Source organism: Salmo salar, chromosome 01 (assembly GCF_965601325.2).
Source record: "Salmo salar chromosome 01, fSalSal1, whole genome shotgun sequence".
NCBI classification, from domain to species: domain Eukaryota; kingdom Metazoa; phylum Chordata; class Actinopteri; order Salmoniformes; family Salmonidae; genus Salmo; species Salmo salar.
The window spans coordinates 173596062-173702465 of NC_138291.1; the positions used below are offsets into that span (position 1 = coordinate 173596062).

General features: G+C 41.4%; 5 protein-coding genes and 1 long non-coding RNA gene across 16 annotated transcripts; 2 read left to right on the top strand and 4 right to left on the bottom strand.

Annotated features, from left to right (window-relative positions):
- The first annotated feature begins 5442 nt into the window (after positions 1–5442).
- ubxn8 (UBX domain protein 8) lies at positions 5443–9376 on the top strand. 2 transcript variants are annotated; one of them, XM_045716379.2, is made up of 9 exons: positions 5443–5666; positions 5973–6101; positions 6892–6965; positions 7056–7178; positions 7686–7765; positions 7796–7820; positions 8492–8533; positions 8688–8762; positions 8937–9341. In XM_045716379.2, the coding sequence occupies exons 1-9, from the start codon at positions 5582–5584 to the stop codon at positions 9105–9107; spliced, it is 804 nt and encodes a 267-aa protein (XP_045572335.1). In that variant the 5' UTR covers positions 5443–5581; the 3' UTR covers positions 9108–9341. The 2 variants fall into 2 exon arrangements, with proteins under 2 accessions (XP_045572335.1, NP_001134179.1); NM_001140707.2 differs by having other exon boundaries at positions 5454–5666; positions 7686–7820; positions 8937–9376.
- Positions 9377–9738: 362 nt separating this feature from the next.
- Positions 9739–21199, bottom strand: ppp2cb (protein phosphatase 2, catalytic subunit, beta isozyme). 4 transcript variants are annotated; one of them, XM_014144329.3, is made up of 8 exons: positions 21069–21199; positions 20269–20378; positions 17697–17906; positions 16716–16889; positions 13202–13291; positions 12385–12546; positions 10649–10767; positions 9739–10376 (listed from the first exon to the last, which is right to left on the bottom strand). In XM_014144329.3, the coding sequence occupies exons 2-8, from the start codon at positions 20368–20370 to the stop codon at positions 10304–10306; spliced, it is 930 nt and encodes a 309-aa protein (XP_013999804.1). In that variant the 5' UTR covers positions 20371–20378; positions 21069–21199; the 3' UTR covers positions 9739–10303. The 4 variants fall into 4 exon arrangements, with proteins under 4 accessions (XP_013999804.1, XP_045549536.1, XP_045549538.1 ...); XM_045693580.2 differs by lacking the exon at positions 21069–21199 and adding an exon at positions 20928–20946; XM_045693582.2 differs by lacking the exon at positions 20269–20378 and having other exon boundaries at positions 21069–21180.
- A 2550-nt stretch (positions 21200–23749) lies between these two features.
- On the bottom strand, positions 23750–37012 carry LOC123726301 (uncharacterized). The gene is made up of 7 exons (XM_082974869.1): positions 37004–37012; positions 36051–36679; positions 35624–35789; positions 34806–35043; positions 34571–34714; positions 29891–30041; positions 23750–29742 (listed from the first exon to the last, which is right to left on the bottom strand). The coding sequence occupies exons 1-3, from the start codon at positions 37010–37012 to the stop codon at positions 35750–35752; spliced, it is 678 nt and encodes a 225-aa protein (XP_082830995.1). The 3' UTR covers positions 23750–29742; positions 29891–30041; positions 34571–34714; positions 34806–35043; positions 35624–35749.
- A 7630-nt stretch (positions 37013–44642) lies between these two features.
- Positions 44643–53520, bottom strand: purg (purine-rich element binding protein G). The gene has a single exon (XM_014144400.3). It carries the CDS (start codon positions 52932–52934, stop codon positions 51912–51914), a length of 1023 nt encoding a protein of 340 aa, XP_013999875.1. The 5' UTR covers positions 52935–53520; the 3' UTR covers positions 44643–51911.
- A 4684-nt stretch (positions 53521–58204) lies between these two features.
- LOC145858551 (uncharacterized) lies at positions 58205–66601 on the bottom strand. Its single transcript, XR_014378951.1, has 3 exons — positions 66457–66601; positions 59895–60023; positions 58205–59743 (listed from the first exon to the last, which is right to left on the bottom strand). It is a non-coding gene; the product is annotated as an uncharacterized LOC145858551 (long non-coding RNA).
- Positions 65074–105577, top strand: wrn (WRN RecQ like helicase). 7 transcript variants are annotated; one of them, XM_082956596.1, is made up of 37 exons: positions 65674–65759; positions 66351–66427; positions 68734–68855; positions 69282–69427; positions 69607–69755; positions 70059–70208; positions 70332–70374; positions 71283–71385; positions 71531–71912; positions 73554–73622; positions 74910–75027; positions 75689–75764; positions 75851–75918; positions 77003–77111; positions 77597–77665; positions 78489–78571; positions 78877–78983; positions 79801–79988; positions 80361–80535; positions 80800–80981; positions 81184–81285; positions 81405–81497; positions 82271–82415; positions 82570–82740; positions 84908–85002; positions 90931–90994; positions 92379–92452; positions 92770–92851; positions 93311–93423; positions 95261–95375; positions 95576–95707; positions 96348–96510; positions 97002–97165; positions 99780–99861; positions 99892–100022; positions 100189–100344; positions 105291–105577. In XM_082956596.1, exons 1-37 carry the CDS (start codon positions 65723–65725, stop codon positions 105402–105404), a joined length of 4449 nt encoding a protein of 1482 aa, XP_082812722.1. In that variant the 5' UTR covers positions 65674–65722; the 3' UTR covers positions 105405–105577. The 7 variants fall into 7 exon arrangements, with proteins under 7 accessions (XP_013999856.3, XP_013999846.3, XP_045549535.2 ...); XM_014144381.3 differs by lacking the exon at positions 65674–65759 and adding an exon at positions 65074–65217 and having other exon boundaries at positions 99780–100022; XM_014144371.3 differs by having other exon boundaries at positions 65273–65755; positions 99780–100022.
- The last annotated feature ends 827 nt before the right edge of the window (positions 105578–106404 follow it).

Genomic DNA, 106404 nt, shown 5'->3' on the forward strand with positions numbered 1-106404 from the left:
ATACAAGACAAATTGGCAATACAACTTTCATAACAGTTACATACCAATAAAACGAGACTAGCCTGCTGGCCTTACTGAGTCGATAGGAACATTAGGAGGGATATCACACCTGGCACAAATAGTCTAATTCTGTTTTTCCTGCCGAGGGGTACCCTATACCTGCGCCCAGAGGGGAGTAGTTCAAAGTCCGGTTACATGGGGTGGCTTGGGTCTAAAATGATTTTGAGAGCCTTGCGGAGGGCCCTGACCTTATAGATCTCATCCAGGCCTGTATGTTTGACTCCAAGTACCTTGCTTGCTGTGGTGATAATCCTTCTCAGCATATTTCTCTGGCTGACAGTGGCATTGCCAAACCAACAAACAATACAAAAAGTTAAAATACTCCCAGTGAAAGATTTGTAAAACAGAGTCAGTATAGTACAATTAATATTAAAAGATCCCAGCTTTTTGAGAAAGTACAGTCTCTGTTGACTCTTTTTGAAGATCAGGTCTGTACATTTACTCCACGGAAGCTTATTGTCCAAGACGACACCCAGATATTTGTATTCCTCTACAATCTATGGAGTCAATGTGCACAGGTACGAGGTAGTTGAGATAATTAAGGTATTATGTAGATCTAGGTATGGGTAAAAGTAACAATCAGAATACATAAACACTGTGTGTGGGGGTAGAGTTGTAACAGAATGTCTTTAGGGACAACAAAATTATTAGGAAGATATATAAGCATCAACAATATCCATGCATCATCAATAGCCTGTCAATTGACTTAGAAAATGATTTATTTTACCATCATCCTCAATTGATTTAGAAAATGATACAGAAAGTTAGTGTATCAGCATCATTGATATCAATAAACATAATCACCAAATAGCGATATAAAAAGTAACTATATTTAACCAGGTAGCCTATGCAAGTCAGTTAAGAACAAATTCTTATTTACAATGACGGCCTTTTCCCTGAACAGTGCCTTGTTCAGGGAAAAACGACAGGTTTTTACCTTGTCACCCCTGGGATTCAATCCAGCAAGTTCTCAGTCCCTGGCCCAATGCTCTAACCACTAGGCTACCTGGCACCCCAATAAACACAATAGCTCTATGCATAACTACTTCAAAATAAAGTAAATAAAGAAAAAAATACTATTCTGTGAATCTGTAGTTATCAAGTCATAGTTTTTATTCTCTGTAGTAAGGGAATCCCGTTCCTCACATTAAGTAGGCTAAAGGTTCAGATTCAATACCATGCTTTGCACAAATACTAAAATAACAAGTACATATTTGGGGGAATGTTGTCAAACTTGAGCTGTAAAGTTGTTGCAGGAATGTCAAACAAAGATCTCATAGTAGCCTAAACGAATACTTGAAAACATACTTAGAGCAGAATTGAGAAGGGATACATGCATATTATGCAGCACAATGCCCTCAATGCTGTAGGACATTTCACTCCAAAACCAAAGTTTGTCAGATGTTTTCAGGGAGTACACATACACAAGCATTCATGGGAGTGCACATACCGTCAAATGTAAAATAACACAGAATATAGAGAGAAGACATTCAATCACGTGTAATTTACTTAAAGTATCAAGTCCTAACACAGACGACTGGGGTAAAGCGTACTGTACAGTCAATCTCATTATGAGAAATTAAGGGAATGTTTAGAAAATGTAGAGCAAATATACATTCACCGAAAGGGATTATTATAATATTTTAACCAAAATTATACTAAAACGAATTGATCATTTATGTTTCAATATACCTTGAATCAGAAACATTCACAATGGAAATAAACAACAGTATCCTCATGGCAAAGTTATGCATGTTCAGTGTGTCAAGCAGAGGAATAGTAACAATAGTAACCTGACAGGTATCTTACTCACTAACAGTGTACAACTTCCTTCTTCATTCTTTACCTCTGACTTCATCATTCCTCCGTTCACATCTGGGAGTGTCAACATTACAACAAAGAAATGCATAAGGAACAAGCCAAGTACCCAGCAACTATCAATCATTGTCAAAATGTTTTCTTACTGTTCGATCTTAATTGCTAGACTTAAAAAGTACCACAATGTGTCCTAAGCTATAATCATATTTTAAAGACACAATGAAACACCCACTCTGGCCATTTTGTTTTACTTTTCCTGTTGGAAAAACAATATCCCAAGTATAAATGCAGTAATGTTGTCGTAGGCCTCCCCTGTCCCCCTTGCTTGAGGAACAATAGAGGACAAAAGAGGTAAGGCCCACCCCCCCCTTCTTGTTCCACATCATACCTGGACCACCTATTGAGATGTGCCTTTTTGTTAAGTAAATCAGGTGTTAAATGAGATGAAAAGGAGACTGGAATGCGTCTTTAAAGGGAATGATGATTAGTCAAAAGTATCTGAATAATAATATGGGCATCAAATCGGTCACATACACGTGTTTAGCAGATGTTATTGCAGGTGTAGCGAAATGCATGGAACAGTTTCAATGGCATATTTGGCTCAGTGGCAACTAGGGTAAATGGCAGTGCCACACCCTATAACTCAACTCTCACCTAACAAGCTCTTCTGGGTTACACTGACAACCAGGCAGTGTGATGAGGAGCTACTAGTCTACCGACTAACTGTATGTAAATTCATAACATACCTATGACATCTATCATGTCCTAAACACCATTCCCACTTCCTGGACAGTCAGCAGTAATCTCATTTGTAGGAAGTCATCTCTGCTTGCGTTTATTATTGGTAACAAATTTAAAAAAACAGACAATGTGAAAAGGAATGTTCTCACTAAAGCCGCTAGATCAAAATATAAAACGCAAAACTTATCTAAAGCACAATATGCTGAACAATTCTCAATAGACACCACAATATTGTAGTTTGACATGAATACTTAGTATCTCAATCAATATACTGTATCTATATGTTACACAAAAATGTGTTTAACTTTCATACTTACACCCCCCTTTCTTTGACTTAGATAGACATGTCCTGCCAGTGGGAGTCCAAGATAGAGGCACTTGGAGATATTCTCTCACACACACACACACACACACACACACACACACACACACACACACACACACTTTGTTATATTGTTCACCATTACACTTTCAGTGATTCATTCACAGATTAGACGAAGTACGATGGCTAACGACTCCAGTTCTGCTGTGTTAGCTTGCTCGGGAAGTTGTAGCAAGGCTGTTACTCCAGGTTTCTTTCAAAACACAGGGACAAACATAACATGTCACTGAAGATCCAGTACCATTCCTATCATCTCTTTTCTAAAACAAACATTGACTGTTCTTTTTTACAGATATAAATTGTGTCAAACTGTTCTTGCTCATATCAGTTATTTCATTAAAGCTGGCGTTGGTCTCTTTGCCTTCGTCAGAGGAAAGAATCTCTGACACATGAGTTTTAAGAAAATAATCGTTACGAGCAAGAGCAGTGTGCGGGTTTCTCTTCTTTGAAGTTATCACATTATTCCTACTCACCTGCAATGAAAACTCAGATAAAGGGGTACCCCAGGGTTTGATTCTGGAGCCACTATTGTTTACACTGTATATACACACACAATTTGAAATACTGTGAAAAAATGTTTATGAATGTCTATGCTGATGATACAGTATTGTACTCTGTAAACCAAGCCTTGTCACATTTGACGTCTGATTTCCAAGCGCTACAGAAGTCACTCTTGGACCTTAAATCTGTACTTAATGCAACAACAACAAAAAATCCATGCTATTATCTCGGTCCCATAAATGACTTACTGTTTGGGGTTTAGGCTGGGTTTCTGTATTGCACGTTGACATCTGCTGGTGTAAAAAGGGCTTCATAAATACATTTGATTGACATTACTCGCCTGAACAGAACACACATTGAACGAGTTCCCTCTTATGAATATCTTGGTATCTGGCTAGATAATAAGTTGGCATTTTAAAAACGCATGTTACTGAGCTGGTAAAGAAGTTGAAGATCAACATGTTATTATTTTACAGAAATAGAGCAAGGTGTCCAGGCCACTTTTATGTCTGTTTTAGATTAGAGGGATATAATCTCCATGGACGCAGCAGCTTCCACACTTTGACCACTAGATGCTGTTTTACATTGTGCCCTTAAATTCATTACTGGTGATTATTTTAGAACCCACCCTGGTCTATTATAGCAAAATGTGGGTTGGTCCTCTGTCTGTAGAGCAGCATTCCCTTCTGTTTTTTTACAAAGCGCTCCTGTAGAACCTTCCGATGTATCTGACAACATTGGTCAAGGTCACAACGATAGAATACAAGAGCACAAGATTTGATAGTGCTAGAGGTTCCAAGGGTGGCATCTGATTTAGGGAGAGACTCCTTTTCGTTTTTATGCTCCACAGATATGTTGTAAAGGAGGCTCAGGCTTGAATGCCTGGTTCCCTTTAGGGAATTCACAGCATTAGTAGGGGATGCTCCATGTAAAGATTGGGTTGATTGTTTAGGATCATGTTTTGTAATTTGGTATTATATTTATATTTTTATTGTGCTGGGCTCAATTGAAAAAGAGAATTGGTCTCAATATGAACACTAATAAACCTAAATAATTCCCCCCCTCTGCTGTTAAAAACATATGATAACTAGAACTTTACATTTTAGCTGAGCTTTGATGCATGTAATGGGATTGACAGTTTCCCATTCCCTTCACTTCACTTTCTCTGTCTTATTTCCTTTGTCCTGTTGTCTGTATGTGGTGTCTTGAATGACACAGGTGGCACATCACATTTGTCATTTTCTGAGAAAGAAAATGTGTGATAGGTGGCATGAAATATATAGGGGTAATAATCAGATGACAAAAGAGACCACTGCATAACATTCAGGAAAGTGGACTGTTCCTTATATGCTTCCATCAATAAACTAAAGATGGCTTAAAAATACAGTTAAGACCATATCTTTATGATCAGTGTAAGACGTTTTAACCTGACCCTATCTGTATAACCTGTTCTTATATTATGTACTTCTATTGACCAGCAGGGGTCCCCAATCACACGTTTGCGAAATTGACAAAGATTCTTTATAACTAACCCAAGACAGACCAGAGCCTGTCGTTTCCAATGGGAACAAACGAACAGAATGGGCAGAGCCAAGCACGAGCTAGTGAAATCCTATTGGCGCGATCTAGTATTTATTTGCATACTTCCGTTAGGGAACGCCTACTCTGTAGTGCGCGTGTGCAATAACTGAATAAGCCCATGCACTCCTAAACAAAAAACACTTTTGCAAAGGATAAAGGCTACAAAACGCAGTCCACTCTGTTAGATACTAGTTTTGGAAACAGAAAACTGTATGGAGATCAAATGTTTCAGCGACGTGAAAATTAGCAGAACGTCGGACAAAATCCATCTCGCTCCATCTTCTCCCACTGCCGGCTAATGGGCTTCCTCTCATCACCATATTTGGCAGTGAGTGGAACCGCCAACCGGATGCCTCATATTTATACATCCAGTGAAATATCTGGCTCATGGTTCTAGCTATGGTTGAGATATTTACCGCGGAAGTATATTTTAAGAAAAAATATATACAAATAAAAAGACACGCAGTAGAAACGGGATAGCTTGGAGAACGATATAAAATGTCTTCGTCAAAGACATCTTGGCTTTTGGGGACCTTGTTAATATCAATACTTTGTTTTGTTTCTTGGAAACATTCAATAATCGGTAAATTTATTTCTTTTTTACTCTTGCAAGTGTTGGTTAAGCTATGTGCAAGGAGCCCATTGGCTAGATTTGCATCAAGGGGGAGAGGGATTCTGATTTATGTTTGGGGATAAGTAGCTAGTTGAATTGTCATGGTGTTGTCCTTTTATTATGACATTTCTGTCTTAACGTTTGTTTGTACACACAATACTTAACTGTCATAAGTTGATTACAAATATCCACTATCTATTTGAGAAGGTGACGTGTGAGTGTACATTATCTATGCAAGTTATTAATTGCTTATATGTCTATGAATCTCCGTTTTAGATGTGAGAGGTGCCTTTCTATTGGCGGGGCGAGGTCTGTTGCTGTTGGGCCTGTCTACCTTGATTGTGTCATATTTTTATCCACGCCTGAGGTCTTTGTTCTCTTCCAACACCCCATCAACATCTGAATGTAGGTGACTGTCTATCAAAACAGGCAATCCCAATATTACTCATTCAAATTATGCATTCCATTTTGTATAACAGTCGCCAAACCTAGGCCTTTGTTACAGCAGAACTAGCCTTCCGAAACCATTCTTATCCATACAGAGGTTTTTTTTTTGTTGCCTGCATGTGAACTACAATTCCGACGCTGTGTTGACGTTTAGAAACGTCAAAGCAGTTTTTCTAAACATGCCCCTTTCATTTCAGCAATAAATCATTTTTCAAAAAAGACTTACTGTAGGAGTTTTGCACAGAGCCACAGACTGCTCCAGTTGACGAACTACACTTCCTCCCAAGTTACATGCAGGTGTTTGGAGCCCGCTTAGATAGACAATTAGCTCAGGTGGTTTTCTGTCTGTCTTCCACAAACAAGCGGTGAGACATGGTCATATGGGAACCCTATAAAGGTGTGTAGTAATATTTTATTTTAACCTTTATACGTTCCATATATTTCCAAAACTGTACCGCAAGCGATTGCTTTTAATGTTCAGAACGAGCGTTGGAGAAGTTAATGAACAAAACTCCCCCCACCCAAAAGATACTGTCGATATGCGCTAAAGCAGTTAGCGTCTGAATGGTTTACAGGAGCGCCACAAGGTCACCAACACACCTGCTTTAACTCATCTGGGACATCAGTTGATTAGACTAATCAGGTGTTTCACTACTGGCCACTGTTTTTCAACTTCTGATACCAGGCCAACGATTTCTGAAAATTATGAACCAGTTGATGGTTGAATGAAACTATGCACTTCTTCCAGATTCTGAGGATGAGGAGGCAAAACAAAGACAAAAGCAGGCAAGGGAGGAGCTGCAGGAGAAACACAGTAAGAAGGTAATATGGCCTTTCAGCAAAAAAACTAAACAGCACTGCTCTTTTTTTTAACAGAGTAGGCTAATATTTTCCTGTGTGTTTCCCGTTCAGGTCTTCTCTTATCAGGAGTCAGTGCTGAGGCCTCGTCAGGAGTCTTCTATGAGGAAGAAAGAAGAGCGATTCTACCGCATGACGGGAGAGGCCTGGAAGCTGACTGACGGAGAACGGCTTGGGGTGAGAATAACGTCAACTACCAGATACCACCAATGGAATTGGATAAAACATACCACATAACATAGTTGCTGGGTGACTGGATTCTCTGAACACTTCGTCCCGATAGCTAAACAACTGTACATTTTGCGCATGTGTTACTTTGAGTTACGAAATAAGTTGTAGGTTGTTATTCATGGTTAAAACGTGATTGTTTTGCCCCAGTGCAATATGTAGACTAGGCTAAATGCGTTTGGTTTCACACCACAATTAGAATTTAAAAAACGGATCTATTTCAATGGGCCAGGTAAATCTACAAATGAATGAATAAAACATAACTGATATTGTACACTGTTTCAAATTTGCTTGGACCAAATGAACAGTGTTTAGCCCATGGAATGCAGTACTTTCTTCCACTGGGGAGAACAATTGTACACACCTCATACATTTCTAGGCCTTTTGATAGACTTCTATGGACAAGATCCTCAGTGAGGTGTGCCAACTGTAAATGTGTTATTTATGTGGCTACAGGAAGGAGAATCGTTAGGGCAGAGCGCCCAGGAGGATGTTGATGGGACACCCAATCAGGAGGCAGTAAGGAGGAGGAAACTGCCAGAGAGTGCCACCAGACTCCACCCCAAGCCTGAGGTCCCTCTCCAAAAAAGGGTGCGTATACTGAGTGCCTCTATTCAGGAAAGGATATCATTAACAATTTAAATCCGAGGACCTGAAAATGGTTTTATTCCATCCATGGTTAGTGCTATTCAGAATTGGGGCGTCCCTACCCTAAACCATAACCATTTTAAATGTCAACTTCAATGAGGTAAAATCAGAGTTGAGACGTCCCAAGGATTCCAGATAGCACCAACCTTTATTCCATGTCAATTTTCCCTCTATAGTTTATTATTTCACTAAAGCAGAGGGAGTCATTGTTTTGTGTTTAGGCTGGGATTCAATCCAATCACGCTTTGTCAGCTATGCACCTTTTTTTAAAGACGTTCAGAGACCGCACAGTAGGGAAGGGGGATACCTTAGTCAGTTGTACAACTGAATGCCTTCAACTGAGAGGTGCGGGGGGCTGCCTTAATCGACATCCACGTCTTTGGCGCCTGGGGAACAGTGTGTCAACTGCCTCGCTCGGGCAGAATGACAGATTTTTACACTGTCAGCTTGGTGATTCGATCCAGCCACCTTTCGGTAACGTTGCATATGTCGGCTCAATCAGAAAATACCTTTGAAATGGCGCATAGTCGACAAAGCACAATGGGATTGAATCCAGGCCTAAAACCTCAATGGTTTATGTGCTCTTCTGGATTTTTGCTCTCTGGATTGAAAAGGTGGTCGTTTTACCAGAGGAGCCAGCAGAGGATGCTGAAGGGGTATGTATTATAATATTGACACTTTTGTCCCATGGAGTGTTTTGCTCTTACATCTGTTACACTATGAAATTAAGACACGTTTACACTCTAATCAATGATTGGCAGAAGGTGGTCAGTGTGTACGGCAAGGTTTCTCTTGACCTTCCTTTGATAGGTTGTACGGGTGGCTTTGAGATGCCCAAGTGGAAGAACAATTCACAGAAGATTCCTGAAATCCGACAGCTCCTCGGTGAGAATAAATGAGCTTCCCCTTATATATTCATCTCTCACTCAAACTTTTATAAACATGGCCACAATCCTATTCAATAAGATATTGAAAATGTTTTATAAAAGTCACACTTAACATCCCAAAAGATGCTTACGAAGATTGTACTGTTTTGATTTAAAAACCCTTGTTCTGTAGGTTCTTTTGGACTGGTTGCTGAAAACAGGATATCACCCTGCAGTCTACACATTATGCACCGCCTACCGCAGACAACCCTTGGTCATTGGGAAAGACATAAGCATGGGGGATGCAGGCATTTTAACACACACAGTATTACATGTGGAAGAGAAAGATTCCTCCACGACCTGAGGAAAAAGCATCAGTTCCATGCCATTTGAAAATAAAAATATGGGCAACTGGTTGCAGGATCATGGAAGGCGTCAGAACAGCAAATCCTTGACAACCCTTTCAGACAAGGAAACTAAGTCCATATTGCATGAATTGTCAATGTCAGAACCAAGTATACAACCGTAGTGTACTCCTTTCATGCTCAGTTGTATGAATCTGTTTCCCAAGTTTTATTAAAACATATTGCTACACGTATGAGTGGACAATGTCGAGTAAGGTGAAGTTATAAATTGTTGGGTTGTAATTTGAAATACTTGCTACACCAGAAGTTAATGGTCATGTAGGAGGAATGTATATGGTGGGGTCAAGGGAGGTCGTTTAAGAGCCAGGGGCTTGGAATGTTACTAAGGGAAAAGGCAATCGCATGGTTGTGGATTAGTGCGGAATGGGAGCAGAGGTCAAGTCACATGAAGGAACAGTATTACCCACAACTTCCTGCCTAGCAACAAAGATGTTTTGATGAAAGGAGAGTATAAATACTTGGTGGGAACAGCCATTGGGTGAAAACTTGGTTTGAGTTTTCCTAGTATGTTTTAACTCAGAACCTAACAATAATGATTGGACTTGATTGAAAATATCAGTAAGAGTCAGATTGTTTAGGATTAAAAGTACTTTAGTTCAAATACATCAAAGAGGCAATCACTGACAAATATACAGAGGGCAGTAAACGCAAACGAGTAGGAGAAAGCAGGTAGGTCTATTGACATGAAAGCATACAATCCCAAAGAGGAAGAGGCATCTCCCTCAATTTTAAGCATCCATTCCCCAATAGTGTGGTGAAGGCTAGGGATGTAAGCGTGTGCATTTGTATAAAATACTGTAAATAATTCACATGCCCGGCCAACGGAAATTGTATATTTGTCCAGTGATGTTTGGGTGGGGAAAGGAGAGTAGTCACATTTGTTTGCGTAATGTACAGTCCATGGAAGAAAAAGGAACATTACGATCAATAGTATAGAGCAGGCAATTGCACTAAAGGCTAAAACAGGACACTGTGTTGCAGTACTGAGACACAGGGCAATGTGTATTATTGTAATGTGTACTAAATGCTTATATGGCACATTTTGGTCCATGTTAGTGCTTTAATGTTGGTAACAGGTCATATGCACACAGGTTTTTTTTGGGTGGGGGGGGGTTGTCGTTTGCTGTAGAGGCATTTATAAGAAGTAGTCGGGGGTACGGCGGGTGACGTGGGGCTCTCCGCGTCGAGGTGCAGGGTCGAACTGAAGGCTGGAGGAAGACAGGAAATGCAACATTAGGATGACTCCAATTGGGACCATTTACAGACTAATGGTCAATGGAACCTATAACTGAATTTATGCCAGTTGTGAAGATACGTTTTTGGTGCTGAATATAGAAGTTCCAATTAGGGACAATGAGCGTTACTTTGAAGTGCACATGCTACTGCATTCTATTTGTTCTCAGTAACACTCAATTTGAGTTCCCTTGGTCTTAGACTCAAAGTTATAACATCTACTCCAGATAACCTCAATGTCACTTACAAAGAATATTTCAGAGTGTCGTCCAGTTCCATGATGGCAGCTTGGTTGCCACAGCGATAGCAGTAGTTTGGCGCACTGAAGATGGTGACAACATTTCGGTCATGACACCAGTTGTAGCCCTGGAAAATGGCAACCCGCACGTTAGTACATACAGACCATTTAGTTGAAATGATCAATTTAAAAGTAAACTGAACCTCATGTCACTTATTCAAAATCATTAGTCAAAACTCTTACAAGAAGATAAATTCAGACCGTTACAAAGCATTTCCAACTCTATATTCTCATCCTTGGATTCTTATGCAGAGTGACTGAGCCAAATTAACTCCCATACTTCACCCTATTACCTACATAGTCCAAGAACATTTTACTAGTGCACTTTATGGGGAAGAGGGCACCATTTTGGACACAGACCTAATCTCAAAGCACAGGCTGCCCCCTTTAACGGTATTTTTTTACACTACCAAATCTCTATTTTTGATGTTAATGGCATGTTATAGAAGGGTCCAGGCACCTTGTTTGTGAATTCCACTTTTTGGGGGGGGGGGGGGGGGGGGTAATATGGGGGCTATGAAAAACACGAACCATGGCTCCAAAAACACCTAAATAGTGTAGGTCCTTTTGGAAGCTCTCAGTATAATGATGCAGCTCTTTAAATGTTTTACATGAAATTGTGTCATTCCGAACTTTCGCCGCAACGTTATATTCCATTTTGTTGCGACTCAAGCGATACCTATCCGTCCGTTCTAGAGGTAATTGCCAAAATAAAGGAAACACTTGAGTAAATGAGGGATAAGTATATAGAAAACATAGGATGCTTCCACACAGGAAGTTCCAGACATTTGTAGAATCCATGACAAGGCGCTGGTGGTTTGTGGTGGCCCAACGCCCCATTAGGACATGTTGGCATTTCCTTTATTTTGGCAGTTACCTGTAGCAGCTGGCTACATGTAGAATGGAACAGCTGGATAGGGGAAACGGCTTGGGTCACACAAAAGGGAATACAGGGTTGGGCTAAAGTTAAGAATGACAATTCCATGTGTACAACATCACTACCATCACCTGCATCACTATACTGAGAGCTTTGCCGTTTCTAAAAGGACACATTTAGGTGTTTTTGGCACCTTGGTTCATGTTTTTTCAGGGCCCCCATACTACACAACAAGGATGAGGAAGTGATTTGCTGTTTGGGGTAAGTTTCTAAAAAAAAAAAAAAAAGTAATCACAAAAAGGTGCCTGAACCCTTTTATAACATGCAATTTACATCAAAAATAGAGATTTGGTTGTAAAAAAATAACTTGTCCTTTTAAGCTGGAAGTGGGTAAAACTATAAATATAAAACGCTGTACACAAGGCTCTTGAATTATTGATTCCGGTTCAACTCTAGCACAGCAGCTTCCAGCTGAATCATCTACGGAAACATGGAGACTAGCTCTATCCTTACAGTCTTATCTGACCTTTAGGTTCCATGAACAAAATGGAAGTACCACAACATTTGAAATATTCAGAAATTGGCCTTTTCCATTGTAGAATTGAAATTCTATGCTCCCCGCCAAAAATATACTATAACTTTATTTTCCATTTACATGGAAGTCCATTAATTCATGTAAATAACAGGTAAACATGTTACTACCAGAATCACTGTAGTTGCGCCACATGCTTTAATACTAACTACGTCAACCAAGTATATAAACAAACTTAGCATAAACATTAACTGCCTAGACTAAAAATGGGGTTACCTCCATGACAAGTTGGTGGGCACGGGACACAAGGGTAAGACCGTTGGCATGATTGAAGGTTTCCGAGATGTCCTGCCCAAAGGTGTAGCCGGCACCTCGGGGGGAGATGCCCCAGCCCCCACGGTCATCTGGGTCTGACCACAGCAGGTCACACATGGGCCCCTGAAACAAACACACATGATTAACAAAAGCAGCCCTCAATGACAATGACACATGGGGATTATGACCTCATTCCTGAAACACATTAACAAAAGCAGCCCTCAATGACACAGGGATTATGACCTCATTTAGCATGGCTTGAACACAGAGCCTAATACATGATGTAATTCTATGGGCAGTAGGATTGCAAAGGAGGGGAATATTCATCATAAGACCACAGCCCTCAATGACAATGATGCATTGGAAAGGTGACAACCTGAATGGCCTACCTCTTGAGCAGAGACCAGGGCTATGTTCATTAGGGCCCACCGTAGCAAAACAGATGAGAAAACGGAAAGAAGCATTTCTAATTGGACAAGTCCAGTTACATCTTTCCCGTTTTACTCAGTTTGGTGCCTACTGAACATGACCCGGCTTGGCTCCAACACTGGTAGGTCAACATGACCCAGGGCATGGCTCTGGGTCAACACAACATCATGACAACACGACCCAGGGCTTGGCTCTAATACTGGCAGGTCAACACGAACTCATGACAATACCACTACCTCATACCATCTGATAGCCCCTCTCTCTGCTTACAGATAGCTAGTATCCAGCCCCTACTGTATGTGTCGTTGACAGGGCTGACTACTAACGTCCTCTGGCAGGCAGCACTGACCTCGTGTGGAACCTCCTGCAGGCGATCCAGGGCCCGGATGTGATCCAGTGTGTCTATGGAGGGGGAGAGGCCACCGTGCAGACAGAAGATCTGAGGCAGAGGAGGAAACAAGAGTATAGATGTTGATTTACACTTACGTGACAAGTTGCTCCGGATAAGAGTGTTTGCTAAATGACAAATGTTAATGTAGCCTAAATATAAATTACGAGTTACAAATACACATTTTGGACATAGATTGAAGGTTGTGATTAAGTTCAAAAGGAAGCCTAGCTACCGAATTACACTACCGTTCAAAAGTTGAGACACTTACAAATGTCCTTGTTTTTGAAAGGAAAACATTTGTCCATTAAAATGCAACATGCAACAATGTTGATGACAACAATGCTGTTTTCACTTTGCTTCTTAATATAAATCCACAAGTGTTCTATAATGACACTATTAGTTTGTGTTTCTTTCATCAGCAAACTAGCTTGTCTTTTCTTAGCAAGTTGCCTTAAAATCAGTTGCGATGCTTGTTAGCCGCTAATGCTAATTGCTAGCTAGCTAATAAATGTACTGAGTAAGAGAAAACATAGCTAGCTAAAACAGCCTGATAATACCAGTGATGGTGTAGACCTAAATCAGCATGTTGTTTGATTTAGAAGATACTGTTGCACAAAGAGGAATATGCAAAGCTAGAATATGTTAGCTGCATGAAGTAGCCAAGAGAAAACATGCAATGTTGCCAAAGCTTATAGGGTCCCCTAGGAAACACTTTAGTTCCTACCCTGTCACAATAACTCCTCCTTGGCATTTTAATTAGTTGTCATCTCAAAACACTATTCAAAGTGCCCACTATATATTCTAACTATAGAATTAGAATAGTCATTCTATTTCCATGATTCCAACAGTTTTGCTCTAATTCGCAAGTCAAATCGCAATTGCAACATTTAGTTAAAAATAAGCCCTAGATTATTTGCCTATATCGAGCCCTACGTGGCAGTGTGGAAATTCTCTCAATTGAGCAGTGGTGTAAAGTACTCAACTTTTTTTGGTTGGCAGAGTTGTAAAGAAAAAGCCATATCTCAGACTGGCCAATACAAAGAAAAGATTAAGATGGGCAAAAGAACACAGACACTGGACAGAGGGACTCTGCCAGCATCCCGGAGTCGCCTCTTCACTGTTGACGTTGAGACTGGTGTTTTGCGGGTACTATTTAATGAAACTGACAGATGAGGACTTGAGGCGTCTGTTTCTCAAACTAGACACTAATGTACTTGTCCTCTTGCTCAGTTGGGCACCGGGGCCTCCCACTCTTTCTATACTGGTTAGGGCCAGTTTGCGTTGTTCTGTGAAGGGAGCAGTACACAGCGCTGTAAGAGATCTTGAGTTTCTTGGCAATTTCTCGCATGGAATAGCCTTCATTTCTCAGAACAATAGACTGACGAGTTTCAGAAGAAAAGTCTTTATTTCTGTCCATTTTGAGCCTGTAATCAAACCCACAATGCTGATGCTCCAGATATTCAACTAGTCGAAAGAAGTCCAGTTTTATTGCTTATTTAAATCAGACTGTTTTCAGCTGTGCTAACATAATTGCAAAGGGGTTTTCAAATGACCAATTAGCCTTTTAAAATGATAAAACTTGGATTAGCTAACACAAGGTGCCATTGCAACACAGGAGTGATGGTTGCTGATAACGGGCCTCTGTACGCCCATGTAGATATTCCAATAAAAAAAATCTGCCGTTTCCAGCTACTATAGTAATTTACAATATTAACAATGTCTACACTATTTGATAAATTTGATGTTATTTTAATGGACAAAAAAAGTGAATTTCTTTCAAAAACAAGGACATTTCTAAGTGACCCCAAACTTTTGAACAGTAGTGTAATTCGGTAGCTAGGCTTCCGTTGAACTTATTCACAACCTTCAATCTGTGTCCCCCAAATGCCACCATATTCTATACATAATGCACTACTTTTGACCAGAAGCTTTGTCAAAAGTAGTTAACTTTAATAACCTGTTGGGGCTAGGGGGCAGTATTTGCACGGCTGGATAAAAAAATGTACCCGATTTAATCTGGTTACTAATCCTACCCAGTAACTAGAATATGCATATACTTATTATATATGGATAGAAAACACCCTAAATTTTCTAAAACTGTTTGAATGGTGTCTGTGAGTATAACAGAACTCATTTGGCAGGCAAAACCCTGAGACATTTTCTGACAGGAAGTGGATACCTGATGTGTTGTATTACCTTTAAACCTATGCCATTGAAAAACACAGGGGCTGAGGAATATTTTGGCACTTCCTATTGCTTCCACTAGATGTCACCAGCCTTTACAAAGTGTTTTGAGTCTTCTGGAGGGAGATCTGACCGAACAAGAGCCATGGAACGATGATGGCCCATTAGACACCTGGCGCGCGAGTTCATGTTGGGTACCCTCGTTCCAATACGTTATAAAAGAGGATGCATTCGTCCACCTTGAATATTATTCATGTTCTGGTTAAAAAAGGCCCTAATGATTTATGCTATACAACGTTTGACATGTTTGAACGAACGTAAATATATTTTTTCCCCTCGTTCATGAAGTGAAGTCCGGCGGGCTTAGATCATGTGCAAACAAGACGGAGATTTTTGGACATAAATGATGAGCTTTTTTGAACAAAACTACATTCGTTATGGATCTGTGATACCTGGAAGTGACATCTGATGAAGAGAATCAAAGGTAATGGATTATTTACATAGTATTTTCGATTTTAGATCTCCCCAACATGACGTCTAGTCTGTATCGCAACGCGTATTTTTCTGGGGCAGTGCTCAGATTATTGCAAAGTGTGATTTCCCAGTAAGGTTATTTTTAAATCTGGCAAGTTGATTGCGTTCAAGAGATGTAAATCTATAATTCTTTAAATGACAATATAATATTTTACCAATGTTTTCTAATTTTAATTATTTAATTTGTGGCGCTGACTTGACTGCCGGTTATTGGAGGGAAACGATTTCCTCAACATCAATGCCATAGTAAAACGCTGTTTTTGGATATAAATATGAACTTGATAGAACTAAAAATGCATGCATTGTCTAACATAATGTCCTAGGAGTGTCATCTGATGGAGATTGTAAAAGGTTAGTGCATCATTTTAGCTGGTTTTATGGTTTTGGTGACCCTGTCTTTGAATTGACAAAACATTACACACAACTCTTGTAAATGTACTGTCCTAACATACTCTAAATTTATGCTTTCGCCGTAAAACCTTTTTGAAATCGTAAAACGTGGTTAGATTAAGGAGATGTTTATCTTTCAAAGGGTGTAAAATAGTTGTATGTTTGAAAAATTTGAATTTTGACATTTATTTGGATTCAAATTTGCCGCTCTTGAAATGCACCTGCTGTTGATGGAGTGCACCACGGGTGGGACGCTTGCGTCCCACCTAGCCCATAGAGGTTAAGGGAATAGAGTGCCATGAGGGATGCACCCCCATTACATAAAGTAAGGCCACGTCATGCACTTTTAAAGCACTTGTGTTACCTGTTCGTCGACCAGGGCCGTCAGGGGAAGATAATCGAAGAGGTCTGTGAAGTATTTCCACACGTTGGCGTTGCCGTACTTCCTCAAGCACTCGTCGTAGAAGCCATACACCTGTGTGATCTGCCTGCTCTCATGGTTCCCCCGCAGTATCGTGATGCGTTTTGGGTAACGGACCTGGGGAGCGAGACAGTCGTAATTGAGTTTGGTTCCAAATGCACCAGGCCTAAATAACTTGATTGATGAAAAAATGCCCGAATTCCTTTGTAAAGCACAGTGCCACCATTTGAAAACTAAACTGCACTGTATTCAAAACTACTTCTCTTCTACTTAACGCCATTTAAAAATAATGCATTTTACACCACACTTGACTAATAAGTGATCCTGTTATAGCATATAAATTTACAAATAAGTTATTCCAATAAATCTGTTGTCCTTAGATAAGATGTCCCCCAGATACTTCGAAAGTCACAGCTGACGTTTGAGATGAGCTCAATGAATCCAATTCGACCCACTATGTTAACAGCCGTGAGGGGAGTGACACATTGGTTATGAATGTAAACTGTCCCACTTTTAGCTTGTAAGCATTACCGGCTGAGCCCTGGAATACATCGAGTCTACAGAAAAATAAAAACACTTCAGCGACCTACTTCAGTTTGCATATTATCTTTGGCTTGCATACATTGACTCCTGAATACCACCAGCTCCCACACTTCAAGAGCTAGCCTACATCCTCAGATCTAGTCAAACTTGATTGGTCCTTGACTTTCTTCAGGGCACAGTTGGGAGTTCAAAATATATTGAGCATACGAGAATGACATGTCCCTGGTTAAGAAAAACTGGTGCTGGGCAAAAAATATACTGTAGATGTATTTATCTGGGTCCCATCTCTTTTTCAGTAATTTATTATGGCAAGACAAACCTTATACCAGCAACTGAAATACTGTGGTTTCAGCCCATTCATCAAGTTCAGAATTCACTTGCCTTAAGTGCGACCAGCAGTGAGACTGTTTCCACTGAGTAGTAGCCTCTGTCTACATAGTCCCCCATGAACAGGTAGTTGGTGTCGGGTGACTTGCCCCCAATTCTGAACAGCTCCATGAGGTCGTGGAACTGGCCATGCACATCTCCGCACACCGTGACGGGACAGCGCACCTCCTGCACATTGGACTCCTTGGTAAGGATCTCTTTAGCCTGGAGAGGGGAACAAAACAAGTGCATTACAGAAAACATCAGTGACTGGTGTATCCACATTTACCTCCTTACTTCATTTGCACACACTGTATACAGATTTTTCTATTGTGTTATTGACTGTACGTTTGTTTATCCCATGTGTAACTCTGTCGTTTTTTGGTCGCACTGCTTTGCTTTGGCCAGGTCGCAGTTGTAAATGAGAACTTGTTCTCAACTGGCCTACCTGGTTAAATAAAGGTTAAATAAAAATAAAAAAAGGTTAACAATTATTCATGAGGGTGAATGAAAGACAAGTATTGTATGTGTTGTTTAAATGATGTACGATACATCAGAACACTAGATAGGAAAGCAGCCTCATTTCTTTAACTTCAAGGGTGTTGTAGCTTCCCCTGCCCGAAACACCATTTGCTGTGAAAGCTGCCCCATTATCACCATGGAAACAATACGAGTGTCTCTCCATGGAGACTTCTCTGCAGCACAGCCCTATCCCTCTTTAATATGAAGAAGACAATGTAAATTCATCAGCAAAACTTTCCCTCTCGCTAAAGAAAACATCCACATGCAATTGTGTCATAACATCATCTCAACAAGAATATGAATGACCAATGAAAATGGACTGGGTAGGTGGTGCATTAAACTAAATTTAGCTTGTTGCACATACTGTATTTCAACTATACAATGCAAAGTATGGATCGTCAAACTGGGAAATTATTTTATGGTCTGCAACTCACATTTGTTTGGTGCAAAGGGTTCTCCAACGAAACAGTGAGATGTTTGTTGCATTTCAAAATCAGGCAGACTCATGTTCTGCACTGTGTGAGGAAAAATATAATTGTTGCGATTGTGATCTCAAATGGTTCCATCCTAAATGGAATCTTCTATTTCTCCAGGGCCTGCATATCTAGCAACATCAACGACATCACATGGGGATAGTCATAGATTGCAAGCCAGTTCGATCAGGGATAGGAAACTGATGGGGAGGGGAAACAAAAAAAATCTGAACTCATGAGGGGCCACAGTTGCTTGAGGGTCTACATACCCACCTGCAATTCTACACATTTTTCCATAGGCTGGTATCTCAGTGAGACTGACTTACAAAATCATGTTGGTAATTTGACCATGACCACTAAAATGTAGATAGCTGGCCGCTAGACTAATTAACCAACCTAAAAAATGTTAGCCGATGAGCTAATTGAGTGACTGGCATAACAACAAAAAACACTGCTTATGTAGTTTCGAAACTGCACTTTGTGTATTCTACAATTCTAACTTGCAACCCTAAGTGGGGGGAGGATAACTGAGCCAAAGGCCTTCATCCCGGAGTTAAATATTTGTAGCATTTGGGTACGGTTAGCTACTCGGTGGTCGCCGTAACTATCAACCCTATGAACGAGCTACTAACATGTATAAGCCAAAGTTTATAGCTAACGTACTGTTTTTAAGTCCTAACTTAAGTACAAGGCAGTAATATTTGCTTCAATTCGATCGAATTAAATAGCTATGCATTTCCAGACACTATTTGCAGAAAAAAACTTTGCTAACTAGTTAGCAGTAACGTCAATAAGCGGAGATACACACTGGTTGGCTAACGTTCATGGTGGCACATAGCTAACGTTCATGGTGGCACATAGCTAACGTTCATGGTGGCACATAGCTAACGTTCATGGTGGCACATAGCTAACGTTCATGGTGGCACATAGCTAACGTTCATGGTGGCACATAGCTAACGTTCATGGTGGCACATAGCTAACGTTAACACTAACGCGCTGTTAGCTAGCTAGCTACGTTAGCATGAGACAACGGGCAACATTATTGGCAACAATAACTAGCTAACGTTACATGTTTTCTATAACATTGGCAAATAAATTATAAACCTAGATAGTTGAGAAGTTAACAGTAACGTTTAGTTAACTGGTTAACTACTTATGTTGTGTAAGTCGTGAAAGTTATTAACGTTAGTTAGCCATCCAACTAGCTTGTTATGGTACAAGTTAGGTAATATATACACGTCTCCTATGGGGAGGGAAACAAAAAAAATCTGAACTCATGAGGGTCTACATAACCACCTGCAATTCTACACATTTTTCCACAGGGTGGTATCTGATATATATATTACCTAAGTCACATTAGCGAATAACGAGATGTGGAAATGGATCATAAAGACTTCGGATCAAAATTGTGTATTTGCCTAGTTAGTTACTAACTAACCACCACGGAATGTAGAGGAAACATTGGTTAGTCGTCGACGCTAACTTGCTAGCTAGATTTCCGCGGCTGAAAACATGTTATCGGTGAGAAGTTAACTAAAAGTAACTTAGAGAGAACATCGCTAGCTAACATGTCTTCAGTTGGGTGTGCTTACCTTTTCGCATAGCGTTCGCACTTGATTCTCCGACAATTGCTTGCATTCATTCAGTTGCTCGACCCACTGATCCAATTCCTTTGTAAATACTTTATCGTCCATTTTGAAAACTGTTCAGATAGCAAAAAAAACAGGCTATGGTGAAGTAATGAAACAACCGTTATTTCTCTCAAATTCGACGCAACTCAAAACGACGGCTGGGTTAATAGAACGCTGCGCAGCACTCTAACGTTACCTATATACCTATAATCAACGAGCCAATCTATGATTATTATTGGTACCGTCAATACAACGCTAATGTTTCCGTTATTTTTATGGCCCACTTATAAACCATATGGTGCGGCAGGGACGTCCCTGTTTTCTCGGCACTGCGAGCGATGTCTTTCGGTCGCTAGCTCCCTGTCGCCCCCGACCTTCCAAAGGAAACTCGCTGTGTAATGGCCGCTCGGATCGACGTCATCACACTGGTATTTCTAGAACGATGGAGGAGGTGAACGCGTGTGCGCCGCCTTGAGGACAAGACGATTCGCCAGACAAGACAGGACAGATGGCTACCGCCAAATACTGCAATAGGAAGAATATAATATGAGAAACATAAAATAAAAGAGATGCATGATATGGAGAATAGATTAAGCAGGCTATAGTCTTGGGGCATGTACCGTTTACTAGCGTTGGGTTAGTAATCGTAGAGTCTCTGGTTCAACTCCCGGAGCCGACAAGGTCCATAGTTGTCTCAGGGGAGTTGGGATATGCAAAAACACATTCCCATTACACACAACAAGACGAATACAAGCACCCACCAAATTCGTATTACCAGGGTTAAAGCCTGTCCTGTGCCAAGTGGTTCTTTTGCGTGGCAGAAGAGTGCATTAGCCAAGCAGAAGTCTATAGCCAATGGCTCAGGGAGCCAACGCATTAATGCAACTTTTCAGGTATTAGGCAAGGTTATTACACAAGCGTGGTTACCCAACCTCCGTTACACTTCGCCCCCTCTGACCTTGCAGAGATCCAGATCAAGGCACCGATGTGACTCAACATTTGGCGCTGTCAATGGGGCAGGTAAAGTAATCAGCAGAGCTAGATGTGGGCTGTATTTGTTTCTACATTTTCTGACCAGTGTTTCAAAGTCTCATCTGTCAACCACACAGGAAGAGTTTTTTCTTTTGGGGATGCTGCATGTTCCGTCAGTTTTCACACCTCTGTAAGGCAAGAGAGACCATTAGATTAAAAAACATTTAGTTCAGAATGGTACATACACATTACCAGGCAAGTCCTTTTTTCTATATTTACAACTTTCCCTTGGGAAACAACTACCGAACCGTCCAATGATGGGATTTCTAAATAAATGATCTGGGCTCCCGAAAGGACTGAGCTCTATAATATATTCTGAGTTAGCCATTATTTAACAAGTATGGTCCGCAGAACTATTGAATCTGAGCAACCCTTTAACTGGAACATAATATGATGGGGACTGAGGGAGGAAATGGGTTGGAGTCATCTTTGTATGCATTTCTTTAATTGTTTTTGTAGCCCCCCCCCCCCAGAAAAAAAAATACAAAAATAAATAGAAAGTTGGTTAAAACAGTTACAAATTAGTTCAGATGACAGATAATTGCACCTTTCTAATGAATTATATTAAAAAGTTTTGTTTAACAACATATTTAACAAATATTACTTATTTTAAGGTTGGTGTTGCTGTGATGCACAAATGGCAGCCACATTTAATGGATTTGTACAAATATATTTTATTTGTCAGTAAACCTACACACAAAAAATAATTCTGCTGGGGAAATAGTTATTAAGGGTTAAGTTTGCCAATGTGACACTTGATTACAAAACAAAGCCTCAAGCAGTAGCCTAAACATGACAAGCACACAAAAATCCTGAGTAAAGCAAACAAGCTAATAACCAAAAGCGGTCTTTAAAATTCAACAAAACACTTAAATAATATTATTTACAATTCGATATTACAAAATAACAATATAATCCACTTTGAGGAATAAGTTAACAACACTTTATACAATTCATTTTGGTCAGAAAATAAGACTTTCAATCAGATATTGCTTATCAGCAATTGACAACGTGTTTGATATTATATACAAAAGAAATAGTTACAACAACAACAAAAAAGTACAACAAACACGAAACAAATTAAATTAACTTAAAATAGTGAATTCAACATGAAATAAATTAACTCAAATCCTTTTGTTTCCAACTCCCCGTTGAGTTCCTTATTTTTTGACGGATATTTGTTTCCTGATCCAGTTCAGTATTTAAACACGGAAACACCAGCACTTCCTTATTTTCTAAAGGTCCTTATTTGCTTTATAAACCTGTTCCATAAAAGTTGATAAAGAAGCAGCACTACTCTACATAGGGAGGCAATCTCCCTCTGTTGTCAAGAGTTGCTGTGGATAATTCAGGATTGGCAGTGGAATAGGTCTGACCATTCAGGAGGAAAAATGGGTAATTTATAGGAAGGGGCTCACATATGGGAGGGAAATTATTTGTAGTGGTAGCGAGAGCTGGGAGGGAGTGCAGAGATTGTTGTGCTGTATTTCCTGCTGGTACAGATGGAGGAGAAGAAGGCAGACTAGACCAGGAAGACAGATTAGTTTGCTCTAAGAGGACAGGCTCCCCGATGGGGGGATGACCATTGTCCCCAACACCAATCCACAGAGGATGCATTGGCCTCAGATCACTTCCTGTGATGTTCTGGGGGTTATGGGGAATCCAGCTCATGGCCCACTGTTGCCTCCCATCTGGTTTACTTCCCACCCCTCCCATTGAGGCAGGTAACTGGATCTGTGAGTTTGACGCTGTCCCATTTTTACTAGTCCTCAGACAGGCTCTGATTTCAGGGTATGTTGGCACGGGTCGGGATAAGGAAGATGCAGGGATATTCCTCTCCATGGCTTGCATATCATGTGACCTTTCACCCCAGTTTACTACCTGGCTCTTAAAAAGGTTTTCTTGGTGTGTCCAAGCCTGGAAATGGGCTGCAGGGTTGCTTGGGGCTTTGGCCCAGTGGTATACATCTGGGTTATCCCTGTTAGGGCTTGAGTTGGAGAGGAAAAACAAGTTAGATGATAGATGGTTATATTTTCCCTCCTCCAAACCATTATTTAGCAATCTTTAATATGGTAGGAATACATTACATATCAATTGCTACTGTGTTAATTCATGTTTTGCTTCTGATACACAAAGGAAATAACAGTGATCCCCTTCCTTGGTTTATTGACACAAACAAAAATTGTAATTTACTTACGATTTTGTGAGGTCTATTATCGGCAAAGACCCATGTTGAGGAAATTTCTTCTGGAAAATAAACCATACAGCAATAAAAGCACAGTCTAATTGATTTATTTTTACTAGTTTAAAAATCTCACCATGGGAAACATGTTACTGAAGGCAATTAAAATTATTTGATATCATATATGTGTAATTTCTACCCCCCAAAAATGGGAATATATCAACAAACCTCAGCACAGTGAGTGTTCTCCATAGGCGGCCTCCCCCGACTCCGACCTCTGAATCTCTGTGCTGAGGTCCCAGTCTTAACCATGAGCTGGGTCCTCTTTGACACACTTGTATGCAAAAGTGAGACACCAGATTCAGTCACCCCATAGACAATTTGTGGATTTGCTTTCTTGTATTTCACCTGCGGCTCATCTGACCCAGCCTGTTTCGTGTCCCTCCACACCAGCATCTTCGAAGTGTCATACAGGATGTGTTCCATGCCAAACCAAGACGTCTTGCTGACCATCGTGTTGCTGCAAGCTTTCAAATAGTAGATTTTCTCCTGAAGAAATCGGAACACCATGGCAAGGTGCTCAGCCTTTCCAACATCGAATCCGTCTTCTAATTTGTCTGCAGGAGTCTCTGTGAAAGTCGTCACAAGCCTCTGGACCCTCTGTAAACTTTCCACACTGTCGCCAAAATTGACCATGCAAGACAGTGGTACAGAGAGGAAGAAACTCTCTATGTCTGAGGGGTTTCGTAATGCAGCCTCAATCTCCAGCCTCTCTCTTTTGCTTTTGAGATACATGTAGTAAGACATTTCTGGGGCCCTTTTCAGCTGTTCATTCAATGTAGAGACAGCTAAATGGTACCTCTGCAATGCAATTGGGCCTTCGTTGATGAGGCTTTGTTGGAAAGATGAATATAAAGAGGACTGCTGCTGAAATCCCACCTTCCCTTTAAAGAGTTCCCCATACAGAGTGGGATCGTACCACAGCAGACTCCTAAATGTAGATTGTCCACTCAAAAATCGCATCTTGTTATCTACAAATTGCCAGGCCTCCATCATTATCTGCAGTTCCAGGAAAGAATTCAACGCCTCGTACTTCAGTTCCATTGGTACAGGAGGACGGTCCAGATATCGCTCTAAAATCTGATCTCTTGAGACGATAGTTCTATTGACCTCAACATTCTGTTTTTCCTCAAAGTTTAAGATGAAGTACTGCATCATGACTTTGCATTCAGTTCGCAACGTGCAAAGTTCGGCCAAGGAAGCTACTTTGTCTCCATGCTTTAGTGCATTTGAGATATCAGCCACACTGAAGTTTCTATGAAAAGTCTTAGTGTTCAACCTTACAATGTGGCTTGTTGGCTTCTGGTTGGTGTTTTCTTTTGTTTTACAAAATTCAGAATTCTCTGGTTCTATTTCTGCTAGTGCTTTGAGCATGATCATGTTGTTTGCATCAATAGTGCAATTTGGCTGTCTTTGCTGTTCTCTTGAGGCATCATTTTCTGCAATTGTAATCCTATGGTTAATGTCAGGCACACTTGTGGAGATTTCTGCTTCAGTTGTTTTCTTGTCCATAGGAGTTTGAGTGGACTTTTCAGGGACTTCCAACATGGAAGTACTATCAGGGCTAATGCAAGGAATGCTGTAATAATTTGTTTTGTTCCCTCGTGTTTTCTCCTTGTGTTCCTGTTCTTTACTATGAATCAGGTCATTGTCTGTGTTGATAATCGGAGTGCATATCTTTATTGGGAAAGGAATTGCATTAGGTCTCAGATTGCGCAACTCCACCCTGTCAAGGACAACCAGGTGAACTGGTTTCTCCTTATGGTCATTGACATTATTCTGGATAGTTTCACAAATCTGTGGCAAATTCGTTGCAGTTTCACAGAGTGTATCTGATGTCTTTGGCTCGGGTTTCCTAACTATGGACTCAAAATTTGTCAAGTAATCTCTTAATCTAGTGATTAGTTTCACTTCCTTGGAGGGTGTGTCTTCTTGTTCCAGTGAGTTGCAGTAATGTGTTCTATCTGATGTGTCTGCTTTTTCTGTCTCCATTTGACCATACTTGTGCTTCAACACCCGAGCTATCTCTTCCTGTGGTTTGGGTGTGCTTGAATTTAACTCACTGCCGCAAAGAATCTTGATGGCAGCATCTAAGGGAAACTCCATGTTCTCAGAAGCTGAAATGATCTCTTTAGCAGGCGCCATATGACTGTTGGCCTCTTCCACCTCTTTTATAGAGTGTGTATGAGCTTGTAATGCCTTTTCTTTCAGCAGATCCACCTCGTGTTTTTTAAACTCAGTTATTCCCTCATTGTCTTGACTTATAGCCATAATACTGGTGCATTTCGGTGGAGGTAATCTGTTCTGAGGGGAAGTGCAATTGCTCTGGGTTTCCTGAGATGTTTCTGTGTCATGTGGCTTGCCTTCATTGCAAGTTCTGCTTTTAGATAGATCCTTTGCTTCCTCAATGTGTTGAATGTCTTCCACAAAGTTGCTCGCGGTGCTCCCAGAAGTAGATTTTGAAGCCTCTTCATTGACTATTTCTATGGTCGACGAAGTTAAGGTTGTGTCAACAGCATCAGCTATCTGCTTTTCCTCGTTGATCTTTTCATTTCCATCTCTCATAGACATATTTGTTTCTAACTGTCTCTTTGGTGTCTTCAAATGTTTCTTCTCGAAACGATTACCTCTCTGACGTTTAGTATCATCTGACGTTGGGCTGGAAGTAATATACTTTGCAGGAGCATTGCACACGTTGCTTTGACTGTACATTCTGTTGTGATTGAATGTCCCCCAACGTTTTTTTCTCCTAAAATCTATTATCATCTTCAGGATAGTGCTTTTTTTCAATTTTATGGGAACTCGCGTTGAGGTCTTTAACACGTCTGACACAGAAATTTTGTGAGCTGCAACCTTTGATTTAAATTTAAAACATGATTTGCGTTTGTTCTCTCTGGCATTTCTTGTGACCTTATTGGGGAAAAGGGTTTTTCGTTTCAAGTTCCTGTTTTTGTGGGAAACATTCAAACAGTCTTTTTCCCTCTGCATAAATGGCATATGACCTGTAATGGCTTCATGGGTTGATCTTGATATTTCTGAGTATGGAATGTCAGTGGTGGATTTTTCAACGATCAATCTCTTCTTCAGTCTTGAATGTTGATGATTTCTCATTATCCTCACTGATGCATTTTCCTTCCCTTTGTATTTCTCTGCCATCATTTTGATTAATTTGGCATTGCGGGCATGTGCTCTGTTGAAGGTGATGTAGTAGGTGGATGTTTTCAGAACACCGTCAATGGGTGTGTTTTCACTGATAATGTTGTTGTTGCTAAACTTGTCATTTTCCTGTACAGTTGGTGAGGCTTGAGTTCCTTGAGGACATTCTGACACTGAAAATCTCTTGGACAGAGAGGGTGATTCCGTGACAGCGGACAATTCTCTATCAGCATCTATTGTGATGCGAAGGTTACATCCCTCTCCGATGTCTACTTGGTTTGTGTTGCAGGACGGAAGGAGTGATTTATTGGTGTCCATAGGACTGTCTTTGCATTTTGGTTTAAGGTAATGTTTACCAGAAATTGAGTATGATCCATGCTGATTAGGTGAAAGAAAGAGCTCACTGAGTTGCAGCCTGTTATACAAGAAACTATAGACTGTATCTTTGGCTTTTGAATCATCAGCCTGACATTCCTCAGTATTATCAGCTAAGTCATCACAGGTAGAAAATGTATTGGATTCATTTAGTTGATGTTGGCCAATTCCATAACATTCTCTGTCTTCCTGCAAAAGCCTTTCATGATTTTGCCTTGACATGACTCCAGGACAGAAGGCTTTGACACTCATAACTTCCTCTGATGTTTCCGTACCACAAACCTCTTCACAAGCATCCATGATATCAGTTTGGCTCTCATAAATGACTGGACACCTTGGTTCTGAGGGATTTTCGTTCGCCATTGTGTCATCCACTGAACTTACAGCATTTGTTTTTTTTTTCTCTGCTAAGATTGGTTCACACTTCAGTTCTCTGCTCTGTCTGTTTCCCTCAGCGATTTCAGGTACAATGTTTAGATTTTTTTCATCTCTTACGGAATTTGGTTTGGAGCTTGCCTCTGTGTCCTGCCAGCTTTCAGAGGTTGCAGTTTGTTTGACAGTCTGGGGATGGAATGGAATCGGTGAGTCATTTTTCATTGCCATTTCATCTTGTGGTTCCACAGTAACTTTGTGCGCATCCTCTTTCGTTTCTGTGAGACATGTAGTGGTGGGTTCTGGGCTGCAAAGGTTCATGTCCTCTGGTTCCATATTGCCTGTGTTCCTCTCAAGTTGGAGGGCCACGTTTTCCTCCACAGCCCCACAGACAATTGATGGATTATGGGCTGAAATTTCTGGGATAGGTTTTAAATTCTGATCACCATTTGTGGTGTACTGGGGCAGATTATGTTGTCTCACCTGCTGGGGTAAGTATGCACTGCTGTCCTCATGAGTCTTTTGAGGACTGTTGCACATCTCCACTGAGTCTGTGCTGGACAAGCAACTTTTTATACTTCCTGGTTTACATAGCAGCCCAGGGTCGACTGTGGTGACCTTGTCATTTTGATTGAGTAGACACCTGGACTTCTGAAAATAGGTTGCATAAAAATTGGTTCTCTCTAATAATGTATTTTTCTCATCAAATGACAGATGTTGTAGAGAACCAATTTTTGCCTTCCTCTCCTCTTTGGTCAGATGAAAATATGGAGAATACTTCTGGAACTTCATTTTAAGCATTCTAGACGATGGATGATTCTCAGTTGTAGGTATTACAGAGGATGGAGCTGAAATATTCACCAAAGTAGGACAATCTATTGGTGTATCAGGCTGGCATGGATCATTCTTTTTTCCAGTTTCCATGAGATTTTTCTCCTGTTTTGGTACATTTTGGAGATTCTTATGCTCTGGCTTCACAGTCAATATGCAGACAGAGGTACCTGTTTGTTGACCGCTCTCTGACTCCATTGAAATCGATCTCTGCATGTTGTTAGTTTCTCGTGCCGACAATCTGGGATCCTTAATCACACGTGAAGAATAAACTATAGTAGAGACTGGTTCCAATGCACCTGTTGCAGATGTAGACTGTCGCCATAAGTTATCCTGGTCCGTGGACAGGGTGTTCGAAACTCGTTGACAAGACTGAACTTGGTTACCTAAGTGGGGTTTATTATGGTCAAATTGAGCTGTTCCAGCATGGCTTGGGATCTGTAAATGTATAGGGTCAGTAACCAGTCCATTGTCTTCCAAGAAGGTAATTGAACCAGTGAATGGTGGTGGTAAAGGAGCGGCCCAGGAACTAAAGGGTGGTGGGGGCTGGTCGCAGGGACTAAAGGGGGATGGAGACGGTGGGGGTTGGACACAGGAACTAAAAAGTGGTGGACGTTGGACACAGGAACTAAAGAGTAATGGAGGCGGTGGGGGCTTGACACAGGAACTAAAAGGTGGTAGAAGTTGGACACAGGAACTAAAGGGTGATGGGGGCTGGACACAGGAACTAAAGGGTGATGGGGGCTGGACACAGGAACTAAAGGGTGATGGGGGCTGGACACAGGAACTAAAGGGTGATGGGGGCTGGACACAGGAACTAAAGGGTGATGGGGGCTGGACACAGGAACTAAAGGGTGATGGGGGCTGGACACAGGAACTAAAGGGTGATGGGGGCTGGACACAGGAACTAAAGGGTGATGGGGGCTGGACACAGGAACTAAAAGGTGTTGGAGGTTGGACACAGGAACTAAAGGGTGATGGGGGCTGGACACAGGAACTAAAGGGTGATGGGGGCTGGACACAGGAACTAAAGGGTGATGGGGGCTGGACACAGGAACTAAAGGGTGATGGGGGCTGGACACAGGAACTAAAAGGTGTTGGAGGTTGGTTGCAGGGACTAATGGGCGGTGGGGACTGGTCGCAGGGACTAAAGGGCGGTGGAGGTGGTGGGGACTGGTCGCAGGGACTAAAGGGTGGTGGGGGTGGTGGGGGCTGGTCGCAGGGACTAATGTGTAGTGGAGGCGGTGGGGGTTGGTCACTTCCATTGTGATACAATTGGTTTGGGATTGATGTAATGTTTTGGAAGTTTGATCTGTATCCAGGCAATGGACTTTCAGTTGTCCCAAAATGTTTTAATGTCACAGTCGCATTCTGACCTCTACCCACTCTTTGAGCCACGGTGCAGGTTTCCAAACATGCCGCTGAATCTGGGAAAGATGAAACAAAATAATTATTAATACTACATAGCCTATAGTTTGCGTATATTAAATATAAAGCATGGATCATCAGCTGATGATGAATATGCTGGAATGAATCTAGTCATTTAAACACAATCTGGTTATTGTAATTCCATACCCTTTGTCTTTGGCCCCAGTTTTACAGATGGAACTGGAGTGCTAGTTGGAGAAGAATTTACAGAAGGAACCAATGAAATCATAGCATATGGCAAACATTGCCTTGGTCTCTGTTTTAGCTCCTGGTTTTCGTTGTAGTCAAACAGGAACACCTGTAAACAGAGAATGTGTCAAGTCGTAGTCATATGGTCACACATCAAGTCATGACTAAGAGCAGCTTTGTCTAAAGGAGTGAACTTTCAAATATATTTATATACTGTATATATACACACACACACATACACACACACACACAGAGACACAGAGTGTACAAAACATTAGGAACACCTGCTCTTTCCATGACATGTGTATCAAGAATGGTCCACCACCCAAAGGACATCCAGCCAACTTCACACAACTGTGGGAAGCATTGGAGTCAACATGGGCCAGCATCCCTGCTGAATGCTTTCGACAGGGGGTGCAACTCAATATTAGGAAGATATTCCTAATGATTTGTACTCGCACTCACATATACACTGCTCAAAAAAATAAAGGGAACACTTAAACAACACATCCTAGATCTGAATGAATGAAATAATCTTATTAAATACTTTTTTCTTTACATAGTTGAATGTGCTGACAACAAAATCACACAAAAATAATCAATGGAAATCCAATTTATCAACCCATGGAGGTCTGGATTTGGAGTCACACTCAAAATTAAAGTGGAAAACCACACTACAGGCTGATCCAACTTTGATGTAATGTCCTTAAAACAAGTCAAAATGAGGCTCAGTAGTGTGTGTGGCCTCCACGTGCCTGTATGACCTCCCTACAACGCCTGGGCATGCTCCTGATGAGGTGGCGGATGGTCTCCTGAGGGATCTCCTCCCAGACCTGGACTAAAGCATCCGCCAACTCCTGGACAGTCTGTGGTGCAACGTGGCGTTGGTGGATGGAGCGAGACATGATGTCCCAGATGTGCTCAATTGGATTCAGGTCTGGGGAACGGGCGGGCCAGTCCATAGCATCAATGCCTTCCTCTTGCAGGAACTGCTGACACACTCCAGCCACATGAGGTCTAGCATTGTCTTGCATTAGGAGGAACCCAGGGCAAACCGCACCAGCATATGGTCTCACAAGGGGTCTGAGGATCTCATCTCGGTACCTAATGGCAGTCAGGCTACCTCTGGCGAGCACATGGAGGGCTGTGCGGCCCCCCAAAGAAATGCCACCCCACACCATGACTGACCCACCGCCAAACCGGTCATGCTGGAGGATGTTGCAGGCAGCAGAACGTTCTCCACGGCGTCTCCAGACTCTGTCACGTCTGTCACATGCTCAGTGTGAACCTGCTTTCATCTGTGAAGAGCACAGGGCGCCAGTGGCGAATTTGCCAATCTTGGTGTTCTCTGGCAAATGCCAAACGTCCTGCACGGTGTTGGGCTGTGAGCACAACCCCCACCTGTGGACGTCGGGCCCTCATACCACCTTCATGGAGTCTGTTTCTGACCGTTTGAGCAGACACATGCACATTTGTGGCCTGCTGGAGGTCATTTTGCAGGGCTCTGGCAGTGCTCCTCCTGCTCCTCCTTGCACAAAGGCGGAGGTAGCGGTCCTGCTGCTGGGTTGTTGCCCTCCTACGGCCTCCTCCACGTCTCCTGATGTACTGGCCTGTCTCCTGGTAGCGCCTCCATGCTCTGGACACTACTCTGACAGACACAGCAAACCTTCTTGCCACAGCTCGCATTGATGTGCCATCCTGGATGAGCTGCACTACCTGAGCCACTTGTGTGGGTTGTAGACTCCGTCTCATGCTACCACTAGAGTGAAAGCACCGCCAGCATTCAAAAGTGACCAAAACATCAGCCAGGAAGCATAGGAACTGAGAAGTGGTCTGTGGTCTCCACCTGCAGAACCACTCCTTTATTGGGGGTGTCTTGCTTATTGCCTATAATTTCCACCTGTTGTCTATTCCATTTGCACAACAGCATGTGAAATTTATTGTCAATCAGTGTTGCTTCCTAAGTGGACAGTTTGATTTCACAGAAGTGTGATTGACTTGGAGTTACATTGTGTTGTTTAACTGTTCCCTTTATTTTTTTGAGAAGTATATATATATATACATACAGTTCCTAATGTTTTGAAATCTGTCCTTATGTATATATATATATATATATATAAGTTCCTAATGTTTTGTACACTCATATATAAGGACAGATTTCAAAACATTAGGAACTGCCCCCCCCCCCCCCTACATACATACATACATACATACATACATACATACATACATACATACATACATACATACATACATACATACATACATACAGTACCAGTCAAAAGTTTGGCAACACCTACTCCTTCAATGGTTTTTCTTTATTTTTACTATTTCCTACATTGTAGAATAATAGTGAAGACATCAGAACTATGAAATAATACATATGGAATCATGTAGTAACAAAAAAAGTGTTAAAAAAAATCTAAATATATTTTAGATTTGAGATCCTTCAAAGAAGCCACCCTTTGCTTTGATGACAGTTTTGCAAACTCTTGGCATTCTCCTGGTAGTCACCTGGAATGTATTTCAATGAACAGGTGTGCCTTGTTAAAAGTTAATTTGTGGAATTTCTTTCCTTCTTAATGCGTTTGAGCCAATCAGTTGTGTTGTGACAAGGTATGGGTGGTATACAGAAGATAGCCCTATTTGGTAAAAGACCAAGTCCATATTATGGCAAGAACATCTCAAATAAGCAAGAACACCATCCCCACCGTCAAACATGGAGGTGGAAACATTATGCTTTGGGGGTGTTTTTCTGCTAAGGGGACAGGACAACTTCACCGCATCAAAGGGACGATGGATGGGGCCATGTACCGTCAAATCTTGGGTGAGATCCTCCTTCCCTCAGCCAGGGCATTGAAAATGGATCGTGGATGGGTATTCCAGCATGACAATGACCCAAAACACACGGCCAAGGCAACAAAGGAGTGGCTCAAGAAGAAGCACATTAAGGTCCTGGAGTGGCCTAGCCAGTCTCCAGACCTTCATCCCATAGAAAATCTGTGGAGGGAGCTAAAGGTTCGAGTTGCCAAACGTCAGCCTCGAAACCTTAATGACTTGGAGAAGATCTGCAAAGAGAAGTGGGACAAAATCCCTCCTGAGATGTGTGCAAACCTGGTAGCCAACTACAAGAAACGTCTGACCTCTGTGATTACCAACAAGGGTTTTGCCACCAAGTACTAAGTCATGTTTTGCAGAGGGGTCAAATACTTATTTCCCTCATTAAAATGCAAATTATTTTATAAAATTTTTGACATGTGTTTTTCTGGATTTTTTTGTTGTTATTCTGTCTCTCACTGTTCAAATAAACCTACCATTAAAATTATAGACTGATCATTTCTTTGTCAGTGGGCAAACGTACAAAATCAGCAGGGGATCAAATACTTTTTTCCCCTCACTGTATATATGTGTGTATTTACACTACATGACCAAAAGTGTGTGGACACCTGCTCATCGAACATCTCATTCCAAAATCATGGGCATTAATATGGAGTTGGTCCTCCCTTTGCACTATAACATCCTCCACTCTTCTGGGAAGGCTTTCCACTAGATGTTGGAACATTGCTGTGGGGACTTGTTTCCATTCAGCCACAAGAGCATTAGTGAGGTCAGGCACTGATGTTGGGTGATTAGGCCTGGCTCGCAGTCGACGTTCCAATTCCTCCCAAAGGTGTTCGATGGGGTTGAGGTCAGGGCTCTGTGCAGGCCAGTCAAGTTCTTCCACATCCATCTCGACAAACCATTTCTGTATGGACCTCGCTTTCTGCATGGGGCCATTGTCATGCTGAAACAGGAAAGGGCCTTCCCCAAAAGCTCAGAATCATCTAGAATGTCATTGTATGCTGTAGCGTTAAGATTTCCCTGCACTGGAACTAAGGGGCCTAGCCTGAACCATGAAAAACAGCCCCAGACCATTATTCCTCCTCCACCAAACTTTACAGTTGGCACTATGCATTCGGGCAGGTAGCGTTCTCCTGGCATCCGCCAAACCCATATTCGTCCGTCGGACTGCCAGATGGAGAAGCGTGATTCATCACTCCAAAGAACGCGTTTCCACTGCTCCAGAGTCCAATGGCGGCAAGCTTTACCCCACTCTGGCCGATGCTTGGCATTGCGCATGGTGATCTTAGGCTTGTGTGCGGCTGCTCGGCCATGGAAACCCATTTCAGGAAGCGCCCGACGAACAGTTCTTGTGCTGACGTTGCTTCCAGAAGCAGTTTGGAACTCGGTTTTCAGGGTTGCAATCGAGGACAGACGATTTTTACACGCTTCACACTTCAGCACTTAGCGGTCCCGTTCTGTGAGCTTGTGCGGCCTACCACTTCACGGCTGAGGTCGTTCTACTGCCAATGTTTGTCTATGGAGATTGCTTGGCTGTGTATGCGAATTTATACAACTGTCAGCAACGGGTGTCGCTGAAATAGCCAAATCCTCTAATTTGAAGGGATGTCCACATACTTCTGAATGTATAGTGTATATTATATGAAAGATAGAGAATGACAGTGGGGAAAGATAGACAGAGGTTGTGTCAAAGGGCAGCAAGTGGGATTTGAACTAATGCAGACACCGTAGATATGTGTGCTGGAGGCTGCGGCATTTACCACTAGACCAGCCAGGCCACGAAATGTGCAAACTTACCGACGAGCTCAAAACTTGCAGAGACAAGCTGTCCCTCGGTACAGCGGGGTCTTTGGACACGTGACAATCGTAATTCACCGTTGGATCATGTGTGCTGTTCCTTCCATAACATGGAGGTACTTTTTTCACCTTGCCAAAGAGAACCTATGGGAAAAAAAAGCAAAAACGTATGTTTTACTTGATTAATGAATAGACATAATAACAATTATCATATTGACGACTATTACCATCTAACCTTGAAAATGATGAGGATTTTTCCAGCAGGGGTGTTTCCGCTGATATTTTTCAGGGCCACATCAGCGTGCCTGTGCAAATAGACTCCATATGAAGGGTTTCCCAGAGAGTGTTGATCCGAGTTCTCAACCTTCAGTCCGTGTTGATACATTTGCTTAGCTTTTTGGTCAGAGGTGACTAAAAAACAGAACCTCTCCTCCATTTCTCTGACGTGTCTATCCTTTAAACGCATTTCAGATCTGAGAAATAGGAACATGAAAGCAAATGACTGGTCGACAGGGTTAGATGTATCACACACTGTTCTGAAATTAAATATAACACCAACTCTACTTATATTAGTGATTCCGTCATTAGGCAATTTAGAGATGCTGCAAAGTAGGCATAAAAAGATAATTGGTAAAACATAGAAATTATGAATGTGCAATTTCCACACACAGGCATACTCAACTTCAAAGAGAACACTTGATAGGGGATAACAACACCCTCTTTACTTGATAGGGGATAACAACACCCTCTTTACTTGATAGGGGATAACAACACCCTCTTTACTTGATAGGGGATAACAACACCCTCTTTAGAGGATGATAACAAAGCAATATAACAGGATATTAGATAGTCAGATGTTGGAAACCATATGTTTGATACCATTCCATTGATTCGATTCTAGCCATTATTATGAGCCTTCCTCTCCTCAGCAGCTTCCACTGATGTACATGTTCATATCATGTTTCAGTACAGAGTTGTATATGCATATAGCACATGCATGCAGTTCTTGTGAAGATATGCACTAACGCCATTGAACAACATGTTGATTGTCACCTTTTTTCAGAGAACTCTCGCAGAAGCTCCTCGTTGTGTATTAGCGTGACATCATCCCACTGCCAGCTGAGGGATATCTCCTTGCCCATGTCCAATCGGGACTCATTCAGAGTTGTCTGTATCAGACTATAGTCCCTGCTCTCTTTGAGGCAGACATCCAAAAGAGCTGGTCAAAAAGAGATGCATACGGACAGGATACAATGTAATTCAACCATCCAACAAAAATAAATGGCAAAACACTCTGAACTTTCATTCACAAATCAATAGTTTTAGCATTATTGTTATTGTTGATAATAAATTGAATTTATATCACACTTTTTCAGGTGCTAAAAGCATTGTAGGGAGTGGCACTGACATTGAGCTATCAGATTATATTATTCAGATTATATTGACATGGGTTCTGAAAGTGATTATATGTTTCTCATACCTTTTCCATCTCCCCTCTTCCTCCTGGGAATGGTGAAATTCCTCAGGGGCGGAGCTCCTATTGCCTGGGAAGAGCTCACGGTTTGAGCTCCTATTGCCTGGGAAGAGCTCAGGGTCGGAGTTCCTATTGCCTGGGAAGAGCTCAGGGTCAGAGGTCCTATTGCCTGGGAAGAGCTCAGGGTCGGAGTTCCTATTGCCTGGGAAGAGCTCAGGGTCAGAGGTCCTATTGCCTGGGAAGAGCTCAGGGTCAGAGGTCCTATTGCCTGGGAAGAGCTCAGGGTCAGAGGTCCTATTGCCTGGGAAGAGCTCAGGGTCGGAGTTCCTATTGCCTGGGAAGAGCTCAGGGTCGGAGTTCCTATTGCCTGGGAAGAGCTCAGGGTCGGAGTTCCTATTGCCTGGGAAGAGCTCAGGGTCAGAGGTCCTATTGCCTGGGAAGAGCTCAGGGTCGGAGTTCCTATTGCCTGGGAAGAGCTCAGGGTCGGAGTTCCTATTGCCTGGGTAGAGCTCAGGGTCGGAGTTCCTATTCCCTGGGAAGAGCTCAGGGTCGGAGTTCCTATTGCCTGTGAAGTGCTCAGGGTTGGAGTTCCTATTGCCTGGGAAGAGCGGGGTGGAAGTGCCATCTCTCTCTTGCTACCGAGTGTCTCCATGGTGCTGGCCTAATCCAGAACATCACCCTGTTAAAAGTCCACACATCAGATCACAGCCAAGAGGACCGAACAACTTCTTCTTACTACAAAAACTGTTAAACACCATTTTGTATTTTCTCAATCTGGAATGCTGTCATGGCATGTTTTTGTATGAGGCACACTTCCCCATTTCTGAGTAATATGAGAACTTGATTGTGCAAGCATTCAACAAAAAAATCCAGCAGCAACTACCAATCAGTATGTTGTTAAGTCAGCCTTCTTCCCCATTTCCAAACAAAGATTGGTGCCAATGCTCAGGTATACTTACGGTTTGCATATCCAATCGTGTTTAGTGGTGGTATTTACCCTCATTCATCGAGATATAGTATACTGTAATGATTTACAAAGTACTGGATTCACGCAGAATAACAAGGAGCCCGAAACGGCAATCTTATCTCTCAGATTGTTCGATGATCTACCTTAGCTCACGCAAATCATTCGTTTTTCTTCCTTGTCGAGGGCAAAGTTACTGGCACATGCTTGAGCGGATCAGAATCTGAATGTAAATATGTGTAGTTCTAATATCTCACCCGGTCTCAATAATGTCAGGGTCTACCCATTCCTGGAACATGTATGGTGTATCCAAAGTCACTGTGTTGTCTCAGTTGACCTTTAACCTTCCCTTCTGATAAGTCTTTCAGCCCCCATTTGCTTGTTTTAACATCATGTGACCCACGTGACAATATACAGACAAGTATTTGGCGCAAAACAGATTCAACTTGACAGTTTCAACTTGAGGCCAAAGGTTGTACAACACTGTCTATAACTGTGGAAATAAGCCAAATTAGTTAATACAGACAGATCGTAAACTACACTTACAGAAAAACCACATGACTTAACACAAGTGCAAAATCACATGCTTTCACATGAAATTTCACACTTGAAGTCATGTGAAAACGTGTTTTTGGAACACTTCATATGATTTCACATGTTGCTTTAAATGTTGTTATCACATTACCTTCACATAAAATCACATGAAAACATGTTTTTTGGAACACTTCACATGTGTTCAAGTGAAATTCATGTGGTTTTTCCGTAAGGGTATACTTGCTTTAAAGTCAAATCAAAGGTTTGCTTCTATGTATTGAGCAACAATCTGCTATGACCCAAATCTGCTCCAAAACCTGTTGAAAAAATATCTCTGGAAATGGAACAGTGATATCGACCTGTGTGTGAGCCTTCTCAAATAGCCTCTGATCCAAGGAACCACTCAAAAACAGAAATCACTAAAAAAAAAAATCTGCAGTCTTTAGAGACTGTTACCTTTTAATTAGATATTATAACCAAAGAAAACAATTCTCCCAAAAATATGAAGAAGTAGGTAATCCAGTCAAAACAGACATCCAACACTAAAATGAAGAAGTAAGCAGTCTTTTTTTTTTACTGGAAATGTCGAAAGTGAGCTCAGCCTCACAGGACTGGTTCCATGTGTATGAAACAAGTACTGCACAGACTGTTCTTTGACCATCAGACGGCAAACAAGTTTGATGGCAAACAAGTTTAACAGTTTTTTTCTTTTTTTTACACTTGTTCTTCCTGAATACCTTTTGACCATGAACTGTGAGCCATGAATTCCAACAGCTTCATCTATGAGGCTGGTTGAAAATGGCATGAAACTGTGTCACCCAGACTACCCACACTATCTTTATTGACCCTTTTTCACTAACTCTTTTGATTCATCACTGCTTTTACTGTTTATCTGGTGCTACTGTTATCTACTGCTGCTACTATTATCTATGCCGTTGCCTAGTCACTTTATCCCTACCTATACATCTACCTCAATTACCTCATACACCAGCACATCAACTCGGTACTGGTACCGTGTATATAGCCAAGTTATCGTTACTCATCGTGTGTTTATTATTATTTCTCTCTGCATTGTTGGGAAGGGCCGTAAGCATTTCACTGTTAGTCAACATCAATTGTTTACGTAGCATAATACAAATACAACTTGATATGAAATTACTTGGAAGGAATAGGCACGACTCTCGCTTCACAATTAAAAACCTGATGTTTTGTTTTCTGATTCATGTTTTAAACACTCGTTTTATGTTTTAAACTTGAGTTACAAAATAAAACATCACGTTTTGAGTGAGCGTCGTGCCTTTTCCTTCCAAATGCTCTAATTTTTGATTGCACCCTGTCACATGTTGGTTAAGCACCTCTCCATAAATCATAAATCACCCATCTCAAGACAATCTGTAGACCTGTACTTATACTGACTGCAGAGTGTGCTTCAGTAAAACGGTGACCTTTTTGTTAGACCATCATACATCATGTTTAATCTTTTAATGAAGATACACTAAAGATGGAAAAAAAGCTATACAAAATAAGCAGGAAATGACTGAAACAGTGAATACATGCTGTTCTCTTACCATACTCAGAATTGTGGATAAAAATCTTCAAGCTTGTCTCAGATGCATTTGTCACTCAAATGTGAGTGTCATACAATTTGTACTTGCAATTGAAGGGGACACTCAGCAAAGGGTTGCTGCAGGAGGAAATGGCTTGACCTCAAAGTCACATGTTCAGTTGCAAAGGCTCAGGAAGTCCCCGCCACTGCTACAGATCACACCTCCTATAGTTGCATATATACGTTCTTACCACAAAGACTAATATATTCTACTGAAAGACAACAAAATGAAGACATCATTTTCCAATCCTGTTCATATACAGCTGACAGATTTTTGGTTTTGTCTGAATACACAATAAATTGCCCTTTAACTGTTGTTAAATAGCTGTTCATAGTTTGATAATAGTTCCCTTATAATGAACTACATGTTGAGTCATGGAAGATGTACTGATCTGAAGGATAAACACTGCAGCACACTGACCTACACACATACACTAACAGCATGGCTGGTATGCTAATTACAACAGCTATAATAGTCAACTACAGACAGTGTTGGGGAGTAGCAAACTGCATGTACTTCAGCTAGTAATTTAACTACATTTTACAGTAGCTTGGTGTTAGTTGAACTCAATTCAAATGTTGGTAGTTTTTTCAGTAGTTCATTACTTTGTAGCCATGAAGCGGTGTAGCTAACTACAGGAACTACACTCTACTTTTTTAGCTAAAATAAAATAATGGATGAAATAGGCAAGAATTTCCTTTATTTTTGCGTCATCAGACCTGCCTAATCTTCCCTTGAAAATAGTTTTTGCGTTTAAGCTAAATTGCACATTCTGTTAACATCTGATTCCAGAGTGATCTGTTCTTGAAATTTGTAGTCGATAACATATCAGGTTTAAATATGATAATTTTTCACATAGTAGTTTGGAGGTAGTGAACTACTTTTTCAAAGTAAGTTTAGTTAAATAAACTCTAGCTTTAGTGTAGCTTAACGTCTTCTAGTGTGAAGAAATTGGTTGCTTGGTTAACTCTTTTTTTCAGAGTAGCTTCCTCAACACTGACTAGAGATGGGCGTATGTGATATAATTATGGGTGTACAGTGATAAAAAAGCACCAAAACTGAGGCCTCTCTTTATAGTGTGACCTTTTGTGTATTTACATGGTAGTTACAGTGCCTACAGAAAATATTCACACCGCTTTACTTTTTCCACATTTTGTTGTGTTACAGCCTGAATTTTAAATGGATTAAATTGAGATTTTGTGTCACTGGTCTACACACAATATCCCCATAATGTCAAAGTGGAATAATATTTTAGAAATTGGTAAAAAAATGTAAAGCTGAAATGTCTTGAGTCAATAAGTATTCAACTCATTTGTTACGGCAATCCTAAATAAATAAGTGTAAAAATTTGCTTTACAAGTCACATAATAAGTTTCATGGACTCACTCTGTGTGTATTAATAGTGTTTAACATGATTTTTTAATGGCTACCTCATCTCTCTACCCCTTTGCACCCCACACTTTATCTGTAAGGTCCCTCAGTCGAGCACTACATTTCAAACACAGATTCAACCACAAAGACCTTGGAGGTTTTCAAATGCCTCGCGTTGAAGGGCACCTATTGTTATAAATATGTATTTTTTAAGCAGATATTGAATATCCCTTTGAGCATGGTGAAGTTATTAATTACACTTATGATAGTGTATCAATACACCCAGTCACTACAAAGATACAGGTGTCCTTTCTAACTCAGTTGCCGGAGAGGAAGGAAACCGCTCAGGGATTTCACCATGAGGCCAGTGGTGACTATAAAACAGTTACAGAGTTTACAATACTAACCTAAATGACAGAGTGAAAATAATGAAAATATTCCAAAACATGCATCTTGTTTTCAATAAGGCACTAAATTAAAACTGCAAAAAATGTGGCAAAGAAATTTACTTTATGACCTAAATACAAAGCTTTATGTTTGGGGTAAATCCAACACATCATTGAGTACCACTCTTGATATTTTCTAGCGTGGTGGTGGCTGCATCATGTTATGGGTATGCTTGTCATCCGCAAGGACTAGGGAGTTTTTTGGGGGGAAAAAACCCCAAATGGAATAGAGATAAGCACAGGCAAAATCCTAGAAGAAAACCTGGTTCAGTCTGCTTTCCAACAAATACTGGAAGACAAATTCACCTTTCAGCAGGACAATTACCTAAAACACAAGGCCAAATATACACTGGAGTTGCTTACCAAGATGACATTGAATGTTCCTGTATGATCCAGTTACAGTTTTGACGTAAATCGGCTTGATAATCTATGGCATGACTTGAAAATGGCTGTCTAGCAAATCGACAACCAACTTGACAGAGCTTGAAGATTTTTTAAAGATAATGTGCAAATATTATACAATGCAAAGCTCTTAGAGACTTACCCAGAAAAACTCACAGCTGTAATCTCTGACAAATGTGATTCTAACATGTATTGACTCAAGGTTGTGAATTCTTATGTAAATAAGATATTCATTTTTCAATAAATTAGCAAAAATTTCCAAAATCATATTTTGAGTTTGTTATTAAGGGATATTGTGTGTAGATGGGTGAGAGAAAACAAATTTCATCCATTTTGAATTTAGCCTGTAACACAACAAAATAAGTCAAGGTTTTTGAATATTTTCTGAAGGCAGGTACATGTAATTAGTGTGGATAGGTACACATTATTGTGGGTACTAGGTAGACCTATGGATTACCATGTAAATGGGTGGTTGACATAATGGCAAACACAATATAACTTAATTGAAATTGGTTAAAATTGTGACATTACTAAAAGCTTTGTTTTTTTAAATCTTGGAATAGCTGATGAGTAAATTCCTCCAGTGTTTGTGTTTTTTCTCTCATAATTCTGAGCCACATGTGCTAATTGTCCAATGTTGTGTCTGTCCCAGGGAAGATTGTGGAGCGTTGAAATTAAATTAACATAAATTAATAAAAACATAAATACAATTCCCTTCACCTACTCTTGTACTTATGACACAGAACTCATAAGTCTTCCCTGTGGTTCAGTTGGTAGAGCATGGTGTGTGCAACGCCAGGGTTGTGGGTTCGATTCCCACGGGGGGCCAGTACAAAAAAAAAAAATGCATGTAATGAAATGTATGCATTCACTACTGTAAGTCGCTCTGGATAAGAGCGTCTGCTAAATGACTAAAATGTAAATGTAAGTCTCTTTCAAGAAACAATAGTTCCCAAGTCCATTTGTGATATTTCAAAAATTACATTATGTCCTCAAAACCAATGTCCAAATGGTGTGACACAATTCTGTGATCAAACAACGAGCCAGCATTTGAGCACCATTGGACGGGGGAAGGGTTCTCTTGTAATGAGGAAGTACAGAAGACATTGCTGGAGCACATAGTCAGAACAGATTGGCAGCTTTCTTGTATGTTGTGTATTGTCCACGGGGTGAGGGCAGTAAATAAACATTTAAAAATGTGTTGTCTTGAACAAAATGTTAAGGCAGGTAACATGAGGCAGGTAACATCGTCATAGAAAGCAACTTGTTTAATTGTGTATTATCTACATTTTTATCTGTGAATCAAATTCAAAATGTAATGGGGAAACACTTGGTTATAGTCATTAGATGAGGAAATTGTGTTTTTCAATTTAAATTCTAGAATATAATTACTGATTTAAAAACAGAAGCAACTAATAATTAGTAAAAATAATGTTTTTGTCTATTGGGGAATCAGTAAACCTATATATTAGCATGAATTATAATGTCACACCAGAGGACAAATTCAAGGCTATAATGCAAGAAATGTTAATTAAATATGACTTTTTTCAATAAATCGAAGGTGGCCACGTAACATTTTTAATTGTTTAGACAGTTTATTGGAACTATATGTTTTGTTTACATTAATTTTAGAATACATATTTTTTTCACTTTTGTTTTGGCCATATGGCAACTACTTAAATACATATACATACAGTGGCTTCAGAAAGTATTCACAACCCATGACTATTTCCACTTTTTGTTGTGTTAAAGCCTGAATTTAAAATAGATTTTGTGTCACTGGCCTACACACAATACCCCATAATGTCAAAGTGGAATTATGATTTTAGATTTTTTTCCCAAAAATGTATTAAAAATGTAATGCTGAAATGTCTCGATTCAATAAGTATTCGACCCCTTTGTTATGGAAATCATAAACAAGTCACATAATAAGTTGTATGGACTCACTCTGTGTGCAATAATAGTGTTTAACATGATTTTTGAATGACTACCTCATCTCTGTACCACAGGAGGTTGGTGGCACCTTAATTGGGGAGGACGGGCTCGTGGTAATGGCTGGAGTGGAATAAGTTGAATGGTATCCCTGTGGCTCAGTTGGTAGAGCATGGTGTTTGCAACGCCAGGGTTGTGGGTTTGATTCCCACGGGGGGCCAGTACAAGAAAAAAAAAAATGTATGAAATGAATTGAAATGTATGCATTCCCTACTGTAAGTCGCTCTGGATAAGAGCGTCTGCTAAATGACTAAAATGTAAATGTAATGTATCAAATACATTCCATTCACGCCGTTCCAGCTATTAATATGAGCCGTCCTCCCCTCAGCAGCCTCCACTGCTCTGTACCCCATATTTTATCTGCAAGGTCCCTCAGTCGAGCAGTGAATTTCAAACAGATTCAACCATAAAGAACAGGGAGGTTTTACCAATACCTCACAAAGAATGGCATCTATTTATTTATTTAACCTTTATTTAACTAGGCAAGTCAGTTAAGAACAAATTCCTATTTACAATGACGGCCTGCCAAACCCTCCCCTAACCCGGACGACGCTGGGCCAATTGTGTGCTGCCCTATGTGACTGCCGATCAAGGCCGGTTGTGATACAGCCCAGGATCGAACCTGGGTCTGTAGTGACGCCTCTAGCACTACGATGCAGTGCACCTAGACCACAGCGCCACTCAGCATGGTGAAGTTATTAATGATGTCAACGATTGCAGCGTCATCCAAAGAGCAGACAAAGATCAGGCCATTGGTTGCTACGCAACGACTGACTGCTTCCGTCCCAGAATACCACCTTAGTCGTGCACTGAAGCTGGTACAAGGTGATTGAACAGCTCCCAACAGCAAAGATGTTCTGGCTGGTCTGGTCTGGTAGATAGCTTGGCTGGTTTTAGCTAGTAGATGGTCGAGCTGGTTTTACCCCCTTACAGAAAAAAAACACATGATTTCATGTGAAATTTTACATGATCACATGTGTGTAGTTTTATATTATCACATGTTGCCTCATGTTATCACATTAACTTCACATGAAAACATGTATTTTTGGAACAGTTCACACATGGCCAGGTGACATTCATGTGTTTTTTCTAGAAGGGGCTGGTCAATCAGTTACCAGCTACCATGTCTCAAAACCTACCTAGAGCTAGCCAAACTGATTAAACTGGTCACCAGGTTGAGCTGGTCAAGCTGGATTTTCCAGCAAGGTATGTTTTAAGGACATGCATTCCAAAGTAGTACCAAACTTAAAATCGAGCACAGGAAACATACTTCACAACTGGATTAATCTGGTGAAAATTTTATTGAACACTAAAATAAAAGGAATGATGGTTAATACAACTGTAAAACATCCACATGTTCATCTATACCCTTCAAAGCAATACATCTGTTGCCATGATAATCTGCTTCATTTTCCAAGACCGCATCATAACCAATGATGTATATAAACCCTGGATTGTTGACGGTATGGATCGGCCATATTGACACTCCCCAGTAGGCGCTGTCCTCCATAGGAATGAATGGAATTCTACAATATTTCAATGTTTCAAGGACAAAATGACATGTATTTAAGTATTTTGTTGTTGTAGTGGGGACAGTAACATTAGTAATCTCAAAAAACTATACTTTTAAGGAAAATGCTATATATTTTTTACTTTATGTTTAGCTCACATGATATAATTTAAAAGTATGCATTAAGGTGTCTGTAATAGAATAAATGTGGCAAAAACGAATTTAGATATTAATAAATGAATAGCTTCCAATGGTGGGGGAGTGCCAAGATGGAGGCACGGTGACTTCAACATAACACCCCTATCAGTCATGTAGTGTTTATATAAATCACTGATCATAACCCTTTGAAGACTGCATTCTCTTCAGCTCTACCCTCTTCGGACCTTGCTACATGTAAAAGCTATTCAAAGACAAACATTTGAATCATTAGCATAAAAAATTAAAAATATTAGATTGTCTATAGATCTTTTGGAGCATACTCACAGAGGCAGGGTAACTGTAAATAGTCATCACTGATCTGATCACTATTTCCTTTGGCTAAAGTATCTTGTCACCTTGGGACTAACTGCTTTGAAAGCGGTAGGAGATACAGGTCTCTGTCTCCCATCTGTATAGCTGTAGGAGATACAGGTCTCTGTCTCCCATCTGTATAGCTGTAGGAGATACAGGTCTCTGTCTCCCATCTGTATAGCTGTAGGAGATACAGGTCTCTGTCTCCCATCTGTATAGCTGTAGGAGATACAGGTCTCTGTCTCCCATCTGTATAGCTGTAGGAGATACAGGTCTCTGTCTCCCATCTGTATAGCTGTAGGAGATACAGGTCTCTGTCTCCCATCTGTATAGCTGTAGGAGATACAGGTCTCTGTCTCCCATCTATATAGCTGTAGGAGATACAGGTCTCTGTCTCCCATCTGTATAGCTGTAGGAGATACAGGTCTCTGTCTCCCATCTGTATAGCTGTAGGGATGTCTTTTGCTTATAGCAATCACAATTTGCTAAATTCTGCTGTAATGACAGACTCTCCCTGGCGCCAGTACAAATGACACTCTGGTGGCAAAGTGTTGGTAGTACATGTCCTAATTGATGACGAGGCTTCCACTGACAGTAGGCTATTTACAGTTGCACTTTACCATGTGTGTTCTGGGAAGACATCTTGTGAGTGCACAACATGTCAAACTTCAAGTTTTTTTTATCCTACTTTTGAAATGTCCTCTTTGCATGCATGCAGTTTGGTTTCATATGAGCACCTTTATATCTTATCATATAGCACCATTTTTTATAGTCAATTCCCCCCCCCCTCCCCGTTTTCAGTTTAGGACCCAACTGTTGGCATGCATAAACTTTTTTTTTTAAACGTGTTTTTTCTCAGATAGGTTTTTTTCTAAACGTTGCAATCTTTTACAAACATTACAAGGCAATAAATGGATATTCACACGGTACCACACATGTAGAACATGAAGTATTACAGTACACAGGTTAAAGAAAGTTCTAGAATACTAAACAATTGCTTTCTTGTTTTGAGTCATATAATATTCTATAGGACACGCTAATGTTGTACATTACATTTATCCAAAGATACACTAAACATTTTTGCTTCACTATTTCATTTTTATATCATTACCATAGACAGTTATAGTTTGAAAAATCCCACTGCAGTAATGCCATGATAAACACAAAAGCCAAAAGAAACAAACCAACAAAGCTTCTTCAATACCCAGACTTTTTCACAGCACGCTACCTACACAACAATAAATTAGAAACATATGTAAATACGCCATCACTTTTCCCAAGTGAAGCCGGGACTCCTTTTCTCTTCATTGTCACTACTGCAGTTAGGTGCTTAGTAGCCTATGCTTTTGAAATGATCATCTCCTCAACATGATTGAGCATCATTGGTGTTTTGTGCAATAGAAATCTGTTGCAATAAACATATCCGTCTTATTTCTTTCACAAGATTGACAGGTAATCTTTTCCATTTGTTCTAAAAACAAATAAAAATGATAATCCTAATCAAAACAATACCATCAAATTGTAAAGAAGTTAAGGCTAAAAGGTTGTAAACCTTTTGTTCGGATGATAACAGTCCAAATTGAATTCATTCAAGTGATTTATAAGAGACCAACTCAGCCTTCAATGATGACCTTGCTTGCTCTTACAAAGACTTTTTGACCATTCAAACACCTGCCTAAGTCTAGTTGGATATCAGGCCGACACATGATCTAGTATGGCTTTCAGGCAAGCTAAAAATACGGAATAGTCAATTAAATTAATTCTAACCGTGTCTTTCTTGAATAATACCGGTACGTCACTGTATTTTCTGTGGAGTCAATTGTGAAATACAACGTCCGTAATAGAGTGCAAAAATAATAATAATAATAATAAACTACAGAAAGCATTACATAATATACCAGACAAATATAATGGAATAAAACAGTATAATATATCTTTCATCATTAATTCCATAGAATTTATCATTGACTTAATTTCAAATATTTTTGTTTGGTAGAATAATAAGGAAGAGGAAACCTGTGTGCACGTAATCTAAAGTGCTTGCTTGTTTGATCATGTTGGGTTGATAGTTCCACCCACGTGAAATGGTTCAGGGACATTTTTGCAGCGAGATCTGGAGCATTTGCAGTTATGTCAAAACAACATATTTTTTCTGTAAGTGATTAGCTCCAAATGTACAATAATTGAGTACTTTGCATTGGAAATGATAACCTTGGCTGCAACCATAAGGAGCTGTAAATTCATTGAATTTTCTCATCATTGCGATACCACTACAACTTGTATTTAATCCTTAAACTTGACAATCAAACAAGACAAGTTACACTCAAAGAACGTTTTGTCTTAACCATACGTCTACAGCAGTCAGAAAGGTATGGACATTTCATTTTGTATAATTTCACAAGAAAACAGAGAACGCTCAAGTATATTTACTAAATTGTGAAAACTTTTTGAGAATTGAAGGTAGATATCAACCCCATTGGACATTGCCATTGCTAGCTGCCCTTATTATTACAACGACCCAATCCAAGTAGGCAAAACAATGCCATTACTCTGTAAGACCTTATTTCAAATGGGTCACAGTGGGTTCAGGTAAAACAAGACTAAGAGCAGAAGGGCGGGCTAATAACTTCATGGCCACTATCTGGGTCAGTTTATCTTTAAGTGCAGCTTTTTTTGTTGTTGATTAAAATAGGTGATATCAACATCTAGCAGAAGATTAGCCTTATGGTGTGGTAATTTAAGTGCATGATTGTCAAAGTTTAACCAATACATGGATCATGTGGTCCCTCCATGTAAATGAAGTAACAAGCAGCAGAGGGAAGTGCTGCTTTTTAAAAAGTGCTTTCTTAGGAAGGCTTGTGTTTTAAAGAGCAAATAAGCTGTGCATCCCCACTCATATTCTCTCTCCATCTCCAAGAGAGGAAAAAAGCCATTGTTTATAGCCTACGCCAAATTTTCTCTTACTTTGCCCCAAAGATACTGTGATCAGCCTTATAATCTCAAACACAACATCACGGGGTATCTGCACTCTAAAATATTATCTAAATTAAAGCGTAAGGGAACAAATGTTATATATATATATATATATTCCACATTTTGATTAAGTATGAGAATCCAAACAAATGTTGGAGGAAAGTTGTGCTTCGAATTATTTTTCTATAATGAGTTGTAAAACTTTTAATGTTGGAATAGGTGAATGCAATCATTCAAGTGGAATTTCCATACCACACATTAGAACACTGAATAACCAGACTATTCTTGAGCTTTTCATGCACTATGGTTTGGATTGCTACCACTAAGAATTCAAAATAAATACTGGTCTTTAAGATATCAAAAATCATAATATTAAAGTTTTGTTTTAGAGAAAATGATTTTTAACATTGTCTTTTTTTTTTTTTGGACCTATCCTTTTTTCATAATATACAAAGTACCTCTTTCCTTGAGATTCAAGATTCAGTCAACTGCATTCATTTGAAACCACAATATGCCTTAACACAGACTGTGGAAACCTATGCGACAGTAGCATGATGCATTCTGACTTTCCTATTAGCTTGTTCTCTCCAATGGATCTTCCTTGCGGGACAAAATGTACAGAAAATGACATTTGTCCATTTAAGCTCTGCAGAAGAACCACCGTTTTATAGACTCTGTGCAAGGGGGCATAGTTGCTAGGGAGTTGCAGCCAAAAGGAAAACAATGAAGAAATATGAACACCTATTTCATACATCCTTTATCACCAGATGCAAGGGAAAGGTAAAATAGGAGTTTCAGCACAGAATGTTGGTTACAACTAGTACAAACAATTGTTAAGCCCTTACTAGTACTGCAAGATCATTTGTCTAGCAGACATGTGAAGAGGTGTTCAGACCAATGAGGTGTATCCTATGTGGATTAGCTAGGTCATCATCATATGATATTTCATATCACTGACCATATCAGCCCCATCACCATATCAGCCCCATCATCATATCCGGCATTAAGTCTATGGAGCGGTTTTGTGGACACAGACCCTAAATGGTGAAAATTATTAATGGATAAAAAAAAATAAAAAAAATAAAAAATAAAAATCGATACAGTTACATATCGCAAAATAATTTTTTGACAATATTATAGATATTTTTTGCTACCGTAGATAGCATTAGCTAGCGCTAGTCGGCTGTACCTGTGCCAAAACTCTGGTATCTTTCCTCCTATAGCTTGTTCTCCATCTTCTTAAATACTGAGCCAACCTGTTTTCAGCCATTTTATTACCCTGACTGATCAAAACTTGTTTACCCATGACACTCTCTTGTCTCTCTGCAGCAGACATATGGTGAGCAATACATTTGGAACATCAAATCGCAATATCGAATCGCAATACATATAGAATCGTGAGATTATCGCAATACATATCGTATCGGCACCTAAGTATTGTGACAATATCGTGAGGTCCCTGGCAATTCCCAGCCCTAGTAAAAAAAAATGTATAATAAAAGCTCCAGAGGTCTAAAATGTGGCAACAAATTAGATGTGGAGGAAGACAGAATATCACCTGTCATTTAAAGATCTCCGAGGTACCTGTGACAAGGGCTAAACTGTCTGCTGCCTAACCAGCCTCTACGTGTGTAGAGACTCATTATAAACTGGGCGGTTCGAGCCCTGAATGCTGATTGGCTGACAGCCATGGTATATCAGACCGTATACTACGCGTATGACAAAACATTTATTTTTACTGCTCTAATTAAGTTGGTAACCAGGTTATAATAGCAATAAGGCACCTCTGGGTTTTGTTGTAAATGGCCAATATACCACGGCTAAGGGCTGTGTCCAGGCACTCCGTGATGCGTCGTGCTTAAGAACAGCCCTTAGCCATGGTATAATGTCCATATACCACACCCCCTCATGCCTTATTGCTTAATTAACACATAGGCAACAAAGCCTATATCAATAAAGATGATCTGTGGTAGGAGCTTTTCTCAGCATGACTTGAGACTAAAAATATTGTATAGCAGATCATCAAAAAATCCAAGTGAGAAATTTGGTTTTCACTTCAAATTAATTTGTTAATATGTTAATAAATGACACAGTCAAATGCATTAAATAACTTTTAAAATACACAATGTGATAATGATAATTTGGGGACACACAGACTAAGTTGCACCTGTTAGTAGTAAGGGTACTTGGGGTGTATTGATAGCTGCATGGGCTGGATCTCAATGTTTCAAGTATCATTGCAAGATTTGTGAAGGCATCAGAATTTTTACTGACATTCTGGAACATGAGCAGTTTTAAGGCTACACCAAGACTCCGTTCCAAATGACACAATTTTCCCTTTATAGTGCACTACTTTTGACCAGATCCCTATGGGCCCTGGTCAAAAGTAGGGCACTATACAGGGAATAGGGTGCCATTTGGGATGCATTCCAAAAACATGGAATGAACATCTACTGTGCTCGGTGGTGCGATAAAAAGTAGATTGCATGAATAATAGCCTATCTTTCTGTCAAAGCTGTGTGTGAATGTATATGAGATGATGTAACACTACAGTTATAACTAAGTAATTACAGCATCACTGCTGATCAACAGTTTCTTGATTGACATCTCCCACTTTGTATATCATATCTAAGCCCATGAATCATATCTTTCATACAGGCATTAGATGGTTATTTTGCAGACAGACATTGTTTAAAGATACATATTCTCATAGTAGTGTAGCATAGCTACCAGTCTGTTTGAGTTATCATTCCACTCTTTGCTATGTCATGTCATGTTATGTTTGGCATGGCACAGAGTACAAGGGGTGGAATGTTAGCAAAACAGGTTCTGGGGTTCAGGCTAGTGGTAGTGTGCATTTCTATCAAGTGATATTATTATTATTATATTATTTGGTTAGTGCCCAAACCACACGGATAACAATACCCAAAATCCTTCATCCTTGTTTATTCTATAGTAAGATTAAATCCTCAATCATTAAATACTAACTACACAGAGCAAATTATTGTTGATGTTTAAACAACAATATCATGTCTAGCCTTCAGCAGTAAATCTTACAATACACCCCACTGCCAATGCTGGTGGAATACCGGAAGTTGTACACTATGTCTCACCCTGAGGTATATGGGGCTCACCTTTTTTTTTTTATTCTTCACTCAAACAAGCACATGCGCACACGTACGTACATTCACACACTCTGCAATTCTTTAAATGGACAGTCGACACACAACGAAACATTTTTCTACGCTTCATATAAATGACCTAGCTATATCCTCATCTAGCATTTTGTATATCCGTTTTCATTGTGCAAGAATAGGCAACCCGTCCTCCTGCACCGATTTCAAAACGGATGCCATAATCTAAATATACGAATGAAACACAATAACCATGAAAAAAATGTAAAAAGTGCTAGTTGACAATAGTCATACAGTACAGTATTATAGAGGTACATTGAGAATACTTTTTCTTATAAACTAGGATATTGTCACGTTTACCTTTTCCCTTTTCCGTTTTAACCCACCATCACTAGACACCTCTAACAACCATAGTATGCCATTGTCAATCCTCTTGGTCTTCACCGTCTTCTCGAGTCTCTGTCCTCTTCTCGTGACAGGTGAAAATTCGCCGCATTTCTCCCTCATACCTGATGAAATTCTCTCCAAATCTGGCCCAGGCTTTCATGGGGACTGTTATGGTGTTCCTGTATGGCTGTCTTACCTCGCTAATCTTCAAAAAGACACCGTACCGGTTGGAACCAACGTCGAAATAAAACCTCTTATTGTCCACTCGAAAGGATTCTGCCTCGGGAAGCTCGGGGGATTCTTCGTGGTTCCTATTGCCTCTTCCACGCTCATCCGTGGCATCACCATCACCGTAGTCTTCAATCAGCTGCGACAGTGCATCTCTGAATTCGATTAGTCCTTGAGCCGGCAACACTATGGTCTGCTCGATGCCCTGGCCGTAGTAACCCATGGTGCCATGTCCTCTGCTGACAGTCTGTCTGATGCGGAGGAACCTGCCTCGCTGGTTCTCTTTCAGATCCAGATAGTACTTTCTATTGTCCCTCTCAATGAATTCACTCTTCAGGACGCGATGAGTATGCTCCTCCGACACCGCAGAGCCGGTGGGAGATACTGATGCTGCGTGGTGGTGATCTTGCTGTCTTCTGCGGGAATCTTGGGGGCGGCCCTGGCCATTGCTCTGCTCTTCTGGACGCGGTACCAGGCCACCTCTCAACCCAATGTGAGCGTAATAATCGATGAAGTCCCCCAGACAATATCGTAGATCGGGTGCCATTGACATGGACAGCGTTAATTTGCTCTTTCTGATGTTATCATGGCGGCCTCTTCCAATCCAAACCTCTGCAATTTTTAGGAATCTGCCCCGTGCACTTTGTTTTACGTCCAAATAAAACCGTTTCTTCTGGATATCGACACGTTTAGAGGCAAGCTCCTGAATGTCTATGCCCTGCTGCTGTGTGCCAGGGTGAACATACTGTTGAGGATATGCGCCTCTCGTCATAGAATCTGATGTAATCCTTCCTCTGCCTCTTTCCATCCCTCTTGAACATGTATCAGCCATAATTATTTCGTTTCCAACACAGTTAGCACACGAAAAACATTTGCTTATCCATTAATAGCCAACATGCTGTCTTTCAGGTAACGTTAAGCATATTAAAAATGTAGCTAGCTAGCCTGCCAGCTTGTGGCTATAGTAGCCTAACACGTTTGAAAAATGCCTCGAATGACGTAAAAATGGCAGATACTAGGCAGGAGTCGTCAGCAGATCGAGTTTCTGTGTCCTGATTAAAGGTCAAGCGTAACGTTTGGTGCCATTTCCATCGTAAACCTTGGCAAGCCGGGTTACCTAGCTACCCCTTTCCCTGCATCTGACACTTCTCCCCCGTCTGCTAAGAGGCTATGAAAGCTGCTAGCCTACTGAAATGAAAGGAGAAATCGTCCAATCCAGGGTATCTTGCTTCGGTAGCAGCGGCTTGATGAGCCCAATGAACCCACCCACCAAGCACGGACCAACGCCAACGTCTTTTGGACGTCTTTTTTTGGTCCTGTCCGGATCAGCCATTTTTTGGTCATTTTTTTTGGTGAGGTCTGGACCGGCCTTGATTTCAAAGTCCGGACCACATTTGGCACAAACCAAGGCGTCTATAATTGGTTCAGATTTGGTCCAGTCGAGACCGGCCTTGATTTGGTCCAAACATAGTTTGGTTGGTTCAGATTTGGTCCAGTCATTAAAGAAAAGTTGAGTATAGTACAGTATAATGTACTGTATTGTACCGTACTTTACTCTAATGTACTCTACTGAACTAAACTGTACTGTACTCTACTGAATAAAACTCTACTGTCCTGTACCATTCTCTACTGTGCTAAACTGTGGCATACTGTACGGTCCTGTTCAAACGTGTGAAACAGCCTAGACATCTATGATTAGTTCAGATTTGGTCTGGTCCTGACTGATCAAATTTGAACTTGTTTGGGGGCGGAGCTCATTAGAATAATACCAAGCATGTTTTGCAAGTGATTATTTTTACATTTTGGTAATTCAGTAGACACTCTTATTTTCAACATCTGTAAATTATGTCTTTTCAACTTTCATTCAGAACCGAAAATGAACCTGATTTCAACATCCGGAAAATACATATTTTCCAATCAAATCAAATGTTATTAGCCACATGCTCTGAATACAGCAGGTGTAGACTTTACAGTGAAATACTTACGAGCCATTTCCCAACAATGCAGAGTTAAAAAGTATGAAACATTTGCAAAATTAAAAAAGGAAATAGTAACACAACAATAACTAGGCTATATACAAGAAGTACCGGCACCGACTCAATGTGCAGGGGTACGAGGTGAGGAAATAGTAACACAATAAAATTACAATAACAAGGCTATATACAAGGACTACCGGTACCGAGTCAATGTGCAGGGGTACGAGGTAGTTGAGGTAATTTACATAATGTACAGTACATGTTGGTAGGGGTAAAAGTGACTAGACAATCAGGGTAGATCATAAACAGTAGCAGCAGCATATGTGAAGAGTGTGAAAGTGTGTCTATGTGTGAGTGTGTGTGTTGCGTCAATATGCATGTGTGTGTATGTGTGTTGGAGTGTCAGTGTAGTATGTGTAAATGTGTGGGTTGAGTCCAGTGAGTGTGCATAGAGCCAGTGGAAGAGTCCATGCAATATATATATTTATATACACACATACACTACCATTCAAAAGTTTGGGGTCACTTAGAAATTCTTGTTTTTGAAAGAAAAGCAAATTTTTTGTCCATTAAAATAACATAAAATTGATCAGAAATACACAGTGTAGACATTGTTCATGTTGTAAAAGACTTTTGTAGCTGGAAACGGCAGATTTTTAATGGAATACCTACATAGGCGCACAGAGGCCCATTATCAGCAACCATCACTCCTGTGTTCCAATGGCACGTTGTTTACATTTAAGTCATTTAGCAGACGCTCTTATCCAGAGCGACTTACAAATTGGTGCATTCACCTTATGATATCCAGTGGAACAACCACTTTACAATAGTGCATCTAAATCTTTTAAGGGGGGGGGGGGGGGGGGGGGTTTAGAAGGATTACTTTATCCTATCCCAGGTATTCCTTAAAGAGGTGGGGTTTCAGGTGTCTCCGGAAGGTGGTGATTGACTCCGCTGTCCTGGCGTCGTGAGGGAGCTTGTTCCACCATTGGGGTGCCAGAGCAGCGAACAGTTTTGACTGGGCTGAGCGGGAACGTTGTGTTAGCTAATCCAAGTTTATCATTTTAAAAAGGCTAATTGATCATTAGAAAACCCGTTTGCAATTATGTTAGCACAGCTGAAAACTGTTGTGCTAATTAAAGAAGCAATAAAACTGGCCAGCTTCATTAAATAGTACCCGCAAAACACCAGTCTCAACGTCAACAGGGAAGAAGCGACTCCGGAATGCTGGCCTTCTAGGGATGCTGGTCTTTATATATACGCATACACACACAGTAAAAATCCAAATCAAATCAAATTGTATTGGTCACATACACATGGTTAGCAGATGTTAATGCGAGTGTAGCGAAATTCTTGTGCGTCTAGTTCCGACAGTGCAGTAATATCTAACAAAAGGTACCAGTCAAAAGTATGGACACATCTACTCATTCAAGGGTTTTTCTTTCTTTTTTAAAGTTTTCTACATTGTAGAGTAATAGTGAATACATCAAAACTATGAAATAACACATATGGAATCATGTAGTAACCAAAAAAAAAAAAGTGTTAAACAAGTCAAAATATATTTTAGATTCTTCAAAGTAGCCACCCTTTGCCTTGATGAAAGCTTTGCACGCTCTTTGCATTCTGTCAACCAGCTTCACCTGGAAAGCTTTTCCAACAGTCTTGAAGCAGTTCCCGCATATGCTGAGCACTTGTTGGCTGCTTTTCCTTCACTCTGCAGTCCAACTTATCCCAAACCTTCAGGAAACAGCAGAGGGAGCACCCCCATCCACATCGACGGGACCGCAGTGGAAAAGGTGGAAAGTTTTAAGTTCCTCGGCATACACATCACTGACAAACTGAAATGGTCCACCCACACAGACAGTGTGGTGAAGAAGGCGCAACAGCCCCTCTTCAACCTCAGGAGGCAGAATAAATTTGTCTTGGCACCTAAAACCCCACAAACCTTTACAGATGTATAATTGAGAACATCCTGTCGGGCTGTATCACCACCTGGTACGGCAACTGCACCGCCTGCAACCGCAGAGCTCTCCAGAGGGTGGTGAAGTCTGCCCAACGCATCACCAGGGGCAAACGAATTGCCCTCCAGGACACATACAGCACCAAATGTCACAGGAAGGCCAAAAATATCATCAAGGACAACAACCCCCGAGCCACTGCCTGTTCACCCCGCTATCATCCAGAAAGCGAGGTCAGTACAGGTGCATCAAAGCTGGGACTGAGAGACTGAAAAACAGCTTCTATCTCAAGGCCATCAGACTGTTAAAGAGCCATCACTAGCACATTAGAAGCTGCTGCCCTATATACATAGACTTGAAATCACTGGCCACTTTAATAATGTTTACATATTTTGCATTACTCATATGCATATACTGTATTCTATCCTATTCTACTTTGTCTTAGTCTATGCCGCTCTGACATTGCTCATCCAAATATTTATAGTCTTAATTCCATTCCTTTACTTTAGATTGTGTGTATTGTTAAATATTACTAGTTAGATATTATTGCACTGTTGGAGCTAGAAACACAAGCATTTTGCTACACCAGCAATAACATCTGCTAAACATGTGTATTTGATTGATTGAAAACATCTCAATTGGGTTGACGTCAGGTGATTGTGGAGGCCAGATCATCTCATGCAGCACTCCATCACTCTCCTTCTTGGTCAAATAGCCCTTACGCAGCCTGGAGGTGTGTTGGGTCTTTGTCCTTTTGAAAAACAAATGATAGTGGGACTAAACGCAAACCAGATGGGATGGCGTATCGCTGCAGAATGCTGTGGTAGCTAAGCTGGTTAAGGGCGTCTTGAATTCTAAATAAATCACTGACAGTGTCACCAGCAAAGCACCCCCACACTTCCATGCTTCACGGTGGGAACCACACATGCGGAGATCATCCGTTCACCTACTCTGTGTCTCACAAAGACATGGCGGTTGGAACCAAAAATCTCAAATTTGGACTGTTCAGACCAAAGGACAGATTTCCAACGGCCTAATGACCATTGCTCGTGTTTCTTGGCCCAAGCAAGTCTCTTCTTCTTACTGGTGTCCTTTAGTAGTGGTTTCTTTGCGGCAATTTGACCATGAAGGCCTGATTCACGCAGACTCCTCTGAACAGTTGATGTTGAGATGTGTCTGTTACTTGAACTCTGTGAAGCATTTATTTGACCTGCAATTTCTGAGGCTGGTAACTCAAATAAACTTATCCTCTGCAGAAGAAGTATCTCTGGGTCTTCCTTTCCTGTGGAGGTCCTCATGAGAGCCAGTTTCATCATAGCGCTTGATGTTTTTTGCGACCCACTTGAAGAAATGTTCAAAGTTCTTGACTGATTGACTGACCTTCATGTCTTAAAGTAATGATGGACTGTCATTTCTCTTTGCTTATTTGAGCTGTTCTTGTCATAATATGGACTTGGTCTTTTGTCAAAAACACTATTTCATAGTTTTGATGTATTCACTATTGTTCTACAATGTAGAAAATAGTAAAAAATAAAGAAAAACCCTGAAATGAGTAGGTGTGTCCAAACTTTTGACTGGTACTGTATATACACACACACACACACATACACACAGTACAGTACAGTACAGTATACTGTACTGTACTGTACTGTGTGTATGTGTGTGTGTGTGTGTGTGTATATACAGTACCAGTCAAAAGTTTGGACACACCTACTCATTTCAGGGTTTTAATTTTTTTTTATATATATATATTTTTTAAAAGGGGGTCAATGCAAATAATCCGTTAGCCGTTTGATTAAATGTAAGCAGATTTATGGCTTGGGGGTAGAAGCTGTTCAGGAAACTATTGGTCACGTTTGCTGTGCGGTAGCAGAGAGAACAGTATATGACTTGGGAGGCTGGAGTCTTTGACACCACCTGGTATAGGGGTTCTAGATGGCAGGGAGCTTGGTCCCAGTGATATGCTGGGCCACACACACTTCCCTCTGTAGCGCCTTACAGTCAGATTCCAAGCTGTTGCCATGCCAAGCGGTGATGCAGCCAGTCAAGATGCTCTGAATGGTGCAGCTGTAGAACTTGTGCTCCTTTCATTCAGAACCTAAAATGAACCTAACTTCAACGTCTGGAAAATACGTATTTTAGACGTTATTTTGCTTACTGGGCATCCAACTCTCCCTTCCTCTCCAGCAGCGAAATCCCAGATAAAAGAGACAGACAACCTAGTTTGAGATTAACAATTTTATTTGACACAGCAAGTGAATTTACTGCAAATAACTGCCTTTATAAAAGGTAGGATAGAATAGCTGCAATAACGTTAGCTGTCACCATCGATATAAATGCTGCAACATATAAAGGCCTACCAATTTTTTTTTTTTACGTGAATGAGGGACAAACATGATAATTGATTGAGAAAATATCGTAATGGCTTCCGGAATAAAGTGATGTTTTAGCGCGTTATATGCAAATGTTCCATCCAGTTTTTCCCCGCGATTTAAAAAAAGAACATTCTGAATTCAACAACGCAAATGGTTTCGAACAGATGATAAAACAGGTAAGAGATAATCAACGTTCTATGGAAAATGCACGTCATGGAACACACCATCCATAGAGTTGCATTATTTTCTAGCGAACGCATAGAGCCCCGGGTTGATTATTTATACCATGGCTATAATTTAACATATTTGCCGCCTGAAATGTGTTGATTTGCTGGTAGAAATGTGTTCTGCATCCACTGAAGTAGCTAGCACGTTTACTAGATAGCTACAGTAGTTGCCGTGGTAACCAAACAAACATACTTTCTAGCTTATCTAACAAAACAATCAGTACTAACTTGCCATTATGACAAATCGAATTCATTTTATATTTTCAGTCATTTAGCAGACGCTATTATCCAGAGTGAATACAGTACCAGTCAAAAGTCTGGACACACCTACTCATTCAAGGGTTTTTCTTTATTTTTTAGAATAAAACTATGAAATAACATGGAATCATGTAGTAACCAAAAAAAAGTGTTAAACAAAGTAGCCACCCTTTGCCTTCATGACAGCTTTGCACACTCTTGGAATTCTCTTAACCAACTTCACCTGGAATGCTTTCCCAACAGTCTTGAAGGAGTTCCCACATATGCTGAGCACTTGTTGGCTGCTTTTCCTTCACTCTGTGGCCCAACTCATCCCAAACCATCTCAATTGGGTTGAGATCAGGTGATTGTGGAGGCCAGGTCATCTGATACAGCACTCCAACACTTTTGGAAAAACAAATGATAGTTGGACTAAGCACAAACCAGATGGGATGGCGTATCACTGCAGAATGCTGTGGTAGCCATGCTGGTTAAGTGCGCCTTGAATTCTAAATAAATCATTGACAGTGTCACCAGCAAAGCACCATCACACCTCCTCCTCCATGCTTCACGGTGGGAACCACACATGCGGAGATCATCCGTTCACCTACTCTGCGTCTGGAACTAAAAGGACAGATATTCACCGGTCTAATGTCCATTGCTCGTGTTTCTTGGGCCAAGCAAGTGTCTTCTTATTGGTGTCATTTAATGGGTCGGCAGGTAGCCTAGAGGTTAGTTACCGACAGGTTGCTGGATTGAATCCCCGAGCTGACAACGTAAAAATCTGTCATTCTGCCCCTGAACAAGACAGTTAACCCACTGTTCCCTGGTAGGACGTCATTGTAAATAAGAATTTGTACTGACTTGCCTAAAGTTAATACAAAAAAAGAAAAAAAAGAATTGGTACACACACTTCACCACAGTGTTCTCCACTCTATATAATAGATGTGTTGTTGTTTATTTGATATATTGCTAAAATAAAAGGTTCAATAAAATAAGTAATAAACTTGAGTTCTTACCGATTTAAAGAAAATCTTCAAAGAGACCACATTCAAGTCCTTCATCCCCCACTTAGTCTGACTGCTGCTTTCTCTGGCTCCACAACAAACCCCCGCCCGGCCATCTAGAGGTGTGAATACCCAGCCAGCCTACAAGAAGAGGATGGTAAGTGCTTTACAGCAGAAAGAGACTTGGGACCAGCAGCACAATCTTGTGTAGAGGATGTTCTAAATACTGTAATCGTAAATAGTGTGTACATTTATTTATTTATTTATTTATATATATATATATATTTTTTTTTTTACTTTGTGTGTGGTTTGTGAGGGAAAGCCGCACACTAAGAGCTCAGATGCAAAAATGTAATAACCTAATAACCAACGTTTCGACAGCAAAGCTGTCTTCATCAGGGTATCTTATGACATTAGATCAGTGTTGGCTGCTAACTTGGCTCTTATCTTAAATATTTCACTTCTGTGTTTGGAGACATTGGATCAGCATTCTTGTCGCGTCTCCTGTTAGTACATTTAATGTAGGGAAGCTAATGATCCATCATGTATGAAATTCCTGGGAGTGTGTAAACTTGTATTTTTTATTAGCATAGCATTTTTGTATGTTTTCTATAGTTATGTTCTTGAAAATGTATCAATTTACCAATTCGGCCACTTGGGTACATTTGGGAAAATCGTGAAGAACACCTGGGTGACTTCATACTAAATGCTGGAGACTAATATCTCTCTCACTAGCTTTAAGCACAAGCTGTCAGAGCAGCTCACAGATCACTGCACCTGTACATAGCCCATCTGTAAATAGGCCATCCAACTACCTCATCCCCATACTGTATTTATTTATTTACCTTTGCACCCCAGTATCTCTACTTGCACATTCATCTTCTGCACATCTACCATTCCAGTGTTTAATTGCTATATTGTAATTACTTCGCCACCATGGCCTATTTATTGCCTTACCTCCCTTATCTTACCTCATCTGCACAAACTGCATATAAACTTTTCTACTGTATTATTGACTGTATGTTTGTTTATTCCATGTGTAACTCTGTGTTGTTGTATGTGTCCAACTGCTTTGCTTCATCTTGGCCAGGTCACAGTTGTAAATGAGAACTTGTGAAATAGTAGCTTTCTCATTCTTGAAGTTATCAGTCTGAAACTTTGCACATACATGGTGTCCACAAGAGGGCAACAGTGTAAACAGCTTCCTAGCTGAATGTGTGACCTTTCTCTTGCATTTCAAAGATGATGGTACAACAACAAAAAAGACGTTTTTTTCTTTGTATTTTCTTCTACCAGATCGAATCTACAATGTAGAAAACAGTAAAAATAAAGAAAAACCCTGGAATGAGTAGGTGTGTCCAAACGTTTGACTGGCACAGTATATTTTCATATTTGTTCGTAATGGTCCCTGTGGGAATCAAACCTACACCGCTGGTTTTGCAAGTGCCATGCGCTACCAACTGAGCCACATGGGACCACATAATTCAACAATGCCAATAATGTTTTCAATTCAACTTCCGCTTTCAATAGCAGCACAAACATAGAACATGTAAGAATGAACTATAGCCATTGAATTCCACCGTGCAAATGTACCGTGTATTATAGTGAAATAATACATACTCTAGAATTTCCTTCAACCCAATCAGAAACAAGTATTCATCAATACCATGGTATAATTAAGCAATAAGGCATCAGGGGGTATGGTATATGGCCAATATACCACGGCTAAGGGCTGTTCTTAGTCAAATCAAATGTCATTTGTCACATGCAGCAAATACAACAGGTTACACCTAACACCTTACAGTGAAATGCTTAGTTACAAGCCCTTAACCAACAATGCAGTTAAGAAAATACCCCCAAAAAAGTAAGAGATAAGAATAACAAATAATTAAAGAGCTGTAGTAAATAACAATAGTGGGGCTATATACAGGGGGTACCGGTACAGAGTCAATATGCGGGGGCACCGGTGTCGAGGTAATTGAGGTAATATGTAGTTATTAAAGTGACTATGCATAGATAATAACAGAGAGTAGCAGCAGCATGGGGGGGGGGGGGGGGGGTAATGCAAATAGTCTGGGTTGCCATTTGATTAGATGTTCAGGAGTCTTATGGCTTGGGGGTAGAAACTGTTTAGAAGTCCTCTTGGACTTAGACTTGGTGCTCCGGTACTGCTTGTCGTGCAGTAGCAGAGAGAACAGTCTATGACTAGGATGGCTGGAGTCTTTGACCATTTTTAGGGCCTTCTTCTGACACCGCCTGGTATAGAGGTCCTGGATGGCAGGCAGCTTGGCCCCGGTGATGTACTGAGCCATACGCACTACCCTCTGTAGTGCCTTGCGGTTGGAGGCCGAGCAGTTGCCATACCAGGTAGTGATGCAATCCGTCAGGATGCTCTCGCTGGTGCAGCTGTAGAACCTTTTGAGGATCTGAGGACCCATGCCAAATCTTTTCAGTCTTCTGAGGGGGAATGGGTTTTGTCGTGCCCTCTTTACGACTGTCTTGGTGTGCTTGGACCATGTTAGTTTGTTGGTGATGTGGACGCCAAGGAACTTGAAGCTCTCAACCTGCTCCACTACAGCCCCGTCGATGAGAATGCTCGGTCCTCCTTTTCCTGTAGTCCACAATCATCTCCTTTGTCTTGATCACGTTGAGGGAGAGGTTGTTGTCCTTGCACCACACGGTCAGGTCGCTGACCTCCCTATAGGCTATCTCATCGTTGTCGGTGATCAGGCCTACCACTGTTGTGTCATCAGCAAACTTAATGATGGTGTTGGAGTCGTGCCTGGCCGTGTAGTCATGAGTGAACAGGGAGTACAGGAGGGGGACTGAGCACGCACCCCTGAAGGGCCCCCGTGTTGAGGATCAGCGAGGCGGATGTGTTGTTACCTACCCTTACCACCTGGGGGCGGCCCATCAGGAAGTCCAGGATCCAGTTGCAGAGGGAGGTGTTTAGTCCCAGGGTCCTTAGCTTAGTGATGAGCTTTGAGGGCACTATGGTGTTGAACACTGAGCTGTAGTCAATGAATAGCATTCTCACATAGGTGTTCCTTTTGTCCAGGTGGGAAAGGGCAGTGTGGAGTGCAATAGAGATTGCATCATCTGTGGATCTGTTGGTGCGGTATGCATATTGGAGTGGGTCTAGGGTTTCTAGGATAATGGTGTTGATGTGAGCCATGACCAGCATTTCAAAGCATTTCATGGCTACAGACGTGAGTGATACAGGTCGGTAGTCATTTAGGCAGGTCACCTTAAAATGGCTCACAATGCAACGCAGAGTGCCTGGATACATCCCATCGCTGTGGTATATTGGCCATATACCACAAACCCAAGAGGTGCCTTGTTGCTGTTATAAACTGGTTACCAACATAATTAGTGCAGTAAAAGTAAATGTTTTGTCATACCCGTAGTATACGGTTTGATATACCACGGCTGTTAGCCAATCAGCATTCAGGGCTCGAACCACCCAGTTTCTTATTAAGTGATGATGCCAGAGAAGCCGGTGTTTGGAAGATATAGTGGCACAGGTGTTGTTAGGCCTGAGACGAAGTCGAGGCCGGCAAACCGTGCCAATATATCCTCCAAACACCGGCTTTGATGGCATTATCACTTTTATACAATGGGTTACCAACATATTCAAATATTGGTTGAAATGTTATTTTGATTAATTTATTCATACTATTTCATCCTTCCACAAGATATAGTCCCGACACAAATCTAGGGTTGCTACCCAGGCCGGCTGGTTGTTCGTTCTATCAGTTCGGTTGCCAGAGATGCGACCCAGTTGTTCAGTCTTTTTGGTCTGCATCTATGTACACGACCCATTCGTTCGTGCTAAATGTTCCATTGCCATACTGGCTGGCAACGTTCTTATCCCTTGCTTGATAGCTAGCCAACTGCGGCTAACTTAAGTGCAGCCTGAATAACAGAAAAGTAGCTGCATTTGCAGTTGTTTTAGCCGTTTCTAGTGACATTTATTTGGATACATCCATAACAATGAGCTAAAGACGGGCAATCTTGCCTGGCACAGAAAATGTGCTCACTCGTCAGGACACTGTTGTTCAGAGGAGCTAGCCAACAACACAGCTAACACAATCACTTCAAACTGAAGCTGGAAAGACTGCAAACTAACTGCACTTAGTTTCGTTTGACCTTTTTTCAATGTACATTTCTTTGTATATATCCATAGAAAGGATGCCAGCTGATTAATGATGTCGACTGGCTGAGAAAAGCTGCCTGCCTGTCTGTCTCGTCCCGACTCCCGACACGTTCATTACTATGGGACAGCTGGAGATCCAATTTCAATATTGAAACAATTTTTATACAAATCTCGGCTGTTGAAAAACGAAATGTTAGTCTAAATGAAATGCGAGATAATGTCTAGATGCTTTTTATAGTGGAGATCAAGTTTAGAAATTGCCTGGCTGGGCTGATGATCCAGTGGATTGCACAGTCAGATGGAACAGAGTAAATAGGCATTTTAACGTCATAGATTTAGCCGGTGGTAACTTGTGGAATAGACGTCGGCTGGAATGCGGTTTTAACCAATCACCATTCAGGATTAGACCCACCCGTTGTATAATTAAGCAATAAGGCCCGATGGGGTGTGGTATATGGCCTATATACACCATGGCTAAGGGCTGTTCTTAGCCACACTGCAACGCGAATGCATTATAAGCTGATTAGGTTCAAACCCTGAATGCTGATTGGCTGACAGACATGGTATATCAGACCGTATACCACAGGTATGACAGAACATTTATTTTTACTGCTCTAATTACATTGGTAATGGGGCCTTAAGAAAATACCCCCAAAAAAGTAAGAGATAAGAATGGGCCTTAATCGACATCCATGTATTCGGCACCCAGGGAACAGTGGGTTAACTGCCTTGCTCAGGAGAAGAATGACAGATTTTTACCTTGTCAGCTCAGGGATTCGATCCAGCAACCTTTTGGTTACTGGCCCAATGCTCCTACCCGCCAAGCTACCTGCCGCACCACGGCTAAGGGCTGTATCCAGGCACTCTGTGTTGCTTCGTGCATATGAACAGCCCTTAGCCATGGTATTGGCAATATACCACACTCCCTCAGGCCTTATTGCTCAAATAACTCCAGGAGTGGTTGTATGCTATAATTAAGCAATAAGGCCAGAGGGGGTGTGATATATGGCCAATAAACCACGGCTAAGGGCTGTCCATACGCACGACGCAACGCAGAGGCCATATATCACAAACCCCCGAGGTGCTTTATCACTATTATAAACTGGTTACCAACAGTCTGTTATAAACTGGGTGGTTTGAGCCCTGAATGCTGATTGGCTGACAGACCGTATACTACTGGTAAGACAAAACTAATTATTATTTAGAATTATTTATTCATCAGGTTAGATATTTTTTTTAACCGAAAGCCGGAACTGTAACATGATCATGAATTAAGCTTGTTAAAACGCTCAGAAAAGGGTTATGATATGATGACTGATATGACTGCGATTTTGTTTCACAAGTGCAGCTAATGTAGGATCATTATTTATTCGTTGGCGACTGTAACCAAAATAGGAATACAAATAGGTGCTGTAATGTTACGTAGATGCAACTCATCTTCCAAAACAGTACGTGGCGGCAACTCGCGAGTATATTAAATAAAAAATGACTACAAATCAACAAGAAGAAGAAGAATACGGCGGGAGTTGTTAGCATGTTTGGCAGCTAACGTCAACTACGCGTTAGATACTAGCTAGCCAAGTGAACCATCTCTGGAGTTAGCTAACCACCGTGAGTGAGTATGGAAACACATGAATGTAGACAACAATAGCCAGCTAACCACCGTGAGTGAGTATGGAAACACATGAATGTAGACAACAATAGCCAGCTAACCACCGTGAGTGAGTATGGAAACACATGAATGTAGACAACAATAGCCAGCTAACGTTAACTATCTAGTTAATGCAGCCAGAATAGCACATGACGAGTAAACAGTCAAGCAAGTCAACTACACCGTTTGTTTGCGTTGAATTCAGCAAACTAGCAGGGATTCTTTACAGTAACCCTTGATGTGACATTAGAGAACGTTAGCCAGCCAGCTAGTCAGCCAGCCAGCTAGCCAGCTAACAAATTGCCAGCTGTTGGATTAACAATGGAAAGTTGGAAATATCTGCTATGACAGGTATCAGCACATGCACATGTGTTTTAGCCAATGCTAAAAAATGTCAGTCTGAAATGCAAACGTTAGCCTATAATAAAGATGGAAACACGACACTAGCCATGACAACAGCTGTCATTGTAAAGCGATTTATTTTACACCAGCAACATATTTTGCTGTTTGTCTTCCTAAGGAATACAATCTGATTTTTAAGCTGTATTTGCAAAATAGGAACATGTTGGAAACAAGGAAGGACTCATGCCACAGTGTTGTATTCTACACTGTAGATGCTGTAACTATTATTAACGCTTATAAATCTCTTTCCCTCGGACAGATTCAAACATGACTGACAGGAATTTACCTGAGTGGATGTCGAAGATAGAAACTACTGAAAAAGATGCACTTAAACAGGTAATTGAAGTTGAGTAAACAGTACTCACATATATGGTCCAAGATAGTGAACGACAAACTGGGATGGTTAGTAAACCAGAAGTAGTTCCTGGTTCGTTAACAGATGGCAATATCACCAGCACAGTGTGTAGACATCCCCAGTAGTACAGGTCTACTGGCCTCCAAATGCCTGCCAACAGCTGTCTGAGGTTGGCTATCAAGGTGTGGTTAATTTTCAATTTAGTGACACTCTAATTTGCTTATGTTTACCTATCCACCTGAGCTGTGCAGGGTCATATGCAAATAAAACCATCGCACTGTTTCTCTTAACCCATTTCAATATTCAGTATTGTTAGTGTATGTGATATTTCCTTTGACCACCGTTGTTAATTAGTTATAGTTAGAACATTTTAATTAATACTGACTTGAGTTTAATTCAACCAGTTTATTGATACACCATGTGTTGCTGTATAGAGGTCTATGAGACGAGTCCTGCATCATGCTGTCACTCTTCAACATTTGCATAGGTGATGTATGTACTGGAAATGTAAATTTCTGTACATGGAGTAAGAACACGTGCACGATGGACAATAGTGAATGGCCTTTTATTTGCATATTTCCGTCGACAGAGCAAACCCAATATGCCCAGTTCTGTGGAGAATGGCTGGTAATATACAGTGAGGGAAAAAAAGTATTTGATCCCCTGCTGATTTTGTACGTTTGCCCACTGACAAAGAAATGATCAGTCTATAATTTTAATGGTAGGTTTATTTGAACAGTGAGAGACAGAATAACAACAACAAAAAATCCAGAAAAACCCATGTCAAAAATGTTATAAAATTATTTGCATTTTAATGAGGGAAATAAGTATTTGACCCCTCTGCAAAACATGACTTAGTACTTGGTGGCAAAACCCTTGTTGGCAATCAGAGGTCAGACGTTTCTTGTAGTTGGCCACCAGGTTTGCACACATCTCAGGAGGGATTTTGTCCCACTCCTCTTTGCAGATCTTCTCCAAGTCATTAAGGTTTCGAGGCTGACGTTTGGCAACTCGAACCTTCAGCTCGCTCCACAGATTTTCTATGGGATTAAGGTCCGGAGACTGGCTAGGCCACTCCAGGACCTTAATGTGCTTCTTCTTGAGCCACTCCTTTGTTGCCTTGGCCGTGTGTTTTGGGTCATTGTCATGCTGGAATACCCATCCACGACCCATTTTCAATGCCCTGGCTGAGGGAAGGAGGCTCTCACCCAAGATTTGATGGTACATGGCCCCGTCCATCGTCCCTTTGATGCGGTGAAGTTGTCCTGTCCCCTTAGCAGAAAAACACCCCCAAAGCATAATGTTTCCACCTCCATGTTTGACGGTGGGGATGGTGTTCTTGGGGTCATAGGCAGCATTCCTCCTCCTCCAAACACGGCGAGTTGAGTTGATGCGAAAGAGCTCCATTTTGGTCTCATCTGACCACAACACTTTCACCCAGTTGTCCTCTGAATCATTCAGATGTTCATTGGCAAACTTCAGACGGGCATGTATATGTGCTTTCTTGAGCAGGGGGACCTTGCGGGCGCTGCAGGATTTCAGTCCTTCATGGCGTAGTGTGTTACCAATTGTTTTCTTGATGACTATGGTCCCAGCTGCCTTGAGATCATTGACAAGATCCTCCCGTGTAGTTCTGGGCTGATTCCTCACCGTTCTCATGATCATTGCAACTCCACGAGGTGAGATCTTGCATGGAGCCCCAGGCCGAGGGAGCTGGACACTTCTTTTGTGTTTCTTCCATTTGCGAATAATCGCACCAACTGTTGTCACCTTCTCACCAAGCTGCGTGGTGATGGTCTTGTAGCTCATTCCAGCCTTGTGTGGGTCTACAATCTTGTCCCTGACATCCTTGGAGAGCTCTTTGGTCTTGGCCATGGTGGAGAGTTTGGAATCTGATTAATTGATTGCTTCTGTGGACAGGTGTCTTTTATACAGGTAACAATCTGAGATTAGGAGCACTCCCTTTAAGAGTGTGCTCCTAATCTCAGCTCGTTACCTGTATAAAAGATACCTGGGAGACAGAAATGTTTCTGATTGAGAGGGGGTAAATACTTATTTCCCTCATTAAAATGCAAATCTATTTATAACATTTTTGACATGTGTTTTTCTGGATTTTTTTGTTGTTGTTCTGTCGCTCACGGTTCAAATAAACCTACCATTAAAATTATAGACTGATAATTTCTTTGTCAGTGGGCAAACGTACAAAATCAGCAGGGGATCAAATACTTTTTTCCCCTCACTGTAGTCTCTGTGGGGGTAATAAACACTTTTTTGTTTTTCTCAACAGGTTCAAACAGGACTCTATAAAAGAAATGTCATAGAGGATGACCTTCCTTATCTAGAGTTCACTGGCACAGTCATATTCAGCCAGGAGAAAAATGACTGCTCGTTCCTGTCTGACGAGTTGAGGTAATCAAGACTATCACCAGTCTGAGTCTCATAGTACATTCAGTGTACATTTAATAACACAGAGATTGAGCAGTCAATCAAGTCAGTTGTACAGTGGTAAGCAGGTAGGCCTAGCATGTGGAGTCATGGGTTTAGCGTGCTGTGGCTTTATTCACCACTTTGAGTAGTCGCTTACCGTTTTCCTCAGAACGCATCGCGTCTCTGAAGGTGTGTCTATATTCTGGAAGTCGTTGTCGATTCGTCTTGATTATAAAACGTGTTCACCGCTGTAAAATAAATGTCTGAATCCAAATGTTGGGGCAAATAACATCTCAAATGTGTACCAACCGCATTGTATGTTAATTATAGTGGGCAATAATAGTTTTTTTACTTGGATTTTGCACCTCATTTACACATCAATCCCTCTCTTGTTTTTTTTCTTCGTAGGTCTAGTCTATCACCTGGCTCTGCTGTGGGGTTTGACATAGAATGGCCTCCTTCCTTCACCAAAGGCCAGAAGAAGAAAGTTGCCTTGGTTCAGCTGTGTGCTTCTGTGGAGAAGTGTTACCTTTTTCACCTCTCCTCAATGTCAAGTAAAGTTCACAGGGGAAATGTCTCTAACATTGACTTATCATTGTATGAATCATTTTCTGCTTATCACTTCTGTTATGTTGTTGCTGCCTATAGTTTATCGGTATTTTGACACATCAGAAACACGTTTAGACCTGTTCTGCAATGGTTTTCTGTATTGCATATCTCTGACTTCTTGCAGGATTTCCAACTGGCTTGAAGATATTTTTGGAGGATGAGACAATCCGAAAAGTTGGCGTGGGCATCGAAGGAGACATGTGGAAGCTACTCTCTGACTTTGATGTCAAACTGAAGAATTTCGTGGAGCTTGGAGATTTGGCAAATGGAAGAGTAAGATCACAGAATTGTACCCTCATTTTACAGCAATTACACAACTACCAATGTGTTTACTCATGGGCCAATGTATGAAACACTTCCACTTGTTGGTGTGTAACTGTATAGTCAAGTCCTAAACAAAATGTCCAGTTAAAAAGGTATCGTTCCAACTACAGCAAAAATACTGGCCTTCTCGAATATTTCACCCAAAATGCATCTGCTAACATGCTATGAGGAATAGCAAAATGACTGTTTGATTGCTCTAAAGCTACATACAGTATTATATCCTCACTGACTAGAATTCTCTGTGATTTCCAGCTGCGATGCGGTGAGAGATGGAGTCTGGATGGGCTCGTCAAGCACCTGTTCAAGAAGAGGCTGTTCAAACAGCAGGATGTGCGCTGTAGCAATTGGGATGACTTTGAACTCTCCCAGGAACAGAAAAGATATGCAGCCACAGATGCTTATGTGAGTGGGGAAAAAACCTACGGTATCATATTGTCATTGGAAGAATAGAGAACTGGTTTTATGGGAGAGTTGTGCAAGAGATTCTGTATTTGTTTATCAGCCATGTTTTTTTGTCTTGCCTAGGCTGGCCTGATCATTCATAACAAACTGAATTCTATGAACCCTGGTGAGTATTGTGTAGATTTCTTTGATGTGTTATGTTTCTCAAATCCCAGTAATTTTATTGGTTTCCTTTATTAAAAGCCCCTAAGGTCCATGTCAAATGGAAATCAAATTAGAAAAATGTAGAAAATAAAAATCCTAATGGAAATCTGTCAGTTTAAGATTGAGATATCTGGTATTCAAAAGTTTGGACACACTTAAACCCTGGAATGAGTTTCTTTATTTTTATACACATACTAAGCAGCTCATGTTATAGACAGAAGCGTGCTACATGGCATACCAATCCGAACTTGTCTCTTGGCATGTCCAGCCCATCCATTGTCTCAGCCAGCCATGGCTAGCTTGAAGGTTCCTGTCTGTTTCTCTGACTAAACCAACTAGGCTCGTAATTTAACAATTGTATTCATATTTACAGATGGTATGCAAGTTTTTTATTAAGGCACATGAAAGTTCACGTTCCAGAAGGCATTTCTGCCCAAAAAATCATTTTGATAAAAATGTACGTTGAAATGGCTCTCCTGTGAATTAGCGACGCGCGACATACAGCTAGTTTCCTGAAATGAGTCAGATCTTTTATTTTTTCTATATCTCTCAGATATAGGAGAGACACTTCAGAACACACTTCCTTTTGTTTTATTTGGGGGGGGGGGGGGGGGGGGTCCTTATCTGCTCCATGTAGCTGAATCAGCTACATGGAGCAGATAAGGACCCCCCCCCCCCCCCCCCCCAAAAAAAAAATCTATACTAATAATTTATTATAGATAGGGGGTCTTAAAAGGATAAATTATCTTTGATATGACCTTCATAAAATAATTCCGTATAGTTAGTAGAACCCCCCCCCTCCCCCTTAGACTCTGGTTGGTTAATAGCAGTATCTTTAAACAAAATATGTCTCTTTGTGCTCCAATAAAGGAGTGAATACTCAGTCTGGCCTTAAGGACAAGCTGTCTCAAATGGCCAATGAAATTGAGGAATTAGCTGGCAGCATCCCAGAAGAAGTCAATGACATCCAGAGGTCCAGTATACAGACATTACTATTCCAACATCAAGATTGTTGTTCACTCATTTCTTTGATTCATAAGTACAGTACAGACAAGGTCAGAAATGTAACCAGTCTGAAATGTATGTATTTATTTATTTATTTTCTTTTGTCATTGTAGCGTTGCAACGCTAGTGGAGGACCTGTATGTTAGACTCACTGCTCTGAGAGATTTGCTGTCAAAGAACAACACCTCAGCTTCTACCATAGATCCAGAACTTTTGTCTCACGACCTCCCAGAGAACAAGACCCTCAGTCCTGACGGAACAGACACAACCAATGGAACACAGATGGATCAGGGCTCACCCGGAGAAGATGAGGACCTCAATCACTCTAACATAGATCTCTTTAAGGTTCCTGAACCCATGGAAGAGGCCAGCAAACCCATAGACTATCAAGGAGATTGCATTATGTCCCTGGATATCTCAGAGTATGAGCTTCAAATGCTGGAGAGGCAAGCTAAGCAGGAGGATCTGGAGGAGCAGTCCACTTTGGAGTTCCAGGTGAAGAGCAAATCTATTTAGCCTGATCCCAGACCTGTTTGTGCTGTAATGCCAATTTCTATGGTCACCGTCACGCCAAAAACCAGTAAGATGGGACTAACAGATCTGGAACCAGGTTATATCCATTTGTATTTATGTGGAGGATTCTACATTAGATGTCATTGTTTAGGAAACAAGCTAAGGATAGAGAGTCCTTTGTTGACCTCTGTTCATTTTGCATTATGCCACCTTCATGCAAATGTCGTAAAAGTTTGTTGGCAGCCGTTTATTGTCCAACTGATGTGGGCAAGAACAACTCATATATTTAGCCCTTATTCAATAGGGCTGGAAGTTTGAACAACTGGTAGTATTTGTGTCACTAGTTTCAATAGAATGTCTTAATTCTGCATATCATAATATGGCCGGTGTCAGTAAACGTCAGGGAAGAAAACGTAATTAAATTGTTGCCAGCAGCACAGTTGCAGTCACCAACGCTCTGGATAACATAAAAACAGCCTAACCAGCTCTGCTAGGGTGTGTAAAATGGTCAGAGTGAGCTGTTCTCTCATGTGTCTTGAAGTAGCTACCAACTCTCTGAGTTTACGAGTGCCCAGGGTGCACTCTTGCACTCCAGATTGAATTTACGAATACACCCGTAGCATAAACCAGCCTTTAGTCTTAATCTTTGGTTGTTTAGTACATGCCCTCACATGTGAATCTTTAAAGAGATTGGTTTAAGTGTGTGAACTATGCTGAATGAGTGTAGACCAGGGTTTCCCAAACTTAGTCCTCTGGACCCCAAGTGGTGCACGTTTTACTTTTTGACCTAGCAAAATAAACTAATCATCAAGCTTTGATTATTTGAATCAGCTGTGTAGTGTTAGGGCAAAAACCAAAACGTGCACCCCTCCAGAGGACCGAGTTTGGGAAACGCTAGTGTAGATGAAGAAGAGCTCTCCAGTAGGTTTACCAAAACATTCAAGGCCCATTTTCTCAAAAGTGAGGTTGCAAGTTTATCAACTTTCAAAGTAGAATTACTTTCCCATTGTTCTTCAACTGTAGCGTATGATATATGATTTTCTAGCTCTGAGTCTCTACTTTTATCCAATGTAAAAAAACACAATTTCAAATGTTGCTTCATAAGACTGAATCGAGCCGGGCAGTCACATATAATAATATATTTAGCAGGTGCTTTTATCCAAAGCGACTTAGTCATGCTTGCATACATTTTACGTACGGGTGGTGCCGGGGAATCAAACCCACTATCCTGCCGTTGTAAGTAGGGCTGTGGTGATACAAGTATCGCAATATTTTTTCCATAGCAAAAATAAAAACAAGCAGACCAACTCTTTTTGGTCTTTTAAAAACCTGCTGTATGTAAAATATTGTGTGCTATAGCTTGGAAAATAAATTGGACTGGATGACAATATGTTTGTTTCCAACATTAGGGATGTTTTTCTAAAGAAGTTAAATCCACTTCATGTTTTCTTTCCTTGCCACGATACTAACAAGTATCGCGATACTGGTATCGTCCCGGCACTAGTTGCAAGCACCATGCTCTAACAATTGAGCTACAGTAGACATCATTCATTATCTTCACCAATCAACTTCACCCACACTATTAGTTCTTAATGCTTTGCTCTTTTGTCTTTTCTATTGAAGGAGAAAAATGCACTGGATGACTCTGCACACCTTTTGTACGAAGTGGAGCTGGAGAGCGAGATGCTACAGGTAATAGTCTGGATGTCAGAGAGAACGATGGATTTCCCCCCTTACGATACATTATCCTTACAGATGTTATCCAAACCTCTCATCAGGCAGGATGCCCATTCTCAATAAGCCAGTTTGACACATTCAAGCACGTCTGAGGTGTGGATTTCTTTCATTAACCTTCTTATAGCAGGCCTGGGTGAAATATGTAAAAAATGTGAGTTTGTTAGTTTGATTTGTATAAAATATGTCAAAACCGTGAGTTTGTTAGTTACCGTAATTTCCGGACTATTGAGCGCACCTATATAAGCCGCACCTACTGAATTTAAAAAAAAATATTATTTTGAACATAAATAAGCCGCACATGTCTATAAGCCGCAGGTGCCTACCGGTACATTGAAACAAATGAACTTTACACATGCTTTAACGAAACACAGCTTGTAACAAAAATAAATAGGCTTTAACGAAACCCGGCTTGTAACAAAAATAAATAGGCTTTAACGAAACACGGCTTGTAACAAAAATAAATAGGCTTTAACGAAACACGGCTTGTAACAAAAAATTAAACATTTGCAATAAGCTTTAGTTGTCTTTTTGCACTGAGTCAATTCCTCACGCTGCTGTTTCCAACGTCTTATCATCGACTCATTAAGACCAAGCTCCCGTGCAGCAGCTCTATTTCCTTTTCCAACAGCCAGATCAATCGCCTTCAACTTGAAAGCTGCATCATATGCATTTCTCCGTGTCTTTGCCATGATGAGGGTGACAAAATGACTACCGTAATCAGAATGATGGGAAGTTTGAGCGCGCTCGATTTAATCTAAACAGTAAACAAAAAAGTTGTTTGACCGTAACCCGTTCGGCAATTTCATTGGTCTAATGAAAGCTTCATGCCGCCAAAAAACTGAGCACGTCAGAGAATGTGTATTTTTTTTATTATTATTTTTTTTAAATTGAAAACGGGAAAAATCCATATATTATTGTTTAAGCCGCGAGGTTCAAAGCCTGGGAAAAAAGTTGCGGCTTATAGTCCGGAAATCACGGTAGGTTTTTTGTTTGCCTTGTACAATTGAACCAATGGATGTATTTATGTTCTGCTTTTATTAAACTAGGTAAGTTATTGAACATATTTTATTTTACAATAACGACCTGACAGTGGATTAGTCCCGAAAGTACAAGCTCCAAACTAAATCAACTATGTATTATACTTTCAAGTGTACAAAAGTATATTTGACATAAGCATTTGTCCCAGGTCTGCTATTGGTTAAGAACCAGTGCCTTGTGTGATGATGATGTTTCTCACCTCAGTGTGTGGAGGAAGTGGAGAGGTTGACTCAACAGAAGCAACCCCAACCTGGGGAAATGCCCTCTGGCCTTGGCAATGAGGAGGATGACATAGAGGAGCTGGAGGAAGAAGAAGAATTTGGTACTGATGGAGCTATTTCTTAGCTGTTTTAGGTTTCAAAGATTGTTGTGGAGAAATTCTAATGGACTGACTGACAAATAGGCAGACATATTAGAATCTATTGTGAGTGTAAAAGGAGGACGCTCTCAGTCTACTATGTGTTGATTGAAGTAGAGTGACGGTACATTTTAATAAAATGAGCTAATAATAGCTATAATTTTCTGCTGTAGGCAGTGGTAAAAGTGGTGAGCCTTTACACGAATCCCATGACCTATATAGCCAGCATTATAATCAAATCATGCCCTACTCTGTTAAAAATCAATACCAACACAGAAACCTATTCAAAATCACACGTCGAGATAGATTTAAGCAATAAGGCCCAACCGGGTGTGGTATATGGCCAATATACCACGGCTAAGGACTGTTCTTACGTACGACGCAAGGCGGAGTGCCTGGACACAGCCCTTAGCCGTGGCATATTGGCTCTATACCACAAACGACTTATTAATCCAATTCCCTCTAGGAGTTGGGCTCGTTGCCAACAGCAGGGTTTTAGAATAGCAGTTTAGGATTCATCTCCAGCCTTGTGTACGGGCAGATGTTAACCTCCAGTGTCAAATGTACTCAGGCAGATTGTTCTGTGTCAGTCTATTGAGGCCTCTTTCCCGCTCTCCACATCCAGATCCATCTCTTCCAGAGCCACTCCCTGAACAAATCAAATGTCTAAAGATGTATTTTGGACATAGTCGCTTCAAGCCGTAAGTCACCGTCCCCCCCGTATGTTCATATTATAATTTGTCCTTTCTGTCATTTGTACATGAAAGAGAAATCCCCTCTGTTTCAGAGTACAATGGAAAGTAATTCACTCTGTTCTGAAGGAGAGGCGAGATAACCTTGTTGTCATGGCAACAGGTAAGTTCCACTCGCCATCGTGTTAAGTTAATTATGATTGACTAAGTCATCAAGGTAATATGAGCATCCATATGGATGGCATCGTATAGTTCCGATAATAAAGTGTAGTTCGTAAATGAATATTCCCCGAAGAGGTACATAAAAAAATAAAAAATAAATTGGGCTTTCATCCTTTTGTTCAAATCTGATGTATTTATACTACTGCTATTGCACTGCCACCTAGTGGATGGTTTCTTTATGACTCTGAAGTCTCTATGCACATGATTTAATCAGACCTGTATGACAAGTAGTGTAAGTTAGTTCTGCTGCGGGATATTCAAGGGTACTGCAAATACATTTGTAGTTACAGATTCACAAAAGCTCTGAGGAAGGTCGTGTGGTCGATACGTAAAGCTTAATAAAGAACAGTGTGTGGGTTTCTTAGTTTTAATCATTTTATTCAACTGTTACTATGCACCTGCAAAAAAGAGAGCTCAGATGTGCGAGTGCCTTTTTATATTATAGTTACAGATGACAACATCCTTTAATTAGTATGTGACAGAAACAGGCTGAATGAGTATAGTCACGAACCGGCTCGTAACAAAAAGGGAGACAACGCAGAGATCAAGGAATTACAAAAATATATTTCTTAATTAAAATAGTTAACTTTAGTTAACAGTGGTGTATGTAAGTGAGTGGTTGTGTTCAAAGATGGTAATAATATGGTGCCATGCCAAAATAAACAAACCACAAGAATACATAGTTTGCATGGAGACAGTCTCCTCAATGAATGGGGGGGAAGGTGTATTTTTCCTCGGACACACCCAAGCCCAGGTGTCCCATTTCGCTGACGACCCTCCCGGCTCCGCCCACCGACATCATATTAAGGAAAACAAGAGCAAAGAGAGAAATTCAGTAGACAGAGTGGGAGGGTGGTCACAGTATAGTTAAGGAAAATATGCTATCGCTTATTCAACAAACTATTTTTTCTAATGGAACATCTTGAGTTAGTAGGTGAGATATGCAACGTGATGTAAAATCAATGACGATGTAATTGATGGTATTCTACTAGCTAAACTAAGTGTTTGTCCATGTCTCTATGAAGGCTATGGGAAAAGCCTGTGCTTCCAGTTCCCACCAGTGTACTGTGTTGGCGTCAGCATTGTTATCTGTCCCCTCATCGCTCTCATGGAGGACCAAGTGCTCCAGCTTGAGTGAGTAGCAACATTTTAGCACCAGTAACCTTTTAAAAATACCATACCTACCAATGTCATTTTCTACTCTTAACATATTTGATTGTCATACGCCATTGATAGAAACAATCGCATGAGTTCGATTGCTTGTTTTTTCCCCATATATATTGAAAAATATGTACATGTGTTTTGCTGGAATAGAAGTATCTGGTAACCATTAGAGCTCATCAATGTTGGTATTCTTCTGAGTGAAACAATATGTCGTTTTGGGTTATAGGTGACACCTAGTCAGCCAGGGGTGCGTTCAGCAGGACATAACGTTGTGCAAAGTGCAGATAGAAAAACAGCATGTAGAACAAACACCCCTCTAACATGTAGAATAAGGAACCATGTCGGCTCTGTTCATGATATTTCTATCTGCAACGTTCCACAACCTGAACGCTGTCCAGGTGAGATCATGGTGACGTTCCCCTGCAACAACGTAGCGTTTTCTCTTTATTTTCCAGAATGTCCAACATTCCAGCTTGTTTTCTCGGCTCTGCTCAGACCAAAAATGTTTTAGCCGGCTTGAAACAGTAAGCCCCTTTTAAAAAATATATATATTTTACATATTTGCCAACTGCTAAAATATTACAACTGCATAAAAGTATTTAGTTTTTAGCACTACATTTTCTGTCAGAACTATGTCCCTCAAGGGATGTTTACATGCACCCTCTCCTCTGTTCTGTCACGATGTGTAATATACTCATTTACGCTTTTTACAGTCAAGGGGCATTGTAGCCTGAGTGCCAGTCTGTTTGTGCTATCATGTCAACTCCTTGTCATGCCAGTGACAATGAGCAATGAAGTTGGCCAGAGCAAACAGATCTGGGACCAGGTTTCCAATGTCATAAGTCAGCTCCCAGGCGCACAGTGTACTGAGTTTACCAGCTGTATGGACTGTAAATTGATCAATTAAAGTGGCAATAAGTAACTTCTTGGGTGACTCAAATTCACATAGAAATGTAAGTTATAGATCTATCATTCTACTTGAAAGCAAATCTAAGAGGTAGATATGTTCTATGTGCGCTATTTCTATGCTTCCAGTTCTTAAGTTTTGTTTTTGCGTCGTTTTGTACACCATCTGAAACAACCATATATTTGGTTATTAAATATATTTCAGTGGTTTGGATGGTACAATGATACTATAGACAATCTTATTTTGTCACAAACTGAAATTTGGAGAACTATTTTAACAACCACGAAATGGCGGAGCTATTTCTGCATAGTACTTTAAGACCAAACAACAACTAGCAGGACTGTGGAACTGGAAAGCCTGAGTTTTGCACCCCTGCTATAAGTAAAGCCTGCTTATGTACCAACTAGGCAGAAAATAACATGACCCTATTCTGTCTTTAGGGGGCAATACAGAGTTGTATACATGACTCCAGAATACTGCTCAGGCAATGTGTCTCTACTCGAACAACTCGATAGAAGTATAGGTGAGTGAGCTCTAGGTCCCAATTCATGACTTTCTTTTAAATATATCTCCTTATACATTTATACAGATATATTCCATTTTCTCAAGCCTTGTCTTTTTATACGTTTAGCAGTGAGAATATAGCTGGTGTAGGAACTGATGTAGGTGTTTCCCCAAAACATGATCTTTAGAACAAAGATTATCTTAAGTTCATTGGTAGGCAATGGACGAACAATAATTTAACTCTAAAGATGTTCTTTATGTTTTGGGGAAAAATAACTATTCTGGGGTGAGTTATCGCTGCGTTCTGCTGTGCCTGTCCTGCAGGAATCTCTTTGATAGCGGTGGATGAGGCTCATTGTATCTCTGAGTGGGGACATGACTTCAGAGGTGCATACAGGAGTCTGGGGAACCTGAAGAGAAGTCTTCCTAACGTAAGAACATTAGTCTCTCATTGCATACATCGTTTGGTGATGCCAAAGAAAAATGTCCATCCTGAATGGACAAAGTTTAATTCTATCACAGGCAGCCATCATCTTAAACAATATATTATCAATTAGAGGCAATCCTCCGTCATAATTCTTATGTAGTCATGTCATAATGAGGACATAACAGATGTTGCATAACAGGTCAGCTACATAATTCTATGTATCATGGACAGTTGGCAAACGCTGACATCATTCTTATGGTACTCTTATGTGCAGGACTTACGATGGTGTCAAGTGAAAGTTTTACCAGGATTGTGAACGTCTGTGTTCCAGGTTCCCATTGACTGTGTTCCAGGTTCCCATTGACTGTGTTCCAGGTTCCCATTGACTGTGTTCCAGGTTCCCATTGACTGTGTTCCAGGTTCCCATTGACTGTGTTCCAGGTTCCCATTGACTGTGTTCCAGGTTCCCATTGACTGTGTTCCAGGTTCCCATTGACTGTGTTCCAGGTTCCCATTGACTGTGTTCCAGGTTCCCATTGACTGTGTTCCAGGTTCCCATTGACTGTGTTCCAGGTTCCCATTGACTGTGTTCCAGGTTCCCATTGACTGTGTTCCAGGTTCCCATTGACTGTGTTCCAGGTTCCCATTGACTGTGTTCCAGGTTCCCATTGACTGTGTTCCAGGTTCCCATTGACTGTGTTCCAGGTTCCCATTGACTGTGTTCCAGGTTCCCATTGACTGTGTTCCAGGTTCCCATTGACTGTGTTCCAGGTTCCCATTGACTGTGTTCCAGGTTCCCATTGACTGTGTTCTGTGTTTAGGTTCCCATCGTGGCGCTGACTGCCACTGCAAGCCCATCCATCAGGGAGGACATAGTGAAGAGTCTGAACCTGGAACGACCCATCGTCACCTGCACCTCCTTCGACCGTCCCAACCTCTACCTGGACGTCAACCGCAAGTCTGGGGGCGTGTTTCAGGACCTGAATGGCTTCCTGAAGAAGACCACCGGGTTGGCCCATATATTAATTGCTTATAGGTCAAAATATATTTGGGTCCATATACTGAATGAAGGTTAATAATATATTTAAGTAGACCTACATGATGATGGTTTTTAATACAGTATATGTACTGTATATATGCTTTTTGGAATATTGGTGAATATGGAGCCAGCTTTTATCACAGTAATGATATTAATACCCATGTTTTGTTTGTATAGGAAAAGATGACATCCAATGTCTTTGAGCAGATGCTGGATATAAAAATGTATTCGGTAGATGATACTCGGCACAATGCACTCTTATCCTCCCACAACGTTTCGACCAATTAGATCAAAATGGCTTTTTTTTGTTTGTTTTGTCTCATTTCCTGTTGGCTATTTCAGGGGGGATTATGAGTTTGAAGGGTCCTCCATTGTGTACTGCCCCTCGAGGAAAGAGGCTGAGCGTGTGACCTCCACTCTGACCTCGCTGGGTGTCACGTGTGGCGTATACCACGCTGGTCTGGGCATCAAACAGAGGAGGGAGACCCAGCATCGCTTCATGAGGGACGAAATCCAGGTGTGCTTTTAAATCTTTAACAAACAAAAACAAGTTTCAAATATTTTAAATGAAATCCAGGTGGGTTAGATTTATTGCTATACTGTGTAGAGATTGATAGTAGCAAAATATATGCCACATTTATTTGAATTAGTCTCTTCTTTCCAAATATAAATCAGTTTGTGGTACTTTGCAAATTCTATACAGGCATGAAAACACATAAAAACCAACATTGTCCACCTCTGTATGCAAGCATACTTATATGGTTTTGTTAATTGTTTTCAGTGTATTGTGGCTACAGTTGCTTTTGGAATGGGGATAAATAAGGCTGACATCAGGAAGGTGATCCATTATGGAGCCCCTAAGGAGATGGAATCTTACTACCAGGAGATTGGACGTGCTGGGAGAGACGGACTTCCAAGTGCCTGCCACGTCCTGTGGGCACCAGCAGATCTAAAATTAAACAGGTCACTCTTTTTTGTGATTATGTTATGAGAATGTAATAATAAAAAATAAAAAAAATAAAATATATATATATATATATTAGTTCATAAACGGTAAACAAGACAGTTATAATAAATAAATAATTCTGTCTTGGCATGAAGCCTTCAGAGTTCAGATTAGTGAAACCCAGACCTGAACTGAGTCTTTTGTTGTTGTTCTGTACAGGTTTCTCATCAACCAGGTAGCAAACAACAAATACCGGGGCTACAAGCTCAAAATGATGAGCAAAATGGACTTGTATCTCAACTCATCCAAGTGCAGAAGGAAGTAAGTCTTGTTCCTGCTCAGTCTTGTTCCGTAATGAGTGATGCATGTTTTAGGTACATATCAGTATATTGTGTCTATAGCTACCTGTATTCAAAGTATTGCATTTCATTTATCTTTAGGCTGATCCTCTCCCACTTTGAAGACAAACAGCTTCGAAAGGTGACCTCGGGCATCATGGGAACTGACCAGTGCTGTGATAACTGCCGATCTGGGTGGGTGTTTTGCCAGCAATTTTCTATTCTGTTCTATGTAAAATAACATCCACATGTTCTTTTAGCTCCACATAACATGCACTGTTTACTGTGTTCTGTTTCCACCATCTTTGGGTTCTTTTAGACCAGGGCTGCCCAACCCTCTTCCCGGAGATCTACTGTCCTGTAGGTTTTCACTCCAACCCTCTTCCTGGAGATCTACTGTCCTGTAGGTTCTCACTCCAACCCTCTTCCCGGAGATCTGCTGTCCTGTAGGTTCACACTCCAACCCTCTTCCTGGAGATCTGCTGTCCTGTAGGTTCTCACTCCAACCCTCTTCCCGGAGATCTGCTGTCCTGTAGGGTTTCACTCCAACCCTCTTCCCGGAGATCTGCTGTCCTGTAGGTTCACACTCCAACCCTCTTCCCGGAGATCTGCTGTCCTGTAGGGTTTCACTCCAACCTTCTTCCCGGGGAGATCTGCTGTCCTGTAGGGTTTCACTCCAACCCTCTTCCCGGAGATCTGCTGTCCTGTAGGGTTTCACTCCAACCCTCTTCCCGGAGATCTGCTGTTCTGTAGGGTTTCACTCCAACCCTCTTCCTGGAGATCAACTGTGCTGTAGGTTTTCACTCCAACCCTCTTCCTGGAGATCTACTGTCCTGTAGGTTTTCACTCCAACCCCTCTTCCCGGAGATCTACTGTCCTGTAGGTTTTCACTCCAACCCTCTTCCTGGAGATCTACTGTCCTGTAGGACCTGTTTTAGATCATCCATTGGGAATGTGTGTGTTTTCAGGGCTGTTAACAGAGTCGGTGTAAATGACACAGTCGACGGCGGGCGTCAGGACTACGGTGTGTTGGCATTCCAGCTGATGGGAGCCGTCAGTGCTATGGGGGAGAGATTTGGCTCCGCAGCCCCCATCCTGTTCCTCCGTGGATCAGTGAGTTTGAGAGTTTTGGGCTGGGTCATGTTCATTAGGGCATACTGGAACAAAACAGAAAAATGAAAATGATCATGTCCAGGTTGTCCCACCCTGTTTCCGTTAGTCTACTTGGTGCCTAATGAACATGACCTTGTTCTTCTTCTTCTTCCAGTACTCTCAAAGGGTTCCTGAGAAGTACCGGTGCCACCCTCTGTTTGGAGCTGGGAAAAGTGTCTCTGAGCCCTGCTGGAAAGCCCTGTCACGGGAGCTGGTGAATGAGGAATACCTGAAGGAAGCCACCGGTGCTAGCAAGTTCTGTATCCTCTGTAAAATCACCCCCAAGGTACGACATAACATATCACAAGTTTCGGGCTGCGGAGCTGAATCTCTCCCCCATAGCACTGACGACAACATAACACTACATACAGTGCATTCGGAAAGTATTCAGACCCCTTCCCCTTTTCCATATTTTGTTACATTACAGCCTTAATCCAAAATGGATTAAAACACATTTTTCCCTCAATCTACACACAATACCCCATTATGACAGTGAAAACAGGTTTTTAGACATTTTTGCAAATGTATTAAAAATAAAAAACAGATACCTTATTTACGTGACTTTGCTATGAGACTCGAAATTAGCTCAGGTGCATCCTGTTTCCATTGATCATCATTGAGATGTTTCTACAACTTGATTGGAGTCCACCTGTGGTAAATTCAATTGATTGGACATGATTTGGAAAGGCACACACCTGTTTATATAAGGTCCCACAGTTAACAGTGCATGTCAGAGCAAAAACCAAGCCATGAGTTCAAAGGAATTGTCCGTAGAGCTCCAAGACAGGATTGTATCGAGGCACATGTATGGGGAAGGGTACCAAAAAATGTCTACGGCATTGAAGGTCCCCAAGAACACAGTGGCCTCCATCATTTTTAAATAGAATAAGTTTGGAACCACCAAGACTCTTCCTAGAGGTGGCAGCCCCGGACAAACTGAGCAATCGGGGGAGAAGGGCCTTGGTCAGGGAGGTGACCAACAACTCAGTGGTCACTCTGACAGAGCTCTAGAGGTCTTCTGTGATGGGAGAACCTTCCAGAAGGACAACCATCTCTGCAGCATTCCACCAATCAGGCCTTTATGGAAGAATGGCCAGACGGAAGCCACTCCTCAGTAAAAGGCACATGACAGGCCGCTTGGAGTTTGCTAAAAGGCACCAAAGGAAAGCAAGATTGAACTCTTTGGCCTGACTACCAAGCGTCACATCTCGAGGCAGCATCATACTGTGGGGATGTTTTTCAACGGCAGGGACTGGGAGACTAGTCAGGATCGAGGGAAAGATGAACGGAGCAAAGTACAGAGATCTTTGATGAAAACCTGCTCAGGACCTCAGACTGGGGCCATGGTTCACCTTCCAACAGGACAACGACCCTGAGCATACATTTACATTTAAGTCATTTAGCAGACGCTCTTATCCAGAGCGACTTACAAATTGGTGCATTCACCTTATGATATCCAGTGGAACAACCACTTTACAATAATGCATCTAAATCTTTTAAGGGGGGGGGGTTAGAAGGATTACTTTATCCTATCCCAGGTATTCCTTAAAGAGGTGGGGTTTCAGGTGTCTCCGGAAGGTGGTGATTGACTCCGCTGTCCTGGCGTCGTGAGGGAGCTTGTTCCACCATTGGGGTGCCAGAGCAGCGAACAGTTTTGACTGGGCTGAGCGGGAACTGTGCTTCCTCAGAGGTAGGGGGGGCAGCAGGCCAGAGGTGGATGAATGCAGTGCCCTTGTTTGGGTGCACACAGCCAAGACAACGCAGGAGTGGCTTCGGGACAAGTCTCTGAATGTTCTTGAGTGGCCCAGCCAGAGCCCGGACTTGAATCCGATCAAACATCTCTGGAGAGACACTCCCCATCCAACCTGATTGAGCTTGAGAGGATCTGCAGAGAAGAATAAGAGAAACTCCCCAAATACAGATGTGCCAAGCTTGTAGCGTCATACCCAAGAAGACTCTCTGCCAAAGATGCTTCAACAAAGTACTGAGTAAAGGGTCTGAATACTTATGTAAATGTGATATTTCAGTTTTTGCTTTGTCATTATGGGGTATTGTGTGTAGATTGGGGGGGGGGGGGAGAACCACATTTAATACATTTTAGAATAACGTGAAAAAGTGAAGGGTTCTGAATACTACAGCATAACACAACAGTATATTCTATACTACTGTCTCAGGACCGTTTCTCAGACTGGAATCAGTTATTTTGGATACCTGGTGGTAGTGTAAATGTTATGTCTTTGACAGTTTGTTTTGTCTTTAAATCCACAATTGTCAATGTGTTTATGGCTGAAACGTATTTCTAAGCATACTGCCTGGAGAAATCGGGTGTAGTGATCATGTTGGCTGTTCCTGAGGCGACCACTAGGGGCGACCACTTACTACAGCTTTCTATATTATGTGTCTTATTCAGGGATGGGTTCAATTCCATTTCAATATATCATTCTTATTCAAAGGGGAGGTGGTGGCTGAGTCGAGCCCTGGATGAGAAACAGAGAACCCTCCTGCTCCAGTCGAGTGACCCTGACCTCAACACCTGGTCTGCACTAAGGTATACACTACGTAGTACACTACCACATTCTACTGCTACTTAGTGTGCACACTCATTAGGGGGAGAGCGCACGCGCTAGGGGGAGAGTGCCTTTCAATCAGGATGGCTTCGAGAGGCTCATCCGGGTCGTGTTCATTAGGGCCCACCGTCAAGAAACATTTTGCAAGACAACCAAAATGAGCATTCCTTATTGGACAAACAATAGATAGTATGTCCCAGTTTCAGACAGTTTTCTTAAAATGTGTGCGTTGTGAACATAACCCTGTTCTAGCCTGGCTTAGCTTCCAGAGGAGCCATTGGGAAAGTGTTAATTTGGTTATATAATTATGTTATGCCCTATTCGCACGGGACTAGTATTACTAGAGAACGATGGGTATGTAATTATTCCTACCCCAGAATGTTTGTTATTTCAGAGGACGATTCGGACGGGATTAGTCTTTTCCAAACTGCCCGCTGTAATAATTGTTTTTTTTTCTCAATAAATTGAAGCCTGGAAGTTTTGTTAATTTTTTTTAATTCTAGGCATGAAGATATTTCAACATGTCCAGGTAATAACAGGCGACACCTAACCTGAGCTTGGGTCCAAAGTTTCTAAACCAGACCACACCATATTTGGTATAGTGTCACAATCAGTAGTGGTGTGTGTGGGTAAAATCAATGGTGAAGCCCAGCCAGGGGGGAAAAGCCATATTACAAGCTGTGTTGTGAATAATTGTTGTTTCTGCTCTATAACCCGTTAGTTCATACGCCACTGTGATTATATAAAGCCAAGACAACAGGCAGAATAAATTCAACCACACATACATTTGTTTCATTACAAGACCAGAGAGCAACATCTGTCTGAAGTCCACAAAGCGTATAGCTTGATCCCTTCCCCATACTCGTAGAGGAACGCCAATACCACCATCCTCTCTTTCATGTTGCCAAAACGATCTATGACTCTAACATATAGTAGTTTACATGCTTTTAGTTGTTGTCCTAGGCCTAACTTACTTTCATGTGCAACGATGAGCCAGCAAGTTAACATTAGCCTACTATATCTAGCTACATATGCAGGGTGTGATGGTTGGATCAGAATCTATGGCTAATTTAGGAAAGAGACTATTTTAGCTAGCTAGCCACCGGAGAGGACAATGTTTTTTTTCTTCTTTCAATTACGTTTTGATGTAATGTGATTGGTCTATAGCCAAATCCAAACTGGTTTCTCTTAACACTTTTTCATCGCGGTAGTCACTCAGTTTAGCTCAACGCTGATTGGCTTTTCTTTTATTTTATCAAGGGGAGCCAAATTCTTGCTGAATTCCCTTGCTATTAAACTCAATGCTATTTTTGACCAGACGGCATCAGATACATGGCCTACACATAGAGGCGCTGTTTTGCTTTCTCTGGTGAGATGCATTCAGCCACTTGCAAATTGAAGGACAATTCTAGTTGTCTATTTTTTTTAATTTTTTTTTTGTTCCAATTTTTTGGGAAGCTTGGCTTCCCTTGTCATACACGAATACACGCCACTGGTCGCCATAATATTTTAATTGAGGAAGTTTTATCGTAATCATTAGGATATTGGTAGCAATCCACAGTAGAAGACATCATAAATGCCCCCCTAGAAAGGGAACTTGTCATTTCTAAAAGTTTAGCTCGATGTAATGCTGTCTTATTAACAGCAAGGGTTGCGTTAAATATTTGTTTTACTTTTTTACTTGGCGACGTTCAATTAGTTGGCAGAAAACGTAGAAAGAAAAGCATTCACTGTGAAAGTTGATACATGTTGGCCCTTCATATATACAGTGCCATGAAAAAGTATTTGCCCCCATTCTGATTTTTTTCTATTTTTCATACTGAATGTTATCAGATCTTCAACCAAAACCTAGTATTAGATAAAGAACCTGAGTTTACACATTTATTCATATAAGTTATGCAACACCCAATTCCCCTGTGTGGAAAAGTCATTGTTAGTGGGCCAAAATTCCTCCACAGCAATGTGAGAGAGTGATCAACAACTACAGGAAGTGTTTGGTTGGAGTCATTGCAGCTAAAGGTGGCACAACCAGTTATTGAGTGTAATGGAGGCAGTTATTTTTTTCACACAGGGGCATTGTTTTTTGTTTTTTTACTTTATGAAATAAATTAAATAAGTATGTAATTGTTGTTATTTGTTCACTCAGGTTCCCTTGATCTAATATCAGGTTTTGGTTGAAGATCTGATAACGTTCAGTATCACAAATGTGCAAAACTAAAGCATTAGAAAGGGGGCAAATACTTTTTCACGGCACTGTAGGCTTTGCACAGCACTTTGTTTTAAGCATATATTTATTTTACTTAGCTATTGTTTTCTTGCTCAATCCGTGAGCGACACGCAGACATTTCTCTCAATACACAGGGCTGTCTATTCGCAGAAGACTATATTCAGAGGACCTTGGATTTAATCGAAAACAGTTTTTCTTTTTTTTCGGTTGGAATTATTCTCCTGCTATGTAAAAATGACCCACATGGCATATTTGTTCCGGACTTAAATGACGGATGTGGTGATTTGTGCTTGTGCACATAATTACATGTCCCTATCATCCCCAGTAAAACTGATCCTGTGTGAATAGGGATATAGGAGCAACCAGCTGTTCCCACACATCAACAAAACAGTTTGTAAAAACATCAAAGAGATCAAAGTTAACACAACGTTGAGGTGCCAAATGGGGCATGTCTCCTGGCATTTGGCATGAAATTAAATCTCTGAAATCTGTACAGTAAATTCACATATAATACAGCTGGTAAACAGGTTCCAAGACAGCTTCTGCCCCCAAGCCATAAGACTGCTAAATAGTTAATTAATGGTTACCCAAACCATTGATATGGTACTCCCTGTATATAGCTGCACATTGATCTGGTACTGGTACTCCCTGTATATAGCTGCACATTGATCTGGTACTGGTACTCCCTGTATATAGCCTCACATTGATCTGATACTGGTACTCCCTGTATATAGCCTCACATTGATCTGGTACTGGTACTCCCTGTATATAGCTGCACATTGATCTGGTACTGGTACTCCCTGTATATAGCTGCACATTGATCTGGTACTCCCTGTATATAGCTGCACATTGATCTGGTACTCCCTGTATATAGCTCCACATTGATCTGGTACTCCCTGTATATAGCTGCACATTGATCTGGTATTCCCTGTATATAGCTGCACATTGATCTGGTACTCCCTGTATATAGCTCCACATTGATCTGGTACTGGTACTCCCTGTATATAGCTGCACATTGATCTGGTACTCCCTGTATATAGCTCCACATTGATCTGGTACTCCCTGTATATAGCTGCACATTGATCTGGTACTGGTACTCCCTGTATATAGCTGCACATTGATCTGGTACTCCCTGTATATAGCTCCACATTGATCTGGTACTGGTACTCCCTGTATATAGCTGCACATTGATCTGGTACTGGTACTCCCTGTATATAGCTGCACATTGATCTGGTACTCCCTGTATATAGCTGCACATTGATCTGGTATTCCCTGTATATAGCTCCACATTGATCTGGTACTCCCTGTATATAGCTGCACATTGATCTGGTACTCCCTGTATATAGCTGCACATTGATCTGGTACTGGTACTCCCTGTATATAGCTGCACATTGATCTGGTACTCCCTGTATATAGCTGCACATTGATCTGGTACTCCCTGTATATAGCTCCACATTGATCTGGTACTCCCTGTATATAGCTGTCTGGTACTCCCTGTATATAGCTGCACATTGATCTGGTACTCCCTGTATATAGCTCCACATTGATCTGGTATTCCCTGTATATAGCTCCACATTGATCTGGTACTCCCTGTATATAGCTGCACATTGATCTGGTATTCCCTGTATATAGCTGCACATTGATCTGGTACTGGTACTCCCTGTATATAGCTGCACATTGATCTGGTACTCCCTGTATATAGCTGCACATTGATCTGGTACTGGTACTCCCTGTATATAGCTGCACATTGATCTGGTACTCCCTGTATATAGCTCCACATTGATCTGGTACTCCCTGTATATAGCTGCACATTGATCTGGTACTCCCTGTATATAGCTGCACATTGATCTGGTACTCCCTGTATATAGCTGCACATTGATCTGGTACTCCCTGTATATAGCTGCACATTGATCTGGTACTCCCTGTATATAGCTGTACATTGATCTGGTACTCCCTGTATATAGCTGTACATTGATCTGGTACTGGTACTCCCTGTATATAGCTGCACATTGATCTGGTACTGGTACTCCCTGTATATAGCTCCACATTGATCTGGTACTGGTACTCCCTGTATATAGCTGCACATTGATCTGGTACTCCCTGTATATAGCTGCACATTGATCTGGTACTCCCTGTATATAGCTGCACATTGATCTGGTACTCCCTGAATATAGCTCCACATTGATCTGGTACTGGTACTCCCTGTATATAGCTGCACATTGATCTGGTACTCCCTGTATATAGCTGCACATTGATCTGGTACTCCCTGTATATAGCTGCACATTGATCTGGTACTCCCTGTATATAGCTGCACATTGATCTGGTATTCCCTGTATATAGCTCCACATTGATCTGGTATTCCCTGTATATAGCTCCACATTGATCTGGTACTCCCTGTATATAGCTGCACATTGATCTGGTACTCCCTGTATATAGCTGCACATTGATCTGGTACTCCCTGTATATAGCTGCATATTGATCTGGTACTGGTACTCCCTGTATATAGCTGCACATTGATCTGGTACTCCCTGTATATAGCTGCACATTGATCTCGTACTCTGCTCCCAAGTGGCGCAGCGGTCTAAGACACTGCATCTCAGTGCAAGTGGTGTCACTACAGTCCCTGGTTTGAATCCAGGCTGTATCACATCCGGCCGTGATTGGGAGTCCCATAGGGCGTTGCACAATTGGCCCAGAGTCGTCCGGGTTAGAGGGTTTGGCCGGGGTAGGCCGTCATTGAAAATAAGCATTTGTTCTTAACTGACTTGTCTAGTTAAATAAAACATACAGCTCCTTTCTTGTGTATTTTATTCATCTTGTTACTATTTTCACGGTTAAGTCTACACCCGTTGTATTCGGTGCATGTGACAAATACATTATTATTTTATTAGATTTGATAAAAAGCTGTAATTCTAGACGACTTTTGTTAATTCTGTTCCGTAATGACATGTTTATAATATTTAGTGTAATTCCAGATTTTCTAGGCTTTGGGAAAGGGAAGTTATTTGAGATAATTAGTGTGTGTGTGGTGCAGACACGATGCCTCTGGAATGTCATCAGCTTGTCAGCATCCCTGAGAGCTGTGTAGTGGAGGTTAGTGTAGCCAAAGCATTATTTTAAAACTCCCTTGTTCTTGACAAGGCCTCCATATTCTTCCCTGGCTCCACCATCCTGCAGCTGTCTCCTTTTAAATGAGTGTGAAATGGTGCAAATCACCACCATGATATGGCTCCTGGATGTATCAATGTGTTGGCTTTATCTTCTTCCTCTCTGTTTCATAGTGCGCCTTTCTGGCTCTCTCCACACACGCGCACACACACGTGTTTTCTTTGGCTTCCAGTCAAGTTCTGCCCTTGACTTTCTTTCCATTTTACACTTCAGTCCTTTAGTAAATGCTTACTGTTAGAGCGAGTCACATTGGCGGTGTTATTTTGTGGAGCTGTATTCTGTTTCATCCTAACAGAAGAGGGATCAATTATCAAATGCCTAAAAAATGCAAAGCTCACTAAACATGTTTAATTTGATTAAAATGTCACCTTGGTCTGGTACTGTGTAGGCTGTTTGGTGAACACTTTCACCAGTAGTTAGGTGTCTTCATGCTACACATAGTTATTCAATCATTGGTGAGTAGTCACAGGGAATTCTGTCAACCCAGTACAAAAAGCTCTGTCTCTGATTTCAGACGAAAGCAGAACCCTGCAGCCACCATCACTAATGCCCCTGACAGACAGTATCCCACCTCTCAGGTGAGTGTTTTCTGGAGGATTGGTACAGAGAGAATGACTAGCCACCATCACTAATGCCCCTGACAGACAGTATTCCACCTCTCAGGTGAGAGTGTTCTGGAGGATTGGTACAGAGAGAATGACTAGCCTCCATCACTAATGCCCCTGACAGACAGTATTCCACCTCTCAGGTGAGAGTGTTCTGGAGGATTGGTACAGAGAGAATGACTAGCCACCATCACTAATGCCCCTGACAGACAGTATTCCACCTCTCAGGTGAGAGTGTTCTGGAGGATTGGTGTGTTCTGGAGGATTGGTACAGAGAGAATGACTAGCCACCATCACTAATGCCCCTGACAGACAGTATTCCACCTCTCAGGTGAGTGTGTTCTGGAGGATTGGTACAGAGAGAATGACTAGCCTCCATCACTAATGCCCCTGACAGACAGTATTCCACCTCTCAGGTGAGAGTGTTCTGGAGGATTGGTACAGAGAGAATGACTAGCCTCCATCACTAATGCCCCTGACAGACAGTATTCCACCTCTCAGGTGAGTGTGTTCTGGAGGATTGGTACAGAGAGAATGACTAGCCTCCATCACTAATGCCCCTGACAGACAGTATCCCACCTCTCAGGTGAGAGTGTTCTGGAGGATTGGTACAGAGAGAATGACTAGCCACCATCACTAATGCCCCTGACAGACAGTATTCCACCTCTCAGGTGAGAGTGTTCTGGAGGATTGGTACAGAGAGAATGACTAGCCTCCATCACTAATGCCCCTGACAGACAGTATTCCACCTCTCAGGTGAGAGTGTTCTGGAGGATTGGTACAGAGAGAATGACTAGCCTCCATCACTAATGCCCCTGACAGACAGTATTCCACCTCTCAGGTGAGAGTGTACCAATCCTCCAGAACAGAGAGAATGACTAGCCTCCATCACTACTGTTTTTACAGATCTGATTATTTGGTCCCACTTTAAACAAAGTACAACTTATAAAGGCTTTTTAAGCATACATAAAAGCGTATGTCATACTCTATAAATGCTGTGTAAAAGGTGACAAATCCTTCCCACTGTAGGGTGAGCTGCCAGATGTCATAACACACTGTATCAATTGTGTATAAACATACAGTATGACATGCGCTTATAGATTTGTGAAGCATTAATGTATGCTTTATTAATGCCTTTATAAGTTGTACTTAGTTTAAAGTGGGCCTATTTTTATTTTTTGTAACACTTAAGTGCCAACTGAAATACTTTTTCATGCCACAACACTATTGAAGAGCATGTTATAGATGGAAAATGTTTGACGATCAATAAGTGTTGAATATGTCAAATGTGTTTTTTTATTTTATTTTTTTATTTTTTATTTTAATATTTAAAAAAAAAAAATCCCTGTCTCCACAGAACAATGGGTTAAATGTCTGTTCTAGGCCAGTCAACAGCAAATCTATCCAGAAGTTGGACATGTCTACTGGCAGGTATGAAGAGGTTGATGTCGAGAATAGAGGACATGATATTTGCCTGTTTATGTGTACTTAGTTTGTTCGGATCCAATTTTGCAGTGTGAAACCTCTGAAACAACACAATAGGTGAATATTTTAATAAAAGTATATGGTTTCCCAGACACCATTTTAAGTCTTGGACTAAAAAGCCCTTTCAATGGAACTTTTCCATTGATGAATGTTTTTTAGTCCAAGACTAGGCTTGGTCTGTGTTCTAGAAACCAGCCCTTAGGTTATAGGAAGATATGAATTCTCGGGTTTGATGGCTTTTCGTCACATATTTTTTGTGACAGGACGCCAACCAAGTTGTTGACCCAGGTAGCGGTGTCCAAACCACAGCCAGCCCCCATCTCCGCCAGAGAGCTTGAACTGCAGGTAGAGTCAACAGAACAATAATCCATTCTCCCTTTTTAAGATGCACTCTATTTGATGAAACTAGTCAATTCAATAAATCGTTATTGTCCCCAAAAGGTAATTCGATTGCATCAATTACAAGACAAAGTACAGTGACACACATCACATTTGCACAAAGACTGGCAGACATAAGAAAATAATACAAAATAAATAATATGGAGAACACTTACTTATTATGGACAATGATCTTGTATGTAAGTCCCCATCAATGTGCTGCCTCCCATAGAAATGTATGCTGTGAAATGTGATCTTGCAGAGCATCTCGTTTCATGGTCCGTGTACTGTAATTCCAGATAGGATTAAAAAGAAAAGCAGGCTTCTCGTATGCTGCCTATAGCTCATTGCATTACATGTCATAATTTGTTGGTTCTTGCTGATGTTCCTCTCTTGTAAATATCTCTGTAATTTGTTGTTCCATAGACGGTGTTGTACGCCAAGCTGGTTGCTGAACGACAGAAACTGGCCAGTGAGAAGGACATCCCACCGGCCATACTGGCCACCAACAAAATCCTTCTGGATATGGCCAAGATGAGGTAGTGGGTTGATGGGGGTCTGCCTTCATGTATGGTGACTCACTTCGTCTTGTTCACTTTTCAGGAGTCGGTAGTCATAATTAGTCTTGAATTTAGTGGGACATGTACAGTACCAGTCAAAAGTTTGGACACACCTACTCGTTTAAGGGTTTTTCTTAAATTTGTACTATTTTCTACATTGTAGTGAAGACATCAAAACTATGAAATAACACATGGAATCATGTAGAAACCAAAAAAGTGTTAAACAAATCAAAATATATTTTAGATTCTTGAAAGTAGCCACCCTTTGCCTTCATGTCAGCTTTGCACATTCTTGGCATTCTCTCAACCAGCTTCATGAGGAATGCTTTTCCAACAGTCTTGCGGGAGTTCCCACATATGCTGAGCACTTGTTGGCTGCTTTTCCTTCACTCTGCGGTCCAACTCATCCCAAACCATCTCGGTTGGGTTTGCGGTTGGGTGATTGTGGAGGCCAGGTTATCTGATGCTGCACTCATCACCCTCCTTCTTGGTTACATAGCCCTTACACAGCCTGGAGGTGTGTTAGGTCATTGTCCTGTTAAAAAACAAATGATAGTCCCACTAAGCGCAAACCAGATGGGATGGTGTATCGCTGTAGAATGCTGTGGTAGCCATGCTGGTTAAGTGTGCCTTGAATTGTAAGTAAATCTCTGGCAGTGTCACTAGCAAAGCAACCCCACAGCATCACACCACCTCCTCCATGCTTCATGGTGGGAACCACACATGCGGAGATGATCCGTTAACCTACTCTGCGTCTCATAAATACACGGCAGTTGGAACCAAAAATCGCAGATTTAAGGACAGATTTCCACCGGTCTAATGTCCATTGCTTGTGTTTCTTGGCCAAAGCAAGTCTCTTCTTATTGGTAGTGTTTTTTTGTTGTTGCAGCAATTCAACCATGAAGGCCTGATTCACGCTGTCTCCTCTGAACAGTTGATGTTGAGATGTTACTTGAACTCTAGCATTTATTTGGGCTGCAATTTCTGAGGCTGGTAACGCTAATGAACTTATCCTCTGCAGAAGAGGTAACTCTGGGTCTTCCTTTCCTGTGGCGGTCTTCATGAGGCAGTTTCATCATAGCGCTTGATGGTTTTTGCGACTGCACGTGAAGAAACTTTCAAAGTTCTTAAAGTAATGATGGACTGTCGTTTCTTTTTGCCTATTTGAGATGTTCTTGCCAAAATATGGACTTGGTCTTTTACCAAATAGGGCTATGTAATGTATACCACCCTACCTTGTCACAACACAACTGATTAGCTCAAACGCATTAAGAAGGAAAGAAATTCCACGAATTAACTTTTAACAAGGCACACCTGTTCATTGAAATACATTCCAGGTGACTAACTCACGAAACTGGTTGAGAGAATTCCAAGAGTGCAAAGTGGTCCTCAAGGCAAAGGGTGGCTACTTTGAAGAATCTCAAATATAAAATATATTTTGATTTGGTTAACACTTTAAAAAAAAAAAAAAAAAAAATTGGTTACTACATGATTCCATGTGTGTTATTTCTTAGTTCTGATGTCTTCACTATTATTTTACAATGTGTAAAAAGAAAAACCTTTGAATGAGTAGGTGTGCCCAAACATTTGACTGGTAAACAAACATATGCAGGTTAACAAAGCTGGTGGTCAAACAGGTCATAGCCAGATCTGTGTTCATACTGATATGTAATTATCATTTAACATGCTGCTGTATTAAAATAACTACTAGTGAGTAATAATCTCAAATATTTTTTTTTTATAATCCTTAAATGGAAAATAGTAAATATATTCAGTGTACTGTTTGCTAGTTGATGATGGCGTTGGTGTTTTGCAGGCCGTGCACTGTGTCCAGTCTGAAGCAGGTGGATGGTGTGTCTGAGGCAAAGTCCAGCATGCTTACACCCCTCCTCAAAACCATAACAAGTTTCTGTGAGCTTCACAACTTGAAAGTAAGTCATGTCCATAATTGACTATGATTCAACTATCATAAACCAAGTTAATCCTACATGATCATAACAATTGGTCTCATTACTTGTTTCTAAATGTGTTTTCCCAGATCCTACTACCAACAACATGGCAAACAACACATTGGCTGGTATTTGTACAGTGTGTTGTTCAACAATGTCTTAAAATCTTGTCTGTTGTCCAGGTGGACTCCTCGACTCAAGCTGCAGCCCCAGGTCCAGAGAGTGTTAGGGGGGCGGTGACCGGGAGGTCCTCCTCTCTACCCAACAGTATTGCCATCACCTACAGACTGTTCCAGGAGGAGGGCAAGAGCATGGTTAGAGAGCCCTGTTTAGTCCTGGCTACATGAAATGGCCGTCTGCTTTTATTTATTTCAATAGGGGATCTTTTCACAATGAGTCTTTCTACATGAGCCTTTCTCCTACAGTTTCTGCAACTATGGTGGAAGTCAAACCAGGCCAGTATGTAAGAAGGGCTATATAAATAAATTTGATATGAATATCAAATTTGAATACAGCCCTAAAATGAAAATACATATATATACACTATGGTGTAATAAAAAATATATGTATTTTCATTTTAGGGCTGTATTCAAATTTGATATTCATATCAAATTTATTTATATAGCCCTTCTTACATCAGCTGATCTCTCAAAGTGTTGTACAGAAACCCAGCCTAAAACCCCAAACAGCAAGCAATGCAGGTGTAGAAGCACGGTGGCTCGGGAAAAACTCCCTAGAAAGGCCAAAACCTCGGAAGAAACCTAGAGAGGAACCAGGCTATATTCATACCACCACTAACATGCATATATCTGGACATTGAGGACGATGGACGATTTAGGTGCACAGACCTGACCTCAATTTCCACCTACTGTGCTCCTCAACTGACACCGTCCATTATGAGCATTATAGGCATGTAATGTGTTGTTCTTAAAGATATGTGTGTGTTGTGTTCAGAGGCAGGTGTCTGATGTGCGCAGTTTACCCGTTGCTGTGCTAGAAACTCAGCTGATCCAGGCCTTCAGGGCAAACTACCCACTGGACACAGAGAGAGCTGGTCTAACAACCGCCATACGAACTACCATCAGCCACATCATCCAGTCACACCCTGTCAACTCTGGTACGAACATATCACTTCCTGTATCGCTCAAAATTAGATCTCAAAGTCTCATCTAGGTTGAGAAAAACTGCATTAAACACTAGCCTGGTCCCAGATCTGTTGTCTCCTCCTGTAGCCTGGTCCCAGATCTGTTTATGCTCTTGCCAACTCCATTGTTGTCTTGTGAAGGGGCAGAAGCAGACTGACCCAGGCTACATTAAACTTTTATTTACCAAGATAAACAATCTTATCACGTCCCGACATGGTTTAGGGCCAGCAGATTTCCCACATCAGAAAAAACTCCTGAGTAGGAGTGCTGATCTTGGATCAGGTTTCCCCTCTTTTTCAATATGATGTAAAAGGTGAAACCAATCCTAGATCTGTACTTCTACTATGAGACGCTTCGGCTACATTAACACAGGCAGTCTAATTCTATTTTCTTTCTCTACTTGAGCACCCCTCTCTCCCCACTGACAAACCTTGTCGCTCTCGACTAACCCCTCTTTCCCCAGACCTCAGTGACATCAAGGCCATTCGAGCCAGAGTCCCCGACGACATCAGCACCTTCCTCATCCAGTTGACTGTGGAGCTGCTGCAGAGACAGGGGATGCCCACGGCGCCACCTGCTGTTTCCACCAGCCTACAGCAGCCTGAGCTCACCTGGATAGAACCAGAGGTCAATATAAGATTTTTGTTATATCTGTCAATTAGCAGACGCTTTTATCTAGGGATGTAACGATTCACCAATACGCATCGGTCCCAGATTAAAGTATTTAAGATACTAGTGCATCGGTCCACGGACCACAAACCGATCCAAATGTAGCATGCATCGGTCAGGAAATCGATTCAAACGTTACGAATCGCCGGTTCACTAACAGTCGTTGCTCATATTACGTTCTGCCTTCTGAAAACATCTCATGTGGCCTGATCTTGCACATCTGCTCTTTACCTTCAGCATTCAAATGCTAAAATGGCTTGTATGATATACGGCTTTATTAGTTGTGACAACAAAACTATCACATGACTTAGGCGCTGTTGGAAATGGTGTTTTTACCAGAATAAAAAAAAAAACTCATCTGGCTATACCTGCTGAACGGGGCTTACAATAGATTTGATTTAGATTGTTCAGGTTCACCATCTGAAATAGTTTTGGTAAACAATCAGTGTTCCTGGTCATTTTTAGATATACAGGGTAAAGTTGATGATTTCATAACAAGGATAGCAATCACGTTTTGCGAGGTGCGCTGCATCGCTGATGTGGGAGGAAAAAAATGTTACTTCCAAACGGTCAAAAACAATCAATTTTGAGATGATTGGGGGGGAGGGGGTCCAAAATTGTGATTAAAATCAGCAAAAAATAAATAAATCCTCTCACTGTCAACTGTGTTTATTTTCAGCAAACTTAACATGTGTAAATATTTGTTTAACACGATTCAACAACTGAGACATAAACTGAAGAAGTTCCACAGACATGTGACTAACACAAATGGAATAATGTGTCCCTGAACAAGGGGGGGTCAAAATCAAAAGTAACAGTCAGTATCTGGTGTGGCCATCAGCTGCATTAAATACTGCAGTGCAGCTCTTCCTATTGGACTGCACCAGATTTGCCAGTTCTTGCTGCGAGATGTTACCCCACTCTTCCACCAAGGCACCTGCAAGTTCCCAGACATTTCTGTGGGGAATGGCCCTAGCCCTCACCCTTCGAGCCAACAGGTCCCAGACGTGCTCAATGGGATTGAGATCCGGGCTCTTCGCTGGCCATGGCAGAACACTGACATTCCTGTCTTGCAGGAAATCACGCACAGAACGAGCAGTATGGCTGGTGACATTGTCATGCTGGAGGGTCATGTCAGGATGAGCCTACAGGAAGGGTACCACATGAGGGAGGAGGATGTCTTCCCTGTAACGCACAGCGTTGAGATTGCCTGCAATGACAACAAGCTCAGTCTGATGATGCTGTGACACACCGCCCCAGACCATCTGGTGTACCAAAATGCAATGATGCTATCGTTGTGATTGAAGCGTTACACGACTGTATTCCCTCGGTTTATTTCTCCTTCGTTGGGTTCCAACAGGTATAAGTCTCTCTCATGAGGGTCTCTCTCCCCTGTACGTCAGCACGGATCGTACTTTCTGATTAGAAATGGGCTTATGTCAGCTACTTTATTAATCCTTATTATCAAGCCCAGAATGTAGCTGTCATTTGATGTACATATCACTACTCCTTATGAACGACGCTACTATCTATCTACAGTGCCTTAAAGTATACACACCTCCTGACTTTTTCCACATTTTGTTGTGTTACAGTCTGAATTGAACATTTATTAAATAGAGATTTTGTGCCACTGGTCTACACGCAATACCCCATAATGTCAAAGTGGAATTATGTTTGGAGAAATGTTTACAAATAAAATGAAAGCTGAAATGTCTTGTCAATAAGTATTCAACCCCTTTGTTACGGCAAGCCTAAATTAGTTCAGGATAATAAAAAACAAAGTGCGTCACAAGTTGCATGGACTCACTTTGTGTGCAATAAGTGTTACTACATAATTCACCATGGATTTATTTCATTTTATATTCAGATTGTGCTCGTGACACAGCCTTCTCAGCTGATGTATGCCTTTCAAATACACCTGCGTGACGGTTAATTTCTCAGTGTGGTTGATAACTCCACCAATGTGAAGGCATAATGATGTCTCCAGCCCTGAAGTTGTGCACTATAGTCTCTTTATCTCTCTCTCCCTGTACACGCTCCTTCGCTCTCTTTTCCCTCTTTCCCCACTCTCTCTTCTCCTCCCCCTCTCTCTCCTCCTCTCCCTCTATGGCCACTCTTGTCAGTGCAGAGCCCAATCTCTCAGGCTGCTCTAGTCCCCATTAAGGGGACAGGCTTTAAAGGCTGACATCTGGTGCCTTCCTCTCAGACTGATTACTACAGGGGACCTATTTCCTTAAAGGCTGACGCAGCACGACAAGCCCGGCCCCATGCCCCAGCCAAGCTTCATGACCCAGCCTGGCCCCTGTCCTCAGCCCCACTGCCCAGCCTATCCCCACTCTCCTCTCCAGATGTGAAAGCAGCTTGAGAGGTTTTTCACACCACTGGTCCTCTTCTACATGGGAGTCATCTCCCTCGTTGCTTTTGAGTCCATGTTAGTGGCTCATAGTGACATTTAACACTGTCAGTTTGGGTAGGATTTCGTTGCAGTTGTAAATACTAGCTCCTAATGGAAGTCATATGTGACATCATTCATTAGCACTAAGTAGGCACTTCATTTGTGTGTTTCTTCCAGGACAAACCGGTGAGAGAACCTTCCTTCCACAAGCCAGTGAGGACAGAAAAAGCCCCAGCCCAGCCAGCCCCCATCAAGCTATCCCCAGCCCAGCCAGCCCCAGTGGAGCCACCCCCAGCCCAGCCAGCCCCAGTGGAGCCATCCCCAGCCCAACCGGTCGGTTGGTCAGCAGTCGGACTCCCAGACGAGATGGAGATGAGTATGGAAGAGGATGACCTGTTCAGGGATCTTCCAATGCCAGAGGTAATGTTCAGCTAACAAAAACTGATTTAAAACTAGCCTGTACTTTTTACACCAATACACCTCTGCAGAAACCTATCTGCATTTGTGGACTAACATTATTTGCAGTATGTCTCAGTCAATGTGTCTCCTACTAAAGATGGTGTTGTCTTCTCTCTCTCCCTGGTAGGAAGTGGGTCCCATCCCAGAGTATGTCCTTGCCCCTAAGGCTCTTACTGCAGCCACCAAGGCTGTCCCCCAGACCAGTGCAGTGAAGCTGGCATCCTGGAACCAGGAGCCGCTGGATGAGGACACACAGGAACTCTTCAGTGACTCCCCCCCTCAGGTATAAGTTATTGATTTTCTGTTGTGTTTTCTCAGCCTAGAAAAAGTGGATTTCACTCACGATATGAAACGATGTACCAGACCTATTATTTTTAGCAAAATAGACACATTTGATTCACAAATATAACAAGTGTCAATGTGTGGGGTACGTGATGATATAACAAAAATATTTCTTACATTTCAACCAAGACGATGAATACGTATTATTTTCAATGGATCACTTTTTAAGACATTAACTGTGGATTTAATCATCAATAAAGCAGAGGAGGTTAAATATCTGCTCTCATCAGCATCAGGCTTCCATCAACTTTAATAACTGGCTCCCAAAAATCCCTTTCCCTGCATTAAAGAAACTACTCAGTAAGCCTTTTCAAAACCCTGGGAAAACTGTGCAACAGCTTCCAGTCTGTACTTCCAGTCTGTACTTCCAGTCTGTACTTCCAGTCTGTGCTTCCAGTCTGTACTTCTAGTGTGTGGAGCTCTCTAGGTCACCGCCAGTGCTCTCGTTCAGCTGTTGATCTCTCTTCCCAGGGTGTCCACACTAAGGTCCTCATTTCCACATACAATTGGATGGAGCTGAACTCATTAGCATAAATCCAGATAGAATTGGGCTTGATGGAAGGTATTACTATCTCACCCACTCCTGCAGTTTAAAGTCCTCAATAGAAAGGGAAGTCATGTCATTGACCCACTGAAATGATGCATTATGCATACACTAACTAGTCGTTTTGTAGTCATTCTGGTGTCCGGCTGGCAGTGTGACTAGAAATACCGTCACACAGTTGTAGTGATAAGATGGTCGCCACTGGTTCATCTTACTTAGACCCCTGCCATCCTCCAGGTGTGGTTTTCACAGCGCAACAGAGCAGATAGTTTGAGAGCTGTTTAATACCGACGATTGCGTGCAACTTAAGAGATCTCCCTGATGACACGGGTGGTGATCTTGTGCCCTGACATGCAGGAATTCACCATAAATCCAAAACAATAACAGATCTGCGCCAGATGAGCCCACAGCAGGATGTCCACCCGCCCCAGTCAGGCGAACACATAGACCCTCTGGTTAATGCAGAGTTAATTGTTATTCGCCACAAAGGGCTTTGTTTATTTGTGACGTTCTCCAGAGGGTCGTGACCCTTGGCTCTCGCTAATCCCACACGGGAGGATTGATGGAAACGCTGTGTCCCCTGTCTAACGAGATGAGTGTGCCCTGGCTTTGCCTGGAGCTGGTTTACGGTTAACCTCTGTCCTAGAGTCAGCGCTCAGCGGGAGCATCTTGAACGCCCTTTGACCTCCTTTAACCCTATCAGTCCCGATACCCCTGCAAAAATCGGCTTTTCATTTATCGGACTTTCATTTATCTGCATGTCCAGTCCTTATATTTAGCCTCACTATGAATTGTTGTACCATGTCCTGTTCAGGACAACCAGGGCTACAAGTACAACATAGCACTATTTGATTATAAACTGTTGCAGTCATGCGTTTTATGGACAAATATCATTTTTTTTTAAATGAAGTCCGCCAAAGCAAAAACCTGATAAATGAATTTATAGAAGGCTGTAAGTACAGAAATTGTTTGCTCTGTGGGGAAATTAATATCCGACTACTGTGTGGAGTTTGACAGCAACTTATTACAGTATATGATTTCCCTTTTTTGAACCCCTTACCATAATGACTCTTATATAGCAAAACGTGTGTTTGTGAGTCTCAGCTTTTTCATAGCTTTTTAATAGTTTGTAGCTCAAACCATTCGAATTCTACAGACGTTTTTGTGAAAAGACCCGGTCCCCTTCGGGGACCCGCCCTTGTCTCATAAACACTGCTCTGGCTCAGCCCTCTTTAGCTCAAACACACAATGTTTAAAAGGGGTTAGAAGTCCAAATGGCGCCAGCGTCGCGGTGGGACTCGTGGGTTAAAGGTCATAGGACACCCCTGCTGTGGCGAGGGTCTGCAGTGGTCAAGAGCTGGGACCAGGTGTGGATAGAACAGTCTGCAGTGGTCAGGAGCTGGGACCAGGCTGCAGTGGTCAGGAGCTGGGACCAGGCTGCAGTGGTCAGGAGCTGGGACCAGGCTGCAGTGGTCAGGAGCTGGGACCAGGCTGCAGTGGTCAGGAGCTGGGACCAGGCTGCAGTGGTCAGGAGCTGGGACCAGGCTGCAGTGGTCAGGAGCTGGGACCAGGCTGCAGTGGTCAGGAGCTGGGACCAGGCTGCAGTGGTCAGGAGCTGGGACCAGGCTGCAGTGGTCAGGAGCTGGGACCAGGCTGCAGTGGTCAGGAGCTGGGACCAGGCTGCAGTGGTCAGGAGCTGGGACCAGGCTGCAGTGGTCAGGAGCTGGGACCAGGCTGCAGTGGTCAGCACAGTCTGCAGTGGTCAGGAGCTGGGACCAGGCTGCAGTGGTCAGCACAGGCTGCAGTGGTCAGGAGCTGGGACCAGGCTGCAGTGGTCAGCACAGGCTGCAGTGGTCAGGAGCTGGGACCAGGCTGCAGTGGTCAGCACAGGCTGCAGTGGTCAGGAGCTGGGACCAGGCTGCAGTGGTCAGCACAGGCTGCAGTGGTCAGGAGCTGGGACCAGGCTGCAGTGGTCAGCACAGGCTGCAGTGGTCAGGAGCTGGGACCAGGCTGCAGTGGTCAGCACAGGCTGCAGTGGTCAGGAGCTGGGACCAGGCTGCAGTGGTCAGCACAGGCTGCAGTGGTCAGGAGCTGGGACCAGGCTGCAGTGGTCAGCACAGGCTGCAGTGGTCAGGAGCTGGGACCAGGCTGCAGTGGTCAGCACAGTCTGCAGTGGTCAGGAGCTGGGACCAGGCTGCAGTGGTCAGGAGCTGGGACCAGGTGTGGACAGAACAGGCTGCAGAGGACAGCAGACTGTTGAGTTATGTCTGTCTCTCCACAACTGACTGAATTTCTTCACCATGATCAATTTGAGTTTTCTTTTTTTTTTATCAGTGTTTCATATCAAAGAAAAACCCTCAATCATTCATTGTTGATGTGAATGTGTACTTGAAAGCTTTATTTTTTCCACCTTCTCCACACGTTCCACTGTGCCTCCTATTCATGGTAACCTGTAGATCAATATGTGCATTAGAGCTCCCTCTAAATAGATCACCAGCCGGATTCGTTCTCCCCTTCACCGAGCGGCGGCGGTGAGGTCACTAAAGATTTAGCACCAATGAGATTGAGTGAGACCAACAACAAAAAAACGCTCTCCTCAAGGAAATGACATTTAGAGGGGTCAGATAAATGGCTTAGGAGGAATTGTGATGGATGGTAATCCGATGTTGGATAGCACGCTTGTGTGTCTTGTATTGATGCAGCTGCGTGCATGAGACTCACATAGACATACAATGGACTGCGGACTCTAGACCAAAGGAGGATCTTGGAAGTCCAGTTTAGTTGCCAGGTCCAACCGATTGTAGCAGTCTAGCCATGGATTATTGTCTCTCGGCACATTTGGACGTTACAAATCTGTGCTGGTACATATTTCCTATACTTCATTATAACATGCCCGTCAAATAGATTGAAGTCCAGATCCTGTTTTTATCATGCTGTGTGCCCAAGAGATATATTTCTCATATAGCCTTTATACAGTTGTTCTGACACCAGCTTGTTTTCTTTTCAACCACAGGACCAGGACACTAATACGTCAGCTTTGTTTCTAGAACTCAGTATATATCAGAGGTGTCACAGATGGGGGATTTATTGTCTGAGGTTTGCATGCATTCCTCAACCTTGATTTTTAAGCTTAAGTCATTGTGGGCTTCTAAGCATTTTTGGATCTCTGACTTGAGATAGAGAGTCACTGAGGACCCCTTAGTTTCAGTAAGAGCAGTGTTATCGGCTGCATGGTGTCTCTATTTACCCAACCAATAGGTCACGTACTGTAGGTCGGACTCCTCATCCAGTGTGGTTTATTCACCAGAGCTCCTCCTTCTAATCTCTGTCTAGCTTCAGGAGGAGACACCACAAGCCTCACCATAAAACATTTTGTTCGTATAAAGGTTATAAATAAAATAAAAAAATGGCTGTTTTTGTTAATTATATTAACAGCACATACTTTTAATGGGTGTTAAATACGCATTTTAGAAGTTACTTCAAATCTAATTTGATTTATAGAGGACATTTCTTACAACAAATAATAAAAGCTGGGAAATGTAAAGCACAACGGTTCTATGGAAATATAAAATCGAGGGGAAAAAAAGTTAATTGCATTCATCCATCCATTTAGCACCAATACAACTCAATTCAGGCGGAAAGAACCGGAGTGAAAGATGGAATGTGATTTTATTTGACTAAAGAACTGTGAATTTGATGCAACAACTGGGACCAATTCTGCAGACAAACACTCAATTTAAGAAAGACCCACCAGAGCTTTCTCCTACATGATCTCCGTAATAACTTTACAGCAGTTTTCTCCCTGAAGTACCTTTCCATATTTTACATGACAGCTGGTGAAGCTCTCAATACCAGAACATTGCCAGAACAAGTGTGAAGTTTACATTTAGTAGGTTGATGATGATAACTTGAAAGGGAAAACGGGTTGTATATTGGTTTGATAGGGATGTTTGGCTCACGTCTTTTTTATGAAAAAGGCGTCTTTACAATAACGAAGATTTGATGTATTTTCCGCAAAGTCATGAAATATTTTACCTGGTTGTAATAGAGACCAGTTGGTTGTAAACTGGTTATATGACATCTCAACCAGAACCAGTTTACCACCAGAGGATTATGTAATTAAGATGTCGTGTGCCCACCTGGTAGACCAGGGTTTCCCTATTCTGGGGCGCGGCCGGAGGCGGGGAGAAGCGCTGGGGCGCGGCCGGAGGCGGGGAGAAGCGCTGGGGATAGAGAAAGGTCACTCAGTCAGCGTAGAGCTTTGCTAGTTTTCAGTGGAGCGAACAATAACTATCGACCAAGAGTGGACTCATTGTTGTCGATACTTGTTCATCTCTCCACAGAATGTCAGCCAGCCGGCGAAGAGAAAACTACCGGACTGGGCTGAACTACCAAGAGGTTCAGGTTCTTTGGCCTGTACAAAGAAAACCAAAAAGAACAAAGGACTTTTTTCGTAACTGACGAGTGACCAACAAATTATTCTTACTGACCAAATGTTTCTTATTTTCTTTATTACAAAATGGCAAATAAGGTGTTGATGTCCAACTTAACAATGTAACATCGCAGACTAATTAATGTAAAACATGTAATTATGTAATACTTCTTGTAATAAAAGTACAACTTGAATGTACAGTATTTTAGAGGAAATCATTGGGAAGTATGATTGAGTCATGGAGTAATCTCAATTCTTAATGAGTTGCATCTTGTTAAATTAGTACCCGCAAGTGAGAAGTAGCTAATGTAACTGTGCCAAGTTGACAAGATAATTATTAATATGTTGTAAAACACCCAACTCATTAACATGTGTATCATTGGTAAGATGACCTTATCACAGAGATCATTCAGTTTGTTGCTGAGCTAAGGTATTTGTCATTCATTCAAATCCTGTACAGACCTTCAATAATTACATTTTAAGGTTAAGAGATTAGCAAATACAGGGCTTTTACATCCATGTGGACATTTTAATCCTGGTTCAGATTAGTGTGTCTGCAGACACTACTTTCTATTGAGATTAACTGGCAAGACTTTGTCACAGTTTGATCCCGGTGGGAAGAGAACTGTACCAGTTATACGACTATCAAATGCTGATTTCCTGTTCTGGTGGTTCTTTTAAAGTTTGAGACCTGACCATTTTTAAACTGGAGAGGTTCAGAGTAGAACTGATCACTTACCGTTTCCAGATTATAGTGGTTCTCTTTGCTTTACATTTTGCCTGGATAAAAGAACATCACAGTTCATAGTGATTCTTACAGTAAAGCCAGAACTGCATGTGTATCCGTGCATTGGCCAGTACTACTGCAGTCATTATGACCTCTAAATTTGTTCAACTATGCAATGTCTAGCTAAACTAAACAAAAGTCCTCTCAATCAAGCTCTAACGTAAATGATTATATATTGTATACATGGTTTATTTTTTTAATATCAAACGTATTTGAGCATGTATTTTTGTAGTAAATT

Excerpts from the sequence above, each read along its gene's own strand:
- ubxn8 (NM_001140707.2), top strand. The coding sequence starts at position 5,582 with ATGTCTTCGTCAAAGACATCTTGGCTTTTGGGGACCTTGTTAATATCA. Across the intron at positions 6,966-7,055 it reads AGGAGAAACACAGTAAGAAG|GTCTTCTCTTATCAGGAGTC; the intron begins GTAATATGGCCT and ends TTTCCCGTTCAG. Across the intron at positions 7,179-7,685 it reads CTGACGGAGAACGGCTTGGG|GAAGGAGAATCGTTAGGGCA; the intron begins GTGAGAATAACG and ends ATGTGGCTACAG.
- ppp2cb (XM_014144329.3), bottom strand. The coding sequence starts at position 20,370 with ATGGACGATAAAGTATTTACAAAGGAATTGGATCAGTGGGTCGAGCAA. Across the intron at positions 10,768-12,384 it reads CCCACCAACTTGTCATGGAG|GGCTACAACTGGTGTCATGA; the intron begins GTAACCCCATTT and ends GCCATTTTCCAG. Across the intron at positions 10,377-10,648 it reads GACACTCTGAAATATTCTTT|CCTTCAGTTCGACCCTGCAC; the intron begins GTAAGTGACATT and ends GTCTTCCTCCAG.
- LOC123726301 (XM_082974869.1), bottom strand. Across the intron at positions 35,790-36,050 it reads GAAGAGGGGAGATGGAAAAG|CTCTTTTGGATGTCTGCCTC; the intron begins GTATGAGAAACA and ends CTTTTTGACCAG.
- purg (XM_014144400.3), bottom strand. The coding sequence starts at position 52,934 with ATGGCTGATACATGTTCAAGAGGGATGGAAAGAGGCAGAGGAAGGATT.
- wrn (XM_014144344.3), top strand. The coding sequence starts at position 65,723 with ATGAATGTAGACAACAATAGCCAGCTAACCACCGTGA. Across the intron at positions 73,623-74,909 it reads TGGAGAGCGAGATGCTACAG|TGTGTGGAGGAAGTGGAGAG; the intron begins GTAATAGTCTGG and ends TTCTCACCTCAG. Across the intron at positions 92,453-92,769 it reads TTGGACATGTCTACTGGCAG|GACGCCAACCAAGTTGTTGA; the intron begins GTATGAAGAGGT and ends TTTTTGTGACAG.